At 40.6% G+C, this 144,179-nt stretch overlaps 2 protein-coding genes across 3 annotated transcripts; both read right to left on the bottom strand.

Moving 5' to 3' along the window:
• Positions 1-8,224: 8,224 nt before the first annotated feature.
• CCDC88C (coiled-coil and HOOK domain protein 88C) lies at positions 8,225-96,081 on the bottom strand. Of its 2 annotated transcripts, XM_085225508.1 has the most exons (31): positions 95,552-96,081; positions 95,337-95,437; positions 87,099-87,207; positions 61,230-61,299; positions 54,852-54,910; positions 53,170-53,253; positions 51,727-51,867; positions 50,785-50,969; positions 50,128-50,209; positions 49,556-49,714; positions 44,182-44,328; positions 42,621-42,765; positions 39,876-40,057; positions 36,623-36,760; positions 34,162-35,232; positions 32,191-32,318; positions 31,180-31,321; positions 29,568-29,756; positions 29,039-29,200; positions 27,749-28,026; positions 23,844-23,987; positions 21,841-22,027; positions 21,456-21,601; positions 20,729-20,818; positions 19,110-19,351; positions 15,176-15,358; positions 14,725-14,793; positions 13,916-13,984; positions 12,887-13,188; positions 11,743-11,958; positions 8,225-10,542 (listed from the first exon to the last, which is right to left on the bottom strand). In XM_085225508.1, exons 1-31 carry the CDS (start codon positions 95,609-95,611, stop codon positions 9,526-9,528), a joined length of 6,297 nt encoding a protein of 2,098 aa, XP_085081634.1. In that variant the 5' UTR covers positions 95,612-96,081; the 3' UTR covers positions 8,225-9,525. The 2 variants fall into 2 exon arrangements, with proteins under 2 accessions (XP_085081634.1, XP_085081636.1); XM_085225510.1 differs by lacking the exon at positions 11,743-11,958.
• A 7,633-nt stretch (positions 96,082-103,714) lies between these two features.
• PPP4R3A (protein phosphatase 4 regulatory subunit 3A) lies at positions 103,715-142,632 on the bottom strand. The gene is made up of 15 exons (XM_010711833.2): positions 141,574-142,632; positions 134,723-134,778; positions 125,630-125,728; positions 122,651-123,268; positions 113,949-114,026; positions 113,733-113,849; positions 113,108-113,224; positions 112,033-112,164; positions 111,839-111,941; positions 110,606-110,764; positions 109,104-109,273; positions 107,964-108,106; positions 106,579-106,769; positions 105,855-106,081; positions 103,715-104,609 (listed from the first exon to the last, which is right to left on the bottom strand). The coding sequence occupies exons 1-15, from the start codon at positions 141,713-141,715 to the stop codon at positions 104,496-104,498; spliced, it is 2,466 nt and encodes an 821-aa protein (XP_010710135.1). The 5' UTR covers positions 141,716-142,632; the 3' UTR covers positions 103,715-104,495.
• Positions 142,633-144,179: the final 1,547 nt, after the last annotated feature.

A 144,179-nucleotide genomic window follows, 5' to 3' on the forward strand; every position in this document is an offset into this window, starting at 1 on the left:
TGAAGGCATGTCCTATCAGGGGGAGACTGAGGGCATGGAGCTGTGCAGTCTGGAGCAGGGCAGGCTGAGAGGTGGCTTCACTGCACCCTACAGCTCCCTGAGGAGGGGAAGCAAAGGGAGGTACCGGGCTCTGCACCTGGAACCAATGGCAGGATGGGAACAGCTCAAAGCTGCTGAAACAAGGACCTGCCATTGCTCTTCCCTCTGCTGTCCTGCTACTACCTGGAGCTAACACAGGCCTGTCTCTGAGCTGCTGAGGGGCGGCTGTACCACAAAGCTCGACATGTCAGCCGCCCGTGCAAGTGGGATCACTGCTGCATATTTAACTGCAGCCCACACATCCTGCTTTCCCTGTCCTCCTCCTGCTTTCTCTTATTTCTCTTCTTGTCCCAGTCACTGCTTCATCACACGTTATTTTTAATTTCTTCCACAGGTTTCTGTTTTTGCTTGGACAATTCCCACAGGATGGATGCAGCCCTCAGACTCGCACTCTAACTGCCTAGGGAAGACATGTGGAACAGTGTCCTAGAGCTGATCCCCAGAATGTGCCAACATAGTGACCTCAGCTCTGAGAGTTCCCAGTGGAAAATGCCGTAGCTTAACATACCTCTCACAAACACCAAACAAGCTCCATCATCGAGGCCCCACTTCTACCTCCAAGAGGGACTGAAGACTGAGGTGACACGAATCTCCCACAGGCATCCAGAGATCTGCATGTTCTGGTTCACAGTGCTGAACAATGAAAAGAGAATTTCATGCGTTTCCAGTTCTGCGTAAGGGCTATCAGAATGGATAAAAATTTTTGCCAAAATCTAGGAGGCAGAGGCAGTGAAATTGTTTGCAGTCCTCACAGCTGCTCCAGAGTCCAAGCCAGAACACCTGTTCTTGCTATCTGTAGGGAGGCTGAATTTTTTTTTACCTGGATCTTGTGCCACTGAAGACACACTGGCTTTGATGGGTGACTTTGCAATTCCTGCTTTTGTGAAGGACCCATGGCTGATTGTGGATACACTGGAGTAACCAGCTCATCTCACCTGGAATGTATGTGCAAACTTTCATTCAGATACATAATAGGAGGTTGGTAACACAAAGAGTTCTTCAAGATAGATAGCTATGTAGATGTGAACTTTATGCTGCTCTTTCTTCTCCCACTAGCATGGATCTGAGATTTTTAGACTGAGGAGAACTGTGGTCATAAGGTAGTCCATCTGCCATTGCCTCAATGCAGTGGGGAGGCAAGGCCTAGATATTCCTGAACTGATATTCCAAGCGGAAAAAAAACTGGTCTTCAGTAACTGCAGTAGGCAACTAATGTATGAATGTACACAGTTCTCCAGGTAATGGCTTCTTCCTCTCTGCAAAACATTGCTAAAAAGAGATGACACTGAAACCAGGCTGGAGTCTCTGAACTGGCTTAATTTTTGCTTTTCTTCTCATATTCCATTTTAGCTTGTTAGCATTCTTTTTCGAGATAAACACTGCCTGTTAAAATCTAATGGGATAAATCTGCCGAACACAGGAAGGAACGTTTCTCTTTATTTTAGTTGCAAATCTTTAAGTTGGTGAAATTTGATCCTAATAAAGTCCTGTGAGTACCTACTATCAATTTTTTCCTGATTATATAACAAGAGAACAAACACGTGTTCACCAAAGCTCCTTGTATAGAACAGGGTCTTGTATAGATCAGGATCGCCCAAGTTCGGCTCAGCTAACACTGATATGTCTGGTTAAGTAAACAAGGAAATGAATCCTCGCTCATGGGAGCTACATGTGGATAACAATTCAAGAAGCCAAAATCAGTAACAAAATTCTAAAACAATGAAAATTATGTGGAAAAGTATATTGTTAAAAATGCAGGCAATACTGCCTCACTATGCAAAAAATATGGTCCTTTTAAAATGCATCTATCAACTCATTAACAGTTTTAAGAACTAACAAATTCTCAAATCAGATATATCTGCCAGTCCTAAAATGTCTACTTCACTTGTTCAAAAACTGTTCCAAGATCTTATGTAAAAACTCTGCTACAGATAGTAGAATTCTACATTCATCTTCATGAATAAATTTTTGAAATACAGCTCAGTGACTATGAACAAGTAAACTTTGAAATTTGAAAACAAGAACTGAGAAGAACTTGGCTCCAGACTTTGTGCAAATGAGCATCTTGTGCACCACAAATTCCCACAGTTGTTTGTAGCAGAGAGTGTATTTCTTGCCTATGACTTGGCTATCACTTGTCATGAACACATGGTGAAAAAGAGCAGTAAAAGTGAGCTAAAGAAGGATGTGGGGAACAGCCACTATGAGAAGGCTGTGCCTGCACTGTGTGAGGGAAGAAAAGCCCCTGAAATTAATGGCATTGCAGGAATAGTTGGGGGGAAAAAAGCATGAAGCAGTAGAGAAAAGGGAATGTTTGAGTCAACAGTTGGACAGAGAAATAGCTAAGGAAGCATCAGAAAGCACTGAGAACAGAAAATGAGGTGGGATCAGGAATAAATACTGACCGGAAGGCTTGAGAATGTTACTGAATAAGAAAGCCTGGCAAGGGTGGTAAAGAACAGCAAGAAAATGTGGCAAAAAGTGCTGCTTTCTCCTCACTGGTAGACCATAGAATCATAGTATCATAGAATGGCTTTGGTTGGAAGGGACCTTGAGGATCATCTGGTTCTGATCACTCTGCTGTGGGCTGGTTGCCTCTACCAGATCAGGCTGCACTGGGCCCCATCCAACCTGGCCTTGAATGCCTCCAGGAATGGGGCATTCACAGCTTCTATGGGCAGCCTGCGCCATTGCCTCACTGACCTCTTCAGTAAAAAGTTTCTTCCTAATATCTAAATTTTCACTCTTACAGTTTAAAACTTCTTTGTCCTATCACTATTAGTCTGCTTAAAAGTTGGTCCCTCTCCTGCTTATAAGTTCTCCTTAAGGCTGCAGTGAGGTCTCACTGGAGCCTTCTCTTTTCCAGGCTGATCAAGGCCATCTCCCTCAGCTGGTTTTTGCAGGCAAGGTGCTCCAGCCCTCTGGAAATCTTTGTGCCCTCCTCCAACCTGCTCCAACAGCTCCACATCCTTCTTGTGCTGGGAGTCCCTGGCCTGGACAGAGAACTCCACGTGGGGTCTCATGAGAGCAGAGCAGAGGGGAACAATCTCCTCCCTCCTGCTCCTTGCTGCCACCCCTCTGTTAACGAAGCCCAGGATTCTGTTGGCCATCTGGGCTGCAAGTGCACAGAATACATGAGTAACGTTTAGCTATCAATGCGGGCATAGAAAGAAGAAAATTGGGACTAGAGCTGTAAGAAAACAGGGTACAAAAAGGTGAATTAAGGAGTAGGAAATAGCTAATGATAATGATGAGGTGGAGAGGAGAAAGGTCTATCATACTGGAAAGAAGTCATGAGGGAAGGAAAATCAGACAAGATGGGCTGAGCCAGCTTGCAGTAGCTGGTTGCACTGCCTCAGCTGTAGGACAGGATGTAGCAAGAGTGCTCCTATATTTGCAGATGGCATGCAGAGAGTTTCCTGCTAGTACATGCGTGATTCCTGTTGGCAGAAGTGGTTTTTAAGGGCATGCAAAACCATTAAAAATATACTGTTCCTCATCAGACACACATTTCCCACTTCCTTTAAGCCCTTGTTATTCAGGTGCAAAAAACACTATAAAGGCAAGAAAAAGTAGCAGCTGCAGAGATTCTCATCAGTGGAGACACCAAGGCTGTACTGCACTCCTCAGAGTACATACCCGTGCATCCATCAGATGCTGATTTGGTGCTGTCTTGCCCAGAATGATCTAAAACTAACACAGTGGAGGAACATCTCTACCAGAGTCAGAAGGCCTAAGGGAAATGGATAAATAAGCAGTACAGTCCTTCCTTTTAGACAATGCTGTTAATGAAATTTTCAAAAGCTTTCTACTTCTTTGCTTAATTTCCTTATGGACAAAAAAAGCTATGAATGAATTCCAGAAACTGAGGAAACGGAAGGTTACCAAACTTATCTTAATTTTAGTTAAATCCCAGCTAAAGCAACACAAAGCCTCTCCCACATGGCTTGCGCCTGCCCTTTCCTCCATTTGCCTTTCACACTGCTTTGAACAAGCAATCCTTGTTCAGATAAAATTACAATTCCAAAAAAAATAAAGTTCCCAAGATTTTCCCTTCAAAATCACTTCCCCTGTTTTCAGTGTTTCACTCAGAGATGGCCAGAGGTGTCCTGCAGGAGCATTCTCAAAACTGATGGGAATTTTTTGTCTCCATTGAAAAGAGATGCTGCAGCTCAGTGTGCCTGGGTGATGAGCAGCACAAACACATCTGTAGATCTGTAGGTATTTTGTGGGCACATAGGTTTTGGGTAACTAGAAGGAAAAAAAAGGCTCTATCAAAGATGCAGAAAAGCATTTTCATGGGTTTCACCAGAAACAGATAATTTTAGTCAGAGATATTTAAAGCAGCAAGGAAACATAAGCCTGTCGCATCCCATAACCCTTCAAGCACTCTGCAGAATGGTAAAGCAATCAGGTTAGAAGCACTGCAGAATGCTCACATTGGTCCTTCCCAGTCATACTTTCCTACTTCTTGCAGAAAAACTCCCTCTTCTCTCCAATACAAGTCTCCAGAGATGCCTCAGCAGTCCACTGGGGAGTTGTGCTTCCCCATCTGGAATACCCTTTATGAACTTTCATGCTTTCCCTTCAGCAGCATGTTTAAATGCCAGTAACCTCTTATACTTTCAGTGTCTCAACTGAAAAAAAAGTAGTTGACCCAACCTCACCTTGGTGAGGTCATCATTCTTTCCAAGTTTCAGGGATTTTCACATGGAGAAGGTACACTCAGTGTTTCCTGTGTGGCAGCCCAACTCCATTCTGGCTCTGAAGAAGCCAATTCCTGATGTTGGAGAGCAAGGGCAGACTTTCTGAATTTACTTAGTGACGGTAGTTTAGTTCTCCCATAAAATATAATACAAAATCAAAAGCATTGAAGTACTATATTAGACTGATCTATTTGATTCCATAATGGCCTACAACAACGGATTCTATCTACTGCTTTATTTTTCTTTCAGATTACCACAGGACATCCCTTTGTGCTTTTCAAAGGCTAATGCCAATGCTGAGACCTGTTACTCTTCCTCGTTCCAGTATGTAAGAACACACACTACATACTTCAGCACAGCTTCATCATCAGAGCTACATAATCCTCATTTGTAATCTTTCAATAAAAATACATATTTTAGCTAGGGTTGATCTGAACAGCATCTGAGAATGATACAGAGAGCTGACCTTAGTTTCCATGGCATTTTGTGCTTTGTTTTGGACATGTTTAAGTTCCTAGTTTCTGTGCAATAACCACATTTTCAAGGTCCTTAGCAGAAATCAATTCCCACCCAACTGACTAAAAATGTCAGGGAATTGCTCCTCCCACAGATCCAGCAGGGGCAGAACCAGCACTGTGCCACTGTTCCCCACGTTACTCCTTAACGGGATTCTTCAGAACCCTCCAGATCTGCATCGAGCTCAGCTTTTTGTCACATGCCACCAGCTCACACTTCACTGTCACGAGCATCCAAGCTATCCTTTTAAATAAGACTTTTGTGTTTTAGAAGCAGCAGCTGTTTTTAAGCAGCAGCTTTGCTGCCTACTGTTCTCTTCATACATTCAGAGAAATCTTTGTACCTGGAAAAACACCATTTAGTTCTGCAAAACTTCCATAGCTTCTCTGTTATCTTAATCTCCTGTCAGTGCTTTCTTAAATCATAGTAAATTTCTTACCGTTTTCCAGCAGATGCCACTCTCTCTGTTCTCATGACAGCCCCGGGTACCAGCTTCAAAGACAGACCTCCACAGTGCAGTAATCTCTCTCTCCATTACAGCAACCCTTCACAATGAGAAATTAATCTGTTATTTTTGGTAATGGAACTAATTCACACTGCACCGCTAGGTCAGGTTAATTCTGCCCAGTATGGGTGACCTGTAACAACATTCCCAGTTTTTCACCGTGCCACCAGGACCTGAGATTTCATGGGCAGGGAAGCAATTATTAAATATAAAATATATTATTATTATTATAAAACATCTTTTCGTGAAGCTTACCACAACTCTACTTTTATTTTTTTTATCTAAGAATTCAAAACCACAATTCAAATGTCCCTGTCCCAGCTGGATTCAGGTTCAGCAGCACAAGGTTTTGTTGATCTCTCGCCCTCTCCCCACCCACTCAACCCACAGGCTGTGGGTCATCGCATAGGAATCAGCAATTCCTGCAGCATTTCTTTCATCTTCCATCAAGTCATTCACCTCTGGCTGAACTTCTAACCTTTTAACCCAAACATCTGGATGGTCAGAAATAATTTCCAGCTACAGCACATACGAGTGATGTATCATTTTTTCTAAGCTAAATACTCTTCAACAAATTTTATAATAAATTCTATTATTTGTCTTCTGGCAACTTCATGTCTGGATCCCAATTAACTGAGATCAGGAAAGCTCTCTCTCCTTCTCAACCAGCTGAAGAAAATCTGATAGGAAGGTGGTTTCCATAACAAGGTTTCCCTATGAAGGATATGGGCTTCAGATTTCTTGATAAGATACCTTAGAACACAAGAGTCCCCCAAGTACTTTGCACAGCAGCTGTTTCTCTTACTTCTGGCAGATACTGTTGTCATGCAGCTTGTTTCCTCACATGAAAGAGATGTGCTGACTTCAGAGAAGGGGGCATGGCAAACAGCACAGATCCCAGCCTTTCTCAGAAAGCCATTCACTACTGGCGTCTCCTGAGTGCGATCCCCTTCAAACATACATCCTTTAATAGAAAATGGGATAAACAGGCTTCACAACCTGCATATGTAGACTGAGATACTCCATTATCAAACACCACTACTTGAACTGTTATACTCAGAACCATTTGTGGCACTACTCAGCGCAGATGACCAGCACTCCCCATCCAGCAGGCCCAGCCCACCGGTCAGCATCAGCTTCCTCGTGCTTTCCACCCAGAAAGCCTGGCATGCACAGCTTCAGGCTCCTGTGCAGAGGCTTTCCCACTTCCCAAAAGCTCAGCACACCAGGCTGTCACCATTTCACGATCATTCCCCTTTTCCTCTTGAAGCAAGAAGCCTGTGGTGTTTGGGCAGCTCTGCCTCTGCCACTTCTCTCTTCCAGAGAAACCCCTTCCCAGCTGCTCCCGTCTTCTCACACCACCTGGGAGGCACCAAGGCATCAAAGAATAGTTAAAACTGTTGGTTACTGTGAGCTGACTGCAAACCACCACCATTTGTCACAGCAGGACAGTCTCCTGTGACAAAACTTTCCTTCATGCTTTTGGGAGCCCCAAGGCCTCAACACCGTGTGCTTCAAGGAACCAGAGGCGCCTTCAGAATTAACGACCAGTTGATCTGTGTTATGAAGCCCATGTTTCAAACCACCCCCATACTTGAAAAGTACTACGTAACTATTGTTTTTATTCAAACTCACTAGGGCTGAAGTAGTAAATGTCAATGATTACGAAAGTGACAATTAAGGTTTAAGTGATCAGGCAGATATTTACAGCAAATTGCATCAGCAATAACTGACAGCTCACAGATCCGTTCCAGCCTGCCGGCAACCAGGTGCACATCTCTAACAAGGAGCTGAAACCAGAGAAACACCTGTCTTTCACCATCAGTGAGCAGGCAGAGAATTGAATTTAACAGGGAACTTCTGGAAGAAGATTTTGGATTACCAAGAACACTCTGTATGTTAAAAATAGATTACTGTATAACACATCATTTTAATATTGTAACTAAACTTTGGTTTGCAATTAAAATAGCAGAAAAAGCAGGAAGTTCCTTTTGCTATTGTCTTCACATTCAAAGGTGAGTAATTTCTCACTTTTGTAAGGTATCCTGAGATTAGCTAAGCATGAAGCACTGCACAAATGCACACTTGGTCAAAATGGAAGCATGCCTGGTGCTGTCTGAAGCCATCAGGAAAGCTTACAAGTCTGATGGTCTGATTCTATCTACCTAGAAGACACTTAATTTGCATCATTAGTCCTCCTGAAGTCTTCAGCAACAAGGTTACAATTAAACTAAGATTTCTGATATGCCTTCTTTGGTAACATTATAAAAACAAATGCAACTTTGCTGCTCAGAGACATGAATCAGTGCTAAGGCTTACACAAAACATTGCAAACAGAGTTTCATCCAACACTGTGATCCTGGTATATTTTCCAAGGACAAAAACAGTACAACATCAATCTGTATTATTTTAATCTTTATTATAAACAATTTTGTAGTTTCCAGAATGGGATTACTACAAACCAGATAACAAAAACATCCCTAGCAGAATCGATTTTAGTTTTCACTAGATTAAATCAGAACCAGAAAAACAAATATTACTGGGGGGAAGGGGAGGATTTAGTCTATTTCAAGAAAAACAGCTTTACAAACACGAAACAGAATTAAAGATATGCATTTCATCATATATACATAAGCAACTCATCACACTCTGGACAGAAACATACAAGGAACCTTCCTGGGCATAAATAGATTTAAAAGTATATTTCTTTCACATGTATACAAAATTATTTTGCTTTCTATTTTGAGCAAAGTTCTTGGAGACAAACAGATTTCTAAGATGGAATCCCACATTTCATTTAGGATGTGGGGTGCCACGCACACAGATGTAATAATACAATTTACACAGCATTCCTATACAATACTTGAGCTCCTTATATACATACTTACAAGTCACTTTTGTACATGAGATGTCACTCTTACAATTCAAACGACATCTCCCCTGAAAAGGCTGCATTAGTTCCAGTGTTTGCATAAAAATTTCAAAAAGCAGCACCACTTGGCTTTCAGAGACAAGGATCCACTGATCTGCAGCTACACACGGAAGGCAGTGGGGTGGTAACACTAGCCCTTCTCTGTTTATACAACCCCCGTGGGAAAGGTTAGGATACGATCCTTGAATTCTGTGTGTTATCTCTATAAAATGTGGCTGTGGCAAAGAGAACTGATTTTAACAAATTCATGGTTAAAGCCACACACTTTTGCTCTTCAGCTTTCTCTTCAAGCTAATTAAGCCAAGTGTCTGGTTATGTCTTCTGGGAAGAAGTTTGGCTTTTATACGACCTTTTCAGTATGGTTTAATTTATTTATCAATGGCGGAGCTGGTTTCAGCACATACGTATTACCTGTGAAACTCTTCTTTAATGCAGGTAGGAGGGGTGCACAGTGCAGCAATGACAGAGGACTCTGCTAAGCATCTTCTGCAGATGGAAATGCTCAGCATTTGTGAGAATCAGGTCCCAAGTTTGCCTTGGGATTGGGTCAAGCATTTCATTTCAGGCACAACAGCGTCCAAAGACGGACTGGGAGTTTGCTCCTTATTTTTCTTAATCATATTTTTTTGTCCAACAAGAAAACAGTACCCGGAGAACATTCAGATCAGCATGCAGGTGATATCTTTTAAGACCTGGCATAGTGTCTAGACAAGGACTACCCAACATCAGCAGCGCCAAACATATATACTACAAGCTGCACCCACAGGTTACACACAGCCATACTCATACCAAACTGTCTGCTGATCCCCCTGGGGGTCTGAAGACCCAGGAGTGCTGCTGGAGCTGCTTCCTCTCACAGGCTCCTCCAAAGCCCCACAGCTGCCATCTGGCAGCTTGCCCTGGCACTTGGTAAGCAGGACATCACCCTGGCTTTGCCCTAGGGAAGTATTTCCCTCAGTGCTGGTGGAAACAGCTCTGGCAGTGCCCACTGTGGCCACCTCCCCCATACGAGGGGCTGGCTTAGGCTTAGTTTTAGAGGGAGTGTGTGGTGTGGGTGAGTAGTGTTGCCCAGGGTTCATTCGCTCCTGTTGCTGCACATTCAGATTGCTGGTGGATGCAGTAGGTGAGGCAGAAAATTGGTGGAAAGAGAGAGGCCTCTCATCTTTTGGTGGGGCCAGGGAAAGGCGCCTTGCATCAAGCTGCCGACAACGAGAATCAACACCTTGCAAAGAACCTGCCATCTTTGCTGACTGGGGCCTCTCTCTTAAGGTTGCCTGAGAGCTTGTTGGTACAGGAGCTCTCGAAGACTGACAGACAGTATCCTTGCACCCACGCAAGTCTCCTACTGACTTCTGAGGGCTCTCCTGCCTATATGCCTCTGGGCCGGTGGCTCTGAGGAGATCTGCAGATGCTAAGCTGAACGCCCTGCTCAATGAGGTACTCCTCCTGCCGACCGACCCAGGCTGCTGTGGCTGTGCTGTCTGCCGCACAGCACTGGTGGGTTGCTGCTGTGGCATATGAGGAGGCTTCAAGGGGCCCTGGGAATTTGCCAGAGGCTCAGGTTCGACTTGTCTGAGGTTCGGCTTCATGTAATTTCCAGGCTTAGCTGTTCTTCCTTCTTCGCCAGTGACAGGCATCTTTACAGCTGGAGCAACGTGACCAACGGGCATCACCTTGGCAGCCTCCTTTCTTGATGGCTGAACCAGTGGGTTCCCAGTAGCTGAAGGCTCATTTGCTTTCTTAAAATAATCACTCAGCAAATCCTCTCTGTTACTGGAGGTGTCCTGTGAAAAAATGAGTGCGTTACATTAATGTCAATACCGTCTGTGCAAAGAAACAAGAAAAGCTTTTCATTCAATCTTCCTTCTCACATATTTCAGGAGACTCAAAACCACAGATTTTATATTTAAGCGTGGAAGAGAAGATACAAATGCTTACAATGGATATAAATTCAAATAAAGGGACAACATGCTCATCGTAAGTAATTGTGACAGCCCAACTTGCCAGGCTAATTGTCATAAATCTGAAGAATTTTCACCTCACTAGCAAGCTGGGCAGCAGATTTTTGCTTCCTATCACAACAGCCACTATCACTGTTACATTACTGTTGATAAGAATGAAATCATCCATTGGTTTCAGCAAATATCCATGACGTTCTGTCACTTTCCAGAATACAGTTCCTCTGGGTAATACTCTACTGTAATATCACAGACACAAAAAGAAAAAAAAAATTTGCTAGCAACATTAGAAAGTTTCATTGCTTTTGCCTTGAATTTCCTCACCTCTCCCAGTCAATATGCTACATATGTTAAAAGGTGCACATACTACATAATAAAACGTGCATTACAAAACAGAAAAACGATTGCTTGTCTTTATCTAGCTTGCAAATTTCAAGTCAGACAATTAACCTGGCAGTAAAAGAAAATGAGTATTGCATATTTCATGGGGATGGTCCATGCAGATAAAAAATGTTTGATCAGCTGTCACTGGACTATTAGTATGAGACATACTCATAATATTTAAAGCACATGCTGTCTTCATGAAAAATGCTCTGAAACATGCTCATGATATGTATTTCTAGGGAGCATGTTAGAGCTTAATCTATTCATTTAATTAAAGTTCCAACCATTTCTTCCAGTCACAAAACTCATCTGCTGTAAGTCAACACTATCAACAGTAATAGCAATTGAAATGCAGCTGGAAGATTTCTATGCTCAACTAAATGTTACAGTGTTAAGGTCATTTTTACTTCACTTTGAACTGCTGTTATGCACATTAACATTACAGAATTACTCATTTTCCAAAAACATGTGTTTATGAACAAGCAGTGGAAATACTTTATGAGCAAGTAATGCAAGTAATCTGGCAGCCTCAGTCTTTAAGTAACAGCTGAGAGTTACAATATGCTTTTATAGGTATTAATATGCTAGCAAAAGCTGTGGTAAGTTGGAAGCTGTTGCCTTCATAGCAAGAACAATGGATACCCTGGGGATATATAGTGAAGTGGATCTCCTATTTCCCCTGACTGTTCTGTCTCTCATGCAGTCAGGACATGAATGAATGAGGAGTGATTCGAGCGACTGCGAAGGTTCCTGACGGAGGGAAGGACATAGGGTGTAGCAAGAGGGATACAGTGCATCAGCTTCTAACAGAAATTGGTGCAATGAAATCATTTCACTCTCATCTAAACTGCGTCGATGCTGAAAAGGAACAAGGATGACAGGGTGAAAATGGAGATGTGGTCAGGTAGTTATAGACAATAAAAATCAAGTTTTAAACATGTCTAAAAGCTATGAAATTTATTATAACTAAAGAATAGGAGGCATATTTAAGTATTACTCTGAAACTTCAAGGACAAGAATTTACTGATGTCACAGAACAGTACAGCTCTGCTGATTTCAATACCGTTACCAAGGCATTCGTTAAACAGAAACACCCGTTCACTTACATTTCCAGGGAACTGTTCTTAAGATATTAATATGCTTAACACTGCACCACTTCACTACTCTACAATGTATCTGAGCAGTAAACAAATGCCATTAAAAAAAAACTCCCTTTCTCTGGCCAAGCACTTTGGAGTGTAGCATATTCTTGCAGTGGTTGAACCAACAGAACAGTGTCAGCATGGTGAAAGCAATGGAAATTTCCTTTAGCAAGAAAAATATTACAAATGCCATGATGGCCTTTTCAGATCAGGAGATGATTTCATAACTGCATTCTCTATTGAAAACTATGGTTAGATCTCATTTCCAATTGCATTTAACAGCTGAAAATCACAGAAAACATATACATTCACAGGGAAGAATAGCTGGAATTCAAAACTGATGATACAGAAACTCAACAAATATTTGCTTTTAAAAAGCCCCAGTTCAATACACAATACTTGCAGTGAGTTATCTGTATTACTTGCCACAGCCAATGCAGCAGAAGAAATGAACAAGCGCTGCGTAAAATTAATCTTGTCTTAATTGTTATCAACTAGTTAACTTTCAAGTTTCAATGTGCAAAATTCATAGTTCTCTAGAAGTTTCACATGTATAAACAAGGATCTTCTGTTTCCTGGTTTTCCCATGCCTTTATACCCCTCAATCAGCTTTGAGCAGGCTAGTGGCACCAAGAAGTACTTACACTTGGTGGAGATAGCCTGTTGCTCTCTTCCAGGAACTCTTCCAAGGTTACCATCTCACTGCCAGGTGAGGCAGAGCGCTGCCTGCCCGTGTAAGACTGAGATGGAGTGCTCTTCTGAGGTACATCAGAAGAGACCGATCCATTCCTGTGGAAGGATGACTCATATCTGCTGCTAGGGTCTATGATGGCGGAAGCAGAGTGAAAGGGATAGCGGTCTCGGAGCAAGGCTGGCACCTCTCTGCTTGGCACCATATCTTCACTGCTGAGGCTCTCAGTTCTACCATGAATATGATCTAAGGAACCTGCAAAAAATCATGAATATCATGATTTTTCCCTTTGAGATTTACTGAGATAGGAACATTACAACATAGGGCTATTTCCACATAGACTAGGTGGCATTTCTGTCATTACTTTCTCTTCCCAAAGAACTCACAAAAAATCAGGATTAGTAAACGTCTTATTTTCTTTGAGCCCCAATGCTAACGAAGCACAGCTACTTGCCCTAAGAACAGGAGTAACACAGTTAATCTAGGAGGCCTCTTTAACACCTCTGCGCCACTTGATCTCTCAGTCATGACTATGTGATCTGAGAGCCAAAACCTGGCAGTGGGAAAGCTAAAAGTGGAATTTTCCACAATACTTGATCTCATTTACCCTTCAAAGACTCCGAATTTTAGCAAGTCTGAGTGCACTCATTACTTATACAAGCTGTGTAGAGGAAGAAGAGCAGAGATTTGTTGCTGTAAAAAGACTGTGAAGAGTAGCCTGTTACTTCCCACAATATGATGCCAGTCAGACTGAGGCAAACCTAGACTGCCTGCCTTAAAAGCCACCACTTGCCAGAATCAGTCTTAGAAAAATACTTCTTGCCAGTAGTGTTTTGATTCCCAAGACAGCCATGTCCAGATTGTATAATCATTACAATTTCAAAACAGTCTTCAAGTTTAATTGGAAGGAAAACAGCACTTTGCACACAATCTCATGTAATTTCACTTCCTGTTTGTTAGAACTCAGCTGTAAAAGCTTTACCTTTCAAATTGAGTGGTGAACTACTGCTGGATGCATTTCTACTGCTCTCTAGACTGCTTGGTCTGGACACTGAAAAACACAAAACAAGCCTTTAACAAACAGGTCTGAAGTTCTTTTGCTTTTCTACAATAGCTGGCTGCAGTCTGCCTTCTGAAAATAGGACCTGTACAACCGAGTCATCTGAAAACACTAACAACATGATATACAGAGGATGAACAAAGTCTAGACGAAGTATAAATCATTCCCATTTTTCAAGTCAAGTTGCTCAGGATGACTTCATTTTTCTCACTTTTATTTTTTGCACCAAAAAATGCACTTTTACAGCAACTATAAACAAATTAACACTAATATTGAATTCTTTGGAGGAAGCTGGCAACCACCTTGCAAATTAAGTTTTCTACAAATCTTTGAGCAGGCAGTGCTGCTGTTAGACCATTCCCACCACACATTCTCCCTTTCCCCTCTCTCTATATATATAAAATTCATTTTTTGATCTACTTCCTTACAACATTGTTCAGAAAGATCAGCAACAAATATGTACAGCATGCATTAAAGAGTCTGCTGTTGAGGCAAAGCAATTTTGTTTCAATGTCAGCATTACTTCTGAAAATTCATTTTAGGAAAACATCCACTAAAAGCTTCTCAAGAGAAAAAAAAAATGTTTAGACCCAAAATCCCCAAACAGTTTTGCATTACTGCACTGATCCTACAATATTTAACTAAAATGTTTGAAGATAGCTCACATGGGTGTAAATAAAAGAAGTCTTAATGTAGAGGTCTTAGAGCACTTGTGTATGCTACAAGCTTACCATGCTGTCTGGTGCTTGCAAACTCTACCTCAGGGGACTGTTCACATAGATTATCTTCTGAATTATAGCCTAAAAAGAACACAAATTAGTCACAACATAGAAGTTGGAAGGCAGTATTAAACACAAGAAGATCAATCCTTTAGGTCAGTCTCTAACAGATTCTAGCGATGTAAAAAGTTAAGATGATCAAGTGGATTTTAGAGCCAATATTGGAAAAGCAGCCAATTCCTAACCACTGCTATGAGTCACTGGGCAGATAACCATGGTACAACTGACTAACCACCAAATGTGGTCTGAAAACTCTGGATTTGATCAATTAAACAGATAAAGCCAGAGTGAAAAGATCTGTGCTGTTTTTTTGCATGAATGTCAATAGAAGCCAAGATTTACTCAAGAACAAAAAAGTAGCCTGACTTGCACAAACAGCTGGTAGATCAAATGCAGTGCACACCTTTTGGTCTGCTTGGGACCCTGGAGATGGGGGTGGAAGTGTGCAGGTGAATAGCTGAGGTTGAGCAAGTTCTGGGACCCAGCTCCACACAAGAGTGTTTGGTCTCAGAGTCTGCTGAGATTTCAACACTATCACTGCCGCTCCCATGATGGGAACTCCTCTTTTGCTTCAGATCTGTTAGCACTGAGGGGGGAGAAAGAGAAATAAAGCGTGTCATTGAAAAATACCATTAGGAGATGCATATTTATCTTCTCATACAAACAAGACAAGCAGGCACAAAGAAACTGCACAACAGAGGAGCGACGTTTGCAAGCTTTCCCATAACCAGTTTTGTATTGAACAGCAAATTTCTGCCACCAGTTTTTCAATCATGTGTGCTCTCTGTAAAGTGTGGGAGTGACAAGGGCTGTTTAGTGCCAGTGGGAGGGTTGGTATTATACATGCAGAAGTTACTGTGAAATGAGGAAGAAAAGGATCAAAGACTTGAATGCAGGAAAAAATAACTGAGGTGTGAAATTCCCATAATGTTATTCCTTACAGGTACATTTTATAAGCACTTCAGTAACAAAAGAGAGTAAGGATGAGTGACTTGTTCAAAAGGAAAATATATTGATTTGGAAATTAACTATTGTGATTTGCACACTAAGCTAACTGCTTTCAGGTTTAGATCTTTACTGTAGTAACAGCACGGTCTCTTCAAGGTTAAAACTGCTGCTCTTGCAGTGCTCTGCTGCAGAGCCTTTTAGGTGGAATTCAGGGGATCTTAGCATGAAAACACAAAAACTACCTGCTAGAATATTACTTAAATTCAGAAAGCTGGCGAACTTTCCTAGTAATGAGGTAGGTCACTTCATTTCTTGTAACACTTTAAGGCACACACAAAACAGAACAAAATTTAGGGCATTAACTACAGGAAACAGCTTTAATGAGATGAAAGGTTTGAGGTTCTCATACATTTTTAAGGAATATGTGCTTAACTGATTGTAATTAAAAGCTGAAAACACAGCAGATTGCAGCAGTCAAAATAAACTCACAGACAAGAAATAGTTCAAAGCACAGAGTAGCAGCAAAGCTGTATTAGAAAAAGCAGACCAAGTTACTGTCACATCAGATGACTCCTGGAAGCCTACTTCAGAAAAAATGTTTTACCCCACAGTCTGTGTGGGCTCCAGAGCACAGGGCCTGCACTCTCTCTTAGAATTGAAGAATGGCACTCTTAGTGGGGCAACTACTGGCTAAAGTTTGGCATGCAAAACCACATTTCTAATTGACTTGAAAAATGCACTTAACATCTTTCACAGACGCCAGAATTATTAATTGCCCTTGACAGAGACACTATGAAATCCCTAATTGGGCAGCAAGAAGCTTCTGTGTCAGTGCCCTTGGTTGTATCACTTCCAGGAACAAGAAAGGAGATGAGACAGATCCTCTGGGTTTCTGCTGAGCTTCTCATGTATCACAGCATATTGCCTGTGCTGCACACACCTCCCTCTTAACAGAGAGCAGGGATGGAAGATATAGGTTCATTTCAGAAGCTACCAGCTAATGATTACCACGCAGTAAGAATTCTAGACAACAAATCTATGATGAAGATTATTTCCAACATTAAGAGAACAAATCTACTTTTCCAAAAAAACCTCTCAAGACAGAAACAGCAAAGATTTAAACTTTCTGCTCAATTCAAGATTAATTTCACAGCCCTATGAACTCCTTAAATAGCAGAGTAGGATGCAAACATCAAGACACTTTGTGGGAAGAATTCTCCCAGTAGCTTCCACTCTATATTCAAAGTTAGGCTACTTATAAGAAAATGATGTTAAAAAAATGCCATTATTAGCAATTAGTTGTGCAAAGTATTGGAAAACTCTCAAAGTTTTGAAACTGGTTACATACTATATTTTGCATTTTAGTAGGTCTGTAACGTTGCAGAAAGCAAAGCAGCAGCAAATCAGTTCAACACTTCAACTGGACACGATGCAAGTACGTGACTGCAAGGAAATATCCAAGCACACAGCAACTTCACTTACTTATAACATGCACCACAGCCAATATACATACGCAAACTGTATGCCATGAGGTCCCCTAAAATTGTGCTGCATTGAAGAAATGATCCAGTGTGCAATAGTGATTCATCTTCTACAGGAAAACTTAAGTCCATGTTCACTAATCTGTGCTTGTATTTAGAGTACTGTAAAGGCATGCTGAGTATTTCTATCAAGGTGTGTGTTCTCTTAAGGCACGTGGGTTTAAAATGTTTGTCAGAAGTAAATGAAGATAAATACTAAAGAAAAGGTGTTAGATATCTCCCAATTCCGAGAAAGAAAAAGGCTCATTAGGAGAGGGCGGGATGTTGGAAGACCAGAACCGGAGCCGACTAGAGACAGACTGGTGATTCGGTGGAGACTTAGGAGACTTTTCTTTATCCTTGCTTTTGCTTCTCAAAAAGGCAATCTTTCTGCGCTGCACAGCTAAATTGTTATCACCCAGGTATCCCAAAAAGAAGAAGAAAAAAAAAAAGTGAAAAAAGCCCATGTACATAAAGCTTAAGTGTCTTAAAACAGATTCAACACTGCACAACCAGTAAGAAATGACAAAGGATAAACAAAGACTAACACATCTATTTAGAGGACTCAGATTAATGCATAATTAATCACAGTTAATCTGACTCATCTTGATGCACACATTAGGAAATGTACATAAAACATAAGCAACTTCATTAAGAAATAGCTGTTAGAACCCCCACAATGTTTTACTTAAAAGACAAAAATAAAGAATCAGACAGGTCTGCGTGCTCCTTGGTGATTATAAACTCAGATCTCCTAGATGTTTTCTAGGCTTTAGAACTGGTGCTCATCATGTCAACATAAGCATGTTTCACTTCAAGTCTCTGGGGCTTCATTCTTGATTTTATCTCCAGCACTTGGTGAAGGCCTTTTTGTTAGAAATCCAACCCCAAATTTCCAGGCTGAACTTCAGATGCAGACTACATACTTCTAGCATTTCCCAGAACCACGTGGATGATTTGAAACGTGCACTATTTTAAGCAAATCAAAGGACTCCAAGAAAGGAGAAGAGGAAACATAAAACCAATCAAAACGAAAACTAACAAACAGATACTTGAAGTAGTCTGTAACAGCAACTATACTCCTTGGCTCATCCCCTTTTATCTCCCCCACTTCCCAGCAGTGATGCAGGAAATACTACATATAAATTAAGTTCAAAATTGCTTCCAGGACAAAAAACTACACACAGAACCTGAAAAAAAAGTGATCTCAATAGAATAAGTAAAACTTGTTTCTGTATTTTCTTCAATAAAGACTACAGTGTATTTATTTTGAGGAGCTGTCTTCTAAGTTTCCTGTCACTAGGAATAGCTGATCTACTGCACAAAGTAACTCTGCCAGAGAGATCATTTTGCCTTTCTTATTCCTTTTAATGTTTCAAAAATTATTTCATCTTTTTAAATTAAGAAATTAATTTGATCCCAAGTCAACTCATTGCATCATCCTCCAAAATAGTAAGATTACCATAAGAAAGTACTTTCTACATGATTTCTTTTGCATGTGCGCCATCTCCTGGCAGTGGCTGTAGGACCAGCCTATCTACTTGAAGAACAGATGTTAATAAATACGACCATAAAATTACATGGATCAGCTTTAAACCGATCTGTTGCAAAGTCCCCGTGAAAATTTTTCATCAACTTTCTCAGTAATACACAACATACTTAGATCAACTATGAAACTGTACAAAAGCTGAAAGGAAAAGAAGGATAGAAGAAACAAATCAAGCACTAGTTTACTAAAAAAAAAAAAAAGATTTAAAATAATGTGATTCAGTATCAATATATCTTAAAAAAAAAAAAAAAAAAGAAAAAAAACTAAAAAAAGCACCAAAAATCTGTTGGGCTTATAAATTTGGGCTGAGCATTGCATACCTTTAGTTGCAGAACCTCCAGGGTTCTCTCTTTCTTCCACAGAGTTTGACCCTTGAGAAGTATTATCCTGAGATTCCTGTTGATGTTTCAGTTTTTGTGAGGCAGATGGAGAGTTTACTGTCTCTGGGGATTCAGAATGCCATAGAGGACTCTCTGATGCTGGCTTCAATCGCTCCCTTGTAGACTCCTTCTTTGGCTTGATTAGTTTGACTAAGGCTCTGGCTCCAATCCAATGGTTTTTCCTGATAAAGGAGGTTTAGTGAACAGGATTAAAAAAACACTACATGAAGAAGTTTACAGCTGTGCTAAAGCCACCAAGCTACATTCTTTTTTTGTTGTCATGAACTGGTTGGAAAGACGGAGCACGAATTTTTAGGAATTTTTTAGGAATTTTTAGGATTCTCTCCTGAAGTCTAAATTATTTTACAGAAATATTTCTTCAGTATGAGAGATATGAGAACAACAAATGTTTCCTCTGCTAGAAATCTAAATTACACACATGGACCTACACAAGTCATTTCAACTGTGAGAAAAGCTCTACTACAGTAAAAGACCAAAAACTGATGAAAACTGCTCTAAGAATAATTTTTTCCCAGCATCAGTATCAGTTTGATCTACATATGGTGCAATTAGCTTGCCTCTTTTTTGTTATTAAGCAAGCCTTTTCTCTCCGATGGACAGCTTATATCCTGTGAAACAGAAGCTCTTGAAACTTCTGCTGCTGCTGCTTTGTTGAGTATACAGAGTCCCTGCACTTGTCTGGGACACAAATCCAGTGCTGGTCATGAAGCAGTTTCAAAACAAAGACAAGAGATGTTTTGTATAAAACCGTCCCCCAGCAGGAGCTATAATAAACATCACCAACCATTATTCATTAGGACCTCATATCCTCCATCAATTCAGAGCTGTTGTGGCAGCAACTTATATATTGAGGCTAAAGCAAGAACCTGACCACCAGCTCAGCATTGTTTTAGCACTAGCACTAAATAATCTGTCAATATTGAAGCTTCTTAGTCTCTCCTGTAGTCCTTTCTTCCTTTCTACAAAGCCACAAGAAGGATATCTTCTGCACATCTGTGTACAGTATTTCACTTAAGTTTCATCCACCGCATCAAATGCATGCATATTTCTGTTGGAATCATTTTCTGAACTAAGGGCAGAGAAATTTGTACCTTCTGATATACTTTTGCTGCTTTTAGTTATGGGCATTAAGTCATCACAGAACTTTGGAGCTCCTTAATTTAACTACTGTGCTGCCATGCCGATTTAGAATTTCTTCTGGGACTGTTTTGTTTTATCTTCTCAAAGATGGAAGGATGAGCACGCACTTCTCAAGGCCGTGATATTCAGCAAGGCAAAGTGCCTCTTTTATAGTTAGTACTGTTTCAGATTCCAGTACTAAGAGACAGAACTCCACGTGAGGCACTGTACTCTCTATTAACACAAGTTAGATCACGGCTTCTGGGAATGGTTTGTAGAGTGAACTTGAAGAGAGAAGTGGAGATGATATTTTGTCCTCAATTCAGATGAAATTCCAACTATCTCCCATTATGGAGAGGACTTTCTCATCCTCACAAATCTTTACATCAATAGCAAAACTGAATCCAAACAGGACTTACTTTTTTGGAGTAGGATCATAAAACTTGTACTGATCCATTATTTTCTCTTCAAGTTTTTCCTTGTGTCTCTTTAAGGCATTTAGTTTATCACTGTGATAGGAAAAAGCATATTCTGAATTATCTGTATGAAATCAAACACAATTCACTATAGAGAAAGGTACAATAGTCTGTGGAACTTGCTAGTGAGTGACTTTTGTGTAATAAGCACAAAAGGTGAAAAGTACAACAGTAGATTTAAGTTAGATTACTCAGTACAACTAATGTAGCTTTTTTTGGCTAGTGGATGTTAGAAGTAATTTTTATTTTTATTTTTTTAAATGTATTTGCTGATTGTTCAATCTTAGTCACAGTCCACTAACAAATCACTTACTTAGGAAACTGAAACACAAAAATTAGTAAGACTAGACTCTTGCTGCAACTCAGCTCTTTCTCAGGTTCGTCAGATTTCTTTGAGTTGTTTGGTTTAGCATTCCAGCTTTAACAGCTAAGTTCTCCACATGGATTGTATTATTTGAAGAGCTATCTGTCCTTTTATGTAAGGCAGTACAAAGAAATTCTGTAGCATATTCCCATTATGGAAAATCTTCTGAATATTTCCTTTTCTAGGTAGGTATCAAGTAGATCAGTCAACCTTCTGCTGTCCCTTCTTCTTCTAACACATGATTAGTGTTCTACGGTTGTCTAAAACACTTTTTCAGGGTTCACAATTCAAAACTCATTTCCTTACATGTACTGCTTCTGTTCTTCATGATACTGATCCTTGCTCTCCATGTTCTGCTCCAGTAACATCTGATTCTGCTGGTTCAGCATCTGAATTTGACTTAGAAGATGATGATTCTCTTCTTCCAGATTTCCCTTGAGACGTGACAGCAGCTATTAAACAAGACAGACAGATGAATTTCTACCTTACACTTAGCTTCTCTGGAGCAGCAACACAATCAAGCTAACACAACAGCAGAGCAACCTAAGATACGAACAGATCAACTCTAGAGGTATACATGGGCATGCTGTTAAACACACATAGCTTGACTTTCTACATATTTATCAGCAATTTCAAACAATGGCTGCTCTCTTACAGAAATCCAGCAATGTACCTACTTATTGCTACTCACCTCACAGTGGTTATCCAGCTTGGTCAGAGAGATATCCATGGACTGGTGCTGTTCTTTCAGCTCATCATAGCGAGCCTGCCAACGATTCAGCTCTAGCTGAGAGTTGTTCAAGGAAGTTTTCAGTTCTTTAGTGTGTGAATGCAGCCCTTCATATTCTGCCTTTAGTTGGCTGTGCAAGAAATTCACCCTAAACATGAAAAAGCCAACAGGTTTGTGAAGAACACTTCATACAAAGTGCGTCACATTCAAAGACTACAATTTAAGCATGCACCAAATCAAATTTTAAGTTCTAATGACCCTTAAAAATGTTCTTATTCTTGTCACAAAAAAAACGTTTTAATAAAGTTACAATAGCATTATAAAATATTTTTAATCTTCTGTTGGATTAGAAGAAAATAGACAAAAAATAAATATGCTATTCCTCCATGGGTAAGAGAAGCACATCATAAATTTCTGAGGCAGGATGTATTTAAGAGCATCTTGATACACAGGTAGCTCTATCTGGCATAACTAAAGAGTACTGATAATTTTTTTTTTTTTTACTGATGCATGAAATATGAGCATTTGTTATACGAACACAGATATGGTATTGTAATGCTGTAAATGAGACTATGGCATTCCTTTATACCTTTTGGTAAATCTAAAAATGTCTACTACTCACAAAGGCATAAAATTATAGGAGCAGGTAAATGAAAGTGGTTACATTCTGTACCTGCTGACAGACAGCTATGTCTTCCTCTCTTTCAGCACTGTAAATAACATTTTGCAACATATTTCCTCATTCCTAGAGAAACTGGATTGAAACCAGAAGGCTCAAGGAAACAATGTCTGCAGAACTCAGCAGTGTACGAGGTTACATTAAACTTGGACAACATACAAAACTTTTGTGATTGAACTGAAGGTGTAATGTTTAAACATGATTCAATCTAATGCTGTTTGAACTTGAAACCTTGGAGTCTTATTTGTAAGAAACTTTTTTCTCAAAAGGCCTTTGAGCAGTGACACTGAGAATTGAGCAGGAATTGTAGAATCATAGAATATCTCAAGTTGGAAAGGACCCGTAAGGATCATCAAGTCCAAGCTCCAAAAAGGACCACCCAAAAACTGGACCACAATTCTGAGAGCATTGTTCAGATACTTCTTGAACTTTGACAGCTTGAGGCTGCCCTGGGGAGACTGCTCTAGAGCCCAACCACAGTATCAGTGAAGAACATGCATAAGCCAATGCCTATCTTCAATGCCACCATGATCATTCTTCTGGGCTATAATCAGATCAGCCTTCTCCAAAGCACAGACCCTGAATACTCCAAATAAAAGCCTATCACTTAACATCAGAAGGTATAGGACAAATAGCTGCTCATTCTACTGTTGTATTATGTTACTTTTGGATGCCACCTCAACAAGAGAGTTTGGTATGAGTTGGCAGTCACACAGCAATCATATGAATCACTAAGTCCATTATTAATAACAAGGATTAAGTTTTTTTTTTAGACTACTAACAAACTGCAGCTTTCTTTTGGCTACAGAAAAGAAACAGCTACATTAACTTCCATAACTAAAGCGCACTGTAAAAAAGACATGATGAAGTTTTTCCTATGGGGAAAAAAAAAAAAAAAAATGAGTAGGGACCATTTCAAACAACTCTACTGAGAGCTTTGGGTATTTGTAGTCCTGCTTAAAGACAGGTGCTGGAAACAACTCAGTACAGAGGGATTTGTGAGCAGGATCACAAGTGGAGGCATATTTTGAACAAGCAGAAGTCCCAGAATCAGACCATATATGAAGCACCTTTTGTTTTGTTCACAGTATCCACAAAGCTGATAATCTAAAACAAGTTAAACGAAATGAATAAATTACAAGACTGAACTGAGAAAAAAAAATTAACAGATGCGTTAATGAAAGTATTTTGGAGCTAAAATTAATACAATGCAAGAGAGAAAAAACGTATTTTGCATCACTGACTTTTCAACAATAGTTACAAGAACTTATTGAGGGAGCCATACCTGTCCAGTTCCTCCCTCAGCTTCTGATTTTCCCCAGCAGTTATTGCATTTGATCTCCTTTCTTCTTGCAGGACCTCTCTCTCAGTTTTTAGAGCTAGTTCCAACTCTTCCAGTTCTGCCTTCTGTTTCATTAAGCTGTTATATCTACAAGAGGCAAATAGCATATTCTCAGCTCCCTTTCATACCTTCTTCTTCATCTGTTTTCAGATTTGTTAATAGGTGGTACCAAAAACATCAGAAATTAGTGGTTACCTGTCTTTTTAGTTTTGTACAAATGTGTGTATTCAAAAATTTACCAAGGCTAAAGAATTCCACAGAATGCACGGAAACAGCTTTGCCCACAAGTCTGCAACTTTCATCTCTGGATCACTGAATAATTGAGCTATGGAACAACTCCCCTGACAGGTGGCACAGCATGGATTAGATGGTTCAGCTTCCCTGGAACTGCTAAGCTGCCTGCATTCAGGAAATACTGTGCAGAATATGACGTGGATTGAGACCACTCTGTACAACTGCAAGCTGTGCACAGATTTTTTCCTGTTGTGGCCAGACACACACACACACACACACACACACACACAAAGCTGAAGCCACTGGGGACACTGCTGCAGTGGATGTCAAACTCACCAGCAGGTTTTTCTGTGAGAATGATTATAGGATATTGCCCCAAAGTATCCCTGGCAGATATACCTGCATCAGGCACAGAGAAGCATCACTCCTGCATTTTTAAAACAGCAACTGAGTGACAAAGTAGTGATAAAGCAGTGCCTGAACAGGAGCAAACAAGCATCATCTGCACGTGTCTCATCTGCCACTGCCGACTCTCATCTCAGCAGAGCACAGTTACTCTGCAGCCACTAAATCCTCAAAACAAAAACAAAAGCAGCAGACAGCACCAAACACACTGATTCCTGCCAGCTTGTTCTTCTTTCACGCTACTATTTTCTTCCTCCCAGGGTCAAATTACAGCCTGTCCCAAATTCCAGCCCAACTGAAGGGCCACACAGAAAATACCTGTCTCTCACACAAAAGCTACTTTTGACTATTCATTTGCAGTGGTAGCAGTGGAGTTTAATTAACCTTATTTATTTATGTTCTTCATTCATTGAGCCACAGGACATTTCAAATTCAATGTCTGTACGACAAATGGAAGAACCTGAAAGCAAAGAAAAGTTTCACATCCAGCTCCAAGAAGGATTTAAGACAGACTGTGTTCCAATCCAGAGCCTGAGAAGACAAACTTCACTGTCAGTCCCTTGGTAGAAATTACCCTGGCCACCTCCGTACAGCCTGTGTTGTGAATTCTTTTGCCATTTCCCTATGATAGAACAACTATGCTCATTTTTATCCAAGCCATCTTTTTTAACGAGGGCTCATCAGAGGGAAGCAGTATACTGGTACAGTTTTAACAGTCTGGCCCAGCTGTACATGCTTTCTTTGAGCATAAGAGCTGCCATGGTTGGTCACAGACACTTCCTGAAATACAAGGAGATAGGGAAAGAAACAAGGGACCACCTGTGGAAGTGTAGCAATTCTGCAACTGGGGCCCAAATGAAAACCCCAGGCAAACATACCTGTATTCCAGATGCAGAACCGAGTATTTGAGCTGGATTTATGCAACCTGACAAGCTTTACCACCAGGAAAGGCACCTCTGCCTGTAGCCTACTCAACATACGTGTTCATCCCATTTTTTTTAAGCACCAGTTCCAGGCACACAGAAAGAGTGTTTGTTAAAGGTCTTACACATGCACGTAAATTCCACTTTGGCTCTGACACAGTCCATTCCTCGACCTGAACAATCACATTTCTTTTCACTCCTTTTGCTGATTTGTCAGGAGAAATACTGCTGGTGGGTGCTTGTGACTGAGAAAACTTTAAAAAGCACCCAGCTTTGCCCAGGTGTGGCAAAGAGAACACAATACTACAAATCCCTGCAATATGTAACCTTGCACAACAGGGATTCTGCTTTTCCAGCGAAATGAATTTTTCCAGCATCTCTGTAGGATTACAGTCCTCTCCAGAGTAAGCCACAAAGAAAAGCTCAAGCATCTGCCAATCAATTGTCGTTACTAAGTTATTACCTCCCCTTAGTAATGAGCAATATGTAAAGTAATCTTAAAAATGCAGGCAAAAGAGGTCCACCCTTTCTGTGCTCACTGCAGAAGAAATTGCTATTAATGGTAAATAGTCCTAACATACTAAACATACTTTTCTTCCTAAATTGAACCCACATTTCTGTGATTTACTGGGCTATGTCAGGCATTTTACTGCAGTTACACTCAACTTATTATTAAACCCACACTGCAGGGCTAATACTACGCAGACACAGCTGAGGAAGGTTTCACTAAGTTTGCTCAGGTTCAGAAAATATTTTGATTGTGTCAAATATGACCTACACATGTAACCTCAGTGACCTTGGCTATACATGAATGTAGGAGTCCAAAAGCTAACTGAAGCTGCTCCTTTCTTCTGACTGACAGTCAAGTGGAGATACAGGCTGTCCGTGGACAAATCACCTTGACAAGTCTCTTTGCAAGCTGACCTGCTGAAAAGGACACTACACTCTTAAAACTGCCAAAACCAACCTGCTTTGAGTACACAGTAGGTTACCATCTGTCTCTCACTGACAGTCATATCTCAGTAACAGAGTCCAAATGGTTAACATTTACTAAGGTGATGTGACCACTTATCACTAGAGATACCTTTTCTAAATAAAGCCACTCTTTCCCTTAGGTCAGGACTGCTGTTTCATAGTTGGTACTCATCAATAAACGGTGCCTAACAAACTGCTCCTCTGCCCCTACATACTGCATTGTGATAATTTTAAGCAAAGCCTGTATCAAAGAGAATCATTAATCAGTCTGAGAGACTTGGTAAGCAGGAACAGTGTCTGTGTAATCATTTACAGCTCATTTAGTTGACATCCAAGCATCTGAAGCAGCTGTCCTGTCACACAACCCTGGGTGGCCATTTTAATCACAATAGGTTTACTATGATTCTACAATACTTCCGTGTTTTATCACAATCTATTGCACATTATATTGCCAGATCTGCTGTCTTCAGGAAGAAGGTTAGCACCAGGTTTAAGTCCATTCTGAAGAATCAACACTGACTTACTATGAACTCAACTTATGTTCCTGCACAGAAACTAATACAGATATTATGAGGAGAAAAAATAATTTTAAGAAGTATATAAAACATACATACTTAATATTTTGAGGTAGAGTGGCATTTATGTAGTATTACAGTATTTATTGTTCAATCCACAGACAACTGTCAGAAAAATGACTGTAACTAGTGTGTAAATAATGAAGAGATTTCACAATTTAGCTGCAGGGCCTGAAGCAGAAGTCTTAGATGGTAGAGATATATGAGAATAAATAATACATCACTATCTCAGGCAAGCTCAATACAGGCTCCTTCAGAGAGCCTCCCTTGTCACGAGCTCGAATTAACACACAGTCTTCAATTATTTATACTGTTCACCAAGATACACATAATTAGGTAATTACCCAGTTGACTTATAGACATCACTGTATGACTACAAAAGATACTACCTTCTAGAACTAGAAAAATCTTTTCAGGAAGAATGTTATTATAGCAAAGATCTTTAGCCGAAGTAAAGGAATTTAAGCTACTTCTGACAAAGCGTCCCCAAGATTCAAACTCCTGTATGCTAAATATCATCAGTCATCTGTGGTCTGCCACCATCAGAGGCCTGAAGTCTACAGCTTTGCATATATCCTCATCTTATCTCCTAATAACGGCAAGAATAAGAAAACACATTTTCAAGGGAAAAAGTTACTCTAATAAAACAATAATTTCTGTTTATAATTGGAAGCCAACAATTAAAACTAAGACCATAGCGTGAGCGCATTCTAGCTCTCCTGTGCAGTGAACATACCTCTCCCCAAGACCTTTGTGTTCTAGATCCAGGTTTTTGTGCAAGGTTTTCAGACAGCTGTGCTGGTTTATTAGCAATTCATATTCTGTGGACTGCCGTTCATGTAATGAAGCAAGGTGTTCATGGTCTTGAAGCAATGATTCATATTCAGCTTTAAGCTGCTCCTTCTGCTTCAGCAGATTTTCATTTTCATTCTCCTTAGCTGTTTGCTGATTCTGGAGTAAAGCATTCTGGGCCATCAATGAAGCACTCTGGGAGTTGAGGGTTGAATTTTCCACCTAAAGTTTCTCAAATAAAAAGCAAGTGTTACTTACACCTACTGGTACATGCAATAGACATGTACTAGCAGAGTATACCAGCAACAGTTAATCAAGAACACACCATTTGCTTTGTAGACTTAAGATATTTATGGATGCTTGGGCATCACTTCAGTATTGCCTTCAGCATTCAGAACATTCAGTATACACCATATTATACGTCCACACACGCGCACCACCACGCTAGCAGCGGCCTGTTATGGACCAGGAGCCTGAAAATCCAGATAAACTATAACATTTGCAACTATGCTGTATCTCTGACAATCATGCACAAATGCCGAAGTTACTCCACGTTCATGTACCTGTAAGTGAGAACTTAAGTTCAACCAAAGTCAACAAAACCAACTGCAGCACTGTGTACAGGGGCAGCAGTTCTAACAAGCCTGATTCCAAATCAAATCAAATTTTATGTTGCTTGCATACTTCAATTACAAATGAGAACAAAGTATGGGGAAACAAAAATTCTGAGAATTTTGAGCAAGTTTAAAAGCTTTAGAAAGAATTCACAATATAAAAACATGACAGCTAATCTAATGCTGACCTTTAAAACTGTGCTCTTTCTCAAATTAATAGCTTTTTTTTAAATTAGAAGCAACATTTAAAAGCATCTGCTTTCCACCAACAACTTAACATATTGTCTGAAGTCTAAGAATTGCCCTCAGAACCCATAGCTACAATGCCTCTTGGAGATAACTTTTGCCCCCTTCCCACTTCTTCCAAAGTCTTCTTCACAGACATGGCATTAACAGGAAAACAGCATATATGCTTTTATTTTAGTACAGCTTCTGAAATAACATTTGTATTTTGCTGCATTGTTACCTTATCGTAGAAATTTCTCTCTAAATAACAACATTTATAATAAAAATAAATCAGCTATAGAGCCAATTTCCCTCCTAGCTTGGAGAAATTCAGGTCTCAATCTAAGCTCCACCTTCTGGTTACATCTTGCACAGAAGTACAAGGTTATCCTGACCTGGAGTTTAGCTGTCTGTGTCTGCAGGGCAGTATTGTGCTCCTGAAGGAACATGTTTTGCTTCTGTAGTGTCAGGATCTGATTGTTGAAAGAGACATTCTGTGTTTCCAAATGCTTCAGCTGTTCTTTAAGTAGCTGCTTCTCAGTATGCAGGGCTGCATTCTGAAAGACAGATGGGATTGAAGGGGTGATAGGAAGAAACACAATGGCTGTCCTGATCGCCTGCAGTCCTAGCAAGAATGAGAAGTAATTAGCAAAGATCATTCTGCAATCAAAGGGCAAAAGATACCTCTTTTCACGACTAAATGAAGGTATAACATATGTTGATACCTGGATTCGTCCCTACAGAGATGTTATTCAAGACATAATGTCTTGGACTATGAGAAGTCCTATGAGATACCAGAAAAATTTGGTAGAATCAGGTGCTCCAGAAAACCCATCAGATTCTTCTAAGCTCAAAATCCAGGTCCCAACAACCCACTCATGGTCACAAGAAAGTGTGCAGGATAACAGGAAATAGAAAGCTTACATTCCTTTCCAATTCAATTGCCCTGTCTTTCAATTTCAGCAGCTCCATGGTAGCCTCTCGGTGTCCCGTGTCCAATTTCTCATTCATTTGGTGGTTGGGAACGAGCTTCTCTGCAGAATACTTCAGTGAATTCTGAGCTTGCTGCCCATCCTGCTGATTCTGCTTAAGTGCATCAAAATCCTTCTTTATCTTTAAAACAAACAATGAAAAACCTTCACCACTAATTCAATAGTGGGATTTTATATTAACAAGGAGAAGAAATGCATACCCTTTATTTAACTACAGGCACTTCAAAGGATTGAAGGACCATTATCTTCATTACACAGGCAGGGAAATGAAGAAATGGACAGGTGGTGGCTACTTGGTAAGGTGCCTTTTGACTCAAGCTCACTGTCACCTAACAAACAGCCTGTTCTTAGGTGGGAATTTTAAAATGCATTGTTCTTCAGACTATGCTTTCATTAAACAAGGCAGAAAATCAACAATGTGACAATGAAATAAAACCATCGGGAAACAGATCTGCAAGTAGTCCTTACCTTAAAAATTTCTGCCATGGAACTCAGCCTAATAATTTTCCTGAAATGTGACAATGCCAAACTGGGAGAGAATGTTGATCTGCCAGAGGGGAGAAAGGCACTACAGAAGAACCTGGATAGACTGGATCGATGGACCAAGGTAAACTGTATGAGTTTCAATAGGGCCAAGTGTCAGGCCCTGCATTTTGGTCACAACCACCTCAGGCAACCCTACGGGCTTGGGAAGGAGTGGCTGGAAAGCTGCCTGACAAAAAGGGACCTTGGTGTACTGATGGCTAAATATGAGTCAGCAATGTGCTCAGGTGGTCCAAGAAGGCCAATGGCATCCTGGCTTGTATCGGCAATGGTGTGGTGAGCAGGACTAGGGAAGTCATCCTGCCCCTGTACTCGGCACTGGTGAGGCCCCATCTTGAGTACCGTGTTCAGTTTTGGGCACCTCAATACAGAAAGGACATTGAGGTGCTGGAGCAGGTCCAAAGAAAGCTTGTGAGGGGCTTGGAGAATATGTCCTACGAGGAGAGACTGAAGGAACTGCAGCTGTTCAGTCTGGGGAAGAGGAGGCTGAAAGGAGACCTTATTGTTCTCTTCAGATACCTGAAAGGTGATTGCAGTGAGAGCGGGATTGGTCTCTTCTCACTGGTGACAGGACAAGAGGAAATGGCCTGAAGTTGCACTACAGGAGATTTAGGTTGGCTATTAGGAAAAACTTCTTTACAGAAAAGGTTGTTAAGCACTGGAATAGGCTGCCCAGGGAGGTGGTTGAGTCACCATCCCTGGATGTGTTTAAATACTGTTTGGATGTGGTGCTCAGGGACATGATTTAGCAGAGGGCTGTTAGAGTTAGGGTAGTATGGTCAAGGTTGTGGTTGGACTTGATGATCTTGAATGTCTTTGCCAACCTGAACAGTTCCATGATTCTATGATTCTGTGAAATTGGTGTCATTATACAGACTGGTACATGAGAAAACAGTTAAGTCAGAAAAGTTTTTGCAAGGTGTGTGAACATGGTAGGAGAGAAAAGTACATACAACTTGTTCTTGCTCAGTTTTAAAATGAATGTGCAGAACTACTCTTACCATATTTAGATCATTTTGTAACTGCTGATTCAAGTTCAGAGTGTCTTTCACTTGAGCTTCCAGCACTGCAATCTTTTCCTCTTTCACAGCTAGTGTTGTTTTCAGTGCCGATTCAGTTTTGCTTTCCAGAATCTTGTATTTTCTGAAAGACAAGAGAAATGCTTTCCACTGTCTGCCAATAAGAAATGAGAAACCATCTGTATGGAAGACTTTGTCTCATCGTAAGATACATTATACATTTGCTTGTTCCTCTACTGCAGCAGATCCCCCCGATACATTATATCTGGGGAAGAGGCTTTAAGAAAATTTAGTCAATTTTAACGAGGGTCACATAAGCATAATTCTGTAGAAATATCTAACAACTATATAATTTAAGGTTGTTTTTTTTTTTTTTTCTTCCTGTTTTTACCATAATTACGCAACAGATTTCTTCTCACGTCTCTTTTTTTTTTTTTTTTTTTTTTTTACATATTTAACACAGAGAAAAATCTGCAATAAGCACTGAAGGCTCCGAGTTTGTTTCTCTAACTAGGTCTTACCAAGAGGCCTGTACACATTTCTTGTTGGAGTTTCTCTGTTCACAGCTACAGAACTTGCAATCAGGAGTTTCTTAGGAAAAATGTGTGTTTATATTAACAGGTGGTTGGATCACCTATTACCCAGTCATGACACACACCATCAAACGTACATTTAGACACTATTCTTACTTGTAAAGAATACCAGGAGGAACATACATCAACCAGAATAGCTATCTCGCTGCTCAACAAAGGGATAGGCTGATATGGACAGCGATAATGGCACTTTCTCCTTCCTCCAAAGAAAAGACTTTGCAAAACTTGAAGTATATTGCCAAGTATACTATAGAAAAATATGCTTTGTGTGAGAAATATGGGTATGGATAACTGAAGAGAGATAGATGAGAACCAAAATGAAAGGCAGAGGGCTTGAGAATTCAGCTGAGGAAAGGCCTTCAGAGTCAAAAGAATGATTAGAAGAACTCAGTTTCCTCACGTGTCGTCATTGCCATTGTCATCCTGTAGCAGCAGCTCTTTGCTCAATCCTATCTTCTCCAGTTCCAGGCTCAGTTTGTCCAGCTCACTAGACAACTGTTGACTTTTCAGCTTCTCCAGAACCAAATCCTGTAACAGTACTAAATAATTAGCTGCTGTGCAAAGGATGGTGATAATTATCCAGCACGACAGATTCTTTTCAAGAACACTAAAAAAAGTTGTTAGATAAAACCCTAGTCCCAAGAAGGTCAGCTAAAATCTTCATCAGTGCCAGATGAGTGTAAAATTAAACTGATGACTTATTTATAGCTTACTCCGAATAAATCTAAAAAAACTCTTCTTTTGTCCTTAGTCTTGCTCACTGTACTGATTTACTACCACCAGTGCTGGAATCCTGCCCACCTGTCAAAAGAGGGGATGAAAGCAGGCCAGGAGACTCCTGCTTGCTGCCAGCAGAAGAGCCGTGTGATGTGTGCAGCTCAGGGCACTCGGCACCACCAGAGGGAGTTCCCACCTTTCTGAGTCCAAAAAGAAGTGGGGACAGTACCAGCCACATGCTTAAAAAGGACAAATCATTGTTGGTGCATTGTGAAGTTCAAATGTTCCCGACACTCAAAATTTCCTGAACTGCAAACATACCATTGAAGACCTACATTGCTCATGTTTCTGCTCAAAAGTTTTCTTCAACAAGGAATGGAAAAAGCCCAAAATTACTGAAGCAAATCAAGAAAGAAAAAATAAACCTGAATACCAAACAGGAGTAAAAATAAATCCATAATAACATATACTTTGTTAAACATATGTAGGTATTCAACAGTTCTGTTGATAAATAAATATGATAAATTTAGTCACATGTTTAAACAACAATGGAAAAAATGTTAAGATCAATGTTCATCTATGGTTTGTAGACAGATCCTTTCTTCAACATACAGGAACTCTTCCACAGAAAGTACATGGGAAAAGATATGTTTATGTATGAGCTACGTAAGTTTGCAGCTGTTTGAGAACTGAAAGATTATAAAGAGTCTTTACAGAAATGCTATTATTTTATTTATTTTTATGGAAAGCAAAATAGAAGCAACTTGTTTCTGATAAATATTTTTCATCCAGAAAATTATACTACTGCTTCAAATAGTAAAATAAAACTAGATCCCCAAATAAGTAATTGCTTACTGCATTAGCCTTGCTAAACTTATTCATTTCACCAAGCTACTGTAACATCGACAGTTTTACTCTGAATGCTCTTTCACAGGAAATCCTGTTCCTGGCAGGATGACAGCAGCTGGAGCAGGCAATAACAGAAAGCTGCAACAGCCTGATTCAGCTCACATGCCATCTGTAAGACTGCCAGGCTCTCGCACACACATCGTTGGTTTGCCAATGTGGTCATGAAAATGGTGTATTTTTAAAGGCAAAAGCATGAATACTGCATGCTGCAGTGGATAGAGGCACAGGAAGACATCATTGCTGATTACTAACAGTGCTGCTTAGGACTCTATCACTCTGCATGGAATCTCATGGGGGAAAAACTCTGCAGGGAGACCTAAAGAAAAGTTCAGTTCAGCTGTTACTGAAAGGGCCAAGTTGGTTACCTGGGATGATTCAGGTCCCAGAGAAGTCTGTTTTAGAATGGGGATGTTAGCATGTTCTGAACAAATGCGCTCATTTCCGGGCTTAAGACCTCAACTACTGGAACTTTCACGTAAGCAAACAATTTGGTAGTCAGAGAAAGTATCAGCGATAAGTGGGAGTTGTGTAAAAACTCTACTCTGCATTAAGAACATTTCATTTGGGGACACTCTAATTTGTAGCCACCAAGTTTTTGCACCTTTCAAGACTACACTATGCAGTGTTTCCCAGCAAGGCTGTGAAGATCTCTTATATAGTCATAAACAGTCATAGGACAGATAGCTTCCTTTGCTACTTCACAGAGCTGTAACATAAAACAACACTGTATTATTATTTTTCTTACCTCTCTCAATGTAGCTAGTGTTCTTTTATCAATTGTAACTTGCTTTATGAGATCTTTGTTGTCCTTTTCAAATTCTTTCAGCTTATTAGATGAATCTCTGAATTGAGCTATTTCCTTTTCTAGTGTCTTGTTTTCTTTCTCAGCAACTGCCAACTTTACTGTACTATCGTCCAAAATAGCATCTTTCAGCTCCACTTGCTGCCAAAGCCGTTTTGTTTCTTTCTCCAGCAGTTTTTTGTCCTTCTCAAGCTGAGATATTTCTTGTTCTAGGGCTTTGTTCTCTTTTTCTAACCTTTCTAGACATTTAGCAGAAATCTTCAGCTGCTCAAGGTTTCTCTGAAGGACTTGATTTTCACTCTCCGTTGCCTGTACTTCTTTTTCTAGATCCTGGATCTTTTTGCTGCTGTTCTCCAACATTTGCTGAAGTCTCTGGTTTTCAGAGTTGATACTCTGATAACTTAGCTCCAGCCTTTCTGATTTCTTACTCAGCACTTTTAACATTTCCACATTCTTCCTTAAGTCCTCTTTTTCTCTCTCCAAATCTTTATTTTCTGCTTCTATTTGTGCCATTTTTGTGCTGGTAAATCTCATGGTCTCCACAACTCTTCTAAGCTCCAGGTTTTCTTCATCCAACTGCTTGTTGTCCCTTTCCAGGTCCCCAAGCCGGATGGAAACATTCTGGAATGTGTCCAGGGATTTTCTGAGTTTCCTATTTTCCATTTCCAGATCCCAATTTTCCTGCTGAAGAACTTCAACTTTTTTTGTTACTGTTTTCATTGCTGTTGCCTTCTTTGTGAGCTGTTCATTCTCCTTCTCCAGCCGGTGGAGCTCTTTCTCCATTTCTTCCACTCTTTCCACTTTTTCTTTAACCTGGTCAAAATCCTTTTGCAACTGTTTCTTCTCAAATTCCAGCTTGTTGACTTTGGAACTAGTTTCTGTAACTGTTTCATGAAGGATCTTGTTCTCTTTTTCAATATCTTTCACTCTTGCCTCGCTGCTCACTTGAGATCTTTGTCTCAGGGATAAGACCACTTGATTCAGGTGATCATTTTCTTGTTTAAGGTCCTTTATCTACATTAAAAAAACGAAACAAAACAGAACAGGAAAGTCATGCAAGTGCTATACATTCACCACAATTTAGTTCTAAAGTAGTTAGCTGCTTGTTAATAAAAACATCCATTTAACACAAGAAAAATTTCTGAGCTAAACCAACAACCCAAACTAATTAAAAGAATTGCTACCTCTGGTGCCTTGGAACTCTAATGAACTGAAAAATGGTGCTGTATTCTTTCTACCAGGAAAGGTCTAAGCAGGGAGATAAAGGAGACAAAAGGCCTTCAGGGAACTCCTTGAAGAAGATGACTTGTTATCAATCATGTGTTATCTTTTTGTTTAGGTTTACATCTCTGTCTTCGTGATCTGAAGACCCAAATTTTCCCTGATAAGACTTTAGAAACTCTGAAAGTATGGAAAATTTGTAGCAGTTACATATCTCATTAAGGATACACTTTCAGTAAAAGCAGTACATTTAAGTAACTGGCTGAATTCCAACTGAAGAAACTGCAATTTAGACAGCAATTTGCAAATCTTATCTAAAAAATATCCAAAAAAATTAAAAAAGACTTGGGTCTGAAAAATCAGAATCTGCCCTCTTCTGGTGACTGATAATTGTAAAAACTGTTTTTTTTTTTACTTCTTGCTCTACCTGTGAATCATTCATCAGCTGTTAGTGACAAAAAATCCTCATGCAATCTAACTGAAACTCATGACTTCGGTGGTAAAGTGCAACTTCCCAGGCAGAAGCCTGCATGAGATTTCCTCAAGATGAAAAGCACTGCATAAATAAGGCAATTTGTTATTTAACCTTCATCCCACAAATCTTGGAACAAATTCCAATACAAAAATACACACCCTGCCTTTCAATGTATTTTCTTCATTAGTCTACTTAATACATATGACAGTTGGCACGAGCCTGTAACAGAGTTGCTTCAAGGCACTGCGCTTAAGCATTTAAGAGCTGAAAGGCATTCAAACTATCAATTTAGAAGATGTAAGTGTTTTCTCAGCGTATTTTTAAAATAGACTAAGAGGTTGAATAAAATTAAATAAAGTCAAGACATCCAGCTGGCAGAAGACCAATCTTCTGCAACAGTATGTAGTTTTATGTGCATATCCTAAAACCAGTCAGTGCCTGTTTAGTAAAGTTCAGGCCTTTTTTCCTTAAAGAAGGAAGATTTGTTCTTACAATAGCCTGAAGATGTCCTAATGGCAACAGGAGAAGCAGTGGCTACCCAAACATGTTGGGCTTTTTTTCCTTTCACCTATATTTGAACAAGTTAAATTTATGTATAATAGCTCTCAAATTGCCCTGTATCCCTGAGAGAACCAAACACTCTAAATGGCATCAGTAAATTCCCACAATTGAGCATAAGCTTTTAGATTACATTTGTGAAGTCTGCACCTGTCTGTCTTTGTCAGCTTTCAGAGTCTCCATGACAACTTGTAACTGTTCTTTCTCTTTTATCAACTCTTCACTCAAGGTCTCCAGATCTTGATTACTTTGCTTCTCTTTTTCAATTTGATTTTGCAACTTCTCAATCTGTGTGGAGAAAACACAGCAAAACACATCAGCCACAGCTTGATATGGTGACAGTCCACACTTAAAAGTATTCTGAACAACCAAGGAGAATGAGATGAGGACTGTGGCTGCACGATACAATCCTTCCCTTTCTGAAGTGCAGTTTGAAGAAAGAGTTGCATTTTCTCATAGTGCTTATTAGAATAAGGCACACAGTGATGAAAAATGACTCACCAGCCTCAGTGTCATTTTGCCCCTGGTAGTGGCTACAATTTCTGATGCTCACTTTTCTGAGGGATTTGTCTCCTATTCTCTCCATCACTGATGGCCTCACTTAACCAGCAAATACCAAGAAGGTTCGTAAAACAGTTCAGTGAGCAGAAGAATTTTAAAATGTGATGAACAGAGGAAAACTGGTTTCCAAGTTTACCTTCCCTCTCCCTCTGGTATGTTGGTCCTCTGTATTCCCAGCAGGTGACTATTCTGCACTTCAGTGATTTGTGAACAAGAGCCCAGTCCTACAGTGAATGATGTCTTCTTACTACTCCCTTTTGAAAGCTGTACTAATAATGAACTGAGCACTGTAAAGAAGCAGCTCTTTAGAAGCCAGAGATTCAAAGAGCCAGGATCTCCAGTTCAGGAAATATTCCTTTTCATCCTTCTAAAGTACTGTGAAACCCTACAGCTTAATTTTCTGTGGTGGTATTATGAACTTTGCCAACAGTGAAAATGTCAATGAGAATGTTATTAACAATAATTCTTATAAGTGGGAAATAGCCAGAGGCTGGGCTCTGCCTGTATCAACATCTGCCTCATTACAGGAAGTGTTTAAACAAGCAGGGGCTGCCCAGATGGGAGATAAGAAGGGCTTAACATTTAGAAATGTGACCGTGTTTAGGATCATTGGTCTCAAAGGAGCTGTTCAGAAAAAACTGGAATACAAGTTCAGTAACTCAGTAATAGCTAGTTTTCATTAGCACATCTGAAAGCACTGGAGGCAAGTAAGAAATTACTGTTTACAAGTTGTTTCATTCCAAGAAGTTCAGAATGCAGGGAGAACAGGCACTTTCTGCTGCTACTAGACTGTGCCTGAGAGTTTTCTATAATTAGTTGCCCTCAAAAAAAAGAAGAGAAAGATGTACAGGACTTTTCCTTCGCACCACCCCCTCTTGTGCTACCTAAATAATCCCATTCTGGCTAAGTGATCTTTCCAAGCAGCAGATCAGTGGACAGCCAAGCATATTCTGGTCACAATTCTTGATAACTCTCAGCCAGTGGATGACAGTGAAATGATTTTACCATGGGTATCACAATTTTTTTTTTTGTTTTGTTTTTAAAATCACATAAAATCAAGAGAAAAACACGTTTCTAACTCCTGTTCTTTGTATGCATCTTTAACTGCCCTTCCGAATTGTTGCTCTCATCTCTTCATACTGCAATAACCACTCTGTAATTAATCACAGAGACTTCCTCTGCTGACAATCATATCCTCTCATTAAGAGGATGTATGCAAGAGAAATACAAAAGTATGTTTGAGGAAGAAAAGGTAAAAAAAAAATCAAACACAACCACTGCAAATTAGGATTATTTTATATAGAGAGCATCAGGCCTCCATACGTTGGAAAACAACTGAGTGTCTCCTACAGACTATAGAATGTTGCCATGTTTTTTTTTCCAGATCTTCCTAAACAGGAGATGTGCAGTAAATCAACAACGCCCATCACACTCTGTGTTTCTCTGATAAAGCTCAATTTACACCTTTCCACACACCATGTCACCACATTCAACCATCGCTGGAATCACAGCTGCCAGCACCAATACAGTGCCATAACTGGAGGTGCCCACAGGAATGTGCCTGTGGCAAAGCCAAAGATTGACCACAGTTGTTCAAATGACTCAAACTGCTGCACACCACAGGTATCTGCTGAGTGCTTTATATTTCTTGATCTCAAATTTTAAGCATGTAAATTATGAGCTAGAGTGAATTACTCATACTCAAAGGGTCATAAAAGTGTGCATGGAAGGAGGAGTAAGCTGAATTGAAACTTTTCCATTTTCTTTGCACACAGAAGAAAGCCAAGACGCAAAACTAGTCTCTCAACTTGACAGCAAAGGAATCCCTGCAGAAGATGGAGCAATCCAGTGACAGATCCCAGTTCTCCCTGGCTGATAGGTACGATCCAGTAATTTATGACCAGCATTTCATATAAAAATTCTTCCTCACCTTGCCCTTCAAAGCATTCAGTTACCTCATATGTAGGCCAGGACTCCTTGTATTAGTGTTGCACACAAACGTTATAGCAGCAGAGGGAAAGGTTTAAAAAAAAAAAAAAAAAAAAAAAAAAAGGAGTTTGTTCTCTGAGTAACTTATCAAAGGTGGGATATATGGAAAAAAAAAGACAGGGAAATTTTTTTTTTTATATTCAGACTGGCAAGCATTCTTTTTCCCCATTTGGCTCAACTCATCAGAGTTTAGAATAGCCAGACAAAAATGGATCCCTTAGTTGGAGATGAATGGACCACTATGTTTCACACAAAGGCTGAGCTGGCATTTGAGCTAAATGAACTAACAGTTAATAATACAGTACAATATAGACAAATACATGTAAAAAGTGATGGCATGTTTGCTACCTGGGATTAAAAGAAACCAGATATTTGCAGGGAAGAAGATATTGCAGAATACCTAAGGGCCAAAAGGACAAGCTAAGAGCTGATCCAGGACTATGGACAGCAAATTCTGTTTTATTTGACTTACGTGAAAATATTAAAACTTTCAAATGAAAAAAATTTCAAAAGGGCTGTGGCATCCTCACCTGGTAGACCAAGTATTACTGACAGCCAGAAGATGACAAAAAGGGACAAAACCAACAGTACAATCTATTGGCAAATGAGCACCGAAAGGCTGCTTTTATGAAGCAGTCACTTTTGCTTGCAATGAGGTACTTAACTAGATGGTAAAGTAGAAGGTAATAGAATACGCTATTGTCAGAACAAGATTAACTAGAAGAGGCCAGAAACATGCCCAGTCTTACGGAGAGTATCAGTGAATCCCTCATTGTTCAGGAATGCTGTAAAGGCCTGCACACACTGTGCTCAAAACTGAAGAGCTCTGTTTGTTCCTGTAAGTAAGGATTACCTTTTTGCTAAGCTGTTGATTTTCCTTTTCCAGTTCCACAAACTTTAGGCTGCTCTCTCTGGAGGCCAAGGAGGCATCTCTCAGCTCTTGGATTGTGTTCTGCAAGCTCTGATTATCCTTCTCTAGCTTCAGTATGCGACTTGAAGCACATTCATTCAGCTCAAACACAAAGGACTTCCTAGCTGTTGAAACAAGAAAATTGGAAGATGGCTCTAATCAACTGATCAGTATTTTCCTTTCTAGGTCCTTAAGGCTCACTTTTACAAAGACAATCATAGTCAAACTCTTATCATTACAGATTGACTGTTAAATAAGCATTAGAATTAATTTCTACAGATGATAATCAATAAATTTAATAAATAGGGAAGTACCTGAACAGATAAATGTTTTCAAAGCTACTTGCTCCCTAAACTCTCCTAAAGTCACTTTAATTTTGCTAGTAGTAAAATTTATATTAATAGCAAAATATGCTTTGATACTCTTTTATATTTGTATCAGCGGAAATAAATCGAGCCAGAAAATAAAACACTGAGAAGTGTCTGTGAAAACATCAAGATGATGCAGACAATGAAAGTTCAGGTACTTAATCATATTTAGCCATGGGAAAAAAACTGAGTTCCAAGCTCACCTTCACAGCTAACTTACCAAGAATATGCTGAATCAGGGAGAATATTTTCCTACTAGATACATAAGCACAGGAAAGCCATCAGAAAGTGGATTAGAGAATTTTCTTCAGTTGAAGTCTTAGAACTAACAACATTTTTTCAAGTTTCACTACAGAGATTATTTACTTTGAATGTTTGGAGATCCTAAGTCTCATGACTTCTTTGCCTTAAACTGCAGCAATAAAATCTGCATTGCTCTGTTCATTTCTTTACTAAGCAACTGAATAATTAAAAAAAGTAATATTCTGTTCCACATGAAATAATTGTTACCCTTCACCACAAAATTACATTTAATATGAAATTGACTTTTAACATTGTCCTCAAGTCTCAGAAAATTATTAATTCCTGCTAAATAATCAGCACTGTTACATAAAGCACACTGAGCATTTTATAACTGGCAAGTTTCTGAGAATGTTAAAATCCCATCTGTGCCTTTGATAGAGCATCACCTGGTGTTTAATTCAGTACAATGTTGTCCTGAAACAAAACCCATCTAAATGAGTTTTCCTTTTTTTTTTTTTTTTTTTTTTTTTAATTATTTTGGAACCTAAATATTAGATTCCTAATTAACAGGTAAAATCTTTAGCTTTCCTCTTCCCTTGCAGACTCTACTTGAAATCCAACAGGAGGTTTTCCAGAAGAGCTCTGCAAACTGACTCTTATCTTCACATGACAGCTGTATTCAGGACAGCAACATGCACTGAGGAGGAACTTCTTACAGAGAATCTCTGGAAGAATACAACACTGCTGTGAAAGAATTTTTGTTTTTTGTTAGTTTTTTTTAAAGATCAGCCTTTCTTCACTTATTTTTTTCCAATACAAAAGATTACTGATTACCAATGTTCTCAGCTCTGCTTACTTGTCTTTTCTTCAGGTAATAAGAAAAATTCTAGAATTCTACTGCTAGAAAAACTGAAAAACAAAACTAGCATTGTTTCTTCTACTACGTCACTGAATAAAGCAAATGAGAAAGAGGCCAAAAGCAGCTATTTGAAACAAGCAAAAAAATCAGAAAGTTTTGTGTTTTCCTGAAAAAAAAGTTTAACAGAATTCTTAAGTTTTGAGGCAACAGTGCTTTCCCCTATTTCACTAAGCAATATCCTTGATTACAAATAAGGAGGAATTGACTGCCATTCATTTCTAAGACTAAGGTGAACCTGCTTTGCATGATTATTTATATTATATTCGATTATTTATCGAAAGCAACAAGTAGATATTAATCATAAAAAGATAACTCAGATTTATTTTAGAAAACAAAATCATTCTTCTAAATAGCTTTACTGTAAACAGGCCATCTGCTTGCTCAAATTTGCCTCTGTCTTCAGTTAAATTATTCCTGGTACACAAATGCAAATATACAAGTCTTAGCAGAATCAGGTGAGTAAATCAATACAATCTGTACACCAAATACCATGAAATATCCTGTATTTCCCAAGTTCTCTATAACACTGCTGTTTAGACTGGTATTATAAACAGAATAGATGTTAGACACAGCAAACAATGATAAAACCTGACTAGCACAGGGAGCATTAGTTATGTTTGTGGTGGTTATGGAAATCAAATCAACCATTCAAAAAAAATAATCAGCCAGTTATTCTACCCATACACATTTTTCAGTATCTAGTAAAAATAAATGACTTCAGCATACACTACTTCCTGGGATTTAAAGACTAGCTAACTGTCTGCACTAATTGTACTGAAGAATACTAAAGATCACAGACTCCTCCCTGCCATTCTGTTAGAAGTATCTCATATTCAGTGTGACATTTCTGCTGTGTCATTTACAAAGCTTTCTTTTTTAAATTTCTTTTTATCACTTCACTTAGAGTCACTCTTTCAGTGACAACCAACATAAAAAGAAAACATTTTTAATGATTTCATAAAGAAAAGAAGTTCGAAGGAATACATTTTAGAAGTTCCCAGAAACTAAATTCAAAGTCAGATGGCTCAGAAAGGGAAATTCTCCAAATGAACTTCCTAAGCTTGAACTCTTTTGTTCCCTTTGCAGTCAAGTGACCTCCGTACTTTTTCAGCGACCACAAACAGAAACACAACACCAGCAACCCCAATTGGTACTCACTATCAGCAAGATCTGTGCTTTTAGACAGTTGCTCCAGTTCCCAGCCTAGGTGTGCAGATTCATTCATGCTCTGTTTCTGTGCAATCTCCAAGACCATATTCTCCTCCAGAAGCTCTTCAATTCTCTTTTTGTCCGTGTCTCGATCCTGTGCAAGGTGTATGAGTGAAAAAAAAAACAAAAATGTATGCAGATCATCTCAGATTGTTCTGTCAGCTGAACTGCTGAGCAATATACACTGAGGGCAGAAAAGCCTCACTGAACAGCGTGAGCCTCTTTATTAAAATACATGCACAGTTTTAAATTTAAGTTGCTGTAGCCCTGGTTATAGATAAGTCCATTATGTATTTGAAATGAAGGTAACTTGAGGGAGAAGATGCTCAGTGACAACAGGGCCAGTACAAGCTAAGACTGGTAAGGCTGTCTGAATTCAAGGTGTCTCCTGAGCTGATGTGGCTCCAGGCAGCCTTGTCTAGTGGCTGGTGAGCCTGCACATAGCAGGGGGCTTGAAACTGGATGATCATTGTGGTCCTTTTCAACCCAGGCCATTCTATGATTCTATCATTCTATGATCATGCACCGATTCTCTAGAAACACTGCAGAAATAACCTTGAATGCTAGTAGTGAGCTTCTTTAACTCATGTCATATGGATTAGCAAGTAGATATCTGCCTCATAACTTGGGGAGGGTTCAATCATCCGAAAAACAAATCCAGAGAAGGCGGCTATCATAGCTTCTGCAAATCACTTTGGTCATTTACATTTGTGAGAGATGAAGCAAAGATTTAAAGCAGCATTAGCCAAAAATTCTTAAATCCACCTTGAAAATGCAGCATGCAAAATAACCAGCTACTATGGAAGTGCTGAGCACCACGTTATCCTTTATTTGTAAGTCTTTAAACATAACTCCACACAGCACCCTCAAAGTTCTTGTTTTCAATGTATCCTGTTTTTATACAGTTAAATCCAGAAGAATTCAAAACAAAGTTTCAAGAGGACGACTGTTGAGTAAAATACAAGAGATGAAACGAAATTTATTAGTAGTAGAGGAATTATAAAATTCAATGTTTCTTTTTGTTTGCAGACAATAATCTGCCACTTGTTAGATCTCCTAATCTATGAAGCAATTTGCCACCTCTGGTTCACTCAATGCTAAAAGTTTGGAATCGTGGCTTTTACAGTAGTGATGAATACTTCAAGTCACTGTAACGGTTGTGGGCTTTGTTTCTAGCAAATAAATTTACTTACTGCAGTAGATTTCCTTTCATGTATCTAAGGGATTTCTACTTAAGTGACAGATATTAACATCTCTATTATCAGTATGCATGAAAGCACCTCCCATAAAATTAAATTTGTCAAACTGTCTCATAGAGTAGCACTGGCAATAAACTATTCATATTGTGAATATATTTTAAGAATCTGTGTACATCAAGTTCAAACTAAAGACACCTTTAAAAGCACTGTTGATTTATCTACCTGCCACTGGTTTCTGTGACATCAATTTATGTGACAGCATAAAAACAGAACGCAGTAAAAAAAGGTGTAATGAGAAAGAGAGGACATACCAGCTCCACATCATGAAGTTTGGATTTCAACTGCAAATTCTCCTTCTCTATCTCATGCAACTTATCAACACGAGCTCTTGCCATCGTTAGCTGTTCTTCCAACATCGCCTTTGTTTCAATCAATATGATGTTATCTTCTCTTAACTCCTAGAGAGGAAAAAAACAATGTTAACTTCTCTCAGTAAAGTGACTTTTCAAAGACCAAATCACTTTCATACAGTGATGTTGTTAAAAAAAAAAAAAAAATTGTCAATCTGATATTAATGGGAAATGATTCCATGCTTCATTATCTCAGATTCTCTAATGAAAGTAAATGCAATGACTTCCTTATTGTTTTTTCCTGAATTTTAGACATTTAATAGAATTCTTCTTCATACAGAGCTAGATCAAAAAGACCAAAAACACAAAATAAACACGAGCATTAACTGCACAAGTCATGCCATTGATCCACTAAAGCTTCTGAATCTGTTTTTACCAAGTAAAAATTAAACTTATTCTACAGCAGCCATAGCTTTGGAAACTAAAGTTAATTATACAGTATTCTTGCAGAGTAGTACTTGAAGCTCTGTGCATTTAAGTATCTAATCTCCAGAAATACGAGATGCCCAAAGCATACAATCTGGCCATGTATTCTTACTCACGTTTGACAGAGTTATTAAATTATGTGTTATTTCAAGTTATAACAACTCACTGTTAGCTTTTACTTTTAGATAAGGCTTCAATCATAGATACAATTTTCTATGGAAGGAACATATCAGCATTTTAACAGATTAAACAGATATAGGAAGGATTTTAGCCCAGAAGAGTTACAGTGGGGTAAGAGGCAGAATTTTTTTTGCCTATTCTCTTTCTCCATCTCCTTCCTCTGCTCCAATTAAATATGCAAGAAGAGAAAGTGTGCACGCAGGAATGATGAAATGCTTATTTCTTGAGAAGATCATTCCTGGACAACAGTATTCCAAAGTGAAGTCTGCTGACACTGGTGTTCAAGTCTGTTCTCTCCAACCACAAACATGCAAACCAAGGAGATTCCTGAATGACCACCAGGCATGAGCAAATTGCTTTCATTTCCTTAACCAGCAACACCCCTCTCAGTTCTGGAGGGAAGAGTCTGCCACAAAAAGCCTCACATGGCTCACAACTTACCAAAAATAAAAAAGAAAAAAAGATACTTGCAAAGCACAAGTTAGGAATGCCTAATGGCAACCGTTCCCCTTGCTTTCTGATACTACAGGGGGCCATGATTTAAGAGCCTTATATAGCAATCTTAATTGTTTGCTGCATTTGACTGTAGATGGCATAGTATGGAAGTCCACCTTATGCACACACTACTGCCCTTGATGTCTCCTAGGATCAGCTACCGACCTGCATACTAGAGGAATAATTTCCCCACTACAGCAGCACTAAAAAGTACAAGTCTGTCAATGCTTGTGAAGTGCTTTAACCACGACAACTGAAATATCTGAGTATGCAAGTAACTAAAATAATAATAATAAAACACTAATTTTTACAGAAACAGCATTTTGGGCCAAGTCTGATGTAAGTGGATCACTTCAGGGCAGCCAAACTAAAAAGACTGACACCTAACAGATGACAGACTAGAGGAAGTACATAAAACAAAATGTGCTGAATCTTGTTTAAGCTGCCAGGATATCCATAACGAAACAGCAATGTGACTAGTTTACTTTGCTATATCGTCACACTCAATCCAGACCACAACCCTAAGAAGGAAGGTTGCGTCTGACCTCAAAAACAGTCTCAGAACTATGCCCAAAACTGCCAACCAAGCAGGAACTGGTTGTTATTTTAGAGACTCATGAAGAGTCAAGCTATGTGCCAAGTACGTACATGTAATCCAGGCTCTGGTACAAACCACACAGCACTGGGAGCTGCAATACATGGAAGACTGGAATACTTTTCATTGAGTGCCCAGGAGGAGTGGACATGCTGGTTCAAAACAGCTCTGAAGAAACCTTAAATTAATAACCTGGTGAAAATGCCTGCTATGTCAAGGCCAACAATGCTCGTTGGTATACCCATACCATGATCTTAGGTTGTCTTAACACTGAGAAGTTCATGTAATTTAAATAATTACTCCATGGGATCTTGCAGAGTTACATCTCAGAGCCTTGAAGGTACAACCACTCTAACTACAGTGTGTCAGCATTAATGCCTGAGAAGTCACTGCAGAAGACAGTCAGCCTAATAACACACTGAGCTACAAACCACTCCTGCTGGCCAGAAATTCAACAGGCGATCATGGTGAAGTAATGCTTCCATCAGAAATAAGGGTTTTTCTTTCCTTATGAGTTTAGTTTTAAACTGAGCTTAATTTTAAGTCAGCAGAAATAATAGCTGGCCGTGGCTTTGTTTGGTTATTTTTGAAAATACACTGAATTTAGCAGGCAAGAGATTCAAATTAAATCACGATAGTTTAATATCCACCACACATAATCCTGCTTTTGTAACTACACTTCTGAAACAAACAAACCACTGCGTTCTGATCGTGCATCACTGTGCCCTGAAGTAGCTGTAAGAATGGCACGGTGCACTCATATGGTTACAATTTAGTCTGGGGGTAAGCGGTTGCACAATCAGGGTGTGTTGGTACCCAGAGACATTTTCAGAAACTAAAGTAGCAATCAGATTGTTTAAAACTAGAAAATTTGTATGACATCCAGACCTAGTTACTAAACAGAGTTCAAACTCCTCCCTTCTACAGTTCGCAAATTGCCCCTACTGAGCCATGATACAGCTAACATCTGACAATCACTGCTTTAATAAGCTATATGAAAACATAAGAGATACTTTTGCATTTTTAAAATGTTCACAGAAATTCCTCCCACCATCTTGTGTGGAAACGTAACTGCAACAAGAAGGAATTACAGCAGGCAAGGCAGACTCCCTGGCCTCTGAGAATTATTTCATCTCCTGGAGCCGCACCAGGTTCAATTGAGACAAATGCTGGAGGGAAGCTTTATGCTGAAGAGAAGCACTTCCTTGGAGGAAGTCCTGTATTATGCCCACCCCTCTAAATTCACACTGAGGACTTCACTAAGCTGCCCCTGAAGGAAGGTGTCTAGAACACATTCATCTCCATGTTCCTTGGAAGATGGTCAAATTAGAACGCTTTTTCAGTGTAACTTTGTCAAGAAATATAGAGAAGGAAACCAATGAACATTCTTATATGTGTTAGGTTTACATACAGAAAAGACAGACTTGCTTCTTTAGCACTGCTGCAATAGCTCCTTAAATCTCTTCCTGCTGCCACAGCTGATTTATATCACATGCTTTCAGAAAATGCTTACAGGCTTGCTAACTCCTAAAGCTTGTCACAGTGTCATACACAGACTACCTTTCATATTCTTTGCACAAACTACCAAAGGTGTACAAGAACAACGTGAAGGAAAAAATTTTCAAACACCTCCTTAGTAGCTTTCTGCACTGACACACAAAGCTGAAAACACTTTCTTCTCATTTACTGATTTTGACACTGCTTATTGGCAACCTCCAGAAAGCCCTTAAGGTACCATAGAAATGTGGCTTACACTGCACTTCATGCATCTACTCGTTGCTGAGCCTCTGTGAAATTAGTTTGGGTCCTAAGTCTTGGAGCTCAGGAAGCCAATCACACCAGTAAATGCCACAAGATGAATCAGCACTGTACAGTCTAGTGGTTAAAAACATGGACATTCCTGCACAAATCTTACAACCCGTAACACTGAGACTAACAGTTTTTGAAGAAGCAGGAGGAATCTGAGCAGACACTGAACTCAATCCCAGCCTTTAGTCCTTTACTTGGATGGGTGCAGGACTTGATACACTAACATAAAACTTCATGGACTGAGGAGAGTTGGATACTGGCTGCTAAGAACAGCCTTTGTGTTACTCCATGATGATAAAAAAAGACAGAAGAATGCCTTGTGGAATCCCCTGAATGTATCAGCATGAAACCAATGAGTTTGTCTGATGCTACCACTGCACAAGTCTGCCATTTAATGCTGTGCCAAGGTTTGATCAATAATGGAAAGCAGTGGTAAGAATGTGAAACATTCTGGCTATTCTAGACCAAAGAGCAGCCTGCAGACAGCTGTGCAATCCCACCACATATTAGAAAAGCTCAGCCTCTAGGACAGCAACAACTTTTGCCATAGGCCACACTGCTCCCCAAAATTAGAAAAGTGTCACATTGACAGGAAATACACTTTGTCCCATCTACTACTGTACCTCAGGGAGGTACCTTTAAGATCCAACACTCATCTCCAACATTCAAAACATTCATCAAAAACTGACAGAGTAGAAAAGGGGGGCTAATAAAGATAAACAAAATTGGCACTGAAGCAGAGGTCTCTTTGCTGCATGACAGCAAGATTAGCATGCAAACAGTGAAACAAGACTGCTGGCTCCTGGACAAGCAAGGAACCTGAGAGCTCCAGAAAAGAAACTGCCACAAAACTAAAAACTGTCTCCTCCTAGCTCAGGTAAAAACTTGGAGCAGGAGGTAGAAGCTAAGCAACTCCAGTGCACAGACAAAAGTTTGTGTGAGGTTAATGCATGACTGATTTGCCAGCTTGACGTAGGAAGGCAGAGAAGCAATTTCATAATCTCTACTACAAACTGAGAATTCCTGAGAGAGGAGGCAGGCTTTTGTTGGCTGTTACTACATTTCATTTCAAATTCATCTTTGTGAATTTGTTCGTAAGAATCAGCAGCTAGCTGACATCTTTGATGGGAAAAAAAAACCCACAAAAAACCAACTGCTTAAAGAAGTAGGGTTTAATGAGCTGAAATAACACGTGTTCTCATCCTAGCAAATGAGAGCTTCAACACTCTTGTGTCTCAGACCTGGGATTTTATCTAGCAATAGTGAGGTGGTCAACTACAGAACCTCAGTATGTTTAGCAAGTCCAGATATTTATTTGACTTTGGCAGACATGCTACATACACAAATTATTGAGAATTTAGGTAAGAAGAGCTCAGAGCACTGAAAGGAAGGAAAATAAGAGCAACTTGACCTAAATTTAGATTGCTCACAGCATGCTGACTCTATTTGTCCAGATGATATCCAAGGTCCTTTCAACTTAAATTATTTAGTAACTGCAGGATGGGCATAGCTGCACGTAACTAAGATGAATAACTGTAATTATTATGGGAACAAAGGTATACGTTTCTCATTGACATGCTCTACTCAAGGCACTAGGAAAGCTCCAGATTTTCTCCTTCTACTACAAACAATAGTTGAAAAAGGCATGTTAAAGAATCTCCAGTTGCTCTCATGTTTTGCTACAGTCAGCTCAATTACAAATGACACATGAAGTGGTATTACCACAAAAGCCAAACATTAAGGATTACTCAACACTTCATTTTCACTTACCTCCATGCGAGCTTTGTAAAAATCCACATCATGAAGTTTCTCTTTGCACCGAACAAGTTCCATCTCAAGTCTCTCCACACGGTTTGCCTTTTCTCTCAGTGAGTCCAACTCATCTCTATATGCTCGGGCAGAACGAGCATCTGAGGCCAGGTGGATATTCTAACAGATAAGAGGGATAATCAGGGAGAAAAACCTAAGTAAAAACATATTGAAAGTATGTCCTTTAAGACTTTCTTTTTCTCAACAGTAGGCAAATTACATTCTCTCAGTGCAAGAGTAAGACAATTCTCCTACTAACCAGTAAATTTTCTACAAGATTAAGAGGTATAACAGCCTATCAGGACTCACATTTGCAATGCCTGACACTACATAAGCTTCAGGCATTACTGGACAATTTGCAAACTGTACATACGAAACTGTTCTCACCAGTTAAGCAAAAAGTGTCAGTATGCCACACTCATAACTGTCCCAAAGCTTGCTGGAGTAGCTTGAATTCTTTATTGAAAATATAGAATGGTATTTTTTAGCTTCAGAATAAAAGAGGTATTTCCAGTGAAATGACCCCACCTTACCTCTTGTTTTATTTTTTGCAGCTCTAGGGTGAGCTGCTCAACTTCATGTTTAGAATCCACAAGCTGCTCGGACTTCTCTTCCCTGAAAAACGATTAGAAAAAACTTAGATCCTTCAGGAAAAAAAAAAAACACACCTTTTTTGATCCTGCTGAGAAACCAGAATGACAAAGAGAAGTCCTCCAGCATACTCTGAAAATTGAGTTTTCTTTCTGGTATGACAATTGCAGAAAAGTAAAGTGTATTTTCTTGTGATATCACATACATAACAGATGTGAAATTATAACTTCATTTCTTTTATATTATCTCTGTTTACATTTCATTGGCACTGCCATCACTGTAGCTAGCTTTGCTCTGGACTTCCCACCAATAATTAGAAGTGCAGCTAGTTACTGGCATTTTAGAGAGAGGAAGAAAGAGATGACAGATGAAAACAAAAAGCAGCTATCACTCTGTGTTTAGAGATCAATTAAAAAAAAAAGGATGATGGAACATTCATTCCAGCTTTCTACTACTACAAATAAACATTGTGAACGACATGATTTCATGAGAGCCCTGATGAAAGTCAATATGCTGAAGCTGACAGGCAACTGCACTTTCAGGATACAGAAGATTTAATACACAAGCCTGCCTAGAAGCACAAGACACTGGTGACTTACAGCTCCTGCCGAACTCTTCTCAGTTTAGCCTTTGTGTCTGCCAGCTCAACTGCAAGGTGCTGCTTGTCCTCATTAGAAAGAGGGTTGGCTGGGTTTGGAGAAGAATCTGGACTTGATGCCTTCAGAGGATTTGGTGGTTGCTGAGACTGTAGATAGTCCCTCTCTTGAGTGAGATCTACAATCATCTGGAAATACAGAGAAGCACGTAGAGTCACAAGATAAATAGAAATAATTACACATTGTTTTTCAAACATCTATAAAAATGATGAATAAATGTAGAGAATTATTAAGTTATCGTTCTATAAAATTCAACTGAGAGTGAAGTGGAAAGTTCAGACAAAGGAGAGCAAACTCCACCATCAGCTCATACCACTAAAACATTTCCCTTCCAATGACAAAACAGCCAGTTTTTTTCTGGAGAACTCATATAAACTGTAACTATTAATAGTTTTAACTAACACAATCACAAAGTCAAATGCATGACAGAAAATTAACAGGTAAAAAGAAGGGGAGAAGCCCCCTGCAGAGATCTGAAGTGAGATGAACTGATAAGTCAGCAACAGGAAGGCCTGGTTTCACATAGGGAAAAAAGCAAAAGACACTGGAACCCACCACAGTAAACCCACCATGACTCTGGAGAGTCAGGCAAGCAATCATTCTTTATTTTAAGAGCTAAGCAGACATGCAGAGACAAAAATCAAGACAAAGTCACAACTGCAAATATTTTGATATCTTTACTGCATGCACATCTCTTACCAATCATTTCATCACACTTCAGTGTTTATGTGAGAATGGAAAAGACAAAATCTTCTTACAGGTTTTCTGACATGTAGAAGAAAGGCGTAGAAGAAACAGAAACCCAGGGCCCAAAAAAAATACGAGAAGGAACTGAGTCCTTAACTGGTGTTCCACATGAGCACTATACAAGAGAAGTCACTGTACCTCTGTGCACTCATCTCTCTCATCAATGAGCCTCTTGAGGTGAAACACCATATTCCTGGAGAGAGACTCCAGTTCTTCTGGGGCCATGTCTGGGAGCTCCAGCCACTGCAAGTCGAAGACATTCTCCTGGTTGTGAGTCACCTAGGAACAAGGGAAAAAAGGTAGTCTTTCCACTGGCTGACTTGTAAATGTGTTTGCGTCATATGCTGTATCCCCTAGCTTCTTCTACTGATGTACTAAGAAACAGACCACATGTCACCTACAGCATGTAGAAAATAGCACAGACATTGAGTAGCTAAACTGTAACACTACTCAGCAATTACTGGTATTTACATTTTTTAAAAATTATTATGGCTGATGATTTTTTAAATGATTGGATACATGCAAGCACAATTCTGTTGATGATATGCTAGAAATTGTCTTAATTCAAGCAATGAACTGATCACTACAGGAATAAGAAGGAATTGCTAAGACTGATAAGCCCTGTTTTCAATGAACTCGCAATCTGAGCTAATAAAGCTGAAAAGATCTGACTTTATTAGAAATCTCTCTGGCTATTGCTGCCAGCATTTCTTTTCACTGATACCCTACCCAGTCATATTTACTCTAATTCTGATTTTGCAGAAACATCATGCAAGTGAAAAGATTCTCAAGCTCAGTTAAACAATATTTCTGCTTTTGAAGTGCTTATTTAATCTTTTTTCTTCCTCCTCCAAGTGTTAATGAAGAAGATCCTGTCTTAGTCTTCCTCAACTGGTTCTCAGTTCCACAACTTAAATCTCAGTGCACCCTGCTTTTTGCACTTGCACCCGCAGACACCAGACTTCACCCAATGCCCCTTTCCCAGTGAGGCACACCCAACAGAGGGCATTTGTTCTGAGCTTCTCTTTGGATCTCCAAAGCAAGTTTGTTCATAACAGTCACACGTAGCCCTTCCTTTTATAGAAACCTTAGAAGACCAAGAATATTCTTGTCATTGGATCATGCTTCTCTTTAAAATCAAAGTACATGTCCAATTTCAACTGCAGAGAACAACTTTCAAGACAGATTTAGGAGCCCAGTGACCAAAGCACACTGCTGGGGAGCCTATGTCTCACCTGCCACAGGACTAAGGAACTGTGTCTATGTCATTACAGCAAAGGGGACTCCAGCCACACACACTTTTTGAAATATTTTACACACATATCCTTACAAGATTATCATCCATATACTCTGAAAGCAGCAAGACATTTGCCACTGTAACTTTCTAACATAACGATATTATAAGGAATGCCTACAATTTTAACTGTATAACATTTTTACAACCACATATTCAGAGAATGATCATTTCTTCCTCTCAAGTTTATAAATCTACTATGAAATTTGAAGTTCCAAGTTTGAAAACACTGATATATTGAGTCAAGAAAAGGACAGAAAGTCAAAACAGCAAATATTGAGTCCCACCTCCTGAATGTGTGACACAATCGCAGCTTGGGTTTCAATATCCAGCTGTTTTATTCTTTCAATAAACTCTTCTTTTCTTTCACACTGTTTAAAAAAAAAAAAAAAAGGGAAACTCCTAAAACTTACTACAGCGTTTTTCATCCGAAAAAAAATATATATACATATGCATCAGCAAATTGCTAACTACAAGATTTTCAAGATCTACACTTAAATATGCTAGAAAATATAGCACTTCACTCCTACATATGGAGCGAGAACTGAATTATGCTGTAAATTATTTAAGTCTTTTACAGCTCATGCAAGCAAGGCTAAGTTAAGTGGCAGGGTTTGCACTTTAAAAACAAGAGGTGAGGCAACAGCCAGAGGAAATCATCACAGCTTCACTAATGGAGTCACACAAACATAAAGCAGGTGGGTACAAGACCTACGTTTACATTGCATCATTTAACCTGTCTGTTTCTCTGCTTGCATTATGTGTGGCTTTGGCAGTGAAATAAGATGCATCCCTTAGATACTACTTTCAAATCAATGACTGACTTTGCTTATTGAACAAAATCAGCATGTGCTTGAAATAAAAAAAAAGGATGGAAAACATTCTAGATAAAAATGAGTGACAATTCAGACAAACAGGTTTTAGTAAACCTTTTACTAAAGGTTTTTAAGGAGTCGGACATCTGTCACCAATGTATCAACAACCGTACATTAACGTGGTAATGCACAGTTGTTACAGGAAGACAAAAGAGAGAAGTTAAATATTAAGGGTTTCTTTAAACTGTCTTTTCTGCCACTTACAGTGGCCCTCTAGGATTTGCCTCTGAGTCTGACGATTCATTTCACTGGGAAGGGCCCCAGTATTATAAATGGGTACTGAGGATGCACAACAGCTAGCCATCTCAGACCTTTATTCTTTGTGTTGCAATGCAGCACAGAGATAAAGTTCAGAGCAGCCACACGAAGACAGCATTACCCTGACATAATTGACTTGACATAGCTGAGCAGAGTAAGTGTCCTAAGGCATGACAAAAACATTAGAGACCTACAAACAAGGTCAATTATAAGTAAAGGCCAGCCTGCAACACCCCTATTGTTTACCATCATGGATGTTTGGTGGGCAGAACACTGAGTGCTTTATCTGGTAACTGTCATTTATTTCTGGGGAGTTTCCCACACATACTGCCCGTTCAGTTATTTTAACAAACACCACATAAAAAATCCCCACATGAATATACAAAGTAGCTATTCATTTTGGATTTTATAAATGTATTTAATCAAATGATAAATAAAATCAGGCTTTGTTAAACAAATGTTTAGACTTCACTTATTTATTTACTTTGTACCAAATATAAAAAATATATATATAATAGTGCACAAATAAGAAAATAAACCAACAACAATCGTGATACCAAGCGCACTACTCAAAGCTTTTTCTTGCACTCTAACAAGAGTACATATTCTACGGCTGATTTAAGCACTAGTAACAAATTGTGGCACACAGTGTCTCCTTTCCCCATGCTCACTTCTCTCCTACAATAATTTCATTCATCTAATATCAAAGATTTACTTTGCAAGCTATCCTGAGCTAGACATTTGTTCATGTAGCAATGATCTTCATGTGGATTTTCTCAGTCCAGAAATAACAACAGATTCATTAAAATATTTTTCAAGTCTTTAATGAGGTTCACCTGAACAGCACATCCCAGAACCAACAACAGCAGCTTCTTAATTTCTTCCATACTTTTACCTAGAGAGGAAAAAATGGAATTAGTACATACGTGTAACGTAAATTAAGTACCTCTTGAGTTATCATATCCAAAAAAACTCCTTTGAACAAGTGCCTGTTCATGTGTTATACTGTTTCCACACTTTCCACGTAACAATACAGTTCTTACAGACTTCCTCACCTACATTTACTGAGGTTTTGTACTAATTAATGACGTAGATTTATTTTATTTTTTTTTTCCATTTTCGCCAATGCTTGTCCCTCGTTCTGTGATTACCAAGAGTTGAAAGCAAGAATAAAGCAAGACACACCCTGGATAGGATCAAAGGATGGTTACACTCACAGGACAAACTTGTCCTAAATTCTGCACCTGTAAAGTAGTTGCTGCTCAGCACAATTGTTACAGAAAAACCTAATGCCATCCTATGTAAACAAATAGTCTCTTTAACAGAGAGATGCATCAGCAGCTAGTTCTTCCACTGTTCACATTGTGAAGGGCAAGCCCTACGTGCTAGGAGGGGTAGCACCAAGTGCTGTTCAGTGTTCACACTGGGGGAGAAGGAAAGAAACAGACCTTGTACACTACCTCATCCCCATACAACTGCTTCCCGACACACAGCATGCAACTGCATGATAAACATTCCCACCTCATACCCTGCTTTACTTGAGTGTTCCACTGCTCCCATCACAGAGCAGAGCTGATCACCACCACATCCCTCCAGCAACATACCACAGGCTGTGCAGAGCAGGGCAAGGCAGCTGGAACAATGCCCATGTGCAGCCCCATAGAGGCACGCTGACCTACATCACCGTGGGGCTGCTTGCAGCCCGGGAGCCTCACAATGTGGCATGCAGGCAGCTTCCGAAATAATCTGCTTGCAGCTTTCCGTTTGAAAAGGAAATGCCCTCAGCAGTCTTCCGATTGTTAAACAATTTTTCAGCAGTTTTTAATGGATGCCAATTCTTAAAATGTTTCAAGTGATCTACACAAATTATCAGCACACAAATCAATGCCAGAATTCTCCAAACTCAAGTCCCACATTATTATCACTAAGACATTACAGACAGAACTCTTCTGCAGACAGACGTAAATAAAACATGCTAGTTCTCATTTTACCTTGTAAATATGATATTGTTTATTTTCCTGTAGAATATTCAAAACCTGTTTTTGAAAAGCATACAACCTCCCCTCCTATCTAGCAGCATACCTGGCTTGCTCCCTTCTGAAAACTCACCATTTAATATCCTGACATTTCATGTGAAAATCTGCTTGTTCTGTACAATTCTTAATAACACAACATTCAATGTAGTCAGTATCACAAAAAACCAAACCACTGACCAACAACAAAAGCTCTGCCACACTGTGAGCAGTTCTCACATGGTCACTACTAGCCCAAGGAGATACCAACGTTGGTTAGAACACATTTTCTTTTTCCCAAATTACAGTTCCAGCACTTGATTTAGTTCCGTATCTGTTTTAAAGCAAAGCCAGACCAGGGATTAAAGGCACAGCATGCCTGTGGAACAGTACAGAAAGCAGCTCTGTGAAGGACAGCAAGGGAAACCCGCACCTTCTTCTTCTCCCTAATTCCTTGTGCTATGCTCTGTGCACCACAGCTGTCCTGCAGTTGAACCTGCTGGCTTGGAGTTCCTCAGGTCAGAAAACACCACAATCACTTTCCAGCAGCGAGTGCACCTGCACTATCCTAAAGACATGGGAGTTACTGAAGCCAAAGTGCACTCTGCACCCAAGGCAGCAGGCTTTGTTTTTCTCCCCAGACAACAGATGTGCATCAGTGATACTGCCTGATCCCGTAAGGTGCAATACTTTCAGCTGTTACTGCAGGGTAACTTAACGAGGTCAGCCCTGTTCTGGCCTTGCCTGGAAATACCACTCAGAAGCTTCACTCCCACCTGAGCTCTGTCACCAGTAGGACAAACTGGGGGGCACACTGCTTAGGCGGGGAAGGTCTAGCCGGAGTTATAGAAAACAGCAAGAAATTAAAAGATTTGAGGTAAGAAGAAGTTTATTAAACTGCTGCTGCTTCAAAGCTAACATTTGGCAGCTTTATTAGCTGAGCTTACCAAGAATACCCTCCTACAACTCAGGACATGAACGCTTAGGTCTGGGGCAGAACTCTTGGCAGACAGGTTGCCACAAGATGAAGCGAATGGACTGGATTCAAATTAGCATTTAAACAGAAAGGTGCTAGTAAAAAAATCTGGGGCATTTGCACCCTATTGAGAATTCCAGGGCAGCAGCACTCAGGCCATGTATTTGTGCCTGTGACGGAGCCAACACCTGGAGGATGCACAGAGACCATCTGCTCTGACATCCAGTTGGCCGGGAGGGGGAATCCCAACCACCACCTGCAGGCCAGGATCTGTCCTGGCTCACAGGAGACAGACAGATGGCACAGCCCAGGGACAAGGCAGCAAAGGGATTAGGGGGCACAACAAAAGGGGAGGATGGAGGTACAGGGATGGTACAGAAGACTAACAAATATAAGAGAGGGAGTAGGAGGGAATGACATAAGAGAGAATGAGCCCAAGTATGGGGGATTTTGAGCTTATGCAGCTTCTCTATGTATTTTTCTTTAGTTTTCCTCCAGCAGAAGAGAGGGAATGCTGGTTTGTGTAGTGCCACAGGCAGCATGCAGTGGGGCTGTGAGAGACTGGGAAGTGGTGAGCACACCAGCGCCGTTTTTCCCAGCTGTAGCTACATCCTGAATGAGAAAAACCCGACTTCTAAATTTACACTATTGAGGCTGTGTTTTGTTATTAACTTTACATTTTATGAACCTCGGTGTCTCTGGTGGATTGTGAAACAAAACAAGGAAGGAAACTAGGCATGAAAAAGGACACCAGTGGGAGCATGTGTCTTTTAGGATTTTAATGAAAAACAGTTTCTATAGATATTTACCAGCAGGGGTAAATCTGGGGTTTGCTCATTCATAAACTTTCCAGCTAAACTGAAATGGGAATCTAAACAGCAAAGTTTTTGTTTGTTTTGAAGAGACAGAAACAGGCCTACCACAACAGGCACACTAGACCAATTTCCAGACTTATTCTGAGAAAACTTCAAGTCCCCTCTTCTCCAGCCCCTAAGGAATTATGACTGATGATTTTCATATTGAACACAGAGGACTGGTGATGCAGTACCAGATTTTTCTGAAAAGCCTGCTTAAGAAAATCCTTAGAGGGAGACAAAAACAGATGAAGTTTAATGGCAGTAGCTGACCACTGCATAGTGCATTGAAGAGAGGCCTGTAATGTCAGCTACCTCATTCTGCAAGTCTGGAAAAGCTTTCTAAACCCTTTAAGTAAACTTTAAGTAAACTTTCAAGTTTCTTTTCAGTTCCTTATATTCTAGAAAACAATCAAGGACACCATCTTTTCACAAACTATTTTTGCAACTTTTATGCCTGTGGCCAAACAAACTGAAGAAGATAAGCCTGCCATGGCCTGCACCAAAATGATTTAGAGGATGTGAAAGCTTATGAAGTTCCTGAATCCAGAAGACACATACCATGTTCCGTGAAAGAGCTCAACTCCTACAGCATTTTTAGTAGTAGCTCTGTGTTCTCAACAGTCTTATGTTCCAAGTGCAGCTTGTAGAAGCCCTCAGTAGTCCCAAATGTTGAGTGCCAAATGGAAGCTAAACAGCAAGAACACCATTCTCAGCTTCAAAGCTGCTCAGTTTATGATTTAAAAAATGTAACAGCACATGTGGCTGCATTTTAGAAGGACAAAGTACAATCTGTAAATTACGCTGTTAAAAAAAAAAAAATACAAGGACTTGTTTCAAAGAAGAAGTCACTGCACTTGTTAAAGAGAGAATCACACAGAAGGATCTAACTGACTAACAGTTAAGATCTAACTAACAGATGTCTGGCCTGGGACGTATAGAGTTAATACAGTCAGGAGGAGCCTTCCCAGCTCAAGCAGCACATAGCAACACATTATTTATTCCAGGAATGCGATCACGGGATCAATTTCTCTTCCTCTGGTTAAGGAAGGGGGAGTCTTTCACTCAGATACCTTTCCTACAGGGCACAGAGAACAAGAACTGAGATGTGACCACTGCCTCCAAGATCCACCCTCCCCTTCTGACCACCTGCACCTCAGCCTCCAGCTCCAGGAGCTCCACAGGCCTTGGCCCAGCACTACCTCTGCAAATGTCTGCCCCAGAGCCCTCATCCTCCCTCCCAGTCTCTGTCCTGGACTGGGCCACTAATACAGGGAGAGGGGTTACTCCTCTGCTACTGCCATTTTTAAACAACTGCCTCCAATAATTAATGTCTGTCATCTCTTCTCCCCATACTGCTGTCATGCCCAGCCTCCTCACTCCTCTGTCAGCTTTCCCTGGGGCTTCTCAGTATTCATGCCAAAAGCACCATTTCCCATGCTGATGGCTGCTTTGTCCTCATGTCTTTTATTCAATCTCTAACCCTCCTTTAGCTCTCCCACTGACAGAGAATATCTCATTTCACTTTCCTTTCCTCTCCTGTGTCGCTGCCCTCTTCTCATTTTCTCCGCAAAACATTCAGCAACACAGGCATCAATCCAGCAGCTACCTGGCCATGGTTCACCTGAGCTGCGCTCAGCTTTTTTGTGAATTCTCTTCTTTTGGTTGTGGTAACTTCTCCTCACTGCTGCACTTTTCTAGGTTTCCCATCAGCCTTCAGCCAGTCTCCAGTTCTGAAACCTCCCTACTTTTCTATTTCTTCAGCACATCCTACCTTAGATTCTGTCCTCAAAAAGCTCCAGCTGGTTCTCAAAAGCAGTATTAAATATAACCAAACAATAACTTCATGTTTTTTCTATGCAAACATCTTATTATTTTCAGCCATCTAGTTGTCACATTCTCTATCTTCTCTCACGTTTTTTTTGAATTACATCAATAATAAGTAAGTAAAAAGACAAAATAAATTTAAAAATGACAATAAGAATACCAGATTTCAAAGATCTTAAAGTGAAGCAGATGTCTGTTTGCACTTAAAAGGAGCTAGACAATATCTTTCCCATGTGTCGTATCAGCTGATTTCTTCAAAGACTACCTTAAGGTACTGAAAAGCACCAAGTGGCGGGAAGCTATACATAAGCACATGACAGCTTTCAAGTGTGCAGCTTCCCCAGAAACCAACGCTGCAGTTATTGCATTATGAGCCTCCTACCACCTGTCACTCAGCAACAGCCACAACAAGAAGCCAACCAGCCTTTCCCACTGACATGGCCAGCAGAAAGCTCGCCTTGTTGGCGCAAACATCTTTGTCAGGTTTTGTCCACTGTCCATATGACTGAAAACAGCAACAGCTCTTAAATCCTTTTCTTCTTCAGCCATAAGGTTAGCCTGTAAAGAAGAACTAAGTCTGGCAGACTGGCACTGCAGACTTTACAGTGACTGCTGAAGAAGTGGATACCCTCAAGCTTGATTTTACTGCAGAAGTGTCAAGGCTATGAGTTTCTGTAACACAGTATTAATAAATTAATATTCTTTCCTGATATAACCCCTTTGTGTATGTACATACACTATGGCTGCCAAAGCCAACAAAATAAAATCTTCTGCCAAGATTTCTGCCATTTGTTTGTACTGGAGATGCTGGTTACCACGTCATTCCCCATCACTGCAGACAGGGTTCATTCTGTTTTCCTTCTTTGGTAAAAAAAAAAAAAATAAATTCACTGTCCTTGGCACCAGCATGGTGCTACAGCAGAATGGGCACGTAAAAAAAATAAATTAACTACAAAAAGGAACAAAACCTCTTACTTCAGAAATATAGTTCCAATGAGAAGTCAAACTAATTTTGCTCTGAAAGTCTGCCTTTTGTCCCACCAAAAACAGGTGATTCTGGACATGAGCTAATTAGCTTCCAATCATTTTTGATGGAGTACCTCTTGTGACAGATGCCCATGCCTCGATAAAGTGGCTGGACAGATGCTTTTGTCCTTGCCATTCTCTTCCTACTTTTTTTCTGAGATGCCATACATATACTTTTCTCCATCCTTACACACTTTACTTCCTACACTTCAGTTCCACTTCACACTTCAGGGCTCCTTTGCAAAACTTTCCTGGTGTGCACATATTGTCACAGCTGAACTGATTATACAGGAACACAGGACAGAAAACCAGGAGGAGAAACAAATTTCACAGGGCAGACTGCTGCAGCAACAAAATAAGGGACATGACTTACAAGCAAGCAGCTGCTTTGGCAAGAACTCACAAATACAAATTTATATATGTATGACAGTAAGACATATCAGATATTGTATGTGTACATTCAGCTAAATAAAGTATTCATTCAGCATGGGGTGAGGAAGAATCCAACAAGCTACTCACCAGAAAGAGGATCTTTGCCAATCATTAAAACATTTGGTAAATTCATTACAATCAGCTGCTGGAGGACCTCCTAAACAAAAGACAACAACAAGCAAAGGTCAGTGTGAAGAAATCCCAATCAATCATTCCACAAAGAATATAGAGTTCCATCGATTACAAAGCCTTTAACATCCTGCTAGTTCAGAAGTCACAAGAGGAAGCCCCACTTGACAGACAAATCAATATTTGAAGATGGCATCAGGTTGCACAGCTAACATACACTGATCACCTCTTTGAACAACGGCCAATAGAGAAGTTGGAGAGTCCTGTGGTACTAACCAAAATAACTGCCATGCCAGGCACACCTTCCCATCACGCCTTTACCCCAGGCATGACCTGCATTCATTTGATGTTTGACATACAGCTGCTGCTGTGTTCCAGGATGTACAAATGCAATGGTCTATCAAAGGGACCAAAGCCAGCCTGTGAAGTTTATGTAATTTGAATAATTGGACAAATCATTCCATAGGTCTGAAATTCTAAAGATGGGCAAAGAAGTAGGCGTGAGGGAAAAGCTACTGAATAGACAAGCTTGAAACCCACTTGCTCAAAGCAGTGCTACTTCTAGATTTGTTTGCATTGTTTTTAGCAAAAAAGAAATTGTTTAATTATGTTGTGGGGTAGACAAGGGAATGGAGATGTATTGTTTGGTCAGAAACACTTAAACATCAGCTGCCTGAAGTTACTCTGAAATGACAGACAGGCTTACTGAGGAAAGGCTACAAGCTCCAGGGCAGGCAAATATCAAAAGGTGGACAAATATACTGCAGAGAGGACTCTGAATGGTAATGTGTTCGGCCATGCACTCAAGTCATTTTCTGTAACATACAGTGCACAGGAATATGGTTCCAAGCTTCACTCTGCAGCGACTAATGCTCATTTGTGGTGATGTGAACAAAACATTATGCCTGCAAGTATTTGTTTCACGTGAAAAGCTAGGGAGGAAAGTGACTGTGTGATGAAAGTGCTGTGCTGGGATTCAGGAAACAAAGGTTCCACATAGGGCTCTACCCAGTGTTTGGCAGGTGCCCCTTCCCAGCTTGTCTCCACGCCCCAGGCTGCCCTGCAGCCATGGGAAGGGCTCACGCTTTAATTCTGGTGAAGCATTCAGCACCAGAGGAAAAAACACTGCAGTTGGGCATGGAGGGCAGTCACACATTTCCTAAAACAATCAGCTATTCACTGAAACACTTCCTCTCCAAGTTACTGGATTGTTATTTCACTGCTTTCAGAGTTACCATGCGATGAAAAATTAAACCTGATTTTAAGAGGAAATATCCCACTGAGCCTGAAGTATCTGATAAGCAATCATAGTGGATATTGAATTAAAAATTTGAGTCATCACATATTTCATTTCTTCCCCTCCAATTCATGCTCAGAACACACTCCTCAGTAGTAACAATCTAGATAAAGCAGAAATATTTCATGGCACAGCTTTTTTGGTGCTGTTTTTGGTGCTGTTAAAAAGGCAAGCTCCACAGATCTTAATACAACGGGAAGTTTGGCTAATGCAAGCCAGGTATTTGCTGAGTTGTTGGCCAAATGCATTTTATAGTTTGTGGAGTTGAGACATATTAAACAAAAGTTCGTTTGCACCTGTTAGCAAAACAGCTGCAAACCGTATTGCTTTTAACACCACACGGCTGGACTGCACCGTCTGCTATGACAATAGTGTGGCACTGAGGCTTTAAACAAATTCAAAATTTGCATATGCCAAAGTATTGGGCTTTAACCAGTGATTTCCATGGCAAAAAAAAAAAAAAAGAATTTTGTTTCCAGTCACCCAGTGCATAGAGTGGCACTGAGGCAGGAATGCATTAAGAATTCGCGTTGTCTTTGTGTAATCATCAGCTCGCCAGCTACTTACCCCAAGCCACAAAAGGCACCACAGCTAACCTTTCTGCTGTACTATTCCCATGCCTCCCCGCACACTCACTGTGCATGTACCACCCAGCACAGCCATGAGCACACACCCACAAGTGCCCAAACTCTGTGTCTGGCTGGGCCTGGAGCCACTGAGAGCACTGGGATGGGATCTGGAGCTGTGCAGTGATTGCATGGCTCAGAATGAAAAGTTTCAGTTGTAAGAGGCGGTACTTTGGCCTGTTTATTTTTAAAATACACTACACATAATTATCTCTTGTTTGAAACACCTCCACTTGAGATTATTATTTGTGATTATAATGTCACTATGTCCTGCGATAGCTACTGTGTAGCTCATCAGTGGATCTCAACGCTGCATAAAGGAAGGTCAATGCATTTCTTATTCTAGGATGGAAATGTCTTCCTCATCTGCAGTAACTCACACAGCCACTGAACTCGGCCAGCCTCTGTGCTGCAGTCAGCAGTGTGTTGAACACAAACACGCACAATGATACTATTCAATGGGTTATAAGAGGAGTCGAGACACCAAAAATCTAACACTTGCAACAGTTCAGAATTAACCTCAGACCTGAAACGACCCTACAGGTGGAGCACAGGCTCCTACACTGGCCACTGGGTTAACCTGGGCACACAGCTGGAGTCCAGTGAGCAAAATAAACAGGAGATAAAAACATTATATCCCCCCTGGGGCAAGCAGCACTGCATTACATAAGGGATGCTGCTCCACAAGGAATGCAGCAGAACTGAGGCATAAAAGAGAGGCAAGGATGATCCACGTTTGCTCTCTCTTGGGTGGGTGCATGGCTAGGAGCAGGCAGGGGCTGGTGTAGAGCAGAGCGAGGCTTTCAAACGCTTCCAGTTGCACACAAAATCCCACAGTACTCCAGGGAGCAACTACAAAATCAAGAATCCTAATTTTTCCTGAGAGACCATTTAAATATTTTTACAGCACCAGTAAAGCTTGATTAAAGCAGTAAAACTTACAGCAATAACACATGGTAACAATTTCCCTAATTATTAAAACAATTAGGATTTGAGTTGTCAGCTTCACACTAGGGCCATGAACCAACTCCATGATCAGTTTGAATGCTGACTGCATGTCAGCATCAGCTCTCTCACACTGCTGTATGTTTACTTTTTTTTTAATTATTATTTGTACTGCTGCTAATGAGATTTCCATGACACAACGTTGATAACAGCAGTCTTATTTAAGGAATCCCATTCAAAACAGATCTCTATCGGGCCCCAGTGCAGCTCCTGTAGGTGTCTACATTTCTCCTCTCCCAAAGAGGATATTTTGAACTTGAAACTTGTCCAAGGCCTCAGCTTCTTTGTCAGCAGTGGTGGCTGCAAGAGCGGATGCCTCTGGTTAAGTCACTGCTTACCATCACAAAACACAAGCACTGACAGCCAAGTCTCACATCACTTGAGCCAGATCCCCAAACCCAGTGGATAGAACCCATGAAGGTTCCTGCACGCAGCAGTGCATGACTCCATTCTGGAGGAGTGCCTCCCTGGCAGAGGTGGAGGTGCCTGGTCAGTGTTTGCTCTCAGCTGTGCGGAGGTGTGAAGCTGAGCTGATGGAGACAACCTGCAGCCCTGAGCAACACAGGGACACTGCCAGGGGCACAGATCTGCTGAGAGCAGCTGGGCACTCCAGGCAGGCACCCCAAGGATTTGAGGATACTTTCAATCTACCTAAAAGTCATGAGGTTAGACATAAATAAATGTAGTGCTCTCAGAAGTAGCCTTCTGGCATCTAAGCCAGTGCACACCAAGAGCTTCAAATTTACAGTCGCTTTGTTAAGAAGGGAGCTTAAGAAAAACAAGAATAATAATGCCAAAATTCCCCTACATTGATTCCATCAGTCAAAGGCTTTAGGAGAAATTAAGACACATATGAGATTGCGGATAAAATCCTAAGCACTGAGTTAAGCCCTCAGGCTTATAAAAGCATGAACAAACACAGACAGAGGGAATGTGGTTGCTGCACTCAGAGCTCCCAATTTGTATCTGGAGTGCTGGGGCATGTTTTACTTGCGCTTTTTTATCTTTCTAAGATCACACATGCAGGATGTTTGCTGTTTGCTGACCGCCTTGGGTCATCAGAGGAGACACAGTGGCAGCTCTAGCTCTCAAATCACCGTGGTCATATATTAACACTTTGTTTACATGTAACAGGGTAAACGGGCCCCTTATATTTCTGCAGGAACAAAGCCTCCTGGGCCCATACTACACATGCTTCAGTACACATTTGCTCCTTAAAAATTTGCATCTAACAGCATGGAATAACACAGTCTTGAGGTATCCGTTTTGGCTGCATTCTTAAATGCCAACAAGAGCGTGCCAATTGCTCCAGCAAAGAACATAGTGTCAAGATAGGAGTAAGTGAAACTGTCCTTTCCACAGCTACCGGACCAAGCAAACAAGCTTTACACAAACACTTCCCTGCACCACACAGCATTAATGTGAAGCAACTACTGGCTTCTCATGTGGAATTAAATTAACCTCTGCTTGAATCCTGAACAAGAAGGGAGTAGCAAATAAATTATGTAAGAAGAACAGCAGCCGACTGGCCATTGTAATTCAACACTCAAGCCAAGCCATTCCATTTAAGTATATTGCTTGGCTATAAAATGCTAATTGCCCAGCTAACTGGGAGCCAAATGGTGCTCTCCTGCTTGAAAATGCCCATGAGGAAAAACCATCATCAGCTTTATTTATACCACTAAGAGCGAATGTTCCCTGGACAGAGAAACAGACTTACACTCCAACTGAGCTCAGACCCCTGAGCGGAAAAGCTCAGTAGAGTCCTACCTATGCAGTGTTATCAACATCCTTCTCCAGTACCCTCAGTACACATCTGATCTTCAAGGCATCACCCCAAGCAGGACCCTACACACGTGGATGAATTCCCCATTGGCCACTTGGGGCCTGGCAGCAAGTTAGGGCACTAGTGGAAACATGGCTGGGCTGGCACCTCCTGTGCAGCATGCTCCAAGCTTGGGATGGCTGGACTCAAGTTTTTCTAGAAACAGTACTCTTAATAGAGAGCACTCGAGCAAATGAGTACATTTTAATATTGAAATTTATTTTAAGGAATAAATTCAGACCTGTGGGGTTTCCAGCTTTGTATTCGTGTAATAAAGTAAACAAGCTACTTTGCAGCCTACAACAAGGAGGTTAAGAAAAAAGGAATGTTTAACAACCAACGCAGACAAACATTACTATTTTGCTGTACTCATCCAAGAAGTTAGTTATCGATGGCGTGAGGAAAACCATTTACAAGATTCTGTAGACTGTACCCAGGATCCCACAGAAGATGAGACAAGATGAAACAAGTTGTTTCAGTGATGGCAAGGAAGCGAAACACAAGCAGATCTTTTATTGAGATGCTCTCCATGTGCACCTTACCATGCGAGCACACCTGATGACAGAGTGACTCAGTACTCACTGTTTCTCTGCCAACATGTGACATACACCACAAAATTTGATTAAAAATCTTGCTCATCGCTGCAACAATTGTATTCATCAAGTGACAGACTAGAAGATTAGCTGTCTTAAAAGAGATTTTTTTTTTTTTTTTTCCTGAAAACCAGCAAACTACAAAGCAAGCTTCTAAAGATCCTTCAAGTGGAAATCCAAAAGCTGCTAAAATAACTGTTGCCTCATCTGCTGAAAGTAATCAGTTCTGACAGTCATGGGCTGGGATCTCAGTGGGAGGGGATGTGAAGGAATTATACCTAGCCTGAACCGTCCCCAGCAAGTGAGGGCTGTGGGTAGCTAACCAAATGATAGAAATATACTGAACAGAGGAATGAGACCAAGTTCTATTAAAAAAACAACAAAATACACAAAACAAATGCAATATGGACAGCACACAGATCCAGAAACAATCAACCACCCAATTCTTAGATCAAGGACTGTCATGGCTCAGGTTTTGGTGCTTGTATTAGTGTAGCACAGAGGTACCAGCACAAAGTAAGACCTCCTGCACTGCAAGCTGTACCAGCACACAGAGCTCATCACAAGCCTGCAAGGCATCAATAGGCCAATGAGAAAACAGTAGCCAGCAAGGTAGGAAAAAAAGGAAAATAAAATTCCATGGTTATAATGTGATCCATTGTGCACTCTCACAGTTTATTGACTTGTTACATCACCCACACCAGAGTGACACAGAACAAAATCACACAGCAGAGAGTAAGGCAAGCCATGATAAATGCATCTGCTTCAAGATCAAACTGTTTATGATGCACTTTTTTGTGGTTATTGCATACATCCCATAACAAAAGTTCTGTGTGTACTTAAATAAAAGCTACTCTATGTAAAAAAAAAAAAATAAAAAAATTCAGGATGCTAGTTTTCCTTCAGGCCTACTGGAATGAACGACAAAGAAGCTGCCCCACCCCCACACCCCAGTTATGGGGGAAACAATATTTTCTTAAACTCAGTACAAAAATATACATTCTAATACACAAAGCAAAACTTTGAGCAGCTACCTAGCAGCAGAATTCCCAGTCTGGTCCGACTGACCCCAAGATAAATTACTCATTTCAGTACAGCAGTTCTACTGTTGTGCCTATCAGCATTATTGATTTGACCAGAGAAGAGAAAATTCAATTGCAACACAGTGTCCCCCGGCTTCTATTGCCAGCAGCACTTCTAATTTACCTACTTGAGGAAAATGAAAAGCTTATTGATTTATCCTCAACTACTCTCTCCAAATCAAGTGCAAGTGGGTTCAGATGTTCATAATGGTGTTCAGACAAATTACTCCCAACTTGTATTTTATTCCACCCTCGAGTTGTCCTGGAGTGGTTTATGCAGTAACACGGAATAAAGAATGTGTTGTGTTCAAGGCCTGTCACTCGACATTACTAATATAACCAGCTAAAATACAATCCATCTGTTCAACACGCTTCCAGCTAATCTGTGGTGGTCTCTAAGGACCGCAATAATTTGGCCTAACACACATTACAAAGACACATCACAGACCATCAGAACAGACTTGAAGCACTTCCGAATTCTCTGAAATTCAGCACACCAAGCACAATGACTTACATTAAAAGGAAAGCAGTTTTCCCAAGCACAGTCTGAACAAATTTTGCTGGGATAATGAAGCCAAAAATATTCACATTTGAATCTAAAACTGAGCAAGTGTTTTTTACAGCTTTTAACGCTGACACCTAATACTAAGTTAGGTTAGCCATGCAGAGCTCATGAGGATAAGCTCTGCTACACTCTCCTTGTTCACTGAAATGAAAAAAATTACAATACTAAAATGGAGTGTGCCATCAAGAAACACCAACCCAAAGGACTGCTATGAAAGTTTGATGCAAGACAATTTCTACCACTTCTCTTATTGCAAATATATCTAAGTCCTGCATTTTTCAGTGAGTTTACAAGGAAGGGATGCATCAAACACCTAACTGGGCACATGACATTAGCTCTCATAAAACACATCGAATCTGTTAATAACATTTCTACTTCACAAAGAAAAACAAAACAAAAAAACAAACACAAAAATGATTAACTTGAGGCAAGCACATTGCAAGTTTGAGGTTTACTTAGAGGTTCAGAGCTAGAGATCTGCATTATACTTTCAATGCTGCAATACGAGAAAAAGCACCAAGAAGTCCAAAGCAGCAGCTGATCACTGCATCATTATTTTAAAGCAGAAGAATTCACATTCAGTATCCTTGCACATGGTAGAGGTGAAAAGGCACAGTAAATTTCATGCACGGCTTGCACAATGTAACTGGAGCATTCTGTGAAAGAAAATATTCTCACGTCCACTGAGTCAACTGCCAGCTCTACCACCAGGACAACGGCAAATAAAACGGAAAAGGGCAGAGTGAAGACACAGGAACCTGCTCCAAGAGGAGCTCTGGGCCCCTCCTCACACCTCTGCTGGATCTTCTGCGCTTAAAATCAAGTCCAGAGCACCATGTGCCCTTTGGAGGGAAGAGCTACCTATGAGGAACAAATACACTCGTGTGCTGTAGACATGGGCTATTCAGAGAGTCTCCTGCCAAACTAAGTTGCATCTCAGCAAGAGCCAGGAACACGCACTGCAGCAGCCTGGCTGTGCTGCCAGCAGAGAAGATTTAGCCATTCATCTTCCACACAAAATTAAATCACCTTCAAAGTTGTATTCCACATATGTGCAAGACAGAAAAACATTAGAAATTAACATCAAAAACTCACTAAACCACAACAATTCCACAGTTGAAGTAACAGTTAACATCACTGAGCAACAAAGAACTGCGCAACAGCAGAGCAGAGGGATGTTCAGACTGAAGGAAAAAAAATAGCTGATCAAAAGAAAAAAAAAAAAAAGAAAGGTGAAAGTCACCTTCAACAGCTGCCACAATTTCACAGAACCACAGATCACTTGAGTTGACCTTACAGGTCACCTAGTCCAACTCCCTTGCAATGCATAGGGACACCCACAGCTAGATCAGGTTGCTCAGAGCTCCAACCAGCCTGACCTCGAATGCCTCCAAGGATGGGGCACAATTATCTCTCTGGGCAACTCATTTCAGTGCTTCATTACTGTTACCATTTAAAAAAAAAAAAAAACAACAAACTTTGCCTCATATCCACTTCAAATATCTCTGTTTTAGTTTGAAACCATATTCCTAATCTCTGCTTGTTTGGTAGTTGCTTGTTATTCTAGTCACACAGGTCCTCATGGATATGAAAGTCTCCCATTGTGAAGCTAAATACGAACAGATCAGAAAAACTGAAGCCTGCTCTGAAGAACGTGAAATATGAATTTCCCAGACAAGCAAAATGAGGCAGAAAGAATTTCAGCAGCTACAAAAAACTGAGATGCAGAGGATGTGTGCAGCGGTTTGAATGCAATTTCAAGGGAAATCTATGGTAAAACAGACAACTGCTTCCAGAAACACACTAGCTGATCACAGGACTAGACCACTCTGCTTCTTTGGGAATTCAACCATAACAAAAAACAAACAAAACAAAAATAGATTAAGCAGACAAACATCAAGATTTTTCATGTGATTGCATTAAAAATTAAAAAAACTAGAATAATCCCAAACCGGCTGCCTTAACACAGCTGAATGCTGCATGTTAAAAATCACACTTCCTAAGCTTTCCAGTAGCTGCTGCAAGAAAAATAAAGAAATAATGCACATTCTGCCTGTGCAGACACAAGCTGCTTCTGAGGGGGCTTAGGCCTGGCATATCATATCAAAGACAGAATTACACTGACACATTAACCTGTCAAGTGTGGCTGTGCGTGTATGTCCAGCTGCAAGCCAGTGGGTCTGTAACTTAGGCTCACCCACTACAGAAGAGGAAACAGCCAATGCTCAAAGTGTCCCTTGTGTGGGGCCGTTAGGTTTAGTTCACTTACTAGTGGTAACCCAGCCTGTGCATTCAAACACATGATTATGTGTTCTGCTAACACCCTCAAGAGAAGTCTTGCCAGTCCTTAGCCGCGCTCTCTAGGTATCTGAAGAAACTGATTAGCCCCAGCTAATACAATCTGTGCAATCTACTGTGAATTGTGCAGATAACTCATAACAGTTATTACCTAGCTCTGCAGACTCTGCTCTTTTTACTTCCCCACCAGCCTCACACCAGGCCTCCAAATAAGGTGCTCTTTCACAACAGGACTAGCACACAGCTCAGGCTATACTAAGCAGAAAATGTGTTTCTTTCTGATGGAGAAAAACAAAGTTACTCCTACGACTTAAATTTCTGGCCTCACTTTTGACTTACCAGTAATTGCTGGTGGCCATGGCACACCAAATGCATGCAATGCTCTATGAATACCTGTGATACCATGAGAAAATGTGAAGGGTGTGGACACGTTTTAGAAGGTACTGTCTTTTTGCCATCTGTCATATAAGCAGCAGTACGACTACATTACTATTAACATCCAGGGAAGATTAACTTCTGCTCCCATTAGGCCAGTCTTAAGGCTGCTGACTGCTGAGTCTCCCATATCAACAAAACACAATTTCCTCTCAAGCTGTGATGCTAGGATTTTCCTGAAAAAACAAGCTCATACAACAGCATCCGTAACGGAAAGGAAACAGGACTTTCAAGACTTCGCACTTACTGAGACAAAGCTTAAACACAATCAAAACATTTCAAAAAACAAATAACTCCTAAACACAGCACAAAAGCCAAGTTACAAACAGAAAAAAACACAACAGAGCAGGTCAAAATTTTATGTGTAGTACCAAAACCCTTTTGTATTACAGTCATTTTTCAGTTATCCTCCTTAATCTTCAGAGTCCCTTAACGCCACATCAAGGTGGCATGCATGCGTGTTTCTACGCAATTCCCAAGCTCTCTCATATGCAGAGCCCTTACTTAAATCAGCAGAGCTCAGGTTTACTCTTTAAGCAACATAATCAACAGAAACACAAGACGATGGATCGAGTGACTGGTGGAGGGCAAGCGCAAGATCACAACAGAAGTGCAGCCCTGATGGGCTGCTAGTGAAAGAAAAGGGGGGGGAAGGTAAGCCCCTGAAAGAATACTTCAGGCAAAAGTGACTCAAGCCCCAGGCTGTGGACAGCAGGATCTACCTTCGAGCACACTGGAGCTACGTTATAGTGTAAGAGTTACTGGAAAATTAAGGCACAGATTACACAAAGGTTTAATTGCAGTGGATCTGAGCCTAGCAGTATTCACAGTGTGCTGAAGCTCCTTGGTAGTCCAGAGAAAGTACAGCTTCTAGAGGCAGCCTCAGATGAAATTCTAAGGGGCACTAAATTCAGGGAGATAAGCACAAGCAGAATTTTGTCAGCGCAGAGCAGGTTTACACCCTTCACCTCAGTGAAGCACAAAACTTCTTTGGCAAAAAAGATTCATCTGTAATAGAGAAATGAGTAACACTGGGTCCATTCTGAACTCCAAAATATTGACCATGTTAAGTGGTTGAGTAAGGATTCTTTTGTTCTGGTTTACAAACAGCTTTTCACATAACTTAATAAAATTGCTCTGCATCATTGTTTAAATACACTTCAGCAAAGGCATTGAGTTACTTGGACAAACCTGTTTTTTGCTGAGAGCATCGTGAATTGGTTGAGTGATGAATGGCTGCTCAGAAACTGGAGCTCTATGGGAATTACTGCAACCACTCACCAGAAGAAATGCCACAGTAAAACAACTTGCACTCTTCAAGCTACAGTAAGAGTTAATACTTTGGAGACGGGCATATTAAGTAATAGCTTGACTTCTCAGTGCACAGAAAACATTCAGGTGGTGCTAGTTTTAAAGGAAGAAAGCAGATGCTTACAGTCTGCTGAACATAAAGAAAATCCAGTAATTATAGTGTGGTACCTGAACGCAGACCCAGACGCGCTGGCACCTTAGTAGCACCAGCTCAATTCACCATTCCTCTAAATCTCAGCACAAGCAGTAGCCACTCACTATCTCCACAGCAGTAAGATGCATGGTAAATGCAGGGTCCTACAATCAGGCACTGAAGTCTGAACTTGTGACCTTCAAGCTAAGAACATTCTATTGATAGTGTAAATATGCAGATGTGCTGGGTCTACGAAATTTACCACTGAAGATTAATGCACAATAATAAATACACAGAATTCCCCTGAATTAATCTTAATCCAGTCACCACTGCCAATTTCTAAGCAGCACTACAAAAACAGCCATAACTGAAACTAAAATGAGCATTTGCTGCATTTTAGATCAGTAGATACACGATTCCTTGTGAATTCTGACAGAAAGCTATTCTCATGACGTAGAGGCAACAGTCCTTTTGAAGCCAGCTCTACACAATGTAGGCAGGAACTAAGCAAACTTCTTCAAACAGTGCTGCCAACTATTTCAGCTCCAAGCTGCACAACTCGTACTGTTTCAAGCCCCTGCGAGCAGACTGCTGATGCCATCAGGTTGTAGGGCGGGTTTTGGATACATGAGTAGGAATGCAAATGAAACCTGCCCACTGATCACATTATATAAAATTTCACACCACACTGAAAGAAAAAGACGCTTGACCATCTACTCATTCCTTTGTCCATTAGAGACGAAATATCTTCTGGTACACGCTGAGTGAATGTGTGTATTACACCATGTGTTTCATTGGGCTCTTTATTCACAGGTTTACCTCTATACTGGAGATTTTGATTAGCTGGGGAGAACAGATAAGAGCAGCTCTGAATGCATTTTTTAATTGCAACACAACACTCTGGTTTTACAAGGTAGGAGTATAGCCATGTAGTAGTTGTTGCTCTGCAATGACAGACAAGTAGTGGAGTCCCTTAGGGATAACTAGAACAAAGGTTCTGCTCTGGAGGGAAGCTGAGGGGAGTGGTTTTGTGGATGCATTTCTCTTTAAAAGAAAAAAAAAGACCTAGCTCCCCACATATTAACACTTTCCAATTTACACTGTTGTAATTCTACTGGCCAAGGAAGCTAAACTCTTAAGAGGTATCTGTGAAATTCTTCATTTCTTTTTCAGCAAAGGAAAAGCAAGCAAGGGTCACTGTTTCTGGCAGCAGCTAAGTCAGCATACACCTCACTCCACACATGCCTACTCTCAAATGACACATGTGGGTAAAAGAAGGGTACCCAGGTGACAAAGGAGCAGGAGAAAGCTTTGCATTGTCCCCCAAATAGGTCTTCATTAAATGCTTTAGGAGGCCTTTGTTGCACACAAGTACAGCCTCCTTGCTGTCTCCTTGTAGTATCACAGATGCAAGTCCCCTAATTGCACGTTTGGTATGCAGAAGGTATGAAATCTTCACAAAAAGATGACATGAAAGGCTTGGCTTGTTGGTCATAAACACGGACATTAGTCTTTCCTTGGGGAATGGTCAGTACAGAAATCAGACGTTCAGAATATATTCCTGCCCATACAGTTCAAAGCAATGAATAATGCACTTTGGAAAAGAGCAACAAAAACACAATAGAGCAGTAAAGCACACATCGTATTAAGCAAGTAACAGGTGGTGACTAAAAATGCATTTTTAATGAGCACCTCTTTATGAATTCACACAATGCAAAGTGGTTTCCAATGCTTTGAAACACACCACTCCTTAGTGCAGATTAAAGATGTCTCAGTTACACAGAACTAGATGTGTAAGCTCTTTAGTTTCTCTTCAGACACCTCATGGTTTTATTTATCTTTAAGAAATACATTTAGCAGCCAAAGTTGAAATTCTGTACTCTTAATACTTACAGATTCTTTAATTAACACTAAATAAATCTGCAGCTAATGCTAAAACACACTTTGATGTGTGTATGCCTCTGTTTCATCAGATGCACTACTCTTCACATGCATACAATAAGTGAAGGTGGCAGCCCAGTGGTTAGTGGAAGAGACAGCATTTGAATTCCAAGGCCCAGACAGGCACGAACGATGTGCTCCCAAGTTGTTCCTGAACTAGTCCATAGGAAATTCAGGGACCAGAGTTAGACGCTACTCTATAGCGGGAGATGTTCCAGTACTACAGAGTGCTGAATATCAGGCAAGCCAGTTCACCACTGTTATCTGTCCATTCAAGAGGGAGAAGAGAACAGTCGTTTATGCTATTTAAAAAGCAACACTGGTTACTGCGCTGTGCCACAACAGAAGAACTCTCAGAAATTTCAGGCAGTTAATAGTCAGGAAATCAGACTTTGTTATCAGAACTATAGCATAATCAAATATGCTCAGCTCAACTACATCCTGCTCTGTCTCAGAAGAAGAGCTATATCTCAAGGACTGAGACGGCAGTTTAAGTACTTACTCCAGTCTGAAACTTCCTGCATGAAGATCAGTATTACAGAAGAAGAAAATAAATGTGTTTCTCATCTCCTAAGTGAGGCTGTCTTGTTAATCTCTGAGATGACATATTCCTCGTATTTCAGTCACCACTTTAAAGCCCTGATTCATACAGAGACTTAAGGGCACACAGCAGGTTATTACTTCAGCAGGTTGCTTGTTTCTACCATACATAATACCCCTTGTAATTCTTAACTGCTTTCCCCCTTGAGGGCATACAGCATATGCTTTGGGATGAGAACTGGAACAGACTTGCTCTGAATCTCAAAGGAAAATTAATGACTTCTCATTAAAAAGGTGAGAGGTAGCAGTTAAACTCTTCCCTCTCCCATTTCATTCTTCAGGAAGATAATTCTTTTTCAAAAAATGTTATTTTTTGTTTAATAACTGTTTAGACAATACATTAAAAAACAAAAAACGCTCATCTCTGCAAACAGATGATTTTAGGTCTCTACTGCATTAGTCAGCTTGGTTCTGTTAACCACAAACTTCTTTGGCTTCTTAAGTGCCAGGAAACCAGTTTGCTCAATTCATCGTATCTGATAGAGCAGCAGCATGTGCCAAAAAGGCAGAACTCAAAAGGGTCCATATCACAGAGTAGGTGGTAGTTAAACAAACAGAGCGCTCAAACTGTCCCAAAAACCTCCCCCCTCTCCCCATCCTCACAACTGTATGTTTAGTGAGGAGATCTCTGCAAACACTTTAAGATCCAAATTCTACCTTTTTATGAACATGCAACTTCTTTAAGGCTTTAATATTTGCACCAAAGTATAAAAACCCTTCACATCCTTCCCTAACTTAAGGCAAGCAGGAGTTTGTCTTACATTAGCCTGCCAGATACCTACAGTACAAATTATGCTAAGCTATGAAACGTATTATATCTTGTGTGTATGGAGGAGCTGCCTGGCTGAATCAGCTGACCACGACTGCTGTTCCAAACGCATTTCTGGGGAAGAAAGTTTCTGTCACTCTGCGTGGTCCTATTCACTGTAGAAACTAAAGCTTTTAAATGCAAGACTATTCAAGGGGACTTTCCTTTTGTGCTGCAAAACAGCAGGACACCAGCACAGACAGCAAAAACCTCACCTGGTCTCGAGGCAGCCTGGGTGTAAGCCCTTATCTGAGAACATGTTCAGACCCAGCACACTGTCCCAGCAAGAGACCACTGCTCCTGAAGACCAGTTTCCCGTCGCCTTACCTCACACACCCTGATTTGGAAGTGTTGGACACCCACCACAATGGCACCATATCCAACTAATGGAGAGATCTTACAACCTGGCAGCAGACTGAAGGCTTGTGCTTCAAGAATCTGAAGTTTGGGAAGCTATGTGCTTTAGGCAAGTCAGACACAGTCGTTATCAATAAAGCAGGAATTTCAAAGTTATTAGCCTGATATTTGTCATGCACTGCCAGTAAAGAGATCCTACCATAGGTTTTCCACTTCTTTTTGCTTCCGTAACACATGAAAAGGGTTAAAGAATCCCCAGATGAAGCCATTGGTTACAAATGTATTTCTACTTGTTTATAAACAAATCAAATGAACTTCGAGATTTTCCCCTTATAAAAGAGTGGCAGAGCACACAGCTCACCACAAAGGCTCTGTGCAGTTCAGTTTGCATGTCACAGAAGCAGCTGACTGTGCCAGCTCAGCTCTCAGATGAGCACATCTCTTACAAGTAGGCTGGGCAGAAGCCTCCACAGCCAAGACAGGATGGGACCTTCTGCAGGCATTTACATGGTTGCTATAAACATTGCAAGTCTCCAAGTACTGATAAAGTGTGATGAAGCCCTTGATACTGGTAAGGGCTGTGATATGCTGTCAAGAAGAAGAGCCAAAACAAGCCATGATCTGGCAGCCAGCTCTGATTTCACAACGTCCAAGGGTATCAGAGCAAAACCACCGACCCAGCCAAGCATCTCAAACTGCGTAGTCAGTACTGCCTATAATCAGGTCCCACACCATGAAAAGAAAGTACAAGTGAACTGAGAAGGTTTACAAAATGAGGCCAAAGTGCTGCTGCATCTTACTGAGAAGTCTTCAAGCAATGACAAATGATTTGAAATCTGAATCCCTCCATTACATAGCATTTACACCCAGCAATTTACAAAGAGAAAGATCTAAGCAAAAAAAAAAAAAGGAGCTCAAAATCGCCTTCCCAAGTCAAAATGTTGGCTCAAGCTACAAAGCAAACATGTACTGGAAGAAATGCAGAGCAGTTCACTCAAGCTTGAGAATTAAAATGGAGCACTCCAGTTGCATTTCTTCTGCATGACTGGAATCCAGGAGCCAGAGGTAAGCGCCAGAGCACTGAAGTGTAAGCAAGGCTTCTAATAATGGCAGCTTTTGTGGTCCTCCACTACCAGCTCCTACTTTCTGCATGTACAACTATTAAGAGCAATCCACATGCTGTTCAGAGAAGCATTTGTCTCAAATCTTACAAGCAAAGACAGAAAGAAATATTGACACAACTTTTTCAAATTAAAAAAAAAAAAAACAACAAAACCACACAGCAATTGTTCTTGTTTTTCTCTCTTCTTGAAAGAAAAATATATTCAGGAAGTGAAATAAAGACACGTATAATACTGACTGATCTATATCTGGAGAAATTATCCTTCTAATATACATAACTCCGTATTTAGTATCAAAATTAAATTCACCTCTTCCCAGTATATGATGGCAAATGTTTATCCTCCTCTGGGACTCCCACCACTCAGTTTTCCTGTTAACACAGCTGCTCCAAAATAAACCAAGCATTAACCTCAGTGCAACACTCCCCTTTTCCTTGAGCATACTGCACACCAAACAAACAGCTACTTCTGCATAGCAAATTGATGTTGGATTCCTTTATAGATATCTTTCCAGTGGATTTTCTACATATGGGATCACATTTAGAAGTAATAATAACAACTCTAGGGTGCCACAGAGAACTTATCTTTCTTCTAAACCTTAAAGCAAATAAATCAGGCCTTCTTACAGTAAGTTCTTTAATGCTAGGTAACTAAAGGGGACGAAGATCATCACCTATGTAATTTTTTATTTTTATTTTTTTAATGTTAAATACCCCAAGGTACTTAAATGGAGTTAACACAAGATTGTTCTCTGTAGAGACCAGGACTCTTCCCCCACTGTCCCCAAGGAGCAGATGCCCGTCACTTCTTCCATCACCTAGCAGGCTCTAACGATGTCACTGAGTCTAAAAAAGAAAACAACAAACATCTAGAGACTTTTAATAATGCTAACTATGAAAGAGGACAGACAGTGACAGCTCCACAGGGACTTTCGGTCTGCTGAGCAGGTTTTTATTTAGGCACTTTCAGTGGCCATGTGAGAACCCAGTAGAATGTAAAAGCTTAAGTCTCCTTCAGTTCCATCTCTTAATCATCATGTGAAACAAGAGAGGAACCAGCTCTCACACAGCTTACATTCAAACAGCCCACCTAAAGAGCTGTTAAAAAAAAAACAACCAAAAACAACACAACAAACCAGAGCAAACAATCTGCTTTATCTGCTCCTTAGGGAGTTTGCAAAGGAAGGATTTTAAAAAAGAAAACAGCATAACTTGCATAGGGAAGTTGCACGCATGCATCACTCAGTGACAGTATTTTGATTTCAGTGCATTCATGACCAAGTACCTTTAATTTACACTGTTATAAAGAAAAAAGGCACCCTTTTCTGAGCTTTGCCTTCAGTAAGGTAGCAAGCAGGCTAAAGCTGCCTCCTGCAGCCAGTTCTGTTCCTGCCTGGGAGCCAGGCAGTCTCCCCGCAGGACAGATGGAGCCACTCCACACCTTCTCCTACGCCCTAGACCACTCAACTGCCAGAAGTATTAGGGGTCAGAATAAAGCTCCAGCAGATCTTTATGATGCAGCCCACATTTTGTTTCCAAAGCAAATACAACTCTGCACTTGGATATGATGCTTCAGTTCCAGAAATGAATGGGAGATCTCAATCACTCCTTCAAAGAGGCTGATAACCACTGCTTTAGAAGATATCCCAAGCATCTGCCTCAGATTAAAACACCATGGAAGTATTGTTTACAGACCTAAAATAAATAAATAAAACTCATTACCGAAAGCAGTGCGTGGGAATATGAGCTTGTAACAACAGTTATTGAACACAAAACCCAGGTCTGCTAGACAAGACGCACAGCGATGACCTCTGCTCATCTGGGTCAAAGACTCTCCAAAATTGACAGGAACAACTTTCCACACCAGATCCAGACTCAGCACTGTGAGGGAGTGAGATTGGAGTCGATCCAGCATGCTACAAGCTGGTACATGAGAATCTCAAGGAAAGTCACCCTGGATTAAAGAATAGTTTTCAGACAATGTGCAAAAAAAACAAAACAAAACAAAACCAAAACACCTTCATTTGAAAGCTGCCATTAAACACTAGAACTCTTTTAAGGAACTGCCATGCAATTAGAGGACTTGCCTGCAATCACATTTCACGTTTTTGTACAATTTCTTGTCTCTCTCTCTCACAAAAAAGACAATCCATTACAGAAACAAAAACAAAGTAATCTTGAATTTTCACTTACCTTTTTTTTTTTTTTTTTTAAGCAAAAACGAATCTCAAACTTACTACCAGCCCTAAGTGGCATGCAGCCCATTTTCTAACACATCTGAAACCAGAGGCCTCTGCAAGAACTCAGTTATCTCCTTAGCTAACACAAAATGGGACATCTGCCCAGAATTTAGGCAGAGGCTTGTAAACAGTGCTGTATGGGACCAAATAACTACTCTACTGCAAAATTCTTACAGATGGCCTCTGCTCAACTCTGCCCCTGTGCTTATGGCTCTGCAATCCTCAGTCCCTTAGCTGATAGTCATCTTAACCTCCCTACAAGCCTGCAAAGATGCATAAAAACCGTGGGGAGCAGGACAAGAGGCAGCTTATGCCAGTAATTCACACTCTCCTTCCTCACCCAGCCTCCACTAACACGTTTGCATTTTTGACACACAGCCTTTGATTAACAGCAACACTCCAAAGCCTGCATGTGAACCCTGGCCCCGCTGTTCTGACCACTGCACAAACACATTTTTATTTTAGGGCGCTGCTCTTCTTTTGGCTGGTCTTCATTTATTCACACTGTGAACTCACGCCTCTCTAGCTTATTAGAAAAAAAAACAAAAACAAAGCTGCGCAGACACATGCCAGCCTGTTCTGCCCTTTCCCAAATTCCAGTTCCAGGAAACAGGCCTCAGATTGCCTGGCTGGTAGTTTTCAGTCACCTGTTTCAGCTTCTTTCTCACTGAAGCGCCCACTAACAAGCCTGCAGGACAGATGCTCCATCCCTGGAAATGTTCAAAACCAGGTTGCATGGGACCCTGGGGATTCTGGCCTAGTATCAGATCTGGAGGTTGGTAGCCCTTGCCTGCAGCAAAGTGTTTGGAGCTCGATCCTTGGGATCCCTTTCAACCCAAGCCATTCTATGATACTATACATTAGATGATATCATCTTTCTGATTGTTCTGGTGTTCTGCTTGCAGAAGAGCAGTACCACTGTCCCCAGGCAAGAGACTAAGCAGAGGCCAACACCAGTTCAGCATCCCCAGAATGCCCACACCACACGATAGCCAGCATCTCACTGACTGGCACCCATCGCCATGACAGCAGCACATCCTCACAGTGACAGCCTCATGCACAGCCTTCGCATATCATGACCGCTCTGCTGCAGAACAGTACGCCTAACCAAAAATATTTTGGTCAACGCAGAACCAAGACGACCTCTTAAAGCAAAGCACTGAATAAATACATACAGAAAGCCACTCTACCTATGATACATTCAAACTAACCAGTGAAATTTAGTGAGAGGTAGAAACAAACATGAAACTGCTAACATCACACTCCAGGTCACACTGATGACAAAGCAGCATTTCCTGAGTAAGGCCCACAGCCTCATTGAGACACTGAGCATCTCTGCAATAGCATCTTAGTGTTACAGGCAAGTCAGTACTAACTTATTTACTGTACAGCTGTTAAAAAAAGAGCCTCAGCAGTTGATTAATGTGTTTCTATGTGCAGCTGCCAAAATTGGGTCACAAAAGTTGTATAGCTTTGGTAGGTGCAATAAGACAGCTCCCAGACATAACACAGAAACAGGTCAGGAGCCTCTATGAATACAGCTCATACAACCACACAGCAAAGGGAAAGAACACACACACACGAGTGCATAAGATCAGTCAAGCATCTGAATCAGAAAGAGCTTATCTGTAGAAGCTTTTGATGTCTTGCTCTTGACACTGTTAATAATCTTGGAATTTAAAGCTCTAGATGATGAAAGGCTCCTCCCACCACTGCCAAGTTGCTAAATTAAGAGTTCTAGGGAACAGGAATCAAAGAAAAGAAGCCACCCACACATACCGTATTTTGACATACCAATAGGCAATAATAGCAAAAATATAAGTTTAGTTCTATCATCTCACTCAGTAGGCTACTGTATATGAATTTCCCCCCCTCAGAGAGAGAAATGCTTTTCTACTTCAGAAAATGTACTTTTAAGTGTATTTCTAGCATTTTGGTGTTTACTTTGCTAAGGAGTGGAGTCCTACGCCACTAGAATTAGCAGGCCTAGCAGGGAAAGATTTTAACACACAGAAAAGGACATTCTACTTCCAGAACTTTATTTATAGCTCAAATACAGTTGCCAGTTCACAACCTGTGCCCAAATCTGGAGCTTGAAGTTCAAATTCGTGTCCACAATCCAGCCAAGAGCTCCCAAACTGACTCAATGCTCCAAATACAGAAGCAGGCATTGTTTATCCACCTGGAAGCCACTGGCATTGCAAGACCCCAGCCGAACCACAGGGAGAACCAGTTTTGGCCCCAGCTTGAAGACAGAAGTCTCTCTCCTATGGAAGACCCAGCCTCAGCGCTACTGCAGCCCCAGTGTCAGACCTCTTAGAAACAGCCATCTCACAGGCAGCTAACTCCTTTTAATTCACCATCACAATATGACACTTAATTGATAAGAAGTCCTGCTGCTTGTACTTCGTCTGCCCCATGTTGGCACAGAAAAGCAAAAGCAGATTGAGAAACATGAAGGGTGCCCTGCTTTTCAAGACATCCTTCTTCACCATTACCTGAGCTCAGCTACATGAACTTAGATGGGACAAGGAATGAGAGCTTTTTATTGTAACTGCACAAGCCACGTAGTCATAACTCATTTTAGAGCTCACATAGATTTTTTTTTTTTTTAAATGATGACATTTTTCCATCTATTTTAGAAACATGAGGCGATTTGTAAAGTATTCAGTGGCCACAGCTGAAGAACTACAGGCAAAACACGGCCGTGACCACACCATGGCACTTCTTCCCACAGCACTGCTCATCCACATTCTCCCAATGCGGCCACAGCAGCCTGCTGGGACTAGCCAACGGATGATAATGTTCTTTCTTAATTCTCTCCAACAACCTCAAAATTTTACATAAGTTGTAGGAATTTTTGCTTAAGAATGCAGTATATACAGCTGGAATGGTTAGTGGGATTTTTGAAGGTTAAGAAACTAGCGGACATCAAAACAAATTCTTTCATTAATTTAATTTTTGGGGGGTTGTTTTTGTTTGTTTTTAAATAAGCTGCTACCAAAGCAACTGTTAGCTCCTTAAACTTCTGAATCCAACAACTGGCAGGAGCAGAGGATGCACAAGGCTACTATGAGCTTACCCCACCAGCCTGCCTTTAGGGCCTTCCAAACCCCTCAGTCTGAGAGTGCTCTCCAAGCGCTGCAGAGATTTGAGCAGCTCTTCAGACACGGACATCTCAAGTGACAGCATCTACAGGATTTACATACTCTCTGTAGCATGGCAAAGCCACGTTTTCTAACTTCTCCCCTGCACTGATGGAAACAATCATAGGCTGTTGTAGCTTATAATGTTTTAAAAACAAACAAACCCTATCAACACACACTGCCAGAAACAAGTACTGTCGCAGGCCACTGTGAAGACAGCTGCCACAGCTGGGATTAATCGCCTCTCTGAAAAGAAACAGAAGGTGCCAGAGCAATTAAGGGCCATAACAACACACTATGAACCTTATGAACCTGGGTCAAGCATGTTTATTCCTGTGAAGTCAAACATTGTTAGGTCTTCCGATTCTTGCACCTGAACTGTTTTCAAGCTAATTGGACTAGCGGCTGATTTTTAGTAAAGCTCACAACAGAAATATTACCAAGAGAAGAGAGTGTTCAGAAATAGCAAGATAAATTCACCTCTGTTATGCTGGGCTACCCATTGCTGGCATGCAGACTGACATTCCCAACTGTGCCAGCATGACAAGGCAGCAGACCACAGCTTGAGGTCAGCCAGACCCATGAACACAGGTTAACTTCAGTACATGGGGAAGATTTTACCCTTGGACAAGCACGCACAACACCAACCCCACTGAGAAGCGGGCAAGCATTCCTTCCTCAGTTCTCTCCATTCTCTATCAATCCCTTTAATCAACATCCTCACTGCATCACTCCACTAGGCAGTGGCTGACTCTCACTGTACCGAGCCACATCATACAAAGCCATTCTGAATTTCAGTTTAAAGACAGCCAAGCATATGAACTCAGTCTGAACAAGACGAGACGTTGTGTCATAGAATGAGCAACAAACGCATTCTGCCTTGCTCAGCCTTTGTTAAGATATAGCACCAACTCCAGAAGTTTTATGACCCACCATTCCTCCAGCAAACTGGGGCTGAAACAGTTATTAAATGCAGCTAATGACAGATTCCTTTGAATGTTCAAGAAATCCCACAGCAAAATGAGTCATTTGCCTCGTTTCCAAAGCAGAGGCCCTCACCCCAAGAACAGACCTGCAGAGGTACAACTGCTCAGACAGCACAGAACGCAGAAATGTCTGCCTGCTACCAGAAGTAACCACTCTTACATGCCCAGTTACTTATGTAATGAATAATATACAACTAAAAATATATATAAAATAACCACAACAACCAAAGTTGTCCCCCATTTTAAGTCTTTAACATTTTTATTCACAGCCATCTACAATCAGGTTTTGCGAAGGTGAAAGTTGGGAAGGTAGCTCTTCAAGAAGTTGTTAGAAAATTCAGTTAGCAAACTTCTGAAAACAAGATATTATTTGAACTGAAAAAAGGCTTCTTCGTGGCCATTATGTGACCTGAAGGGTCACCTAGTTTCTGAATATCAGATTTTTAGTAGTCTTTAAGTCACTTTTCTCAGACACATGGATTCCAGTAACACAAATCCATGCCATACCCTTGACTGTTCCTGCATAACACACAGAGGGGCCATTATTCTATCATCCCTACTAGCATTCCTCTATAAAGCAAGAGGAGACTCAGCCTATCAAATTCACTAACTAAGCTATAACCTTGACTTGGGCCCATCCATGAAAGGGAATGTGAAGTGTCAAGACCAGTGGTATATTTTTAGAGCTTTTGTTTCCCTTGAGGAAGCAGCAGATTCTGTTCCTATTGTTTGTCAGGAACTTTCCCCTCCCACTGCCAGCCTGCAACCAAAATCCAGTCTGTGTGTTCAGTCAGTAGGACACTACCCTCACTTCAACTATCATATCAGTATTGCTGCAAGCAGCACCTACAACTTCAAGCTATTTAAGAAAAACCACAAATCAATATAAATATTAGCAGCAGACCTAGCAATACTTACACAATGGCTGCTCCAAAAGTAATGCCTGTTATTTTGTTACATTGACCCACAATGTCAGAGGGGGATGTTGATGGTAGGGCAACAAGGCTGAACCTTCCCACCAGTATTTTCTTACGTGTTGCCATGTGACACATGGCAGCAGAGGGGCGCATGACAGAATGCAGTATGACATGAACGTGTGGATGTGAGCACTGAGTGCTGCATTTCGGCAGCAGCAACATGAAAGGCAAGCCACATTCCAGACAGCCATGCAGATTTTTTTTACAAACATAGCATGCAGGCTCTTGTCCATTGCTGGAAAAAAAAAAAACACAAGAGCTCACAGTGGTGACTATGTTGAAAAATAGCCTTTCGTAGCTCAGAATTTGCTCTATCAAATAGCATTTTTGTGCTCTTTTTATCTGTTGTGGTTTCCATGGAAACAAATAGGACACATTACTTTTGGACTCACCAGTGTATATTCCACACCATCCCCATTAAACAGTTAAACTGAATGTTAAAAAAGCTCTAGCTAAAATGAACTAGTTAGCTCAGACTGTAAAACAAAAACCTCCAAGTATCTAACATGAATACATGTACGATGCTACAATCCGCCCTCAGTAAAGCACAGACAGCTTTAACTCTTTCCACACAGCATCAAAAGAAAAGGAAACTCAGATCTTGGATCTCTCTTGAAGATACAACTGTGACAAGGACAAATAAGTTTCTTGTATTATGCTGCCATCACACAAAAAAGTTATGATATGCTGTAATCACACACTTTCAGGACCAAATGCAAAGAATGATCAATTCTCATGACTACTGTTTACATGCATTATAAATACAGTCTTCAAGCAGCAAGATTCACTGTACTTGATGTTTTCTGGGCTACAAGTGGAACACCATTACTGTCTCCTGAGAGCCCAGACTACTGTTTTCTATTAAAAATTACGTGTTTTCACCTTCTTCAGTGGTTTCTAGCTTTATTGGATTATGATTACACAGCTCAATAGCTAGGTCAATAAGACATCAAAGAACACAGCACATGATTCTGAATCACTTCCCTTTCCCACCCCCTCCCACCAAATCTGTTTTCTCTTTGCATACTATTAAAAAAGATTAGATTATCAAGACAAGCAGTTTGCTTGAAGAAAAAGCTTTAATTCCAACACTTGAAGAATCAGACTCTCAAGACTAAATATTGCAAGGATTGGGAAGGGTAGCGAGAGACTAGTCCTTTACACTGTCCTTAAATACAGTTCACTTTCCTTGTAGACTCTGTATACACACTTATACTGTACAGTGGATAGCCAAGAAACTACTTCAGCCTCCAGTTACGACCAAATGGAATCTCCCCCTACAAATCACAAATCTTAGGAATGATACCACATTGTATCAGCTTCTCCCATTCTCAACCACAGAGACAAGGGTCAGCTGTTTTCAGACACACATGACGCCCTCCCACATTTCAAACCTTAAGTTACACCCTCAATTTTCCTAATGCAGCTATAACTTGCGTAGGGAAGCCTGAAGTCATATGGATGACTCCTCCATGCAAATCCAGAACAAAGAATTGGTGGCATTAAACGTGGAACAGAGCAAACAGCTCTGGAAGACAATGCCAGCAAAAGGCACTAGTATTATAGAGCAGTTAAGTTAACTGCAGTTGTAATACTTCTCTGTATTTTGAGTACAAAAACAAGACAGCCTCTCTCCTGTATGTACAAAAAAATGAAGTATCCAGGATTAAGACATTCACAGTTTAGTTGTTTTGTCCATTAAACGAGTGAGACATTTACAGGAGTATTTCAGTAGTTTTTAGTGTTTTCAGACTGGTTTATGCTACGTAACGTTCAAATCTGGCAAAAAACACTTACAAAAGGAAACAGCAGAACAGTTACTTCTCTCAGCTAGCCTAAATATACACAACAGTGTGCATACTGAAAATCTATTTAGAGTAACTGAATTCACTCCAAGGGCTTTTCAGCAGAACCCAACATGTATTTAAGTCTGCAAAAGCATTCAGCTGTCACTATCTTAATAGAGGAACACTGACGGTCAGTTCAAGGATGTTACCTGAGAAGAGTACCATTTCTGAGAAGCTGCAGTCATTTCTGCATTTAAGTCTGTTAGAATAGAAAGTGGCCAGATCTAACAGTTTGCTTAACACCTAAAAAAGTTACACAGTGTTGGAAGCCTGTTTTCAATACAAGAAAAAATTTGTTTCTCCTTGTTAATATTATATAAGCCTGTGGTTTTCATTTCTAGCAAACAAGAGTATTTCACAAGCAAATTTGGTGGCAATCCCATTAAGAGAAGGTTACTTGTTTTAAGGAAGTCTCACATCCAAAAGCATTATTCCATTGTCAGTAAGTCTCCCTTCAAAACACAGAGAGCCACAACAGTAGAGAAGGTATTATTATTCCATAAGGAAAGCATGGTTGGAAGTACTTTCATACGGACACCATTTCCTCTCCATTTCCTGTAGTTTCCACCAGCTGCTGCATTAACTGAATCAGTAGAGCAGTCACCACAGATCAACGAGCAAAGAGCAGATCTTACCTGATAGTAAGTCTTAATGTTTCTGACTAAGATGGTCAGGTTTTGAACCCGAAGATAGACATCATTATTTACATGCTTGTTAACACGTTGGTTGGTTGGCCGAGGGTCTCTATGAACAGAGGAAAAATAAAATTAATTGTGTGTTTCCTTGATGTTAAAACTTAACATCTAAATAATGCACCATTAGGAAGAACCTTAAAATATCTGCTCATTAAATTAATTGACACAACTATGTGTGATACATATACATTAATTCATGATACAATAAGCTTTGCACTTATGCGTAACTAAGAGATCTTAGTTACAAGAGATCTTGCATGCCACTTAGGTTAATCCACACAGCAATTCTGGGCACTTTCCCTCCTTATTTTTTATTTCCCTGAGGAACAGACCATACGTAGTTTGTGCAAATTGGACCAAAGCAGTCTTTGTTTATATGAGTCTTACCTCACTCAAACAAAGGCAAGCCTAGAGAAGACTATTACAGCTCGGCTTTAGGACTTCAAGTCTAAAGAAGTGTTGACGCTTGATCACTGTGCAAACTGCAAAACTCTGATGTGTTACACACACTAAGGAAGCAAAGGAAAAAGGGAGCACTGAACTTTTGCTGCATCCAACTACCAGATATGGCTAGATTATCCCTCCCTCTCATATAGAATCATAGAATCACCAAGGTTGGAAAAGACCTAAAAGATCATCCAGTCCAACCGTTCACCTATTACCAATAGCTCCCACTAAACCACGTGCCTCAACACAACATCCAGTCTTTCCTTGAACACCCCCAGGGTCAATGACTCCACCACCAACTTCCTTGGTCAGTCCATTCCAGTGCTTGACCATCCTTTCTGAAAAGTAATACTTCCTAATGTCCAGTTTGAATCTCCCCTGCCGTAGCTTGAAACCATTCCCTCTGGTCCTATCACTACTGACACGAGAGAAGAGGCCGACTCCCAGCTCACTACAACCTCCCTTCAGGAAGTTATAGAGAGCAATGAGGTCTCCCCTGAGCCTCCTCTTCTCCAGGCTGAACATTCCCAGCTCCTTCAGCCTCTCCTCATATGGCCTGTGTTCCAGACCCCTCACCAGCTTTGTTGCCCTCCTTTGAACACGTTCCAGGGCCTCAATGTCTTTCTTGCAGTGAGGGGCCCAAAACTGGACACAGCACTCGAGGTGTGGCCTCACTGGTGCTGAGTACAGGGGAACAATCACCTCTCTGCTCCTGCTGGCAACACTGTTTCTGATGCAAGCCAGGATGCCACTGGCCTTCTTGGCCACCTGGGCACACTGTCGGCTCATGTTCAGCCGAGCATCAATCAGTACCCCCAGGTCCATTTCCTCTATGCAGTCCTCCAGCCACACCGCCCCAAGCCTGCCGCCTGGGGTTGTTGTGGCCGAAGTGCAGGATCCAGCATTTGGTCTTGTTGAACCTCATCCCGCTGGCTTCAGCCCAGCTCTCCAGCCTGTCCAGATCCCTCTGTATGGCCTCGCTACCCCCAGGCAGATCCACATTTCCAGCCAATTTGGTGTCATCTGCGAATTTACTGAGGGTGCACTTGATGCCCTCATCCAGGTCATCAATAAAGATATTGAAGAGGACAGGCCCCAGCACCGACCCCTGGGGAACACCACTCATGACCGGTCGCCAGCTGGACTTAACTCTATTCACCATCACTCTCTGAGCCGGGCCCTCCAGCCAGCTCCTTACCCAGCCAAGAGTGTACCCATCCAAGCCTCAGGCTGCCAGCTTCTGCAGGGGAATACTGTGGGAGACAGTGTCAAAGGCTTTGCTGAAGTCTAGGTAGAGCACATCAACAGCCTTTCCCTCATCCACCAGATGGGTCACTAGATCACAGAAGGAGATCAGTTTGGTCAAACAGGACCTGCCCTTCATGAACCCATGCTGGCTAGGCCTGATCTCCCGGTCATCCCGCACATGCCGTGTGATCTCCCTCAAGACAATATACCCTGGGTCTCACAATTAACAATTCTAGTTCTACTGAGACTTCATATTTTAATGAAATATTAAGACAAGTAGGCATATACTTTATGATGGAGGAAAAAAATCTTTGTGGAGAAGTCAGGGAAAAACGTCTAAAGCTTCTGTCTGATTTTAATGAAAGGAAATCAAATTGATATCTGAAGCAATTTCTCCCATTAAAAAAAAAATACAAAAGCTGCTAATGATTAATATGAATATGTACCTTCACATTCTGTGTGTATCATAACATCTTGGCAAGAAAACCTAAAAACCTTTGTCTACCAATATCATAGATCAAAGCCCAGCATTTCCCTTATAATAAAAGCTCTTATCAGCAAACGCCTACACAATTCCAACACCTGCCTCCCAGAGCCCTCCCTGCTCTGGCTGTTAATTAAGCCATTCACAGCTCTTAAAGGGCCAAATATTGAACTCTGGTGTTAACTAGGAAGTAAGAGAAAAACTCACCCAATATTTATTTTTAAAACTTATCTGCTAAAGTTTACATAACTATGCTATATTTTTATTTATTTTTTTTTTTTTTTGGTGAATGCACAATCATCCCAAAGCACCCCTCCAGACGTGGAAAGACGACTGCCTTGGCAGCAGATAACATCAGGGACAGCACTGAGGTGCCAGGGTTCAAACAAACTGATGCAGCAACAACCCAAATTGCCCTGATGCAAACCAGCAGGACTCTTCCCAGCCCTCACACTAGTAAAGGTTTTCGGGTAGCGATCAGTACTGTGACACATTACAAAGAACAAAGAAGCGATCTTATCAAGCTTTTGGAGTAGAATCTTTAATGAGGATTTCCACGCTGAACAGTTTCTGCTGTTCAGCACCCGAAGCGCGAACGACTTCCTTTCCCTGATGCTCAGACAGCACAACGTGGAAGCCACACACGCACATTGTTTGCCAGTAGTGGGTCTTCAGCAACACAGCAAGCAGTGGAAATGTAAATGGCTTGTACTCAGATTACTCAATCGTCAACATCTGCTCGGTTTTATCCTCCAAGAAGCTGGATGCTTAGCCTTTTTAGGCAAACTAGGAATCTAAAGGGGGAGGGTGGCTTTCAGTAGAGAGAAGCTGGCCAAGGAGAAGGCCAAGCTGAAGTTCTCCAATCCCACGTACAAGCTCTTGCTGTCACCGACAGCAGGAAGAGAGCCTCAGCTGTCTGGCAGCAGCTGCCATACTTAACAATGGGGGAAAAAGTACTATGTTGTTGGTATTTTTTTCCCCCCACACATTAACCTGTTCAAAAAAGAAAGCCTTACAGTTTCACACTAACACAGCTTCATACACGAATCAGAGGTAGCACAAAGTCATTAATGCTGAGTTTCCTCTCTAGCTGTTTCCACAGCTCAACACCCCCTTAAGGTATGCTTTCTCTTCCCCAGAAGCTTCCTCAGCCCTGAAACCCGTTCCTTCTATCTAAAACGCTGCCCCACCCTCCACATCCCCCCATCTTCCTTCCGCTCCTCAGATGCTGCACAGTCAGACTTCTGCTTGGCCACCCCAGCCACAACTCCAGCCCCACAGCATACCAGCAGCACTACGGGAAGAAAATTATCTGCCTAAAAATCACACAGTAAGAGGTAAATTCTGTGCTGAAAGAAGCTTCTACCTTAAAGCACACAGAGCTGTCGGTACTGCGCTCTGCATACTGAAGCACTTGGCTGGTTGGTGACATTTCCGTGAGTTTTACTGGGAGAAACTCCCAGGATCACACTGAAAATTGAAGAGGGTTATTTTTTAAAATTGGTAACCAGAGAAAGAGAAAGAATCGATGCCTGAATGCATCAGGAAAATCCCTGACAGCAACCTCAGTGACGAGTCTTTTTCTGTAGGGTTACTTTTTCTCCATAGGTGATGTTTGGTCTCTCTCTTACCCACAAAGAGAAGCACCGTCTCCCTACTCGTTAAAAACCACCTACTACTCCCAGTATCAAAGGCATTCTGTAAATAGGACAGAGGCAGCCTGACTGAGGGCAGCTTTCCACAGACAAGAGAAAAAACATGCCAAGCTACCAAGAAGTGTTGGGCCTCACTGCACACACAAGCATTGTAAGTCCTTCAACCCGTATGCCTTCTTCAGGCTTTTAACAGAGGTGAAGAGGGAACCAAGGGCAAGGTAGGCAAACCATGAGCTCAAGGCACGTGGAGCAGCACTACCTGAACATTCACCCCCTTAAGCCATCAATTAATGAAATCAAAACAAGAAAACAAGGGAAAAAATCATTTTGCTTCTAAAATTCAAAAAGACAATCCTATTTGAGCAATTCCAGACAAATAATCCAGATAAATAAGGAAGAAGCCCTCAAACCGGGCCCAAGGCTCATTAACATCAGAACAGATCAGCAGCCCAGGCACACCCAGCATCCAAGCATCCACGGCCTCAACAACACATGCACCTCTCTCCGTGGGGAGGCACAGAGTGCACTAGCCTAAGGTTAGCCCAGTTCTCCCATCACTCAACTTCCTCCTCTTACTTACAGAGGGATGAATCTGCTACGTGGGTTTCTAAATTATCTGAAAAAAAAATGGTAGAAAGCACACTTTGAACTGTGATTTTGTTAAACGGATGTGTACCTTTAGTCTCCCACTCTGCATGTTGCTTGCTGCAAACCACAGCAGCAGCACAGCAGTTGGGCTGTTCCCATCACGAGGTCCAAATTTAAGATGACAGGCTGACAGTACCATATACTGGGGCAGCTGCTGAAATTTAGAAATCCATTACTGTGAACTTAGAGGCCTTAACGCAAATGATTTAATCAGATGTACTCCTGAAACACTTCCGCTTCCTGAATGCTTTAGCAGAAAAGCAGAGTCTACCGTCAGTCAGAAGGATTAGGACCAATCAGTATGAAAGCACTGATGCGCCTGCACGTATGAACTTCTGCACTGTTTCCAGATAAAACTTTTAATAGGAGGTGTAAATACTTGCTTACACTCCTGGTGTCACACAACTGCAGTATAATAGTGAGAGCAGTATATGCCGTGCCATGCGCTTCTCTCATAGCAGAGAGTAATATGCAACTGTCTAAAAAAAGTTTAGATTTGTCCACACAGAAGTTCATTTAATCGACATCTATCTGCCAGAAACATAGCAGCTCAGGACACAACGGTTGTACTCTGAAGATTAACATAAGCATTTTCAATAAAGCCTGTTAATTCACTACTGCAGATGTGCAACATTTAATGCGTCCTCCATGCATGAGCATGTTGGGGTATGCACAGGAAAAGGAAACCATTCAAAAACAACACAAAAATAACCTTAAAAAAAAAGTCTAAGATATAAGTGGAAAACCAAATGCTGTCGTGCGTCTCTTCTGTTGGAGTTATCTGCTGAAGCACCACAACTCAGAACTAAGCAATCCTAGATAACCTTTTCAAAAGGGGTCTCGCTCCTTCAGGGGCTAAAAAAGCAGTACAGCAAAACCCAACAGTCGGAGGAGGACGGGGGAAGGCACTGCCCCACTGTCACCCATTCCAGGCAGCAGTGGGGTCCTGACAGGCAGGAGACACATCAGAAGTCCCCCATCTCTCTGGTGATGTGACCATCTCGCTAATACAAATCCAGTTGAGGATCTGGGATTTTTGCCTGTTCGAGCTGATAGAGAGAATCTGGACAAAACCCAATCTGCTACAACCGAAACCAAATAGTGCTAAAAGCAGTGCAGCCCACTGGGCACCTCAAAGAGCTGCAGCCTTCCCTTCACTCAGCAGTCTCACCTCAACAGGTCTATCTGGATTTCTGTAGAGACACCAGACTTTCCAGTTACACGCTAGACTTCAACACCAACTGGCTGCAGGATAGAAGCATTTTAGTTTTAATAAAGAAATTAGTAATTCTGCTTTTAGAACCGTCATCAAAACAAATCTGTTGCTCTGCAGCAAAGTGCTGCAACACACTGGTGTCTGGATGTCAAGTCACACATACATCTACGTAAGTTGTTCTCTAATAAGGAGGCAAACAGAGAATTAAATCTGAAAATCTAAAAAGTGAACTAACACATGCAAGACGACAGCTATCCACAACAGGAATCCTTCTCTTTACTTCCCTGTACTCTGTGCATGTGTGCTTTCAGGTAAGGTTTACTCACAGCACACCGAGTTCCATCAGATGTCACCAAAGGCTCTCATTAATAACATTTCCGTGGGAAGAAATCTCAATCCAAGCACCAAAATCATCCTTAAGGCCCAAAGCTTGCAGAACTGATGAGAGCAGGCATTTTTAAGAGACATTTATTTTTCTATTCTGAAAGCTGTGAAGCAGAAACACCCCTTGAAAGGCATTCTCAATTTATAGGCAAGTGGTAATTGCACTGCAATTTCTAAAGGTTAAGTCTGAAAAAGTGAAGGTCACAGATGGCACCTCACTCGGTCAGGATACATAAACACAATCGTGATCTTTCCTCAGTCAAACAGCTCCAGGCTCTTGGTACAAACGTCTTAGTTTCAAGCTCCTTAGCCACCATCAGAAATGCTGCCAAGGCTGCATAAAAAGGGAGAACTATTGTGAATAATGGGACAATTCCCTACTGCACGCTGCTTGGGCTTCCCCCAGGAACACTGCCTGTGACGCTGCTGGCAGAGATGGTTTTTGGAAAAAAAAAATTATTTTCTTGACTGTTTATGGCAAGTAAACATGCCAGGGTATTTCTCACCAACATACTACATCCAACAAAATGCCAAACTGTGCTGTCAGCCTATACACTTGAGCTCCTTATTTCAATGGGATCTCACTGTTTTCTCCCTGTCCCCACAGCAACATTAAGTTGCTCCACAGACCTGAACAATTTTACCTCTCCTTATATATATTTCAATAGCCAATTACAAAATACTTAAGCTCCTTTATTGTATACAACAACTGATAAAGTACTTCTCAAATATATCACTCACTCAAGAATGTTACAGTCATTCAGCAGCCACATAACTTCAGCCTATTCAGTAACCAGAACTGGGAGTGGCTGAGCATTAAGTTCATTTTCATTGTTTTGAAATAATTAATTCTTTCATGCAATAGATAACTGTGATAATCGTTAGTTAAATCTGCAGCCAACTCACAATTGCCACAGCTCCTCGAGAGTTTGGGTGGTTATCTCCGTGCCAAACACAACGGTCATAGAACAAAATTGTGTCCCCCACGTTTTGGAGAAGGTACAAGCCTCGATTTGAACTCTCATACTTGAGGCTGTAATTTCCACAGACAGCTCTTTTAGAAGTGTAATTATTCTTTAGAAGATGCCATTTCCAACGTTTTCTCTTTACAACCAACACTGTACTGTTTTATGCCACTACTGCACTACCCCCAAGTAGGATGGCTGATCTAGACTCTCATCTGAGCCACAAACCTTCATCTTCCAATGAAGTTCCAGTGCAGGATTTCCATTGCTAGCAAACATGAAGCCAAAATACAGCCTGGGTTACCACTGCAATGGTATCAGTGTTATCACAGATAACAGAGCTGCCAGCTGGAGCAGATGGGTTCTCAGACTGCTGGGGGTTGTTTGTTTCTTTTATTTCCAACTTATTTTCGAAAGATAATTACTTTTAAAGATGATAATCCCACAAGCATTCGAGCTTGGCCCAGCTTCACCAACCAGTGGTCGGACTTCAGCCGATTCCACTCTGAACAGAGCACAGCACCAGAACTGGGAGCTTCTGAATACCTCCTTCCCTGCAGGCCAGGCAGACGCTTCTCCCTGTGAGCCCTTTAGTGGGTGCGTTTGGGCACACTTGAAAGGAATCACAGAGATGATATAAAACCAGACAGGGTCTGCCCACAGCACATGAGCGGCAAGAAAGGACACAGTTTAAAACGTGTAAGTTTTAGTAGCAATTCACTCCAACGATAGAAGTTGTTTTCCACCTTGCTCTTTGAACACACTCCTAACTTTCCTCAGGCCCTGTCTCTGTAGCACTGCCTGAAATAAACGTTACCAAAAGCTTTCCTTCTGCCAAAATACACACGGAACACAGAGCCCTCAGCAGCACGAAGACACGTTTCAGATGCAACCGTTCCAGCAAAGCTTCACTCGCTAAAGTACTTTCATTTCCTTATTTATAATGCAACACGCCTCCCCTGAAGCACACGAACGGCCAAGAAAGAGCTAACTGTTTTTAGAAAGGCACCGAACCACAACGCGTCCGAGCAGACTATAAAACCGGATCGGTTCGAGTCTTTCTTTGTGTTCGGGAGTTCCCAGCCGCCGAAGGGCTGCTCCCAGCCCGCAGGGACCCCCCGCCCCACTCACATCTGCAGCATGATCCTGTTGAGCAGGACGCCGTCCGCCAGCTCCATGTACATGCCGAGCTTGTCCTCGCCGCCACCCCCCAGCGCTCCGAAGGTTTTCACCTGCCGGGGAAAGAAGGGCGGAGGCTCGGTGCGGGCGCTGGAGCGTCCCCCAACCCCGCGGCAGGTGGGGGCCCGGCTCCCCCCGCCCCGAGCCGGGGATCCCGCGGCACTCACCCAGGTCACCAGGGGGCTCTGCAGGAAGAGCTCCAGCAGCTCGGAGATGGTCACGTCCATGTCGCCGGGGCAGGGCGGGCGGCGCGGCGGCGGGGCGGCTCACTCGGCAGACAAAGGCGCCGAGCCCATGGCCCCGCTGCCCGGCAGCTGCCGCCTACAGCGGCGACCCCGCGCGGCCCATCGCCCTCCGGCCCGAGGGGCCGGACCGGCGCCGCTCCGCCTCCCCCCGAGCCGGCACCAGGCCGCCGCCCGCCGCCGAGTGGGGCCGCCCGGGCACGGGACCGCCGGGATCAGCGAGCCGCGCCGTAGGAAGCGGACCGGCCGCCCGCGGGGCGACCCTCTCGTGGGGGAGCAGCGGCACGGAGCCCTCGGCGGTTACCGCTCCAGCTCCGGAACGCACGCAGCGCACCACCGCCGCTCGGCTCAGCCCGCCCCGTCGCGCCCCGCCAGCCCCGCTTCGGCTGCCGCGCTACCTGTGGCAGGGCGCGCCCTCGCGCCGGCAATTAGAGCCGGGCCGCGGCCGCGCCGTGACGGACGGCGCCCGCGGCCAATGGGCGCCGCCGAGCGGCCGACGCGGACCAATGGGACGGCCGCAAGGGCGGGAGGAGGCGAGACGGCGCGGGGCTGCGGAGTGCCGCTCGGCCTCGGGCGCTGCCGCCTCGGTCCCTCCGCGCCGTGCTTCCGCTGCGCACCTGCGCGCTTCGGAGCTCAACGCCGCCACGCGGCTCCGACGCCTCTGCTGCTGCTTCGCTTTCGACGGGGAGCGGCCCCAGCCCGGCCCGGCGGGCACGTGGCTTCGCTCCGCAGCACTGCCCTGGGGCGGGGGAGAGCTGTGGAGGCACCGCTCGTGTGGGTTTAGTTGGAAAAAAAACCAACAATATGATGTTCTCCTGCAGTCACAGCAGATCTACTCATTTTAGGCAGCTGTGTACGTTGAGGAACTTGAGTGCTGTTAGGCAGCTGCTGTTGAGGAACTTGGGTGCGCGCAGTTTAGCCGAGCCCTCGTGGTCCCGCAGATCTCGGCCACGAGGCCGCCACGGTGCGCGGTGACCCCATCCGGGTACGGACAGGAGGAACATCCAGTATTCCCCAGCGCCCCGGGTTAGGCAGGCGCTGTAATTTAACTCCTGCAGCCCTGTGATCTCCCGTCTCGTGGACATATTTCATTAAATAAATTGTAAGGCTGTTGCTGTGGCTCTTACAGCAGAGGATGAACAGCCGAAAGGGCTTAATAATATTTGAAAAACGCACGACCTTCTCCAGGGAAGCCAGAATACAAATGTTCACTTTCTTACTCCTCACAGCCTGTTCGCAGGAGCGCTCTGCAAGCTCCTACACCCAAGCAGCGTTCACACCGTCAGTCGCGTCCCGCGGAGCCGAGCACGAGGCCGCGCACCCACAGCCCCGCTCTCCGCCCGGCTCAGCCTGACCGCCCGGCGCGGCTCCGGCCCCCCCCGCCGGCCGCCGCGGGTGCTGCAGGCGCGGCCGCCGTAGCGAAGGCCGCGTTGCTGAGGCGCCCCACACGACGCTCGGCTCGCGGGCCGCAGAAGGAGCCGCCGGGTCCGCGCCACCGCGGGCGTTGCTGGAGCTGACTGCCAGTGTCGGGGTTGGGCGCCCGCGGCCATCCCCTAGCAACACGGCGGCCGCCAACAAAGCCCCGCTCGGCGCCCCGAGGCCGCTGCCGAGGGCTGGGAGCAAAGAACGGCAGGGATGCGGGGCGGGAGCCGCGCTCGTGGTGCGCAGGAGGGCTGCTTTCTCCTCCCGCTCCTGGGCCCGTCGTTAAGCGGCGTACTTGTAAATAGGCCCTGTGTTCTTCCAGCGGCGTCTGAGCAACCGGGCAGCGCGTTTGGTTGAATTAGGCTCTGGAGCTGCGAACAGCGGGCGCCGACAGAAAGGACAGGTGGGCAGATGGCTGTAAACTCTGCAGCACCTGATTCCAAAGTGCCGTCGTTCGCAGTGTTCATGCAGTTTGGACTAAGCTGGTAAGGAAACTTAGAGAAACTGAAATGAAAATAAAAACAAAGCTGTGCGTAGCGAGAACAAAACTACGAGGGCTGCTCCGAAAGTAATGCCTCCTATGTTGTTGTGTTGCCCTGCAACATCAGAAGCAGATGTTGGTGGTATGGCAGTGGAGGAGGAGTCTTCCCACCAATATTCCGTTCCATTTTGTTGCCGTCTGACAGATGGCAGCAGAGGGACACTGACAAGCAGGAGCAAATACTTCACTAGCAGCTTTGGAAAGCAGGCAGGTTGGCTAGAGCTGAGAAGTAAACTCACGTGCAAGGAATACTTTAGGGAAGAAACGTCAGCAAAGCCCAAGGGCAGGTAGATGACAGCAGGACTGGGTTCACCATCTGAGATCCTAGCAGGAGAGGGAACAACACTGGGAAATTTGTGCCATGCAAACAAAGCCCTTCCTTACTACAAAATTATGTGAATTAGATATTTTAATCAGGAAAAGTGAACATATTAAAGGACTGGAGTTCAGCTCCTAGAGGCTCCGGTCCAGCCAATCACTGCTGTCAGGCACCTCACTCTGCAGGAAAGAAGTCTGATTTTTGGATGTCCAAATAGAGTCTGTTTTATTCACCAAACTGACTGAGAGTTCTGCTATCTGAAGTGTGAGAGCTGCGGTCATTCTCACCTTGCAGTGCAGAGCATCTATATGGGCTTGATGACAACCAAAATCTCATACCACTGCCTGTCTGACACACCAAACATCTTTGTACTTGGTTCCAAAGGAGTGTGTGCTCTAAGGTGAAATTGTGCCTCTTTCTTCAGAGAGCGCTAATAGTGAGCCATATGAACAGCAAGAACAAATGTTTACATCTTCCTTTTTTCTGACTACAGGTAATCTAGTCCTTTAAATGGGTTCAAGATTTATTTCCATGTTGAGGATAAGCCCATGCATGCTAATACATTGAAATGGCTTTAACCAGCAGTAATTTCTTTAATAAGAATCACAGCTTTCAGCTCTTTGGGCTAATCTGCAAACCCTCTATAGCAGCAGCAGAGAAAGTTCCTTTGGCTTGGGGGGAACTGGGGAGGCTGGTAGGAGCTGCAGGAAGGAAAGAAGCTTGTTTCAAGGTAAAATGATCTGAAGTAACAGTTTTCAGATATGTAAAAGAGGAAGCAGATTGGAAATATTTTTCAGTTTCCCCCACATGTTCTCTGTTGTTAGCAGAGACTTTCATGGATCAGTTCATTAGGAGCTGCTTCCACTTACCCCCATGTCTCCTGAGTGGAGAAATGAAACACACATTCCTGATCACAGCTTCCTTCAGGGATCCTTATTTACTCAGCATCAATACAATGACAGAGCAAACACACCTAACATGTTCCTGACTTTACCAGAAGGTGGATGACTGTCCTGCACCCTCTGATGTAGCAGCATCAATCTCCCACCTGAATGCTATCAGGCGGCCACTCAACATCAACAGGTTTAAAATAAGCTTTAGTAAGGTATGCATAGATTAAAACCAAATTTCTAAAACTTCAGTCAATAAAACATACTCCTGAAATATAACAGAAAGGACTAAGCTCACCTTAGATCTCATGAGCATAGCAGAAGGGCTCCAGGATGCACATACTTCCAGAAGCAATGCTAGTAGAGATGAACTCACTACTGAGTGCTTCTGAGCTCCTTTGGGTGGACAGAGCAGATACAACATCTTTGTACATGTCATTTAGGGTTGTTTGCAAGCAGAGTACCAAAATCCACATTATTCAGATCAAATCACCCCAAGTCCATACGTAAAGAGATTCACAGTTTGTGAGCATAATTCCACCTTGATGCCAAATAATTTCCAGGTCTGAACCCAAATCAGAGTTGTTTGCATAGAGCCGTTTCAGAAAAATCCTGTGAGTGACCAGCACACAGTGACACTTTTGGCATAGCTCTGAGACCACTGCACATCAGCAGCTAGTGCAGTTATTCCCTAGTAGCACTCAACATGCATGTTTTTCATAGTGCCCACTGGATTGTATTGTTTTCACATTATTCATAAGTACTCTTGGCTTGCAGAAGACTGCATGTCCCCTCTCCTTTTTAAAAACTCTTTTTCTCAGCAATTTTATTTCACCTTTAAACAGTTTTATTAATTTCAATTTATATATTAAAAAAAAAAAAAAAGAATTTATGCTCCAGTAAATATGACTGCAAATAGAGATATCTCAAATCAAGACACAAAGTCACCAGATAGCCAGCCACCTACAAAAACATAGCAAGTTAGGTCTTCCTTGCGTAACTAACAGACCTTACGTTGTGGCTATAGTTGAGGTAAGGCACTGCAAATGCTTTAAACATTTTGCTGTTCAGCAGCACATCCACATGCCCTGCCTCCTGTCTGGACTGAAGCACAACCTCAATGTGGCTGTGTCTTCTGGATTCCAGAAAGAGAAAGCAGCAAGAACAAATGCAGAACATTCATGTAGATAACTTACCTTTAAAAACTTCAGTTGCTGGTAACTTCTTACTCAGTTTTACATTTATGTTGTCGGTGAGTCGAAGCAGAAACCCATCTGTCCTCCTGCTTTCTGACCTCAAGCCAGTGGACCTGTGGAACTACTCTAGCATAGACAACACTGCTCCAGGATGCCTCTGCGGCCGTGAAATGGTTGATAAATGGAGGGCTGAATGTCCATGGTCGCTTTACTGATGCTAAGAAACATAATTTAGCGAGGGAAACAAAGTAACTTCTGTTGGGTGGAAGGGAATCTAAATTCCTGATGGAACTGCAGGAGCAGCGTAACTCTTACCAGCCAGTTCTCTAACTAAAGTTTCTGAAATCTGTGGAGTTTGCAGAAACACAGGCAGCAATTATTTAGGCAGTTTAACCCTTGGTCTGTTAAAAGGATTGGACCAACATGACAATCAATTCCACAAAAACATGACTTTTCCTTTAGGTGGGCTGTGGGAGACAGACAGGCTGATGTTGGCTACCAGGTGGGTATAATACAGACAGGTATGTTTTATAGGTAACTTACTGTGAGACATTCCAGCTTTCAGATCCTTCCAATCTCATGATATAGGAGATCTGTCTTCTGGCATTGGACACTGTTACCTGAGAACAGCTCTCCTCTGTGTACAGCAGAAAAAAATCTAGAAATCTTGGAATTACTTCCATTAGTGTAAAGGTATGCTTCATTGGGGAACCAGGTACTCTGTATTTGAAATTCATGAGAAACTTCTGCAGCCTCAAGGGAAGTATCTGGTACAACAAACTTAGAGGAAGAAGCTGAAACAGGTTATCTCCGTGACTCAGCATGACTCAATTTGATCACCATTAGGAAAAAATTAATAGAAGAACCACATTGGAACAGCATCTATCCCAGGAACACAGCAAGCTGGATCCACAAGCAGTGAACTCTGCTGGAAGTCATTCAAGTGGCCTTGGCGAGTAGGTTTATCCACAGATGTTTCTTCTAGAGAACTGAAGGAGCTGGAAAGCTTTGTGGTCAGTAGTCATTCATTTTGTAGGGATGTGGCTTTCAAGGTGAAGATGCTGAGAACGCCTTTTGTCTGGTATCCCAGTAAACCTAGGCTCAAAGCTGGTAAGCATACATGAGAACAATTGGCACCAATTCAGACACAGAAAAGACACTGTTCCGTCTTCAGTCTAGGACAGCTAAGGAAGGAATGTAAGAGCACAAGGGTGGCCTGTTGCCAAGTGTAGCTGTCAGGAAGTGGCATAAAACTCATCTTTACAAATACATCAGATAAAGTTTCCAGGTTCAAGTACTATATCACGTACAATATAAACATAAATGTGTATATACTTGAAGTTATATAGCAGCCCTTATTGTTCAGGGACGCACAAACACAAACTCTTCAATATATTAAGTACATGTGAGTTTCTGGTTACCTTACAAAAGACATACATTCTTAACTATTTCATACAATTCTTTTTGAGAAGCTTTGAGTATAATATTCCTTCCTCTCCATCTCATTTGTGTTTAAAGTACCTAATGATTTATCCTGCAAAATAAATGTAAAATACTCCATATAATACTTTGGGTTTATCCTGTAAACCATACCATGGTTATGGTTAAAATGCACTTAAGATGACCGAGCCACTTTTAATACAACAAGGCTTTCTTGCAATGTGGGCAAATGGCATTAAGAATAAAAAGCACTGACCGAGGAAGGGAGAGAAAGAGGGAGAGTTCTAGAATGAAACCTTGTCTCATAACATCATTTCTCATTCCCCTCCTAACTCATATCCACTTTTTTTTTTTTTAATGTCCATTGCTTCTTCCAATCCCATTATTTCTGTTTTCTGAAATAATCTCTAGATTTTCATAAACAAAAAAGTGAAAGTCACGGAGCAAGAGCACACCCACTGCTGCCCCCAGCTCACTCGCTTCCCAACTACTTACATCTTCCATGAGTGTCACGTAAGTGTAGACATGTCCTGCCAGGCTGCAAGCACCAGGTAACTGGAACAACTAACTGTCCAACTATGAGTTAGACAGTATTACCAGATATGCAGCTATGTATTTTACCAGTACTTCAGAGCTTCATAAAAATAAAACGTTCAGAAATACTTCTATTATTCTTTTGACTATGACCAGTAATTTACCAACTGTACTTCTACTAAATAAAGTGATTGAAGTCCAAAATCCAAGATCCCTATAAATACTATAGAAGTGCCTTACATATTAAGAGATGCAGCATCATACAACACAAGATGAAGCACTGAAAAACTGAAGGAACATAAAAAAATAAAATAAAATAAAAAAAAAATCAACAAAATCAGTTCCTTTATCATTACTATTCATAAGAATGACTTCCTGGGCCTAAAAGACGTGAAGATGACTATAGGGACAAAAATGTGGAGCATAATGCTCAAGTGAAGTCTAACAAATTGGGAAGGATTAAAATTCACACTAATTAGAAAAACCTGCAAATTCCAGATTTCCCTGTTACTATTTCTGCTCTGACACCAAAGTTGCAAAAATGATATTTCAGATTATTAAGACATCATAGGCACCCTTATACTGCAGCAGATTGTACTTAGTCTTTTAGTGACCAATTTTGCTGAGAACTGCCCTGGCACATTCCAAACTCACTGCAAAAACTTGACCTTTGGGTGTGATTTAATACGAACTTTCTGAGGAAAAGATGGCTAATTATTTTTCCCTGATGCATACTTCCATTTAAATCTGAAATTACTAACGTACACTAATAAAGTTTCAGCAGAAAAGGTTTGGCATTATAGTTAGCACAGACTCTTTCATGCAACACTCAATTTTCAAGAACAAATTGCTAACCTGAGATTTTGAGTGTTGTCAACTATTATCCAGCTTTGGACTTCAGTTTCTCTTACTTCTACTTGTACCTCATACATTAATGCCTGTAACATCCTGATTTTTGCAACACTATGCTTTGATTGTTGAGAAGTAAATCAATGCTTGAAAATATATAAGAAGGGTTCTGTTGTTTGCTGGGGAACTGAATAAGCTCTCATTTATGGAAGCACTGCCATCCAATCAAAGCCATCTGTAAAAACGATAGACACAAACACTTAGCTTCATTTACTAATTAATATAATTTAGATTTTGGAATAAGGGGAAAAAACGTAGTCACTGAGTTAAATCCAAAGTTTAATTGCTGTATTTTAATCAAGTATTATAATAAATTTCAAAAGATGGTATCCTTGTAAAGCATTTATTTTGCAACCATCTTTGATTCACTAAAACTGGTATTTCAAAGGAAGTCAGAATATTAAAAAAAAAAAAAACAAAAAACCACTAATGCCATTTTCCTTCAGCTTTAATTCTTCTTTTTTTTTATTTTTGTTAAGTCAAATAAGTCATTAAATTGGTATTCCTAAATCATCCATTTTCCATTTTGATGAGTTAGTCTACCATCATTGTTAAGAAATTTCAAAGTCTCTTTGGAATACTAATTTCATGTTTATAGTTATCTATTTTTTTACTCCATCCTATTTTCCCTGAATTTTTTTGCAAGACAGTTGCTGATGTAAAATTTAATATAAAATATTTAGTCACAAAATAGTATTGCTTTTATGCACACTGTGGTAAGATTAAGGATTTTTTTTTTTTCCAATAAAAACTATACCATCTTCCGTAAAATCCTAAACATATGTGATGCAGAACAAAATTACACAGGGTGAAACAGGTACCAGCACAACAGTGAGATTATATTACATCAAAAAATTTTAATGGTCCCAAATATATACTCAACAACTAAGCATACACTCAGGGGGTCAAAAAAATTATGACACAAAAGTGACCACATCTAGAATTCCACTCAATCTTTAATCAGAAAGGGACAAACAAATCCCCCACCTCAAAAAAAAAAAAAAAAAAAAAAAAAAAAAAAAAATCTGCAGTTTAAAGGGCAAAGGGAACAGATTTAAAAAAAAAAAAAAAAAAAAAAAAAAAAAAGAGGAAACTTTATATTCAGCCCTCCCCCACAGAGGTTTTTAAAACCTGTTGTAGCTTGACTAAAATGTTCAGAATGTACGATTTTCAAAGGCAGGTCTCTTTTATACAAAGAAACTGCTGGCATTCTTAACTAGCGAAGAATTATGGCAAAAATCGCCTTTTCTTCAGAAGTCTCATGTATGGTCCAAGAAAGCATATTCTGATTGTAGCAACTGACCAGCCAATCCAGAGTTCCACTAACAAAACTCCTGCCCTGTTGGCTTTTTTGTTTTTGTTTTCCATTTCCTTCCCTGAGAAAAGGGCAACACGTGGTCCAAGCTGGAGAGCTCAAAGGCGTAAGTCTTTCCCCTAAATGAAGTATTTCCCCTTCTTCTGCTCCTTTCAATTGGCACTTGATTGGCAGAAATCCGTTTGTATAGGTTGGTCTGTGTTACACACAGTAATTCACAAAAGATTGCTGCTTTGTTGTGGGTTTGTTTTCTATGGAAAAAATATCCTTCCTCCAAATGGTAGCGTTCTTCAGCAGTTGCCATTATGATGACTCAAGCTTTGCTTTCTTTGACAAAGGTAAAGTTTCCTCCTTATCTTCATCTTCATCATCCTCTTCATCATCATCAGGATAATCTACAAGCCCTACGAGGCCTCCCTAGAAAGAGAGACGCAGCTACGTTAATTAAGAAAATATTTCTATTAGAAAATGATTTTTGCACAACATATTGCCGTAAGGACACTGACTCATCAGGTCCTGGATAAAATCAAGCCGAACAAAAAGTCTGAATGAAGATTATATTATCTGAAAAATACTTAAATGATTCAAATGAATCCAAAATGGGGTTTTAACAATCCCACTGGATAGAGATATAACAGAAAGAAAATTCAAAAATTTACTTTGGTTTGCTAAATATACACCACAGCTCAGTCTGTAAAAGTGCAGATTTCTTCCACCAAGCATAGCTGACTGCAGCAACAAGCAATCTGGAAGCACTTCAGAAATAAATACAGAACACCCTTCGGTTTGAATTTCCAATTGGGACATTTTTATAGCACAGCCTGTCTTCATAAAAGCTAGTTTAAATGTTCAGTAATTAAATTTAAATTCTCTTGTACTGCAAATAACCACAAATCCAGGATTAGGCAGTTTTAGACCCACAAAGAAGTGCCACCGTCTTCAAAAATTATAACTACTATATGTCACAGTTTCTGAAGCTCAACAAGAACTTTACTATGATGACAGTTGCTGGTTCTTTACTTAAGGATCATGTTATTTACACAGATGATGGGCATTTAAAATTGAAAATTTCAGCCAACTGTCTGTACCGAAATGCACACATTAAATTGTGCATCTATTAAACTGCACACATTTTGTACCATCACGTGTAGCATAACACTGAACATACAAGAGGATCAAATAACTACTGAAAAACTTAATTTCAACGTTTCTAGTTTGTGAATGCAGTACCTTTATAAACAATACACGTTAGATTGAAAAAAAAAAAAAAAAGGAATTCATCTTTGAATTTATTAATGTTTTTTCAGGGCACTGCATATTCAGTGTAACCTGAACATTTTTTATTCTATCACCACTGAAAATTTGAAGCTAATACTGTATGTATATATTTCATATGTAAAGACTGCATTCCATACTTAAAGAATTATACCATATGAGAGGCATGGTATAAAAATTACGTGAGCGTTTGGGCATAAATAGAGCTTATGTTTTTCTTTTTATATATAACAGATCTGGAAAATGCTAAACATTAGACAGAAAGCATGCACAAACCACACACTCTATCACTGCTTGTATGTCAAAATTCCCACCAACTTCAGAAACTTGCTAAAGAAAATTCCAAGTCTACAACAATGAAGTCAGACTATTTCTGTTGAAAATTACCTTTGTTGTAATAGCTGCCATCTGAGATGTGCTTTTAGAAACAGACCCTGGAGACCCAGGGGATCCTGGAGATCCGGGAGAACCTGGGGATCCAGGCAGATTACTTGCAGATGACTGACTGGTAAGGTTAGATTTTGTCCCGCTGGAAAAGGAAAGCTTGAAACTTGGGCTCTGACGACCTGAAAGGTTAGTTTTCAGAAGAACTTCCTTTTCTTCGCTCTCTTTTACTGCAGAGAAAACATGAAAACAAAAACCAACGCAACATTATTGAACAAAACATTTAATGACAAATCATTTTACTGCGTGGGAAAGTGCTTTACGCACTACTTGATAAGAAGAGCGCTAATAGATTTTCTTCCTACTACTATACTACATCTAGCTCCTGTTGTCACTGGCCAGGAATGAACACTTACTTATTCTACCGACATCACAAGGAACATGGAAAATGTTGAATAACAAACCTGAATAGAACTTGGGAAAGCCTGACTATCAGCCAAGATCATCATTTAGATGCTTTAAGAAATAAGCACTCTTTTGCATCATTTTGCTTTTACACATAATAAAACTTATTTTAAAGTGATTGTTCAACAGCTCAGTGTCACAATTTCTAAATCTGTGACCTTCAATTAAAAAAAAAAAAAAAGCTAAACTGCATTACAGCTACAGAATACAAATACAAATTACGTTTTCTGTTTAGGCCTACAGCATTCTTCTCCTCACTTACATTTTTTCCTCTCCATGAATTTACTTATAGGGTCCATAATATCTTCGTCATTTTTAGTTTTGTCAGAAGGGGGCACCACTGCCTCTCCATCTTCCATATCATCTTCATCAGTATTAAACCACATTTCCTCCTCATCCTCCAGGGTTCTTGCATCCCTCCTGTATCTGTGGTTTCTCAAAATGGAGCGCATGCTGCAGAACAGTAAGTTTTAAAAACTTTGATTCAACAATCAGCTCATATTAATAACAAAACTTCTAGTTGACATTTACATGGATGCAAATACCGTAGTCATTATCTTTAGTACAGCAAATCATTTGCAAATGTGCAACTTTATTTGTATTTTCAATGCAAATAACATTAAAAACATTTCTTCTGAAGCATTAAATAAACTACAGCTCTGATAACAGCATGTTCAGACTAAATGTAGAAAATTCTGTAGTTTACTAACAGCACAATTAGATGTTATTTCAAATCAGTGCATCTTAGGTGTTGCATTCAGACTTCTTGTAGTAATTTGCAGTGGTAAATGTAAGGCTGTAAAAAGAAGTTTAGAAACTATAGACGTTTTCCTCATTGTACTTAATATAACCCATCAGTATTTAAGGTCAAATATATTAAAAAAAACAGGTATGTTAAAAAGACAGTCATCCCTTCCTGCTGCATCCACGATTTTTGTTTGCTATCAGTATTTTCTATTTTTAAGGGCCTTGGATACAAAATGCTACTTTTATCTCTCCTTTGATTATTTATTCTTAAGCACTTTGCTCCAACATCCTTTTCCCTAGGAGAGGCAGCAGGATGCTAAAACTATTTAAAAAAAATAAGTCTAGTTTTGAATAAGTAGTTTGCCAATGTTATAAACTGGATCTGTAAGATGTACAGCATTTTAAACTGCATTTATATTAGAATTTTGCTCCTACTGGAAAACTGTTACTTAAGTGGCAGTTTTCCACATACTTCTGTGGCACATGTTAATGTCAATTTTGGCCTCCTTACTGATTTGCAATTTCACTTCTGTTTATTTCATTTAGGACATGGACTGTGGCAAGGCTTGCAAAGCCACATATAAGATGTAGGAATACGATAAAAGCTGAGCCTTGCTATGTTATAAATGTATGTATTTATTGAAGCTGAAATGGATAAAAAGCATTATTTCTTCCCAGGAAGAAAAGGGAGGGAATGTGACTTTCTTCAGCAAATATGTTAACTTAAAGTTGATCAAGAGTTTGAAGCAGTACGTCTGGAAATCACACTACTAATCCACTAAATTCAACAACAGATGAGATACAATCAAGTTGAAATTATTTACTCTTTCTGCTATCACAGAAAAATCCATCATTATTCCCAAAACAGAATTTACAGTAAAATAATTTAGAGCCTGTTACCTATCAAGTTTTGGATTATCTTGTCTTTCCCTTTGCTGCTCAAATCGTAGTTTCAGTCCTTTGAATGTCTGCACATAATCTACATCTTCCAGTGCTTTCCAATAATTTTCAATCACGTGAGCTGTTAAAGATTTTATATCTTCCTATAGAATGGAACAAACATAAAGTGACTTATTTTGCTTCAAGTGAATTTATTTCTTAATGTAATATAAAAAGCAATGGTGATATTATTTTTTAAATATCCAATAGAAAACAGAATTAATAGCGTATGCAAAAATGACCTTATGCAAAAACCACACTATAGATAATCATTTAGAGCTTCAAGGATACAATTAGGTGTAAGAATAGTAATCTTCTAAGAATATGTGCTTCAAAATACATGAACAGAATCTAAAACGCCAGTAGAAAACGATTCCAAAACCAACTCTGATAAGTATTTGTATATTGATAGATTAACTATTATCTGTTGTGATTACTAAATTCAAAAAACAAACAAACAAACACATATGCTTACAATACTTAGCTCTCATACTGTTCCTTTTCTGCAATTAAACAACTTAGGCAAAAACAAATGTTTGTGTATTTATTTAGGATGAGAACAAGGAAGATACTTTTCATGAAAAGCAAGCATCAGGCTTTTTTCTTTGTGGCCACACCATGCCAGTCCAGCTCCTCTACAAAAAAAACCTGCTAACTTTGTTTGCTATTTCAATTGAACGTTGTGCTTTCTTTACTCAAGGGGGTGGTGAGGCTTTGGCAGAGGCTGTCCTGAGAAGCTGTGGGTGCCCCATCCCTGGAGGCATTTAAGGCCAGGTTGGATGGGACCCTGATCTGGTGGGTGGCAATCCTGCCCTCGACAGAGGTTGGAACTAGATGAATGTCCCTTCCAACCTCAGCCATTGTATGATTCTGTAAATACACTGAGTACCAAGTGAATTTAATTTTCACATCATCATACCATCTGAACATAAGAAAGAATAAATACATTAACACTGAAAACACTGAAGACAGCTCATTTAGTTGTCATTCAGTTGTCATGTGGGCATATCACACCACAACATGACAGCATAATATATGCACAAACAAAAAGTCTGCTTGAGCTAGAAGGTGAAGCAAACAGTAATTATCTTCAGCACTCACCACTCTGATAAACTCAAACATCTCTATTATGGCAGAGTTCATCAAATTGTAACGGGAACCATTATTCAGAAATGCTTTGACCACAGGTTCAAACAAAAAACTTTTCATTATGTAGCGGTTGTAGAATTCATCCTTTAGTCCAATTATTTTTCTCTTGAAACGAAGGGCACCTGAGATGGAAATGTTATAATTAAAAGCTATGCTTTAAACAGTAATGCATTCAAAAGAAAAAAATATATATCCAGAAAACAGTAACAGGGAAATTTGCAATGTCAACATTTATAACAGGAATACTGTAACATTAAGAGGAATGTTATAATATTAACAGGAATATAATATTACTCATATCATGAAGATCAAGAAACATATTCAGATATTCTCTGCTTAGTCTTGACCATACTGCTGAACATCTCTTGTCTGTTTTATCATAAAGAAATCCTCCACTGTGATTCTGCAGGACAAACCACCTCTGTTCACTGAAGAAATAATATATTACCGTTTAACTACGTCACTACTAACACAGAAGTATGACTTTGATTTCAGGAATGTCTTACAGTAAAGATAAAATTTTCTCAGTGAAAATAAAAGATGTGGGAAATTTGCTTATCCTGGCTATCATTCAGATATAAGTTTGATTGTATTTAAGTAAATCCTGTTCAGTTAAGACACAAACTATCCAATTTTAAAATTGGTAAAAGACATTGTTACACAAATAATAAAGCACAGACTTAATTGGCATTCATTGTAAAGCTTCTGAAATTCTAAAGCATGGACAAGTACCTGAATACACATGCATAAATACAAGTAAAAGGATCATCCTGCTATAAGGCAGTACACATTCTGATTAGCAACCAGGTGTAGCTGAAACAAAATTATTGAAAGGCTTCAAATCAAAAATTTGGGGCTACTCCTCAAATTTTGATTTGAACTGCTCAGGTGATTCTGTTACACACTGAAAAGGTACTTCTCAATGTATGGCACTCTCTCTCAAACAAAACAAAACATAACAAAAAAACTAACATCAACTATGTGCACAATTGAATAAATGAATCTTGGAAAATTTCTTTCGTACACACAACTTTGCTATTACTATGCTGAACATAGTCAGGAATCTACTAGCATGTGAAGAGCACTACTGAACATACTGCTTAAAGCAGCCATGTAACTGTATCTTTAAGTATCTCTGCTTATTTCTACTCAAAATCCATCAAAACTCAACAGCTCTCTTAGGATACTTGGATATTTTATAATGATTTCAGATCAGATCTACATTAAGATTTAGCAAAATCCTTGTGCTTTTTAGGAAAGACCTCTATGAATGCAAAATTATTTACTAATTCTGATATCTGTAAATCTGTGTAAGAAACACAGAGAAAACAGCAGAACTTCTATGTTCAGTAACAAACTGTCTCATCTGTGAAAAGTTTTCTTCCAGAAGAATGAAGATTCGCAGCAATTCACATTCACAAAATACTAGTTTATTCTTCAGTATCTGAACTTACACAAAGCCAAGAAAGCATGCTTTGAGGCCATGAGAACAAGCACCCTTCGCAGGATATCTTTGTTGATGATGTAGTTCTTTATGTGGTAAGTATGATGTTCTACGCAGAAAGTTAGCAATTCCAGTATTAATGCCAAGAGTTGGGCTGTCTGAAAATCATCTATAACAAAACCAAACAAAACCAATTAAGTAGGATGTTACCTTCAGAAATCTACTTCAAATATCCAACACAGTCTGGTAAACACATACAAGTTCCTATATTTTCCCACAAATGCCTCAGGGAATATGATGGAAGGTATATTTAGTCTTTAAAATAGAAATTGAACTAGCCTATAATGGACTGGATATTTTCCATTTGTACAGTTCTGGCAGGAAGCCCTCTTAAAAGTAGCATGGAAGAAAAAGAGCCTCTTTTAACATTTCTAGGACGCAGTCACAACAGTGTATTAAAAAAAGTAACTCACATTCTGTTTTTAAATAGACAGAAACAATAAATTTAACACATTAGATTCAATCATTTTTAAAAGGCAATACTACTTTTTAGGAATATCGCTAGATTACTGGCCACTGTAGAACGCAAGCATTTTAAGTAGTAAAAAAATCTCACTTCAAAACCATCTGGAGGCAAGCTAAGATCCAACAGATCAATTAAACTAATTCCTTGGAAATTTATACAGTTAATTAAGAAGTTTAGAGAACATGTCTTTTTAATTTATGTACATCCTTTCACATTCATTTTGGATGTGCTTTAATATTAAAAAAACATTACTGCTGCTAGCAGCCAGTAAGAACAGTCACTTTATTACTCTCATGATTGTCTTACTATGATGTAGAACCAACATCCTTACTTTCTGCAAAGTATTGTGGCACAAATGTTCTCTGCAGCACTTTTGGACCCTCTCTGGTAATCTCTGACTTTAAAAAAACATTGACATCTTTTCAAGTCTATGTCATAGAACAGTCCCACGAGTCACTCAAAATAATAAAAATGTTTAAATATTTTGCTGAAGTTTAAGCACATGCAGTTCACTTATTAAACAGGATCCTTTGCTGAATTTTATACTTACAAATTATTCGAAAGAATAGTTAGCTTGCAAATATACTTTAAATGATATATCATAGTCTCAGGTACTCTTATAAGATAAAATATATCCTTTGACATTTACTGTGTTCTAAACATCAAGCATCTAAATTCAACAGCCCTTGATGTATCCAACATCCAGAGCAACATTACCTTTGCTAGGCTTGTCCTCTGTAGTATTGGCCAATAAGGGGGCTGTCAGAACATGCATACAGTGCTTGTAGAAGAAACCCAAGAACTCTGTCTTTTCTGTTTTCTACAGGATTAAAATAAAAAAAAATAAAAAATTATGTATGTAACATACCACCAACATCCAACTGCAATTTTATTTGAAGGTATTTACTTACATTGGCAGTGGCAAGCATATTTTCTGGATCAACTAAGGTACGAAGCAAACCCATTAGTAGCACTGCCCCTCCAAGTTCTGGATCTGTGTCACAAATCATGTGTTCTATTATGAGGTTAATGAGTAGTATATCCTAACAAGAAAAAGAAAGAAACAAAAACAAATCTAAAAAACAGTTCTAATGCTTCTCCCCTCCAAAAAGAAAAACGCTAGGAGAAACAAGTTAACTTTGTATTCCAGTGACACATTTTGGGCAGTTGCTCCATAGCAAGAAGGCAAGCAGCGAAGAATCTTTCAAAGCAACTAAAAATGATTCTGAAGTTAAGAATCTTTAGAATTCACTCTGAAGGGAAGTTCCAAAAATAACGAAGTAGGACAGATAATTAACAGTCTGAAAATTCAACTCATTTTTGGAAGTGTTTTCAGAGTTCACAAGTTTAAATTTTAATACGTACTAGTATTCCATTTCTACAAACACACAACTCTAAATTTTGCTGTGCTATGAAACTTGATGGAATAATTTTCACCTCAAAATAATCCCTTTGTGTACTTGCAGAAAACCAGAACAACATATAAGAACAGAAAATAATATTTATATTTATCAAACTCTATGCTAAAGTTGTTCAGTCTCTGCTGTCCCTCACAGGAGAGGACAGTCATCCAACACAAGTGGCTGGAACCAACACCCATATTTCTGGCATCTTGGCTGCATTTCAGCAGTTAAGGTCCCAGCTACCCCATTTTTTCTCTTCCGGTACAGAAGGAACAGCATGAGCAGCAGGCTGTTCCTCTGCCACGCTTTTGGTGGATTTAAAAAAACGTTCACTATCTCCTCTGTAGAAAGGCAGAATAACATTTTTCTCCACTGAAAACCACTTTGAACTACCTTTTTTACTACTAGCTGTGCACTAGCATTCTTTATTAATCAGTCACCAAGGATCTCCAGGAAACATAAACAAACCTCTGTACAAAAATGTCCCGAAACATTTCTGTTTTAACCAGTTACCAAGGATCTCCAGGAAATGTAAACTTCAATAAAAAACAGAAGCACGCATTTACGGCGACCCTCTACTTACATCATCATTCTGCTGAGCTTCCTGCATGACAAACTCTCGTACCATGGATGGGTTGTATTCAACTAAATATGAGAATATATCTGTGGCTGCACTTCGTACTTGTGCATCATCCATACCCTGGAAGATCAGATATAATCATTTTTTCCTTAAAATAAAGGTTTCAAAAGAATGAAAATCAGAAACCATAAAGCTTTTACTTGTTATTCACAATAAGTCATATCTAACTATTATTAAAACTGTACGCTAAAACTGAATTGACTCTAATCTTTTTCTTGTATATTTGATAGCTACTGGGTAAAATACATTTTACGGTTTCACTGTCCTTTGGTCTACTTCCCTACTTGCTTGCTTACTTATACATCAAGGAGCATGTGAAGATGAGAATGTGAATGAAAAAAAAATACAAAAATATAAGAATGCTTAGGGCACTTATCAATGTCATATTGCAACTGGTTTAAAAGTTTTAGAAAATGATTACAAGGTGCTGAATTTCAAGCTGAGACGAGATAAATGAAAGCAAATGCTTCAGAAAACCACACGACTGGAGTTTGTCACACTTATTTAAAAAACAACAACTCTGGAGATAGAGGAAGTTGTTACCACAAAGAAAACTGAGCTGACTTACCAGTATGACTTCTAGTGCCGGCAGTATGCCCATATTTGATAAGGTTTTGAAAAACGCATCTCTGTTTTGGGGCTGCAGTGTTTGAGAGAATGCACAAAACTCTTTCAGAAAATTTACCTGAAACACAACAGCACCACACTAGTCAGTAATTCAACAAAACAGGTGCGTTTAACACTTTGCAGTGGCTGTTTGTTGTACATTTTAGGGACTTCTTACCAATTCCTGTCTTTTCTCCTCATCTGTGGCTTCATCTGTTAGTTGTGCAAACAAGTCTGTCAGAAATTTTTCATCTTCCTACAAATGCAAAACAATACCATTTGTTTATTTGACAATACCAAAAGCCATCCAAGTGTAATATAAATTTCTTCTAAACCATGCCTCCTGCAGTTAAAAGAGAACACACAGTTGTATACTGTATTTAATCATACCAGCAAGGGTTTTCTAATTCATTTTCCAAACAAATTATTGTATCTGTCTTTCTGTTTTCTCAACCACTACCGTCAGTTTTACTCTCAGTTACGATATACATTACCTTTCAGCTGTCTTCTTTTTGTCTTCTACTGACATCATCATTTTGTCTATGGCTCTCTACCTTCTGCCTTGTCCAATATCCTTTCCCCCAAACCGCACAATAACCTGGCTTCAAATGTTTTTGTATTTGATACGCACAATACTCAGCCCTACACACATACAACTTTGGAATGCTAGAGATTTCTGCAGCAGAACTAAAGCAAAGATGTGATGAAGATTTTTAGCATCAGGAATGAGGTGAGATTCTATCTCCCCACTGTTACGAAAAGGCTAAGTATTGAAAACCAAATCAAAATAGCTGCTCCAGTTACACACACTATTCATTGGGTATTTTGGTTGGCAGCAATCAAAATCCAGTCAATTCAGTTAATTTTAATGCAGTTGATTTAACAGCAGCAAGCATGTTAAAGACCTGTATTGACTGGAAGAAATAGCACTTAGCTCCCCATCAGCTTTACAATCCTAATAACTATAGGATTAATAAAGCAGAAATTAGCCTTCCCATATCCGTTCCCTAATGTTATACAGTAACAGAGAGCACTTGCTTGCAATAGATACCTCTGCATGAGAACCAGAGATTTTTCATAAAGCTGCCAGAATGCTAAGCTGCTTCTTCTGAAGTCAGTAACACCACATGCTGTTTTGTTCGTCCCCAAATCATAGCTCTAGAAACCCAAGTTGCCTTTCTTATGCTTACATATATAAAACTCAGAATCACGGAAGTGCTTCATTTCCCAGGGCATGCCATGCTAGTGCAGCTGTAGTGCCTTCACAAATCAACCCAGGCTCTCCACATGGTACCACATATAAATCCAAAATAGGCTGGCATGAGCTACTACCCTACAGGGCATCTCATCACACTCTGGCAAAACCTAAATTTAGGAAATGCCATGTGTTTTAACTTGCTTTGATGCTGTGCTTTTCTTCTAGTGTAACCCAGCAGTACAGTGACAATAAAAAAATAATGATTTCAGAACATAATTTCAGGTGCTAATGCTGAGACTGCTTCAAAAACCAAACAAAAAGGGATGAGAAAGGCAGGCCTCACTTGAAGTTTTTTGAAATTCCCTCTATATATATATATATCTATTATATTAATATAATCAATACTATTATATTCCCTCTATATATATAAATATATTCTATTCTAATATTTAACTAATTAGACATTACGGCTAACGTAATTAGCTTACAGTAGAGGCATTAGTTATTTACACAAATCAAAAAATAACAAAAAACAGGGCATACAACCATTTCTTTTGAGGAACATGCAAGTTCTCCACAATTAGCAGTACATTTAAAAACACTGCTATTTTGAGGTGATGTAAAACCAATCACATCTATCAAAAGTATCAACAAGATGCTTGCTTATCCCCAGCTGGACAGTGGAATCCCCATTTCCATTCTTACTGTGAAAGAAAACCTTCGCCTCTTCCATAAAATTTGGAAGTACATTCAAGTTAATACCACAAAAATCTCTCAGAACAATCACTGGGAGGGGGGAATTTGGCATTTAGATACGTCAGAGCCATGATGAGCATGCTTCTACAGAAAAAAAGAAAGTACAGAGTATTAACCTAAGTATCAAATGACTTGTTTTGAGGCGGAATGTGAAAGGAGGAAGAGACTCATGACAAGTTCCCCAGTCCCAGCAGGCAGATCCCAGCAGGTGGAATCAGGCTGAAGCCCCAACACAGTTCTGAGTCCCACCTCGTGCCATGGCCACCCGCAGCAGGAGGCAGCCCTTGCACCCTGTGCCCGGCCTCGCAAGCAGCTGCGACTTGCCCAGGGCAATTCTGAACACTGGGAATTAAGGAAGCCTTCACTGCTGACACGGTGTTTTGGGAACAATTTGCAGTTCAGTATGCAATCCTTTTTCAACTCTCCACAAATATACAATAATACTGGCTTTTACAACTCTATTTTAAACACAGTAACAGAACATTTCATAGAATCACAGAACGGCCTGGGTTGAAAAGCACCACAACGATCACCTAGTTTCAACTCTCCCGCCATGTGCAGGGTCGCCAACCACCAGACCAGGCTGCCCAGAGCCAAATCCAGCCTGGCCTTGAATGCCTCCAGGGATGGGGCATCCACAACCTCCTTGGGCAACCTGTTCCAGTGTGTTACCACACTCTGTGTGAAGAACTTCCTCCTAATATCTAACCTAAACCTCCCCTGTCTCAGTTTAAGACCATTCCCACTTGTCCTATTGCTATCCATCCTTGTAAACAGCCGTTCCCTGCCCTGTTTATATGCTCCCTTCAAGTACTGGAAGGCCACAATGAGGTCTCCCTGGAGCCTTCTCCAAGCTAAACAAGCCCAGTTCCCTCAACCCTTCCCATAGTGTTATCTTTCTCCCTCCCAAATTCCATTAAATACGTTGTATTTTTAAATGAATACCGTTATCTGAAATCCGAGGGTCTCACTGCAACTCTGATCTTGTTAAATTCATTGGAATGAAGATGGAACTGAGTGACTCAAGATGTCCCACCTTTATATAGCCAGTACACAGTAAGTGGTGGGTACTCCAAGAAAACAAAAACAACCCATTACAAACTTTGTGGTAACGTTTGAGCCCTGAAATGCGTTTAGATGCAGCCTCATTCCAGATGCTTAATGAATGGTAGACACGTCCTTACTGATGGGAAACAAATCCCTCACACTTTTAGAAGACTTGTGAACACAAGGAACATTCAAAACACGCGATTCTTGAGCTGTAAGATTACTGATGAGAATACTGTAAGTTACACTTGTGAGTGACCCAACACAACCTAAGGAAAAGCACAATATGAAAGCAGAGTTCATATTTTAGAAGTTACAAAGAACCAACCCCAAATGCTAGAATTACACAAGTGTGTATTTTTTCTTATTTTCATTTTTTCCATTTCCATTTTTCGGAAAAATCCTTCATAAAATATATCTGTGAAGTAAACACAGAGCAAATGCATAAATCTTTGCAGTATTTGGCCTCTTAGCAGACAAATATCAAATCTATTAGGATATATATCAGAAGCTGTGGAAGCCATCAGTGTTTTCCAAGTAGACTAAAGCTACAAAAGATAGCTTGCATGGTAATTACAATCTAGCTGTATTTTTCCCCACGCACATAAATTATTACATATGCAATACTTAAACCATCCATATGCCAGACATTAAGAATATTCACTTATGCTTCTGCAGGATCTGAGCAGATGCTCCTAGGATTCTGTATGCTTCATGAAGACAAATTAAGCCAGGTCATATATCCAGTCAGTCATTTCTGAGTTTCAAAAAGAAGAAAACCTTCAGATGAAGGAAGATCACACATGCTCAAAAGAGCATTATGGGTATTTGTGAATAAACTTTCAAAGAAATACTTTCCTCCCAAAGGTCACTTAAAAAAAGCATTAACTATAAATTATAGTATGAAGTACAGTTAATTTTCAGTTATCAGACACTTCATGCATGAGATTACACAAATTAAAAACTACTCCTTTCTCAAAACATAGAACAATACAAATATACAAGAAACTGAGCAAAACCTAAGCTGAAAAAGGAGTATAATTTCCATCCCATTTCCCATCTCCATATTCATTTTCAGTATTTCAGCCTAGAAAGTGTAAGTTTCATAAAATACTACCAGCAAACAGAAAATTACAGTTTCCAATGTACACTCCCTTCCTGCAACCACACCAGAAGACTTCAGTATAAAATGTTCCAATCTCCTTTATCTCATGCTGTCTTCCCACACATGCCTTCACTCGCTATCAAAGGGCTATTTCTGCTCAAGACAACATGTTGAAATGGATGCAGAAGCCACCCAACCACCTCTGGAGTTTCTGCACAGATCAACAATCGTTTTCTTCAATGATGTTGTAATCATTCACATGCACCAAAGGCAAACTTCTTCCCTTGAGTCATTTCCCACAGTAGATGGCATTCTTTCACACTTTACTGCAAGAAAAATTTTGCTGAGAAGTACATCTCCAGAGTTATTCTTGAGAAGTTGCAGTTAACTGCTGTAAAACAGCTGACCTGTAGATGTTCCCATCCTCACACATTTGGGCCAAACTGCTGACATGCACTGACACCACTCTTCCTCCCAACCACCCACAGACAATTCATTTACATCCCCAGGGTTCTGCTGAGAGAAGGCTACTCTCTGTAAAAACGCTGTTACTATATGCCAGCTTATTACCATAGACATCTATTAAGACATAGAGATACACCTAAATGTTTTCAATCCTTTAGTTAATGAAAAGGGTGTGGGACTGTCAGTAATGTCATTTCTGTAATTACAGAAGCTGATTTACCAGTAATGCCATGTGATCGCTGTTCTGCTAGGCACATGAATTATTTTAATAGATATCAAATCTTCCCTTTACACTCCCCAGTCTCCTAAAAATAAAAGACCGCAGAGTCTGAATAACCATGAAGTGAGCCTACCAACAGTCTGTACTCTGGAAATTAAAAACACCACAGGATCTTGCTGGGAAAGAGAACACGCCATTGAGAAAGGGGGGGAGAGAATGGAAGGAAATAGTGTTTGCTCACTCTATGGCGCAGTTTTGCAAGTTTTTGTTGTTTTTTTTTTTAAAGGACTAGTTAATAAAACAAAGGGAAAGGAACTGGTGACCTCCAGTACGAACATTAGTATGTATTTTTAAAACTGCAAAAGAGCGTCATATAAAGTAAGAAACACCACTTACCTGCCCCACCCCCACTCTTAACACTTGGTGAGCTCCATGTTTCAGCAAAGCTCCTTGGTGGCTATGACATCAAGACTAGAACAGGCTGGACCCCAAGCACTGAGAGCATATTAGGAGGGGCTGCAATTGGAAAAAAACGTTATATACCTCTTTCATATCTTCTGTATCATAAAACCTGTAACTGTGTAAGTCTCTACAGCAGCTAATTCTGAAGACTGGAAATGCTGGTATCACGGGTTTATCATTACGACCAACAAGTGACATCCTGACAAAGTTACTTGAAATGATGGATATTAAGATAATTACATCACAAATAAACTAACCTCTATTTCTACAAAAAGCCCACTAGGGTGTTTTTGTAATGATTATGGCAAAACTAACTTTAATGAAGGAGGAATACAGTTTGTAAACCTAAGTACTAAAGGTGACCAATTCTGTTCTTAGTTTCACCACAGGATGTGCAAAAGTTTTTTACCACAGAAAGCAAAAGGAAGCAAGTGTCTTCACAGAATTAACAAATTATAGTTGAAAAGCTGACCTTAAATGGAGTCCTATTTGGACATCAAATGCCTTAAGTAGAACACTGATAAATTTTGAGTAAAATCAACTGGCCTGTCAAAAAGCACAGGGCACAACCCGCACCACCTCCTTCAAATTTCTTGTCACCTTTCTGTAAACAAGGTATGCTTGAGTATACTTGAGTTACCACGCAGACTGATGCAAAAGAGGCTCTTTCAGAGCTTATCTTTTCATGGTGGAAGTAATTGTTTTCCTTTTCCCTTCCTTCAGAGAAATGAACAGAACACAAAGCAATCCAGTCGCATACACAGGAGTGGCAGCATGGCACAGGCTATCAATTGCTCATGGAGAAGAGTTTACTTCTAATCTGAGACATAAAACTTATTGATGACATCTCCTCTGTCACAATCTCAGTCCTGAACAGCCAATTTAAAGTCAACAGCAGAAGCACACCAACCTTGTATGACACATCAACTAAGTAAGGACTTGAGACTCATCTGCATCTCCCAGTAAACCATCACAACGCATTTCAGAAACATTTCAAATAATCACGAGTTACAAAATAAACATGTCTTTATGTACATACATATGGTTAGTGAGCACTGGGATGTCCCAAGATGTAAAACTGTAAATGCCAGGAACACCAGTGGCCAGAGAGTAGACAAAGAAAACTTTACATCTTTCATTAGTTAAGGCCCTCATCGAAGTATTGTGATATTGTCAGCTACAGACGTACACATTAAACCACACACTAAAAGAAGAAATACTTTAAAAATTAGTTACAGAAGCTAAATGAATAAAAGCAGTCTTTTAATTCTTATCTCAGAGTAGTATTTATCTATTATGCTATTTATAAAGAAATGAGAAGGACCAATATACATTTCTATATAGGGACTGTGGGGGATGAAGGAAAGGGAGAAAGACAAAAGTGCAACTCAACACGCTGCTCTATAAATAAATGAATAAATAAATGCCAGGTAACAGATTTAAACCATGGCTTACAGCTACACTACAAGTATGTAAAAAAAAACAATCAAGTTTTTTAATCTCTTAGAAATATAATGTTCTTATAATTTGTGATATCCTCTTTTAATTCCCTCAACAATAAGAATTATCAGCAACATTTCTGTCAAACAGATTCTTATTTATATACTACAGAGATCTCTCTCAATGTTTTAAGAGGTGTATTACAGAAGGACCAGGAAATACAATATACCATGGGTGTATTTTATGCCTTGTGTGGTACCACTCAGGCTCCTACAAGCTGTAGAAAGCACCTGAACAACCTGAAATATTTATCTTACTTTTGAAGTTGTGCAATGCCAATTTTTCTGCTCTACTACAAAGGGTATGTACTTCATTCTCAGATAACAGTAAACGATAAGGTTCAGAAATTCGCAGTGACACAACAAATCAAAATCAGACTGAACCACTACTCCATCTATAAACTGCAACTGACAAGTTTTGCAACCACACTGTATCTTTGTATTTTAACCCAAGCTTACCCTCCACGTTTCAAACTAAGACAGATTTTAAGAGAAAAAAACAACAGATCAGTCACTATATCAAGTTACCTTCAGTTTTTCCCAGTAAGCATGCCCCTTCTTATTCTACAGCATCAGGTCCCTTTCCTAGCTCCCTGTTTCCCTTTCAACATTCCAAAGCCAGCAGCAGCCACTGACATGAAGACACCCAGAATAATCACTCTCCTCCTCCAGCATCATCCTCAGCACTTTGCTTTTAGCAATTCTTGCAAGGAGATAAAGGTATTACAGAGACACTAGTCACACTGGATACTCAGGTGGAAATATCTTAACTTTTTCACCTTTTTCAGCACTTTCAATGTCAGGTTTGGATGCCTTCGCAAACCAGCAACCGTAAGATGACAGAGGCTCTCTGAGTGTTTTAGCCAGGTGAATGTTGTGGTTTTGTTCATCAAGGTCACACGTACAGATATGAAGAAGCCTAGTAATAGTCAATATGCCCTAGGTGCTCTACCTCCACCAAATGACAGTGCTTCCACAAGGCATGTGCCTCAGCTGCCAGGCCTGGGTACATGCCCTGTGTATCTGGCTGCCTACCAAATACTCCATGGGTGGACATGACAGATTCAGGCTCACACAACTGGGTTAAATGAGATCAGCATTCTGATTACTAAGTGTGGTGGTTGGAAAGGCAGAGGGACTAGTTTTGACACCGATTTGCAACACGAGCTTTCAAATGTATTCTGCACTTTTTTCTTGTATTTTTCAGGAAATTAAACAGTGTGCACAACGAGATTCAACCGAAGATTAAAATGATTCACTTAATCAGCAGCATCGAGCATTTTGTCCATTGCTCCAGATCAGAAAGCCCCTACAAAGAATTTTTGTTCTTTAAAAATTAGGAGAAATATGATAGTGATAACTAATCTGTTATAATACAATGTCAAAATACATGAGCTGCAATAATTTATGGAGTTTTCTGAAAATTCTAGGAAGCTCCCAGTAGAAAGATGTACCACCTATTCACAAGTGAGAAATTTCATGTGTTGGAGCAGAATCCTTCAGATGCGTAGGTAAGAAATCTAAAGCATTGGTTACACATAATCTCTTCGTACTTGCAGTAACACATCATGAAAAACTTGTAATTTCATGCAGTCTTACTTAGGGACTTAGAAGACAAACTAAGAAAACATTCAAGCACCTATGGCAGTATTAGGTTCTGAATCTATGCTTTCCAAACGACTAAATTCCTTAATTTCAAAATTAGAAACAGTTATATATTGGCATGAGATCACATTTATGAAATTCACGTGAAATTTCATCTTGTTTTTGGCATGGTAAAATCATCAACTGTAGTGCCAAGAAAGTCCCAAAATACAAGAAAAAATTACAAAAACAACCCTTCAAAATGCAAACAGAACTATTCATTCTAAGCAAGTCTGCTGAGAATTCTACGTGTTTGCTCCATTTAAATCATCAGTTAAAAAGAACACAGCCCCAAATCCGCAATTTAAAAACATAGATCTAAGGGCTTGGTGCTCAAATTCCACGCCTTTTCTTTACATATCTTTTCAAAATGACTTTCAGAATAACTGAAGGTTTCATTGAAGCAACTCAGCCTTTCCAGGAAATACTAACAACTTTCTCTGTCTGAGGGCAAATAAAGAGACAGCAAAATTCTTACACTTACCTGTAACATACCAACTATTTCCACTTTATTAAAAAAGATGAAAGAATGAAGTGTTGATAGCATATTTTCCTCAAAAACTGAGGGAGTGGGTAGGACCATATCTTGAATATACTGTACTCTGTACGTCTGATGTATTTTTTGCTTCAACTCTGGATCAGATATAGGAATCACCTCTTTAAATTTTGCTGTTTTAGTCAGAAATTCCCTGTGTTTCCGTGACTGTGATAAAGACGGATCGTATTCTAGGCATCCAATTACGTCCATTATACATTCCTCGGAAAACATGACTTCAAAAAGTGCAGTTCTGTTCAAAAGGAAGATTCCCTTGATAATTTCATATAAGTGGTGTAGTCCTTCAATGTTCTCCAAGTCTTCGCACACATGAAAAATTTCTAAGAGCTTCTTAATATAGCCCTCATTTTCCAGTGCTAGCGCAAGTTTCTCACGGCGTAACGGCGAAGGCAGTGAAGACGCCACAAGTTCTGCAATTTCTTCTAGTCGACTTAATTCACAAGATGGCAATTCAAGACCTGGTGATGACATATCATCAAAACGTTCTTCCTCAGACTCATCGACAAGGTCCTGAGTAATATCGACAGAGGGGTCTTTGCCTTGAACCTATAAAACAACACATTTGCAAAAAATGAAGTTTTATGTTCACTACCATTACGGTGTTTTTTCAAAAAATACCATTTCAAAGGTCACGTGCTTTTCATTTTTCATTCATACTCAAAATAGAAGCACAAATGTATGTTTCACGTTGAGCAAAGCTGGTTTGGAAGGTAAGAGATAATGAAAAGATTTCTTCAGACAGAACGCTTTACAAAAATCAGGAGTATTTCAAATACGAAAGGAAAGTCATAATGACTGGTAGGGACCACAACATTTCAATAGATGACTGTGCTAGGCTATTCACTTCCATTTATTATTCTCTGTAGATAAATTTTCAAATGCAGACCAGCATTACGTTATTGCAGTGATAGCTGTTAACGTTCAACTAAGGTTGTTTATCTGTTCTTAATGCTTCTCATAGCTTCTGCAAGCTCAGAGTAGGGAGGCCAGTCTTGTTAACATTTTCAGGACAAGAGAGCAAGCCGCAAGTCAAAATCTGTTATCATGCACTTCCTAAGCACTCAACAGAGGCAAAGAATCCAAAGTAATATCTACAAAGCTCTTGAAAACACAAAACCCCAAACCAACATTTATGAATGAGCAGTAAAAATCTGGGGCTCTCAGAAGACGAAAGCAAGAGATCTGCAAGAGAGATCTCTGAAGATCCAATCACAAAACTATGCAAAGTACAGGTTAGTAAAAAAACTAAGACAGATGCTTGGGCATCAGAGTGCTTCAGCTTTAACTGTATCTTAATTGTAGTATCTGTGTATCAAATCCAGAAATGTAGAGATACATTAAAGGGCAAAAACTTGCAAATCAGCAAAAAAAAAAAAAAAAAAAAAAATCTGGGAGAAGTAATATTCATGGCTAACAGCAGGCCCATACATAGATTAAAATCTACAGTGCTGTTAAAGGCCACTTATTCTTCTGTTTCTTCACCATCAACCACTTACAGTGTAAGTGGTATCAAAGTTTTCCTTTAAGAAAAAGCTGTAACAACTGAGGAAGCATAAGATCTTGAAAGTACACAAGACAAAAATACATCCTGTTTTGAGGCCATGCTATTGTAAAGAAACTGGATTCTTACAAAAATACTAGCTCTTTATTTAGAGGCTAAGGAAGCTGGGCTTCTTATCTGGGTGTTTCCCAAGAACACAATTTCCCCTCTCCCCCATTTTGTTTCTGCCCCCAACTTTTGGTCCTTTTAACTGCCGAGGTTCCTGAAAATGCTTCTATACTTATTTACAAAATGGTAAAGCATTGAAAAGACTCAGGAGTTAAAAAAAAGGATCTAGCCACAAGCAGTTATGAAGCCTGATTTCTTTTGCTTTATTTCTGAACTCAGAGAAATTAAGGTACAGGCAGAGAGAATTATGTAGTAGTTGAACAGCACAAAGAGGGAACGCATAAGGAAGGAATTATTAGGAAAAAAACAGAGAAATTCCACCTAATGTAGCATAGCAATTAAGAAAAGTTGTAAGGCTTGGAATTAATTAAGAAAATAATGAAATAAAAACAAAACCAATAAGTGACAAACTGAACCACTATCATTGAATATACTGACTAACTTCTTCTGGGTATTGGTCAATATTTAATAACTGAGCACGTCCTGTAACAACACTGTTTCAGTGACTATATAGACAGCAACTTCTAGTGATAAAACACTGTAAGTTAACTAGCACATGTTAAAATGTCTGCATGCTACATATGAACTGCCTCATTCTTTAAACCATAAGAATCATAGCTCTGAGGTGATAACACAGACATAAAGAGCTGTCTCCTACTTCAACTACAAAATCATTCTTTCACCACCTGACAGTCAACAGAAGCAGTGCTACGTTTACATGAGTTTCTCTTGGAAAGTCAATACTGCTCTCACATGAACTAGAAGGATAAGGGAGAAAGAAGAATGAAAAATGGAGAAAAAGAAACATATAAAAATTATAGTCAAATTCATAAGAAATATATTACAAAATCAACTAAGAACTTGCACATTCTTCTCTCTACAAGAGAAGTTTAGAAGGAATTTTTTCCCTTCTAGTCAACCAGCAAAAAAAGTTAATTTTGAGATTGTTGGGAAACTTGCTGAGCACTCAGTTTGATGCTACACCTCCTTAGAAGGTAAGAGATCTACAAAGTTATGTTGAGCAAAATTATCTGAAAAAGCTCTAAAAAAAATGTTCATATTGGATTTCTGGGGGAAAGTTTTCAAACTCAAACACGCAAAATTTAGGGAAGGTGGAGAAGAGGGCAGTTTTGTTTTCATTTTCTATCTACTCTGTGCACACTCACCTCTTAGAATAGACTACAAATTTTGAACAAAAAATGATTTTGGTGCCTCAGCCTTTCATTTATCAAACTTACCTGACATATTTTTTCCCATATTTCATCACATCCTGCTTTTTCTTGAAAGCTAAGTGCCAAATCATAGTTTTCAGCTTCAGACCACACAATCAAGGTATCCTGTAAAGAGAGGAGAAGCATTTTCATTTCAGGCGATTTATGTTAGGTTTTCCAAGACCAAACTATGCTTAAAGAGTAAAATTTTAAAATAAGGATAGCTTGACACTTACTTACAACAGGACGGTATTACAGAGCAAATGTAATCATCCTACTCTCATTCTTCAGATTAAAAATATTTCTGCATAAGTCAGAATAAGCAACTTCTAAAATAACTTGGAAAGTTTTAGGTCACAATTCATGCAATCATAAAATTGCTAATCTCAAAAGGCTCATCTATAACACCTACGTTTACCTCAGTGTATCCTCTGATAAGATACAGCACCATTAACACTGTTTTTTTTTTATACTATGTTTCAACCGGACCAAACAAAACTGCAATCTTTTATGAGATGAAAGTTAAAATCACTGTCTTGATCTCTTTTTTATCAGGCCCCAGGAAACACTGTGCTAATGTACAGAACAGCTGCTTGAAGGAAATACAAAATGCTGCAAGAACAGATCTCTGAACACACACACACACACACACACACTTAAGTGTCTAAGAGTTTGCTTACATCTGATGCTGAACCATGCACATCATTCCAAACTGCACTTCCGAAAGGAAGATTCATTCTAGATTTGTAGACGATAACAGAGTGCTTAGCTAGACTGACTACCCAGAAACATAAGCTCCCATCTATTTATTTACTTTATTTAAACATCTATTTATTTACTTTATTTAAAAATCCACAAAAGAGATCAGAATCTGCATTACACACTGAATCAAATTTTATTTTTAAAGACTTCTGTTCTCCTGTAAGAGCTAGCTGAAATGTGGCCACATTAAAAACACACAGCCTCAAGAAATGATGTTATTTCACTCAAGGCTAAAATGTACGTTTACACGCTAACAAAAAAGAGACATCACATTTCACTGAGAATCACAAAATAGACTCTTATGGCTTCATTATACATAGCTTTTCCTTATGGTGATAATTCCTAAAGGAATTAACTTTAAATGCTTGCAAAAGCACTATAATTTGCCAGGCATGTAAAAAGTTTAAGACTGGTGATTGTTTAGGCTTAATACAATTCAAATATTAAAATGAATACTGAAGATAAGAGAGATCTTATGTCTGGATTTCAATATTCACCTACAAGAAAACTCCTGAAAATAACCATAGCTAAATAGTATGATCATCTGGCTTCATCAGGACTCAGTCAAGCAACACAACATAATCAATTTGCCATTACCAGAGCAGCTGTACTGCCACAGAGCACTGAAGGGTTTACCTTTCCATTTCCAAAGGGCTCAGGAGGAGGTGGTACACAGAAGAAAGGGATTTAGGAAGATCACTTCCAAAATACGAAAGGAAGAAGAAAGTCACAGTTAATAATTTATTCTCTGCAAGACAGGTCATGGTGCAAATACTCTGGTAATGACAGACTGACAGCATCTAGTCCTGCTGACACATGAAGAGTATAAAAAATAGTTTACAAAAATGTTGGAAGTGAAGGCCCAAAAGGAAAAAAAAATGAAGTAACAAAGGCCATTAAAGGGGTAAGAAGAAAACTGATGTTGCACCAGTCACTAAACACAGATCTATGTTCAGATACGTTTACTTTACCATCTTTTAAAAACAGTCTGTACCTTACTACAGTATGCATGCTATGCAGCAGGATCAAAAGCTAAAACTTGAGCCTGGCATCAGTGCTTATACTGCAGTGGTTTTCAAGACCAACCTCTTATCAGTAAGGACAGCATTATTTATATTAACTGCTGTCAGTTGAATGAACAGAAGCTATGAGTCTCTGAATAGAAGCCAGCATTGAACCAATACAAGACTTTTTACACTGGGAAGAGGAAGAATGGAAGGAAGGCAGGGAAAGGAAGAGTGAACTGAAAGAAACACGGGTAAGGTTACGTTTGAAAACTATGCCCACAGATGTAAAAAATTGTATTTGGCCATAGCATAGCAATACTGTTTTCTTAAACATGATCTACTAAGATGCATGGAAGTTCAAGTTGTACTTTTTCACCTCTACAAATTCTGATTCTTTTTAATTACTTCTTTGGATAGCAAAGCTAAGAACTGCAGAAACAAAGTGAACTGCAGAAAAATAATCTTCTAATTCAGTTTATTAATATTGGAAAAATATTTTCCAGTTGCCAACGTTAACAATTTCAAAGTATTCATCTGTCTCATTAGCACTTAAGGATCTCATATTATAGATCACTGTCAGTGCCTCAACAGAATTTATGAATTGCTACTTCCTGGATTCTTTCATAAGAGAATGTTTGTTTCTACACCTTTTCTTGTCTGAAAGGGGCTGTAAAAGAGAGCACAAGAAAGTGAAAAACGCACAGCAGCTTTGCATAACGTACAATTCAAAGTTTAATTTCTGTACACAGAAGCCTTTATCTATTTCCCTATGTAAAAACCCGTATTTTCTAACAATATAGAACCTATACAGATTATAATCACAAAAAGAAAAGCAGTGCAAAATTTCTGCATGTATTTTAAAGGGAAGCGACTGAAAGAAATTCCAGATGTATTCAGACAAAAATCAGGAATAAAAGACCACTTTCTGCTTGTTTTATTTAAAGGAATCTTCCTGCAAGGTCTGCAATTGTGTAACAGTGCAATTTGAGTCGACCAGTAGCTGTGCATCTCCCAGCTATGGGACAGGACTACCTACATTGCTTCTGAACACCAAATACTGTCTTGTTACTTCCAAAGCATCTGAAATTTCTTAAGACTGTTTCTTCCATCCCAAGAAACAAGAGTGTGCCTCAATGCCCTTATTAACATTAGCTACTGATCAGAGATACAAAGAGATGAGCTTTGCAAATTAGCTTACTATAAACATAACATCCCCAATCTTAGATTGCTGAGGAAGCCGTTTGGGCTCAGTCTGGTCAAAAACGTACTCATATTTTCTGCATTACATAGAAAACATTATATCTAAGACAAGGAAGTGAATGGGATAATTAAAATGAACTTTGAAATGAAATTTGTTTTTACGTCTTGTTATCAAACACAATTTAAATGTGAAACTGCAGTGTTAAACCCTACTCGTTGTGTTGAGTCATAAAACACAGACAAATGTTTTATCACCAAAACTTTTAATACTGATTGCCGTGAAAGAATCCTAGCATCCTTACTTCTCACATCTTTCAAGATGCATTAGAGCCCTTGGCAAGATTTTTGAAAAATACTATGACAATTGGGAAACTTCTTATGTATGGTTGAGCGTGCTGTTCCAAGTATGAAAAGCACTTGCTGCTTTACAACAATATTTTGACAATAGTGCCAGCTGGATGTGTCATCATTACCTTAGCACAGAGAAAATTTGTTGTTGCCTTAAAACAGTTTACAGAAATTCATCTTCACTTTCACATTATTGCTCATTATGATTGCTTAAAAATAATCTGCACTCCTAAATCTTAAGCAAGAATTCTACACATGGGCTCTTTTTAGAAGACCCACTCTCAACATTCTCATAAAAAGGTCCCAGAGGAGTTTCATTTTTTTGGTGCTCTTATAAACATACAGCCTACATCAAAACTTTTGACATTCAGTTTGGCATTTCTCTGTTGGTTGTTTATTGGCTCTGCTAGGTATGTTTGGAGAAAGCTCTGGTGGGCTAGAAAAATAGGATGTTGGGTTTTCAAAGAGCCACGACTATGAGCTACATCTTCACCTGAGATTTCATTCCCAAAAGCTAATCTTCAGCAATATTTCTGCAATAGGTTAAGCCAGCAAACCGTGGTAATTTATTTAAGCGGACAGGGCTTAGTATCTGCCAATTGATTTATTTTTGAAATAATTTCCCAAAAGATTGTTTTCCTAAATAGAAAGATGATTAAATGCACACTACCAATCTTGAATTAATCAGCAGTCATGTTTTCATTAGACATCAGATCAGTTTTATTTAACCATTAGAAGGCTGACTAACACGTGAATGCAATGCAACATACACTCTCCAAAGCAAGCCCTGGAATTCCAAAAAGAGGAATTCAAGAATAACTAGTATCTTTGCTTACTTCTGCTAGAAGATTGATTTCAGATCTCCTTCCTAATGTGGTAAGGATCAAGAACACTTATTTCTCCTCTGAAGCTCTTTTTTGTTAGCAGTAAAAATACATTTAAAACAAAAGGTGAATGCTTACTTATCTACTATCCACCCCCATGAGACTGAGGCTACAATCTGCAAGTAACTGTGCTCCAGATTGGATAGCCTTTCATCATTTTTTTTTTTTTTTAATTTAAAAAGAGTGAACGAACCCCTTCCTACTGGCCCTCAAGTGCCTAAGGCCTATGACCCACTGGAAGTTCAGAGTAAGGCTGTTTCTATCCTCCTGGACAGCCTGATGGCCAGCTTGCCTTCTCTGCTGAGCCTGGACATAGCCTATATTTTACATGGCATGACAAACCATTTTTTAGAATCTTGCTACTCAACTACTTGCACACAGAAGTACAGTCCCTAACTTCCTGCTTATGAAATAAACTACTGGCACTGCCCAGGTTTGTTGAGTTACACATACATAGCTATCATGGTAGGCTGCAGCAAAGCGCTCACGTTAAAAAGTCTCACCTCATTAATGTAATGCAAATCTAATTCAGAACTGGGTTTTCTGCACTTCTTCATGCAGAACCTGGTTATCTGCATGTGCTAAGTTGTTATCTCCAAAACTGGAATAACACATCAAGGCCACATCCAGTCTTCTGGCAAAATGTTTTCTGTTAGATTCTAGGAGAGCTTCCAACAGTCAGACCTGACTTCTCCAGTTTGCCTCTTCACAGCTGCATTTCCATGGGTCAATTACATGAATAAAGTCAATTTACTCGTTCCATAACAGAGCCTCAATTCACTGACCTAGCAGCCACATCCAGCAAAATAATAGAGTTCATGGGAAAATTTGTCAAGATAAAGAACATTTGATCATTCACTTAAAATAAGTGAACCAACCACAAGCAGTCACACTCTCCTCTCTCTTTTCCTCCCACCCTGCAAAAACACACATTTTCTTACTATCACTGCTGCAATAAGCCCAAGTTTTATTGAAAGTTCCACTGTTGGTTCGCTTGCTCCTGACAGCAAGCATCAGAAGTTCATCTTCTCTGTGCATTCTAACAGTGTGCTTTTGGTTCTTTTCAAATGCATCTTTGTGATGAACAACTTTGATCTTCATCATCCAAGGGTAGACACTTTCCAGCTATGTAGCCAGTAAGCAGCACTCCGCATCAATTTAAGCTTTGTATTCTTGTGAGGAACTGAAAAGACAACTGCCAAAGCAGAGGACACAAGATGCCAAAGTCTGTAGTACAAAGACAAGACTACATGGATGTAAGCTGTAAGAAACACAAGTTTTGTTTGAGGCACAGAAAGGATGCAACTTCACCACTGGGCTACAAGATGTACATGGATGACATAAGTTTTTACCGTTCTACTGCTGAAGCACTGTCAGTGTATTAAAATGCATTCCTGACTTCACACTCCTATCAGCTTTCTCTCCAGATAAATTCTCCTTTAAGGCTGCATGGGAAGATGTGTGATGTCCTAAAATACAACTGCAATATTCTTTTTATTGAATAAGAATCACTTGTTTGAGAACAACCTCTCTGTGACTACTAACACCCACAAATTATATCATTTTAACCTTTACAAAAAATTGAGAATAGCATTAAAAAAAAAAATAAATCAGCAGTGTAAACAGAAGTCTATCGAAAGACTTTACCAGGACATAACAATTAAAAGTAAATACAGAAAATAAATTGTATATATATATATATATATATAAAATGTTAATGTTTAAATTATATATATATACACAACAGAACAAGAAAACTGAGTATTCAACATGCAGACCAGGTACCATATACTGTAGCTAAAACCCACTTACTAAACAGAAATTGCTTTTAAGCTGTGTGCTACAGAATTAAATCCAATATATTTCATAAAGTTGTTGTACCATTATATGTTTTGTTGGTATCATCATTATAAAATGATAACGTACAGGAATACAAGTGGCTGTTCAGTTTAGAAGTGTTCTGCCTGCAAATATTACTTAATAAGTCCTTTTTTTTGGAGCCATGGGATGTTAATTTCTCAAGCTTTCTTACTGTCCTGAGTTATGCTAAGCCACGTGATAGCAGGTTAAATCTGGGAAGACTGAGGATCAGGCTGTGCAAGCTGAAGTAGCTCAGTACTATGTTGACTTACAAAGAGCAGCAGTCCCAGAGCAGGTCTCAAGATCTGCCCAGTATGCTGCCCAGGAAAAGAGTGTGCAGTTATACCTACCACCATTTATATTAATATTTATATCCAGACAGAAACCTGAATATGCCAAAATAAGTAGCAAGCATTGCTTACAATCCTAAAAAACAAGAAATCTAAAGCAGACAGTTTGATAAGTTTTGACTTGAAGTTCAGATTCGCAGTGTTTTCCTTTGTTTTTTGTAGTCTCCATGGATGTTTTACATGCCAAGAGACAGGAGGGAGCAAAGCAAACTTCTACTCAGATCCTCATCATTATTTTTACAAACAAGGATCTGAGCTGGGCAGTTACCACAAAACATACATATGTAAACCCTAATTGCATAACTTGTAATATTTGCAATTCAAGAAACAATCTTTTTCATGCTGGCAACAGTGCTGCAGAATAGGCAGAAGGTGCTTATGTTGGTGGAAAAAACCTTCACTGTTCATCACAAAAGATGTTCATACGCATGTTGAAGAACACAGGGCAACTGACAGAGGAAGTACTTCCCAGATACTTATTTATCACACCTCATTCCTTCCAACAACAAATCAGGTTCAGTAGAAGACTTTCTTCTTACGAGCTTCATGTTAGTCTGGATGGAAGTCAGAACTCATCCCCTCATTGCATCAGATACTAAAATGCCACATGCTAAGTTGTTATGGTAAGAACAATTTCAGTGCGTGGCTGTGCTCCCCTTTAAAAGGGCAGGTTTCTCCTCACAGTAAAAATTTACAATAAAAATCCAGAAAGAACATCTCACTGAAAGGTTACTCTGCAGATTCAAGTCTTGAGTTCCTACAATATTTTACTGAAATTGCCAGAGAGCAACTGACAACTGCAGGCAAACTCAGAATTCTTCTACTGCACAGTTCCATCAGTGGATCTTGTGTGAGTTGATTTGAAACTTCTGCTGATGTGCAGAGAAAACCAGTTCAGAAAATGTGTTGGAGTACCAAAGTTGATTTTCTTTTGTTTTAGTGAGTTCAGACAGTTCAAAATTGTGAGGAACTCAGCTGGAAAGAAGCAGCTCCTTATTTCAGCAGCCATGCTCCAACCCTAGCTCACATGGAATCATGTTTAAATTATGAACTTGGCTTTTACTGAGCAAAAGGATGTGTGTACCTCACTTGAAAAACAATGTGCCGCAAAGTAGGGTTACTACACACACCCTACTACACATACCAAAGATTTGGTATTTCTAAGGCTCAGAGTAGAACCCTGAATTCAATGAAAGGCTGCACTGCTTAAACAGTGAACACAATCGGTCTATAAATTTCTGTCCACATAGCATTCGGAAGCTTTAGGACTGGCACTTTCCATTTTCCAGCAAAGAAAGTGCTCATCTGGTATGTCAGATTTATGTTTAATATTTTTATTTCTCTGTTTTGCCATGTTTTTTGCAATCATCAGTATCATATTTGCTTAGCTCTAGGTTACAATACACACCCTAACTAGCAGTAAGCAGAAGGTGTACTGCTTTTGTACTGACAGGCACGTGTGGTGGTTTACACTGATCTTACAATTTTATGCCTACTTTGAGGAGGCTTCACACTTGATCTGACAAAGTCTGTTGACACAAAGTTAGCCCCTCAAAGCTCTTTGAGCAGATTTGAACCAGCAAAACAAGTTTATTTTAGATCAGCACTCTATGCCACAAAGCTGTGAGATATTCAACATTATTTTAGGAGTCCTAAAGCTGGAGCTACTCTGCCACAGAACCATGACCTCAAGCCAGGGAGGATTACAACTAAGAGCTAGTTTGCTTAGCATTTTTGCTGGTCTTGTCCTTACTTACACCCTGCAATTGATTCTCCACGCCACGCTGCCCTTATCAGTTGTTCAGTACTGACTGTTTATATAGCGTGTGATGAATTATATCAAGGAGCAGATACAGAGTAAACTCAAAATATTTCCAAGAAGGGATGCTTTTAACCCAGACGGGTTCTACTCATTTTTAGCATGCAAGCCTGCAAACAGCTGTAGCCACTGAACCGCCACAACTGCCTGCGAGCAAAACTGAACTGCATCCATGCTTCTAAGGAAACACTCCTCAGTCTTCAGCTTAAACAGTTTAAAACGTTCAGTGCTCCTGACAGGATTTTAGCAGTCTGAGATGATGACCAGACGGGCAACAAAATACAATTTGGTTCAGCCTTTTCAGTCCCTAAGAGTACTCTGCAGCATCCATCTCAGTAAGATCAGCATCCTACAGTCTGCTTCTCCTCATCCACCTACAAAGCATTCTTTAGGAGCCTCACAAAGTGTGTCTTAAATAACTGAAGTGAGGTGCAGGCTACAGCTGGGAAGTTACTTTGATGCACATGGTATGCTTTGAAGCAATATTAACCCATATCCATCTTTCAAGTAAAAGCCAAAAGAAAGGTGTACGTATAGTTTTAAAGAATTCTAGTCTTCTCTTAAAGAAATCACATTGAAAGCTGCAATATCAGAAATATTAAGAAAAAAGCCAGATAGTGTTAAGTTTCAGATACTATAATCCTCTGGAACCTCAGCTAATTAGTGACTATCACAACTGTGCTTTGTCCATTTCACCCACAGAATTTTTGTGTGTGTCTGTGCACAAGCAGGACAGGTAACTTCACAAGAACACTCAGAAATGCTGAGCACTACTTTGTTTCCTATTGGGGGTACCAGAACATACAATATCAATTGCAATAGAGATAAATCTAACTATTTCTGATGTTAAAAAACAACCATTAAAAGTGAAGAAAAGACAGTATGTTTACCTGTTGCTTCTGGTACGCCGTATTCGGGTTAATTTTGGACTCCAAAAGAAGAGAACCTAGAAAGAAAAGTTCCATTTATTTACATGTGTACTAAAATTTCAATCTCATCACGATTTTTCTGAACACTCTTCTCCAAGGTGGGTATTAACATCTTCCCTCCCAGCAACAGACAGACTTAATCCATATTCTACAACTTCATCTTTCATTTTTCCCCTCGAAGATATTTTTCACATAAACAGAACATTGAGGAGCATCTGAGACTCTGCCACACTGAAATAAAACCTCCTTCTGCATAAGCACCAATGTTGATGTAAGTCCAGCTTAGCTTGGAGGACTGACCTTGCTGGAAAAACAACAAAACATTTTTATTTGCTTTTATCTGTGGGCACATCACATCCCTCATCCACCTTACTGTTCAGCTGCCAGCAAGTGAGGAACTGTGACAACCAGGACCTCAGCGTAGGCATCTGCAGTGCTTCATTCAACATACATGACAAATAGACTGACAGTGCAAAGTGTCTGTAACTGAAGCATAAGCCTCAGGTATCCCTTAGAGGCACTCTTCCATTCATTTACCAGTTTACATTTATTCTTCAGTAGAAATTCAAACTATCAACTACTGAGTTACATAACAGTTCTAAGGTAGTGTTATATTTGTTACCAAAACATTTGCCAACTGAAGCAATCTTAAGTAGTCTCCCAAAATCTCAGTAAAACAAAAAATGAAATGCTTCAACCACCTCAAACAGAGAAGCACAAGAATTTGAAGGCATGACAGCCAAACAATTTACTTGAAGAACATACTTGGAACTGGAAACACTATTTCTAAATACCACAGTAGAATCAACTTGTTGTACAGATTATGGCTCGGTAGGTTTCATTATTTGAAGTGTGTGCCATTCATAAATCCACATCAAAAATACCCCCAAACCAACACTTGCTGACCAAGTGTCACCATACCAAACCCTGTAAGTTACATTTACAAATCAATATGCACCACTCTAGTGGAACTGCTGCTAATTAATGGAAGACGTTAGGTTGGAGGAGGTGAAGGAAGAGAGACTGATGAATCTGATCACAGAATTTCACTCACTAAAACAGAGGACCATTAAAGAACAGCAAATATCAGAAGAGTTCCTTGTCTGTAGGACAATAAAGGTTATTACTTAATGAACCTAGAAGCTTTAACAAAAGCTTTGATGTTCACTGTAGAATTGTAAGGCTCAGATTTTTTCTTCTTTTTTTTTTTTCTTTTTATTTTTTTTTTTAAACTTACATGTGACTGCTGCTTCTATCTGATTTCTTAGGAAGAATTGCATGCAGAGCAGCAGCATTCAGGAACCATGCTGACTTAAGGAGATGTGCCTGCCTCACGCTGCCCTTACAAGAGTTGCTTACAAATCCAGATACAATCCAACAATGAAACTGAGCTAAATGGCCCTCAAGAGGGAAACAGAAGACACAAAAATAAGACAAAAAACAAAAACCCTACCTCCATAAAAAAAAAAAAAAACAATATATACCATCCTTTCTTTCTCAGAGCTTCTCCATTTTTTAACCCACATCAATTAAACTGCTTCGGTAACAGAGCTGAAGCCTGAGAGCACAGTTACAGAAAAAACACAACTACAGAGCTAAGACAAAGAAGGAAAACTTTGAGGATGAGCTATAGTGATGAATCCAATGCACATATGGTACTCAGGCCACAGTTTCAGGCTTCAAACGTTGGGTTTGCCTAGAGAATACCTATACACAATGCTCCTCTTGCTGTTACCACCATCAGCTAAAAGGAGTAAGCATTTCTCTTCCATCTTTCTTTCAGTTTCAAACTCCCAGCTTCAACTAAAGCGTTAGAATGCTACCTCGTGCTCCTAACTTCATTGACTGTCTTCTAGGAAGTCTTCTGTCGAGTAATAATAGCAGCAAACATGAATGAGAATCCTGCAAGATTACAAGCAATTGATATTTCAACACCATTCTTAGTTCTGAAAAAGCACGCAGACATGGAAATCCTGAAATCAGCATAAAGTCACATGACTCAAATTCCACGTCTGACATAATACAATTTAAAAAAATCCTGAAGACAACTCAAACCAGACAGTACATCTTCCAGGCTGGAAGCAGACGTCAGAAAATGGCTTCTTTAATGGACTGGCCACAAAGGAGCACTTCTTCCCTTCCAAACCTGATGCCTGCAGGAAAGACAAATCAAGCCTTATAAGGCTTGACTAGCTCCTCACTCCCATATGATTCAACTTATTCCTCACCACTCTGGACAATAACTAGAAAAATATGAACTCAGAAATAGAAATGTACTGAAGTGTAAACTGCACCCTACAGCCTGTAACAGCTATGAGTCCATCCTTCTGGATAAACTGATGCACTGTTTGTGCAATTCAGGCTCCAAAAAGGGTTCAAGTCAAAATTAAAAATTAAAAAAAATAAATGACTGGCTATTCCAGAAGTTAGGTCAGTAAGCTTATTTTTCTGCAGTAGCTTTTACAGAATCAGGCCCTTTCCCAGTAGGAGACTACCATAGGCCTGATACTCACTTCTGGGAAGCAGGCAACAGTAACAACACAAGTGTGTTCCTTAGAAAAATGTTATGAAGTTCAATATACCACAGTTTCAATTCCTAAATACCAATCAACAGGCTTATTCTTTCTCTTGTCAGAAAGTTATTTTTCTGTTGGTAATATCCTAGAACATATCAGGACTATCCAAACTACTTCATACCAACACAATTTCATCTCATTTCCCAATGACTTTATTCAAAGAGAATAAAGACCTGAAAAATCACCCAAATATAAACAATGTTTTTAAATAAATCACCTCACGGTTATACAGACCTACTTGTTCTCTAAATTACAACCTTAAGTGAATTTGCAGAGGTAACTGCAGAACAAAAGTGCCTGAAAGTAAAACTTGAAACCACCACTGATGGCAGAATTCTCTTAGTTGCCACTGTAATGCAGTGCAGCACAGCTATATTCGTTTGGCTTTTTTTTTGTTGTTAGTGCAACAAAGTCATTCTGTGATGTGACTTTGTACACAGGGAATGGTTTGCTCAAAAGAAACTACATAAACAATGCTATTTTAGAAGACACTTAACATCAAATGTCCCAAAGCAGTAGACCTCAACAACAGAACTGCAGAATTGTTTTCAATATATGCATGTGGAGGAGACCTGCTGGTAAGGAATACTGCTCCTCTCCCATGGAATTTACTTGGATCTATTTTCACAGGAAAGAGAGGAAAAGACAGGAAGACTGTCACTCATTTCCTTCTAAGAGAATAAAAGCTGTTTAATGCTGAAAAGATTTCCATACTTCTGTTAGTTTTCCCCCTATAGGAAGCATCTTCATTTTAAAACAGATTAACAACAGAACTCCTGAACATATGCTCCAAAAACGTGGCAGAGAAGGCACCTGAAAAACCCATCCACTGTACTTCCACTTGGGAAGAGGAAAGGTATGTTTTACCTATTTTTGGTTGTTGTTGTTCTAAAACTTGCAAAAAGCAATACTTTTCTAGGAAAGGTCTGTGGCAGGAGACTTTTATTCAAAAATTGAGCTGCTTCCCTGAACAAGTGCCCAAGCACTTGTTGCACACCAGCCTTACTGGCTTAGTACCCCTAACAGCAGTAGCAGCGTGCTTGTAAAAGAAGAAAAAAAAAAAACAAACACAAAACAAACAAAGAAACACCCAGAAAAGGTGTAAGACATTCAGGGTCAAGTCTACCAGTTTCTGTGCCATTTTCCTTAAAAAAATAAAAATAAAATAAAATGTAAGCCCTTGAGTCTGTATAAAAGGAAAGCAACAAGAAGATGGCAAGGCAATATGGCCTCCAATAGGGGAGCTCATTCTGGCTTGTCAAAGTGGGGTCACTCGACTGGTAAGCATTTCTTAAAAGTTTAAGCTTTCAAACTGTCCTAAGTTAGCTGAACAGAAGGTCACTCCAAGGGTCACCTCAGTTATCTGGACTCGGGACATAAAGGGATCTGAAACCACACAGACATTTCAAGAACCAGTCAGGCCACAGCAGTCTAAAGAAAAAAAATATAGGAAATCACTCCAAATTTCCTGCAATGACTCCAATGGTGCCTGGGAACACGACAGACACCTCAGTAACACAAACCGCTCATCTCCTCTAAATTCTTTTAAGTCTATGTTAAAGACAACAAAAACTCTACAGATAAGAAGTGAGTAGAACTGCAGCTTCTTTATTACTCCAATTCAGCATGCTAGCTTACCTTGGACTTGGCATAATGACTCCAACTCTTATCTGAATACCCTGACCCCATCATAAGAACCCAACCATCTGTACAGCAGCCATGGAGCTGCACAACTGGGAGACTGAAGGATGTGCCAGCCTACACAGCCAGCCACTTGAGCTCAGCTGCTGCTGGCATGCAGACAGTGGAACCAGGGTGAGAATTTCCAGTGCAGAGGGGAACCACTGCTCACAGCCCCCACTCAGGAAGCAGAGCCCTCAGCTTCGGTCAGATCCCAGCTTCCCAGACAGCTTCCTGGAGCACACCAGCAAGAACAAGCAACGTGCACAGGATGAATCTCAGCACAAACACTAGGAAAAGCTAGTTTATAAAAGGAGGAAGGAAGAATTTCATTGTGGAAAGAGGAGGAGCTGACAGAGACAATACAAGAACTAAACGGAAACATGGAGGTAATGCTATATAGGTCAGGTTCCTAGTGCTTGCACAGTTTTGGGAACCAGAAGCTACTGACTTTTAGTTAAAAAAAAAAAAGCATGTGAGGGAACACCAACTGCACAGTACCTGAAACACGTGCTTTTAAGTTTGGCATTACCTTTTCCTAAATCATTTGCTCACATTTAATAATGACAGAATTTGTTTTCTTTAATCCACAAATCAGATTTTGTGAGGTGTTAACACAAGCAAGTTAGAAAAAAAAAACCTGGCCTATTAATAGAGCGCACACTTATCCAAGCCAGACAGATACTACTGACTAAATTAAGAACTTACACACTGCACGTTATTCGCTACTCCTGAAGCATGAGCTGAGACAGGTCTGATGTGTGTAAGCTATTGGGCGTATTTCTGTGTACTAAGAGCAATTACCATGCGTGAGCACACTGTTCTGATCAAAGTGCCTTAGTTACGCAGCACAAAGCATAACTTGGTGTTTCTTTTGGGGTCCTTTACACCAAGTTATGCTTTCCATCTTATAGATTGTTCACTTATAACAAGGAAGCTGGCAGCAACAACCCAACTGTGGCTCAAATCAGTCTTACCACTCAAAGCCAAGAGATCTTAGTGTGAAATGGACTATTTCTTCACAAGAAACTCGTGGACTGCAGTCCTTTCACTCTCTTTCCCAAGAGGAACAAAAATAAGTAAATTAAGAAATTGATTAGCATGTAACAGACATGACGGTTTTTAAACCACCACTAACAGAGCTCCTGAGTGCAGCAGCAGCAGGGACAGCAAGGGCTGTATCCACAACAAAATACATGGCAACCCAAGGTTTGTCTGAAAGTACAGTGATAATCTCCTCACCTCCCTCCCCGACGTTCAAATTAAACAAAGTTTCTTTCCATTCTGAGTGTTTTCTCTTACACTAGATAACTGGTCAGACTAAGAAGGCAGCTTCTTCATTGTAAAATACATGAATAAAAACCTCAGAATCACAGGTTGGTTGAAACCTCAGGTTTGGTTGAAAGGGGCCTTAAATATCACCTAGTTCCAACCCCCCAAAATAGGCACCAATTGAATTTTTCAAGTATAATTAAGAAACTACAAAACCCTGAGATTCATAGTTAATCAGAAGACCAAATATCAAAAACCTGCTCAGATTCAAGTTTGTTCCTCCACATCAGCTTATTATCTGTTTGCTGCACAGATTTTGGTAGTTTGACAGAACTTTCACAAACAGTGAGAATCAGTGATGGTCAAGGTGCTTTTCATCCTAGTTTCTACAATGAAAAAAAAAACCACGGAAGAAAAATGAAAGGTCATCTGTTAGTGGTCACAATTCACTGGACACAGCTGCACACTTAAAGCACAGAGGCATGCACTGAGAGACATTACTAGCAAAAATTACATCCCAGATATTCTAAAACATATAATTTAAAACCTGACCATAGCATTCACTCCACCAACAATCAAGAGTAGTTCAAAAGCATCTACTGTAGACACTACTACTTAGCCTGCAGTAAATTTTCTCGTAAGAAGTGAGGGAAATGGATAACGCATCACTCTACTTACATGAGATCTAGAGCCAGTTAAGAACTGAGATACTATTCCATGAGGAGAAAAAAAAAGTGTGCTATTCTGTCCATTCTTTTCAACTACAACTGCACTTTGCTAACTGCTGATAGATGGTAGGATACCTTAATTTTCAGAAAAAAGGAGAGAGTGAAAGAGAGGAAAGAAATGGGTATTAGACTGATTCTTTAAGAGGTCATCAGGTGACTGAAAAACACGATTTGAGTCTGAGCACTTCATCCAGGAGGGATCATTTCCAGAAACACCTGAGGACAGGTAGATCACAGCGATCAGTTCTGAAGCGGGAGCATGTCGGGCATCTGGAGATGGATGACGAGATGCCCACACCCGCACAGGGCTCACAACCAGACCTGACCGCGTTGGTATGAAACACAGCGTATTCACCGTGAACCCAATGCCTACTACGCCCGCACTCGATGGCAGCCTCCGTGTTTCCCCCACGCGGAGTAAGAAGAGCGAACAACGCCTGAAGCCCGCTCGCTTGTAGTTAGCACGTTTGAATTACGCTGCGAAACACAGACACACAAAGCTAAGCCCAGGGCTTTCCAAAGCAGCACGAGGCCGCAGAGCGCGGCGCGCACTCACCATCGCTCTCCGCCCTGACTAGCAGGGACATGCCCTTCAGCCGCTCCACGTAGCAGGAGGACACATGCCCCGTGCCTCGATCGTCCCACTGCCGGTCCTCGTTCAGCGTGTAAACCTTCACCCTGCGCCGGGTGTCAGTCATCGTGCCGCCGGCACCGCGGCCACCGCGCCGCTTCGCGAAGGCCGAGGGAGCGTTCGGGCGGCCGGGGGCCGGGCCCCCTCGCGGGGCGGCGGGAAGGAGGGCGGCAACCCCACGCGGCCGCGCCGGGAGAGCTCCTCGTCCCGCCGCTCAGCGCTCCGACGAGATCCTCATGTCCGCGGAGGCGGCGGGCCGAGGCGCGGGGAACGGCGGGGAGAGGCGCTGCACCGAGTCCGGCCGACAAAAGGCGGGCAGGGCTCCGCGGGGAGAGGCGTCGAGGGACGGAACGCGGAGAAGGCGCGGATCCGGGGCGGCGGAAGCGGCGGCGAGCGGCCCGGGGCCCGAGCGGGAAGCGCCGAGGCCGGGCTGAGGCGGGCGGGAAAGGCGGGAGGGAGCGGGGCCGCCCGGCCCGGCCTGAGCGCGGCTCTTTGTGCGGCGGCCGCCCAGGCCCGGAGCCCCTCGCTCGCGTCCGTCAGCGCGGGGCGCCGCGGAGCCGCCCTCCTTCCCGCGGGGCCGGGACCGGCGGGCGCTGCTGGCCCGGGGCGGGATGAGGCGGGCGGGCGGGCTCAGCGCCCCGGCTCCCCCATGGGCTCCGGTCGCAGGCAGCGGCTTCACTCCCAGCCCGACACCGCCGCCATGTTCTTCTTCCTCCTCCTCCTCTTCCTCCTCCCGGTGCAGCTGCGTCGGCTCAGTCCTGACTTCTCAGCGCGCCCCGCGGCGTGGCCGCGTTCCCGACACCCGGCGGCAGAGAGGCGCTCGGCTTGGCCCGGCCCCGCCGAGGGGGCGAACGGCAGCGGCGCGGCCCGTCCAGCCCTGCTCCCTCCGCCTCCGTCTCTGGCTCAGTCACTGCGCGGCCGCCATCTTGGTTTCACCTCTCACTGGAGGCGCGGGGTCTCCCAGCCAGCGGCGGCACGGGCCGCCGGCCAGCATTTAAAGGGCCAGCAGCGCCGAGCGGGCGGCGAGACGGGGGCGAGTAGTGCCGCGAGGTTCGGCTCCGCGCGTGCTCAGCGGCACCCGTACAGTCCTGCCGCGCCCCCCGCAGCGCCCCGCCGGGATCGCGCTCAGTCGGCGCGGGCGGGAGGCGCCTGGCCCAGCCCGGACGTGGGCGCCGCGTGTGTGTGTAGGCGGGTGGGAAAGCGCCGCTGAGTCCCGCTTCTACCTCTGCCTGTCCTCATTGCACCGTGACCCCGTGTCAGGGCTCCGCGGAACACCCGGACCCGGCTTCCTGAAAAGCTTTTATTGTTGTTATCATTTTTTTTTTCCTTTTTCCTCTCTCCAATACAGCTGAAAACCGAGAGTTAAACAGCTGCTGGCTGAGCGGCTGTTGGACCTCCAGCGGCAGGGATAGGCTGTAACCATTGTAATAACAAACAGAAGCTGTTGAGTCTCTGGTTCTGATGCTGCTGTTGCCAGCACCCCGGCGTCTGACAGACTGCCCTGCAAAGGGCACAGCAGTATGCACGAACAGTGCATTTTGGGCCCTGCTGACATATCTCTGCATTAGAGCCCATTTAAGATCGCGTATTGGGTATGCTACCTACAATGCCCTCTCTTGAGGGCAGGGAGTCCTTGCAGAGGGAGAACTAGGTAGTCAGCAGTCATAAGAAGTTTAACAAGAGCCAGTGCCAGACTCTGCACCTGGGATGGACCCCAGGGATATGAGACTGGAACTGGTCATTCTGGTAGATGGAAGCTGACATGAGCCAATAGTGTGCCTTTGCAGCCATAGGGCCAACTGTACCCGGGGGTGCACCAGGCCCACCACTGCCAGCGGGTGAGGGGAGGGGTGTCCCATGCTGCTCTGCTCTGTACAGCCTCATCTCCCGCACTGGGTGCAGTTCTGGGTACTATGATGTAAGAAAAACATAAAAGTATTAGTGTCCAAATGAGGGCTATGAAGATGAGGAAGATATATGCGGAGCAGCTGCAGCCCCTTGGTGTGTTCAGCCCAACCCCTCCTGAGGGGTGGCCTCATGGTGGCTGCAGCTCCTCACAGGGAGTGGAGGAGCAGTGCTGAGCTCTGCTCTGTGTGACAGCAACTGGGCCTGAGGCATGGAGCTGTGTCTGGGGTGGGTCAGGCTGGGTGTTCAGAAGAGGTTCTGTACCGAACGCCTGTGGGCATGGAATAGGCTCCCCAGGGCATTGCGCACAGCCCCAAGCTCCAGAGTTCAAGGAGCGTTTGGACAGTGCTCTCAGACACTGAGTTTGAATGTTGGGTGGTCCTTTGTGGAGCCAGGGATTGGACTCAGTGATCCTTGTAGGTCCCTTTCAACTCAGGATATTCTATGATAAACTTCAAGAATATTGTTCAGACATCCATAATGTGGCTGAAGGCAAGTTGTTTTCAGTTCTCTGTGTAGTGCTGCTGGCTAACAGTGAATGGTTTGGAAAGACTAGTGCGAGAAGGTGAAGTACTCCACTCACTGCTGCTGCCACCACAGGGCCCCAGGTGGGCACCCTGAGAGGT

The sequence above is a fragment of the Meleagris gallopavo genome, chromosome 5, assembly GCF_905368555.1.
Source record: "Meleagris gallopavo chromosome 5, MGAL_WU_HG_1.1, whole genome shotgun sequence".
NCBI lineage: Eukaryota > Metazoa > Chordata > Aves > Galliformes > Phasianidae > Meleagris > Meleagris gallopavo.

Coding starts and splice junctions, on each gene's coding strand:
- CCDC88C (XM_085225508.1), bottom strand. CDS start 95,611: ATGGACGTGACCATCTCCGAGCTGCTGGAGCTCTTCCTGCAGAGCCCC. Junction 50,210..50,784: donor AGAAGAGTTCGGCAGGAGCT/GTAAGTCACCAG, acceptor ATCGTTTTTCAG/GGAAGAGAAGTCCGAGCAGC. Junction 22,028..23,843: donor CTGAGGGAGGAACTGGACAG/GTATGGCTCCCT, acceptor TTTCATGTTTAG/GGTGAATTTCTTGCACAGCC.
- PPP4R3A (XM_010711833.2), bottom strand. CDS start 141,715: ATGACTGACACCCGGCGCAGGGTGAAGGTTTACACGCTGAACGAGGAC. Junction 111,942..112,032: donor ATATGCTTGCCACTGCCAAT/GTAAGTAAATAC, acceptor TTAATCCTGTAG/AAAACAGAAAAGACAGAGTT. Junction 108,107..109,103: donor TGTTTGAGTTTATCAGAGTG/GTGAGTGCTGAA, acceptor TCCATTCTATAG/GAAGATATAAAATCTTTAAC.